Raw genomic sequence first — 134,904 nt, 5'->3', positions numbered from 1 at the left:
GAGTCGGGCAAAACTAGCACACACCCCTAGGTTGGGTTCCCTGATGGCCCATTTTCTATGTCTCATATCCTTTTTAAGATTTACTGCTTCATTTGTGTGGATTGTTATCAAGTAACTTCTTGAGAACAAAGGGAGTATAGGGATACATTTTTTTGCAGAATGGTATAGGAGATCTAATTTCTTCTTACAGATTACGCCATTCAGTTCCCCCACCAAAGCACCTGTATTTGGTGTCGCCAATTTTTGAGTCCTGAGCTGGGCTGGACGACAGCACTGTTTCATATCCATATTTTGCTGAGTCCAGAAGCATTCTTTGCTTTGTACTATACTGCCAAGTATTTATAGCTTCATTGGTTTCTGTTAATATTTTCCTACCTAGGAACTCTGATGGATTGACTTTTTAAAATGAATGTGTGTGTGTATGTGTGTACATAAACATATTCACGCATCCTGTGGTTTTCAAACTCAGGAATTGAATATATTTGAATATATTTTCAATTAAAATATTTGCCATCCTTACTACTAAGTATCTGAAACTCAGAAACTAATTAGATTTGGGTAACTAAATAGCCCCTCGCTGACTGAAGTACTGCCATCTGAACTTAAACAGCTCAAGAGATTTATATGTGTGTTCCTGTATATGTTTTTATGTATTTATATACATAAATATATGTATACTTAAATATATTCATCTTTGATCAAAAATATGCATAAGGATAATTCCATCTAGTACTTGCACTTCCCAGGTAGCACTAGTGGTAACGAACCTGCCTGCCCGTTGGAGGAGACATGAGATGCAGGTTCAATCCCTGGGTTGGGAAGATCCCCTGGAGAGGGGCATGGCAACCCACTGCGGTATTCTTGCCTGGAGAGTCCCATGGGCAGTGGAACCTGACAGGTTATGGTCCATTCGGTTGCAAAGAGTTGGACATGACAGAAGCAACTTATCAGTAGCAGCACTTCTTGATCAAATTATGGGGAAAATATGCCACCAGAGTTTGTGAATTTGAGGTTGGCAAACGTCTTTGCACATATTTTTTGTCTGTCTTAGAGCATCTATGTTAGAATACCTAGCTTCCATTTTGCTTCACATGTATCAAGCAATCCTCATAACTTTGCAGGGTAAGTCCTAGTGTCCCCTTTTTACTGATGGGTGAAATAAGGTACTGAGATGTTAAGCAGTTTACTAATAAAGTAGATGGAATTATATAGTGGACTCCACATTTGAACCAGGTAGCCTAGATGCAGAGTCTGAATTGAACTGTACTGAAATTCAGTGGTACACTGTAAAGAATGAAAGCAATCCTGGGGCAAGGATGATAGAGCCTGGGAGCCTGAACTTGTAGCTTTTGCTGATATCATTAAATAATGTCAGGTCACCAACACCTAGGTTTATCACTGTCTTACCATATTTGCCTCAAATTTTTTATCCCAAAGATAAAAAATTTTATCCCACCCCTGAAACCAAGCAGGACTATGTGGGGCTCCTGGGCATGGAAGCCTTTCCATGTTTCCCATTTCTTGTTTGTACAGTATAGACTTCAGCCTCTGTGACTTCTGAGTTCCAAAGGACAGGTTCAAACAGTTGCTAATCGAGGAATGGAGGAAATGCAGAGACAGGAGGAACAATTAAACAGGAGTGTGCAGGGTCATGATTCTGCCTCAAGGGATACACATGACAGTATCAGCTCTTCCACAGAACTAAAACCCCCAACAAGTGGGAGATGTTTACTACTTTCACATTCTTTATTCCAGAGAAGGTCACAGTTTGAGAACCACAGAAGCTCATCAGAAGACCACCTGAGGCCAGATTAAAGCCATGTAGGCCATAAACGTAACTCTGATCCTCATCAGCAATCATACCCTTGAACCATTGTTATAAAACTCTTCACCAAATTCTCCCTGACTTGGGGCACACAGTTTTGAGGGCATTAGCCCACTGTGTTCCCTTTACCCAGCAAGGCAATAAAGCTCTTTTCTACTTCACCCAAAACCTTGTCTTTGAGATTCAATTTGGCACTGATGCACAGAGGCTGAGTTTCGGCATCACCCCCAGTCCTATTCCTTTTTCTCTCTCCAGAGATAACTTGTATCACTTGCAGTTTTATGGACTTAAGTACTTGTGTATGCATCCATAATCTATGGGTAATGTTATATACTTACAGCCTATCTTTTCCTATTAAAATTGAAACATCAGGATTGGATGTCTTCAAAGTGGCAACAGTATGAGAATAATCAGCTCACTCAATTGAATTAGACACCCTTGGGCATCCCAGATGGTGCTAGTGGTAAAGAACCTACTAATACAGGAAACAAGAGATGAGGATTCAATTCCTGGGTCAGGAAGACCCCCTGGAGGAGGGCATGGCAACCCACTCCAGTATTCTTGCATGGAGAATTCCATGGACAGAAGAGCCTGGGGGCTACAGTTCATAGAGTCACAGAGTCAGACACGACTAAAGTGACTTAGGATGCATGTGCATCCATACATACCCTTAAAGGTAGGTGGTCACCATTAGGAGTTACAATAGGACACCTGGAGGCATTCAATTTTTATCTAAATTTTGGGAAAGAATCTTTATGATGGCAGCAATACAGATAATAAATAGAATGTAAACTTGCCTGACTTTTAAAAAGGATGGCAGAGGAGCTTCCTTGCCTAGGATATGCAGTCACAGTTCCTTCAGGATCATTTTTCAATGTAAAAATTAAATAGGAGCCAACATTAGGAGGACAAAAAGTGAAATTTGTTGAATACTTAATCAGAAGTAGAGCCTGATGCTTGGCATAATGCCTACCTTTTTAAATCACCTTCAAGAAAGCACCTATGTGCTAGATATAAAGCCAGTCTTCTACTGGCCTGGAGCTCAAGTAGTAGGTTAGTGGAAGCCCAGAGTTTTGGTGGTCCCATCACTTCATGGCAAATAGATGGTTCAGAAACAATGGAAAAAGTGTCAGACTTTATTTTCTTGGGCTCCATAATCACTGCAGATGGTGACTTCAGCCATGAAATTAAAAGACGTTTGCTCCTTGGAAGAAAACCTCTGACCAACCTAGACAGCGTATTGAAAAGCAGAGACATTACTTTGCCAACAAAGGTCCATCTAGTCAAAGTTATGGTTTCTCCAGTAGTCGTGTATGGATGTGAGAGTTGGACCATAAAGAAAGCTCAGTGCCAAAGAATCAATGCTTTTGAACTGCGGTGTTGGAGAAGACTCTTGAGAGTCCCTTGGACAGCAAGGAGATCCAACCATTCCATTCTAAAGGAAATCAGTCCTGAATATTCATTGGAAGGACTGATGCTGAAGCTGAAACTCCAGTACTTTGGTCATCTGATGTGAAGAACTGACTGATTTGAAAAGACCCTGATGCTGGGAAAGATTGAAAGCAGGAGGAGAAGAGGGTAACAGAACATGAGATGTTTGGATGGATATGAATTTGAGTAAGCTCCGGGAGTGGAGTTGGTGTTGGACAGGGAAGCCTGGCGTGCTGCAGTATATGGGGTCACAGAGTCAGACATGACTGAGCAACTGAACTGAACTGAACAGTACGCTGTCATATCTGTTTGTACTTAGCACCCTTTCTGTGTTCTTCCCAGTGCCTTAATAAGGAAGCCTGATAACCTGGCCATCTAAATCTACTCTACCCTTCACCCTGCTCAGTACCCAAGAAATTGACTTCTTTGCACTATATTAACCAGAATTTCTTTTCCTTGGTAGAGTGTTGCAAATGGGCGAAGCCATTAGGAGAAGACTGGGTGGGAAGGGAAAGAAGTCAAGGAGTTTATGCTTTTGCCTCTTCTCATGCAGTGATTTGGAAATGGCTGTATTTCTCCACATTACAGCTCCTAATGTAGCCCAGAAGTTGATCTCACAGGTTCAGCAACTGGTTTTCCTTACATTTTCTTATGAGTAGAAACATGGTGCTTTTGCTTAACCCAGGCTGCTTCACCAACTCTTGTAGTGTCCTTTATCCTTTCCTGCACTCTTTGCTCACTCCATTCCCATTTCCTGGTGCAGTCCTGTATAGTATAGTCAGTTGTACCACAAGTAGCTCTAGGAAGCAGAGCCTGAGTGTAGGGGAAATGATGTTTGTGGCAAGAGGTGATTTCACCTTTGTTCACATTGTCCCTAATAGTGTTGCGGGGTGTTGGAGAACAATGGGTTAAGATTGAGTGGCTGTGGCGTCCAGTCCTTGTGGTCATGGTGGGGATTACAGAGGGTTGTGAGAGCTAGTCGATTGGGATTTTTATTTTTTGGCTACGCCACATGGCATGTGAAATATGTGACCAGGGATCAAACCTGTACCCTCTGCAGTGGAAGCACAGAGTCTAAACCACTGGAACGCCAGGGAAGTCCTGGGCTAGTCTTTTTAAATGTCCAGGAGATAGGCACAGGATAAAGGATAAATTGAAAGCAAGTGTGAAACTTCAGAAAACTTAACTGTGGCAGCTTTAGAGGAATGTCTTGTCCTTCGTAGTTGACAGAAGGAATCCTTCCTCTTTGGGGGAAACAGTCTTACTCCCAAGAAGATAAAGCTTTCAGTGACTTCACCTAAGAAAATTCTGTCAGAGGATATCAGGGTCTACACCTGCCATCCACCTTTACACTCTAGAAAATGATAAAATGCCAGCATATCCCAAATGAGTACAAGGTTGAACCCAAGAGAAGGCACCTGTACAACATATTACCACCTTGCATCAGTATGAGTCTGGGAAACAAGTATGGAAGTGGATTCTAAGGAGTCACACCAAAAGTGTGACATAGGATAGGCCAGGATTATTGATACTGGTGTACTCACATGGGAAATGTGATTTAATGTATTGGCTTGGAAACCTGGGAATGATAGCAGTATTGACACAATAGCTGCCTACAGTCAGCTTGGTGGAAATTTCAGTACATTTGGAAGGGTCCAGAGTCTTAGGGAGATGGGAATGTGGGCTTGCTCATTACCAAAAACTTGGTTGCTTAACAAGAAGACAAATGTATTATCTCACACTTCTGGAGGCCAGAAGTCTAAAATCTGGTCTGAGATTAAGGTGTCAGCAGGACTATATTCCCTCCGGAGGCTCTAGGGCTCCAGGGGAGATCAGTTCCTTGCCTCTTAGCTTCTGGGGGCTGCCAACATTGCTCAGCTGGTGTTCACATCACTCAAGTCTTTGTCTTCAAGGACACATTGCCTCTTCTTTAGCGCATGTCAAATCTCCCTCTGCCTGTCTCTTACAAGGATGGTTGTGACTGAATTTGTGGCCCACTCAAATAATCTAGGATTCAAATTTCTTAAACTAAGTCATATTTATGGGGGGGGGGGTGGTTTGCCATATAAATTACATTCACAAGTTCCAAGGATTACAGATTGCTCTCTTTGGGGACAGTTATTCAATCTACTATTATATAGTGAATGGTTTAATTATCATACATCTATACCATGGGATACTAACTCAGCAATAAAAAGAAATGAACTATCGATACCCATTACAATCTGGGTAAATGGCCAGAAAAATTGCACTGAGTGAAAAAAAGTTATGAAAGTATACATAGTGTATATATTTACATATACACACACACATACACACACACACACAAGCTGGAATCAAGATTTCTGGGAGAAATATCAATAACCTCAGATATGCAGATGACACCACCCTTATGGCAGAAAGTGAAGAGGAACTAAAAAGCCTCTTGATGAAAGAGGAGAGTGAAAAAGTTGGCTTAAAGTTCAACATGCAGAAAACGAAGATCATGGCATCTGGTCCCATCACTTCATGGCAAATAGATGGGGAAACAGTGTCAGACTTTATTTTTGGGGGGCTCCAAAATCACTGCAGATGGTGATTGCAGCCATGAAATTAAAAGATGCTTACTCCTTGGAAGGAACATTATGACTAACCTAGATAGCATATTCAAAAGCAGAGACATTACCTTGCCTACAAAGGTCTGTCTAGTCAAGGCTATGGTTTTTCCGGTAGTCGTGTATGGATGTGAAAGTTGGACTGTGAAGAAAGCTGAGCACCAAAGAATTGATGCCTTCGAACTGTGGTGTTGGAGAAGACTCTTGAGAGTCCCTTGGACTGCAAGGAGATCCAACCAGTCCATTCTGAAGGAGATTAGCCCTGGGATTTCTTTGGAAGGACTGATGCTAAAGCTGAAACTCCAGTACTTTGGCCACCTCATGTGAAGAGTTGACACATTGGAAAAGACTGATGCTGGGAGGGATTGAGGTCAGGAGGAGAAGGGGATGACAGAGGATGAGATGGCTGGATGGCATCACCAACTCGATGGACATGAGTCTGAATGAACTCCGGGATTTGGTGATGGACAGGGAGGCCTGGTGTGCTGCAATTCATGGGAACGCAAAGAGTCGGACACAACTGAGTGACTGAACTGAACTGAACTGATATACACATATATATGAAGAATTTATATAACATCCTTTAAATGATGAAATTATAGAAATAGCAGATTAGAGACTACCAGGGTATAAAGAGGTGGTGGGGACAGGAAGGAGGAAAGTATGGCTGCAGTAAGACACAAGGGATCCTTGTTGAGACGTTAATGTTATGTATCTTGATTGTATCAATATCAAAATTCTGATTGTAATATTGTTCTATAGTTTTGCATGCATAGTAAACAGGCTACCTCTAGTATTTTACAGCTATATATGAATTTCCAATTATGTCAAAATAAAGTGCATAACTTAAAAATATCCTACTCAACAACTAAAAAACAACCCAATCAAAAACTGGGAAGAAAACCTAAACAGACATTTCTCCAAAGAAGACATCTAGATGGTCAATAGGCCATAAAAAGATGCTCATTATTAGAGAAATGCAAATCAAAAGTACAATATATCACTTCACACCAGTCGGAATGGCCATCATTAAAAAGTTTACAAATAACAGGAGAAACAAAATGGCAGAGGAGTAGGTGACATGGAGTACATCTCTCCACTGATGCATCAAGAATACACCTTCAGACACAGAAGCTTTTGCAGGACACCAGCTGAGAGCAGGCAGGAATCCTTGACCACTGGAAAGGAATATATATATATAGACCCATGCAAAATTTGGCAGAGCAAATGCAGGAAGAGAAAAGCCAGAGAGTGAGCAGGACTGATGCTACACCTGGTAGGCAGGGGAATGAAACTGCAATTGTTTGGGACAGAGGAGAAGCATTTGAGACTGTTTGAGAGTGCAGCAGTGATCTGCAACAGGCTGAATGGAATGAGAACAATACAAACAATCCTTGCCACATCTGTACATACACTGGACAGGGATGCAACTCCCCTGGAATGTGCGGTGGCTAGGAGCTGAAGCCTAGGAATTGAAGAGCAACCCCAGGACAAAGTCTGCTCTTGATGGTAGGGAGACTGCCCAAGGGGATATTAGCGAGGATATCGCCATGAGAAATGCCTTTGGCAATACTGCTGAGTTACACACAGAGGGTGAGGCCATCACCATCATCTCTCTGCCCACATGCCAGCACCAGCAGCTGGCCAACACAGGAAGACCTCAGACAGGGTGGTCCCCCAACACACCAAGAAATGGAGAAGAAACTAAGCTGAGGGGGAAGAAGGGTTAAGTGCCTGATGAAGGACCCGAGCCAGGGGGGCCACTTAAGTGCCTGACATGCCAAGCAATAGAGAAGGACCACAGCCAGGGGAGTCGTCTAGGTGCCTGAATGCCTCAAGCAACAGAGAAGGACCAGCCAGGGAGGTCCTTTGAATGCCAGCTGTCAGTTCAGTTCAGTCCCTCAGTCGTGTCCTACTCTGTGACCCCATGAACTACAGCACGCCAGGCTTCCCTGTCCATCACCAACTCCCAGAGTCAACCCAAACCCATGTCCATTGAGTTGGTGATGCCATCCAACCATCTCATCCTCTGTGGCCCCCTTCTCCTCCTGTCCTCAATCTTTCCCAGCATCAGGGTCTTTTCCAATGAGTCAGCTCTCCACATTAGGTGGCCAAAGGACTGGAGTTTCAGCTTCAACATCAGTCCTCTCAATGAACACCCAGGACTGATCTCCTTTTAGGATGGACTGGTTGGATCTCCTTGCAATCCAACGGACTCTCAAGAGTCTTCTCCAACACCACAGTTCAAAAACATCAATTCTCCGGTGCTCAGTTTTCTTTATAATCCAACTCTCACATCCATACATGACCACTGGAAAAACCATTCCTTGACTAGATGGACCTTTGTTGACAAAGTAATGTCTCTGCTTTTTAATATGCTGTCTAGGTTGGTCAGAGGTTTTCTCCCAAGAAGCAAGTGTCTTAATTTCATGGCTGCAAGCACCATTTGCAGTGATTTTGGAGCCCAGAAAAATAAAGTCAGCCACTGTTTCCACTGTTTCCCCATCTATTTCCCATGAAGTGATGGGACCAGATGCCATGATCTTTGTTTTCTGAATGTTGACCTTTAAGCCAATTTCACTCTCCTCTTTCATTTTCATCAAGAGGCCCTTTAGTTCTTCTTCACTTTCTGCCATAAGGGTGGTGTCATCTGCATATCTGAGGTTATTGATATTTCTCCCGACAATCTTGATTCCAGTTTGTGCTTCCTCCAACCCAGTGTTTCTCATGATGTACTCTGCATATAAGTTAAATGAGCAAGGTGACAATATATAGCCTTGACGTACTTCTTTTCCTATTAGGAATCAGTCTGTTTTTCCATATCCAGATCTAACTGTTGCTTCCTGACCTGCATACAGGTCTCTCATGAGGCAGGTCAGGTGGTCTGGTATTCCCATCTCTTTCAGAATTTTCCACAATTTATTGTGATCCACACAGTCAAAAGCTTTGTGATAGTCAATAAAGCAGAAATAGATGTTTTTCTGGAACTCTCTTGCTTTTTCAATGATTCAGTGGATGTTGGCAATTTGTTCTCTGGTTCCTCTGCCTTTTCTAAATCCAGCTTGAACATATGGGAGTTCACAGTTCACTTACTGCTGAAGCCTGGCTTGGAGAATTTTAAGTATTATTTCACTAGTGTGTAAGATGAGTGCAATTGTGTGGTAGTTTGAGCATTCTTTGGCATTGCCTTTCTTTGGGATTGGAATGCAAACCGACTTTTCCAGTCCTATGGCCACTGCCGAGTTTTCCAAATTTGCTGGCATACTGAGTGCAGCACTTTCACAGCATCATCTTTCAGGATTTGAAATAGCTCAACTGGAATTCCATCACCTCCATTAGCTTTGTTCGTATTGATGCTTTCTCAGGCCCACTTGACTTCACATTCCAGGATGTCTGACTCTAGGTGAGTGATTGCACTGTTGTGATTATCTGGGTCATGAAGATCTTTTTTGTACAGTTTTCTGTGTATTTTTGCCACCTCTTCTTAATATCTTCTGCTTCTGTTAGGTCCCTACCATTTCTGTCCTTTATTGAGCCCATCTTTGCATGAAATGTTCCCTTGGTATCTCTAATTTTCCTGAAGAGATCTCTGGTCTTCCCACTCTATTATTTTCCTCTATTTCTTCTCATTGATCGCTGAGGAAGGCTTTCTTATCTCTCCTTGCTATTCTTTGGAACTCTGCATTCAAATAGGTATATCTTTCCTTTTCTCCTTTGCTTTTCACTTCTCTTCTTTTCACAGCTGGTTGTAAGGCGTCCTCAGATAGCCATTTTGCTTTTTTGCATTTCTATTTCTTGGGGATGATATTGATCCCTGTCTCCTGTGCAATGTCATGAATCTCTGTCCATAGTTTCTCATGCATTCTGTCAGATCTAGGCCCTTAAATCTGTTTCTCACTTCCACTGTATAGTCATAAGGGATTTGCTTTAGGTCATACCTGAATGGTCTAGTGGTTTTCTCCACTTTCTTCAATTTAAGTCTGAATTTGGCAATAAGGAGTTCATGATCTGAGCCACAGTCAGCTCCCAGTCTTGATTTTGCTGACTGTGTAGAGCTTCTCCATCTTTGGCTGCAAAGAATATAATCAATGTGATTTCGGTGTTGACCATCTGGTGATGTCCATGTGTAGAGTCTTCTCTTGTGTTGATGGAAGAGGGTGTTTGCTATGACCAGTGCTTTCTCTTGGCAGAACTCTGTTAGCCTTTGCCCTGCTTCATTCTGTACTCCAAGGCCAAATTTGCCTGTTACTCCAGGAGTTTCTTGACTTCGTAGTTTTGCATTCAAGTCCCTTATAATGAAAAGGACATCTTTTTTGGGTGTTAGTTCTTGGGTGACGGTCTTGTAGGTCTTCATAGAACTGTTCAACTTCAGCTTCTTCAGTGTTTCTGGTCGGGGCATAGACGAGGATTACCATGATATTGAATGGTTTGCCTTGGAAACCAACAGAGATCATTCTGTCGTTTTTGAGATTGCATCCAAGTACTGCATTTCAGACTCTTTTGTTGACAGTGATGGCTACTCCATTTCTTCTAAGGGATTCCTGCCCACAGTAGTAGATATAATGGTCATATGAGTTAGATTCATTCATTCCAGTACATCTTAGTTCGCTGATTCCTAGAATGTTGATGTCCACTTTTTTTATCTCCTGTTTGACCACTTCCAATTTGCCTTGATTCATGAACCTAACATTCCAGGTTCCTATGAAATATTGCTCTTTACAGCATCGAACCTTGCTTCTATCCCCAGTCCCATCCACAACTGAGTGCTGTTGAAGCATGGTGGCTGCGATGGCTCAGAAGCACAGCTGAGAGGAGCTACCCCACATCCAAGGTCAGGGGGCGGCAGCCAAGAGGATCTACCCTACGTCCAAGGAAAGGAGCAGCAGCTGCACTTTACTGGAGCAGCCGTGAAGAAATACCCCATGTCCAAGGCAAGAGAAACCCAAGTTAAGATGGTAGGCACTGAGAGAAGGCTTCAGAGGGCAGACAGACTGAAAACACAATCATAGACAACTAGCCAATCTGATCACATGGACCACAGCCTTGTCTAACTCAATGGAACTAACCCATGCCGTGTAGGGCCACCCAAGATGGATGGGTCATGGTGGAGAGGTGTGACAGAATGTGGTCCACTGGAGAAGGGAATGGCAAACGACTTTAGTATTCTTGCCTTGAGAACCCCATGAACAGTATGAATAGTATGCCACTTGTCAGAGGCTAGAAAAAGACTCTTAATAGTACCATAGCTGAGGCAGCTGAGGCAGCTGGCATCCAGCACACTTGGTACCGCCAGGGTCCCTGCAATCCAAACAGCTGCACCACCTCCACACCCGGTCCTCACTGGGCAAGTCCTCCAGGGCAGCCTCAGGAGCAAACTCCTGTGGATTATCCACATGCAGAATAGAGATTGAGAGGGTATCAGGCAGGAACCAAAGGGTCTCCAAATGGGGGAAATAGGCAGCAACTGTCAGAGATTTTTTTATCTCTCTCTTAAGTGGCAGGATTTGTTATAGCCAAACACTCCAGGAAACAAACTCACTCAGAAGGACAGTGTGGATACTGGAGTGCAGTTTATTACACAAGCGGGTCCAAGGCAGAGTTTCCTCTTTAGCCAGGGACCCTGACGAACTTCTGTGAACACCTTATATGCATTAAGTGTACTGCTCAAGCCCACATCCCCAAATTCCCTAAGCCTATCCTGGAAAATGTTAAAGGGAGATACAATCAGGTACAGCCATGATTCATAATCAGAAAGGTCAGTTATACATTGTAACCTACACCAATAGGTGCCATAAAGATTACGAAGGTGACTGACTACACAGGGGATTATTACATTCTTTCTGGCGAAGGGAAATCTTGGTGTGGGATCTGGTGTCTATCAGGCTGGGAGGTCTGTTCTGTCATAGGTATGTGATCTCCATGGCCTCCAGGAACATAGTCCAAAGTTCACTGGGAATGTAAGATGGATTTTCCTTCCTTTTCAAGATGGAGTCAACTCAGCCTGTTCCTTTCCTCTAACTACAAGTGTTAGATATTTTCCCCTTCTCTATAGAAACTTAAAAAGAGGTTTCTTTTAAAATTTTGTGTTGCCATGACAACACCCGGTTCCACCTGAACTTAACTTTTCTCAGACCTTAAGCTAATCAATGTATTTTTCTTATAGAAATGTTTGTCTTAAGCTATGTTAATGAACTATGTATTTATCCTAGACTCTGTCTTCAAGTTGGTTCTGCCTAAGACTCACAACCGTAAATATAATATGCCTAGCTGCTGTTAACAGAGAAGGCAATGGCACCCCACTCCAGTACTCTTGCCTGGAAAATCCCATGAATGGAGGGCCTGGTGGGCTGTAGTCAATGGGGTCGCTAAAAGTTGCACACGACTGAGTGACTTCACTTTCACTTCACTTTAAGACTCAGAACCAACTTGACAAACCAGTATATTTTACTCATACAAATGTTCTCTTAAGCTATGTTAATAAGACAGTATTTACTTGGAAACTTGCCTTTCTTCAAGATTCATGTCAATCATTTTATGGCCTGGGACCACTCACCTTGTGCAAATGTTATCTCAGAATGCATATTGTGGGTGAGGGGCCTGGTGCCATTCTCTGAGTTTTGAGACATTTCCTTTCTCCAATTAGCAACATGCGAGTAGCTATATAACATCTAGCTAGCAGGGAAGCACTCTTTCTGCCTGCTTCTGATGTCTATGTCAGAAGCTTTCTCTATCTTTTTTATACTTTATAAAACTTTATTACACAAAAGCTCTGTGCCATCAAGCCTCATCACTAGTCCCGGATAGAATTCTTCTACTCTGGAGGCCAAGAATCCCAGCATCTTTCACAGCTCAGCAACAACCTTTCAAGATAAAAACACAATTGAAATGGAGGGGCAGTGGGGCTAAGGAGGAGGAGCAAATACCTTCCCACCAATAATACAAGCTGCAGATTACATCCACACACTCGACTAGGCAGACTCTCTGTCTTTGGAGCATATGAAAGAACAATGAGAGTTCCCACAAAAGGAAATGCACTAACTCTTTCAACTGTGGACACTGGGGGCAAGAACACCAAACAGTAGGACAAGATTTGAGTCTGAGCTATTCCCACAGTAGGTCCAGAGACCACACCAGTATTGGAGGGAACCCTAAGGAGACACAGATAATCTGTGACAGTGAAGGAAAGGACACTGATAGCTGAGATCTGAGGTAAATATTTATCATTCTTTTATTTTGATTTGTTTTATTATTGGTTCTGGATTCTTTTTCTTTTCCCCCTGTTGCTGTGGTTGTTGATATTATTATTCCTGTTAACTCTACTTAGTCTTTTGAGAACTTCTTTTTAATCACACTTTATATTTCTTTCATATGCTTGTGAGAGAGCTAATTCTTAAGTAAGTTGATAAGGAGTCCCGGGCCCTCAAGGAGAAAGGGGTCCAGGGCTCTCAAGGAGGAGAAAAGGACAAACATTTTTTTCTATGTTACTTTGTCTTAGTTGAATAAGATGTTTATTCTTAAACTCTGAGTTGTTATGACAACAATTTTCAAGACTAACTTTCCTTAAGCTCAGAGCTAATGATTACACAACAAAACAACTCATCTTGCTCAAGGATATGTTTTTCCTTAAGCTCTGTGCTAATGATTTTATAAGAACAATGTATCTTGAGGATATGTTTCTCCGTCTTAACAAGAACCTTCTGACTAATCTTAGATGATCTTGTTATCTTAAGATGTATGTTGTACCAGTGGGTCTGGTAAGACATTTCTATTGCTAGTTCTAATATTGTTAATTTAAAATGTATGTTGTGGGAGTTCAGTTCAATTCAGTACAGTCAATCAGTTGTGTCTGACTCTTGAAACACCATGAACTACACCATGCCAGGTTTCCCTGTCCATCACCAACTCCTGGAGCTTGTTCAAACTCATGTCCATTGAGTCAGTGATGCCATCCAACCATCTCATCCTCTGTCATCCCCTTCTTCTCCTGCCTTCAATCTTTCCCAGCATCAAGGTCTTTTTCAGTGAATCAGTTCTTCACATCAGGTGGCCAAAGTATTGAAGTTTCAGCTTCAGCATCAGTCCTTCCAGTGAATATTCAGGACTGATTTCCTTTAGAATGGACTGGTTGGATCTTCTTGCAGTCCAAGGGACTGTCAAGAGTCTTCTCCAACAACACAGTTCCAAAGCATCAATTATTTGGTACTCAGCTTTCTTTATCATCCAAGTCTCACATCCATACATAACTGCTGGAAAAACCATAGCTTTGACTAGACAGACTTTTGTTGGCAAAGTAATGCCTCTGCTTTTCAATATACTGTCTAGGTTCATCACAGCTTTTCTTCCAAGGAGCAAACGTCTTTTAATTTCATGGCTGCAGTCACCATCTGCAGTGATTTTGGAGTGCAAAAAAATAAAGTCTCTCCCTGTTTCCATTGTTTCCCCATCTATTTTCCATGAAGTGATGGGACCAGATGCCATGATCTTAGTTTTCTGTATGTTGAGTTTTAAGCCAACTTTTTCACTCTCTGCTTTCGCTTTCATCAAGAGGCTCTTTAATTCCTCTTCACTTTCTGCCATAAGGGTGGTATCATCTGTGTACTGACATCATTGCTATTTCTCCTGGAAATCTTGATTCCTGCTTGTACTTCATCCAGCCCGGCATTTCACATGATGTACTTTACATAGAAGTTAAATAAGCAGGGTGACAATATACAGCCTTGACGTACTACTTTCCTGATTTAGAACCAGTCTGTGGTTCCATGCCTCATGTGGGTGTCGTCCCCTGGCCTCCACTGGCCGGTGGCATCCCTGGATGGAGCAATGCCCTCAGTCCCTGAGAGGGGGAAGCTGGGTGCAGCAGGTTGTATGTGTGAGGGCCATGGAGGCCACCAGTATGCAGTGGGAGAGCGTTCTCCCAGGCCGGTTGTGGCTCTGGGTGTAGGCAGAGGTGGGTGTGACCAGTTCTAACTGTTGCTTCTTGACCTCTGTACAGGTTTCTCAGAAGGCAGGTAAGGTGGTCTGGTATTCCCATCTCTTGAAGAATTTTCCACAGTTTGTTATGATCCACATAGTCAAAGGCTTTGGTGTAGTCAATAAAGGAGAAATAGATATTTTTCTGGAACTCTCTAGCTTTTTCTATGATCCAGTAGATGTTGGCAATTTGACCTCTGGTTCCTCCGCCTTTTCTAAATCCAGCTTGAACATCTCGAAGTTCACAGTTCACATACTGTTGAAGCCTGACTTGGAAAATAGTGGGCTTTACTTTTCTAGTTTGTGAGATGAATGCATAGTTTGAACAGTCTTTGGCACTGCCTTTCTTAAGGATTAGAACGAAAACTGACCTTTTCCAGTCCTGTGGCCACTGCTGAGATTTCCAAATTTACTGGCATATTGAGTGAAGCGCTTTCACAGCATCATCTTTTAGGATTTGAAATAGCTCAACTGGAATTTCATCACATCCACTAGCTTTATTCATAGTGATGCTTCCTGAGGCCCACTTGACTTTGCATTCCAGGATGTTTGGCTCTAGGTGAGTGATCACACCATCATGGTTATCTGGGTCATGAAGATCTTTTTTGTACTGTTCTGTGTATTCTTGCCACTTTTTTTTTTTTTTTTTTTTTAACATCCTCTGCTTCTGTTAGGTCCTTTATTGTCAACATCTTTGCATGAAATGTTCCCTTTGTATCTCTAATTTTCCTGAAGAGATCTCTAATCTTTCCCATTCTGTTGTTTTCCTCTATTTCTTTGCATTGATCACTGAGGAAGGCTTTTTTATCTCTCCTTGTTATTCTTTGAAACTCTACATTCAAATGAGTAAATCTTTCCTTTTCTCCTTTGCCTTTCACTTCTCTTCTTTTCTTAGCTGTTTGTAAGGCCTCCTCAGACAGCCATTTTGCCTTTTTGCATTTTTTTTCTTGGGGATGATCTTGATCACTGCCTCCTGTACAATGTCATGAGCCTCCGTCCATAATTCATCAGGCACTCTGTCTGTCAGATCTAATCCCTTGAATCTATTTGTCACTTCCACTGTTGGAGTCGGTATGTTAAAAATATATAAGGCCTTGACCATACTAGCGTGTGGGACACTCTCCATCTGCATTCTGATGTCTGTGTCAGAAGCTTTCTCTGTCCTTTTTCACTGTGATAAAACAGTTTTTTTTGCGTTTTATTACACAAAAGCTCTGAGTGATTAAGCCTGGTGCCCAATCCCAAAACTGAATCTTCTTGTTCAGACATCACAAATCCAACATCATTCACTGTAAGATGTCACTTCTACCTCTACACTGGCCTTTTGTGGTTCTGTGGGTTTTTTTTTTTTTTCAAATTAAAAAAATATACATTTTTTTGGTTTGTTATTTTCATTACTGTTCTTTTCCTGCTGTAGTTATTTCTTAATATATATAAATCTTTTAAATATAATTCTATTTAACTTAGCTTTTCTACTTTTCCTTTCTTTCATTCTCTTTCTTCCTTTTTTCACCATGTTTGTTAGTTTTGTGGGTTTTTTTGTTTTTGTGTTTTTTGCTTTATTCCCCAGTTGGCACTCTGCTTTGGTTTTGTTTTCCAGTTTGTGTTTTAGTTAGTTTTTTTTTTTCCCTCAATATCATTTTTAGTATTCTTTGCTTGCCAGATCACTCTCTTGTACTTTTTCTTTGTACTATTTTGGTTTTGTTTGTGTGTATGTACGTGAGTATATGTGAATTCCATTATTTTTTGTTATTTTTCTGATTTTGTATTTACCATTTGCCTGGGGTTCATCTTTTGTTTCTTGTTGTTGTGTGTTTATTTTAACCCCCTTTAATGACATAACAAATGACTTGTAGAATCACAGTTCCCCAGCCAGAGATCAGCCCTGAGTCTTTGGATTGGGTCCTGGACCCAAGACCCTAGACTGCCAGAGAATTCCTAACCCTAGGGAATATTAATCAGTGAGAACTCCTGTGAAGGCCTCCACAAGTATACAAGACCCAGCATCACCCAACTGCTGGGAGCAGACAGTGTAAGACGCCTCACATAAAAGAGAAGCAAGACAAAAACACAAGCCTAGTCATCAGCCTACAGGGTTCCCACGGATAGCTCAAAACATACTACCTCACACATCCCTGCTTATCAGAGGGGGAAAAAAAAATTCACCTTTTCCTACCAGAACACAGGCACAAATCCCTCCCAATACAAACCCTACACAAACCACTAAACCAACCTAACCCACCAAGGTCAGAAACCAAAATGAAGAAGGAATATGACCCTAAAGCCTAGGAAAAGGAGACCTCAAGAACTGTAAGTTAGAAAAAAAAAAAGAAAGGACAGAAAAATATTATGCAAATTAAGGTACAAATTATAAACTCACAAGGCCAAATAAACAAAGAGGAAATAGGCAAACTACCCAAAAAACAGAGTAATGTTAGAAAAGATGATCCAAAACTTTGAAAATAGAATGGAGAAAATTAAAGAATAAATTAACACATTTAACAAGGACCTAGAAGAAATAAAGAATAAACAAACAGAAATGAATGACACAATTACTGAAACTAAAAATACTTTAGAAGGAATTGATAGAATAACTGAGGCAGATGACGGATTTAGTGAGCTGGAAGATACAATGGTGGAAAGAACTACTGAAGAGCAGAATAAAGGGAAAAAAATGAAAAGAATTGAGGATAGCCTCAGAGACCTGTGAGACAATATTAAATGCACTAACATTCAAATTATAGGGGTACCAGAAGAAGAAGAGAAAAAGAAAAGGTCTGAGAATATTTCTGAAGAGATATAGTCAAAAAATTCTCCAGCATGGGATAGGAAATAGTCAGTCGAGTCCAAGAAGCACAGACAGCCCCATACAGGGCAAACCCAAGAAGAAACATGCTGAGACACATAATAATTAAACTGACAAAGACTAAACACAAAAAAAGAATACTAAAAGCAGCAAGGGAAAAGCAATAAATAACATACTAAGGAAACCCCAAAAGATTAACAGCTAATCTTTCAGCAGAAATTCTTCAGGCCAGAAGGGAATGGCAGGATATATTTAAATTACTGAAAGGGAAAAATCTACAACCAGTATTATTCTACCTGGCAAGGATCTCATTCAAAATTGATAGAGAAATCAAAAGGTATACAGACAAGCAAAAGTTAAGAGAATTTAGTACCACCAAACTCAAAAGTTATGACCAACCTAGATAGCATATTGAAAAGCAGAGACATTATTTTGCCAAAAAAGGTCCATCTAGTCAAGGTTATGGTTTTCCCAGTGGTCATGTATGGATGTGAGAGTTGGACTGTGAAGAAAGCTGAGCGCTGAAGAATTGATGCTTTTGAACTGTGGTGTTGGAGAAGACTCTTGAGAGTCCCTTGGACTGCAAGGAGATCCAACCAGTCCATTCTGAAGGAGATCAGCACTGGGATTTCTTTGGAAGGACTGATGCTAAAGTTGAAACTCCAGTACTTTGGCCACCTCATGCGAAGAGTTGACTCATTGGAAAAGACTCTGATACTGGGAGGAATTGGGGGCAGGAGGAGAAGGGGACGCCAGAGGATGAGATGGCTGGATGGCATCACTGACTCGATGGACATGAGTCTGAGTGAACTCCAGGAGTTGGCGATGGACAGGGAGGCCTGGTGTGCTGCAATTCATGGGGTCGCAAAGAGTCGGACACGACTGAGTGACTGAATTGAACTGAAACTAGCTTTTAAACAAATGTTAAAGTGACTTCTATAGGCAGGAAACACAAGAGAAGAAAAAGACTGACAAAAACCCAAAGCAATTAAGAAAATGCCATGGACTGTGCCCTCACAGGGCACCTGGGAGCCCAAGTGACTTAGACTCTCCTGTGGTATATCAACTGTGAGAGCTCCCCACACACACCAGTAGCATTTGTTTGCAGTGTCCCTCCCTCTCCACAGCACGACTGAGCAAGTGAGCCCAAATAAGTGACCACTTTCACCCCGTCATGTCAAGGTGGAAATCAGACACTGAAGAGAGACTTGCAAGCAGAGGAGGCCAACCTAAGCAAAAAAAGAAAAAGAAGAAGGGGGAATCGCCCCAGAGGTGGCAGGTGCAACAGATTAAAATCCTGCAGTTAAGCTGAGACTGTGCATTTGAGGGGCACCTGTAGACTTTGAGAACAAGTACAAGCCAGAACAATGGACTATCTAACACTGGACTGACTCTACACTAACAAGAGCTCCAGAGACATTCCTAGATATGTTGGAGGAATTTCTGAGTAGGCAACTTGACTGGAAAAGGAAAACAGAGGAATCACATGAACATCCACCTCACTACCATATATATCCCCATGCCTCATTAAAAATTTTTTTTAAATTATTTTTAATTTAAAAAAATGTTATTATTTCTTTAATTTCTTTTTTTATTGTATTTTTTCCTCCATTTCTTCTCCTTTCCTCCCCTTGTCTTTTTCTTTTTTCTTTCAAACTGTTCTAATATGGTTCTTTATTACTCCTTTAACTTTTTTTTATACCCTACTTTTACCTTTCTAAAAAAAAAAAGAAACTTATTTTTTGAGTAAGTTCCATATTTTTAAATTTTTGTACTCTATTTTGTCTTTTTAACATTGTAATTTTGAGAGTATAATTTTTTCTAGGTATTTAATTTTTGTTTTTTGATTTATTGTTATTAACTTTGTATCTTTAAGAGGTTAATTTTTAGTACCCGTTTTTACTTAGGGATTTGACTACTGGCTTGATTGCTGTCTTCATTTTTGACTCTCTCTTCTCTCCTCTTGGTCACCTCTTTCTCCTTCTTCCCTCTTCTATTCTCTATATAACTTTGTGAATCTCTTTGGGTATTCCTGGCTGTGAAGAGTTGTTTCATCATTGACCTAGGGGTTTTACATACTGCGCTGTGTGGATGGAGATGTCTTGATGCTATTGTAAGAGGTTGTGACTAAAACCCAGAGCCAGGGGACTCAACTTCAGAATTTTGGATCATCATAGAGCTCCTGACCACAGGGAACATTAATAGACGACAGCCGACTCAAGTCTCCATACCTACACTGAATCCAAGCTCCACCCAAGAGCCAGCAATTTCCAGCATCTTTGTTGCTGCTGCTAAGTCGCTTGAGTCATGTCCGACTCTGTGCAACCCCATAGACGGCAGCCCACCACGCTCCCCCATCCCTGCGATTCTCTAGGCAAGAATACTGGAGTGGATGGCCATTTCCTTCACTTTGTTAGCAGACCCCAATTTGCAGGTTGACACCCACCATATATCCTGCAGTGTCCCAGAACTGAAAATACACATTTGGAACAAAACTTTCCATGAAAGAAGTGGTGTGAACTGGTTGTTCTCTGTGTGGTGAGTGGCCTTATGAACCTAGGTGTTGTAGGAGATGAGCTCTTAGTATTGAACTCCAAGCACAGTGTCTCCTTAAGAAAACTACCTGCTTGTGCAAAGAATTGACTGTCGTGAAGAGAAAATCAGCACCCAAAGCATCTTCATAGGTGGGTTTGCAAATGAAACATTATAGTTTTCACAGGGTGAGCACACTGTTTTTGTAAGCAGTCCCCATTTGGCAAGTTGACAACCAGCATATTTCTCTACAGTGTCCCAAAAATGAAAATACACACTTGAAACAAACTGAACTTTCTACAAGAAAGTGGTATGACTGGCTTGTTCTCTGTCTGTTGACTGGCATACCCATACAATACATTACGAACATAGGTGTTCTAGGAGCTCAGCACAGTGTTGCCTTCAGAAGTGTCATTTGCTTGTGCCAACAATTAACTGGTGAGGAGAGAACCAGTACCCAAAGTGTTTTTCTAGGTGGGTTTGAGAGTGAAACATTCTAGCTATCAGAGGGTGAGAACACTGTTTTTGTAAGCAGACCAAATCGGCAGGTTCGCACACAGGATATTTCCCTGCAGTGTCTCAGAAATGAAAATATACATTTGAGACAAACTGAACATTTCCATGAAGGAAGTGGTGGGAACTAGTTGTTCTCTGTGTTGAGTGGCATATCCATGCAACGTAATGTGAACCTGGCTGTTCAAGGAGATGAGCTCCTATTATTGAGATCCATGCACAGTGTTTCCTTTAGAAAAGCCACTTGCTTGTGTCAAAAATGGACTGTAATGAAGAGAGAATCAGCACCGAAAATGTTTTCCAGGGTGGGTTTGAGAGTGAAACTTCCTACCATTCAAAGGGGAAAAAACTGTTTTAGCCCTCTGGCCAAAAATAGCCAGTTCAAAACTGCTGCTGCTGCTGCTAAGTCGCTTCAGTCGTGTCCAACTCTGTGCGACCCCAGAGTCGGCAGCCCACCAGGCTCCCCCATCCCTGGGATTCTCCAGGCAAGAACACTGGAGTGGGTTGCCATTTCCTTTTCCAATGCATGAAAGTGAAAAGTGTAAGTGAAGTCTGTTTTCCTAAATGAGTCCTAGATGAATGTGAGAATGAAATATGCTACCTTTAAAGGGTGAGCATACTCTTTTTGCCATAATTCCCCAATTAGCAGGATCACAACCGGCATATTTCCTTGCAGTGTCCAGCCCTGAAACTACACACTTGGGACAAACTGAACCTTTCCATGAAGGACAGAAGCTTAGAACAGAAACTTTCCATGAAGAACAGAAGCTTAGAACAGAAGCTTTCCATGAAGGAAGTGGTGCAAACTGGTTGTTCTCTGTGTGGTTCTGCCATAACCATACAATGCATTTTGAACCTTGGTTTCTCTAGGTCATGAGATAACAGTAAGGAGATCCAAGCACAGTGTTTCTTCAGAAAGTCATGAGCTGCTGCCAAAATTGATGGCAGTGAAGAGAGAATCAGCACCCAAAATGTTTTCCAAACACCCAAAGTGCTTTCCTAGGTAGGTTTGAGAAAGACACATTCTTGCTTTCATAGGATGAGAACAGGGTTTGCTAGCAGACCCCAAATCCCAGGTTCATACATAGCATGTTTCCTTGCAGTGTCTCAGTACTGAAATTACACACTTGAGTCAATAACCTTTTGACACAGCAAGTGTGGTGAACTGTTTGTTGTCTGTTGAGCTGCATAACCATACAAGGCATCATGAGACTCAGTGTTCTAGGAGAGGAGCTCTTAGGAAGGAGATCCAAGCACAGTGATTCTTCAGAAAAGCCACTTGCTGGTGACAAAAATTGACTGTAGTGAAGATAGAATCAGCACCCAAAGTGTTTACCTGTATGGATTGGAGAGTGGAACAGTCTAGCTTTCACAGGGTGAGAGCAGTGTTCTTGCCAGCAGAACTCAGATGGCAGGTTCATACTTCCCTGCAGTGTCCCAACCATGAAAATAAAGACTTGGGACAAAATGGACATTTCCACAAGGAAACAGTTGAACTGACTGTTCTCTGTGTGTGCATGACATAAAAATAAACACATTATAAAAGTTGGTGTTCTATGCAATCCCTATCAAGCTACCAACAGTATTCTTCACAGAGCTAGAACAAATAATTTCACAATTTGTATGGAAATACAAAAAACCACGAATAGCCAAAGCGATCTTGAGAAAGAAGAATGGAACTGGAGGAATCAACCTACCTGACTTCAGGCTCTACTACAAAGCCACAGTTATCAAGACAGTATGGTACTGGCACAAAGACAGAAATATAGATCAATGGAACAAAATAGAAAGCCCAGAGATAAATCCACACACATATGGACACCTTATCTTTGACAAAGGAGGCAAGAATATACAATGGATTAAAGACAATCTCTTTAACAAGTGGTGCTGGGAAATCTGGTCAACCACCTGTAAAAGAATGAAACTAGAACACTTTCTAACACCATACACAAAAATAAACTCAAAATGGATTAAAGATCTAAACGTAAGACCAGAAACTATAAAACTCCTAGAGGAGAACATAGGCAAAACACTCTCTGACATACATCACAGCAGGATCCTCTATGACCCACCTCCCAGAATATTGGAAATAAAAGCAAAAATAAACAAATGGGACCTAATTAACCTTAAAAGCTTCTGCACATCAAAGGAAACTATTAGCAAGGTGAAAAGACAGCCTTCAGAATGGGAGAAAATAATAGCAAATGAAGCAACTGACAAACAACTAATCTCAAAAATATACAAGCAACCCCTACAGCTGAACTCCAGAAAAATAAATGACCCAATCAAAAAATGGGCCACAGAACTAAATAGACATTTCTCCAAAGAAGACATACAGATGGCTAACAAACACATGAAAAGATGCTCAACATCACTCATTATCAGAGAAATGCAAATCAAAACCACTATGAGGTACCATTTCACACCAGTCAGAATGGCTGCGATCCAAAAGTCTACAAATAATAAATGCTGGAGAGGGTGTGGAGAAAAGGGAACCCTCTTACACTGTTGGTGGGAATGCAAACTAGTACAGCCACTATGGAGAACAGTGTGGAGATTCCTTAAAAAACTGGAAACAGAACTGCCTTATGATCCAGCAATCCTACTGCTGGGCATACACACTGAGGAAACCAGCAGGGAAAGAGACACGTGTACCCCAATGTTCATCGCAGCACTGTTTATAATAGCCAGGACATGGAAGCAGCCTAGATGCCCATCAGCAGATGAATGGATAAGAAAGCTGTGATACATATACACAATGGAGTATTACTCAGCCATTAAAAAGAATACATTTGAATCAGTTCTAATGAGGTGGATGAAACTGGAGCCTATTATACAGAGTGAAGTAAGCCAGAAGGAAAAATACCAATACAGAATACTAACGCATATATATGGAATTTAGAAAGATGGTAACAATAACCCGGTGTACGAGACAGCAAAAGAGACACTGATGTATAGAACAGTCTTATGGACTCTGTGGGAGAGGGAGAGGGTGGGAAGATTTGGGAGAATGGCATTGAAACATGTAAAATATCATGTATGAAACGAGTTGCCAGTCCAGGTTCAATGCATGATACTGGATGCTTGGGGCTAGTGCACTGGGACAACCCAGAGGGATGGTACGGGGAGGGAGGAGGGAGGAGGGTTCAGGATGGGGAACACATGTATACCTGTGGCAGATTCATTTTGATATTTGGCAAAACTAATACAATTACATAAAGTTTAAAAATAAAATAAAATTAAAAAAAATAAAATAAAAGGGAAAAGAGAAAAAAAAAAGTTGGTGTTCTATGAGATGAGCTCCTAGGATGGAGATCCAAGCACACTGTGTTCTTTAATAGTGTCACTTCCTTGCACCAATTGACTGTAGTGAAGAGAAAGTCAGCACCCAAGCTGTTTTCCTAGGTGGCTTTGAGAATGAAACATCCTAGCTTTCAAAAGGTGAGAAAAGTGTTTTTGTCCGCTGAATGTAAATGGTCGATTCACAACCAGCATATATCTCTGCTGTGTCTCAGCACTAGAAATGCACAGTTGGGACAAATCAAAACTTTGCATTTAAAAAATTGTGTGGTCTGCCGCCGGCTATCTCTGGAGTATTACTCAGCCATTAAAAAGAATACATTTGAATCAGTTCTAATGAGATGGATAAAACTGGAACCTATTATACAGAGTGAAGTAAGCCAGAAAGAAAAACACCAATACAGTATACTAACACATATATATGGAATTTAGAAAGATGGTAACAATAACCCTGTGTACGAGACAGCAAAAGAGACACTGATGTATAGATCAGTCTTATGGACTCTGTGGGAGAGGGAGAGGGTGGGGAGATTTGGGAGAATAGCACTGAAACATGTATAATATGTATGAAATGAGTCGCCAGTCCAGGTTCGATGCACGATACTGGATGCTTGGGGCTGGTGCACTGGGACGACCCAGAGGGAGGGTAGGGGAGGGAGGAGGGAGGTGGGTTCAGGATGGGGAACGCGGGTATACCTGTGGCGGATTCATTTCGATATTTGGCAAAACTAATACAATATTGTAAAGTTTAAAAATAAAATAAAATTTAAAAAAATTGTGTGAACTGTTCTGTATGTGGAAAGTGGCAAACCCATATGACACACTATGAACCTAGGTGTTGTGTAAGCAGAGCTCTTAGTAAGGTGAGTTAGGCAGATTTTCCTTCAGAAAAGTAACTTGCTTGCGCTAAAAACTGACACTAGTGAAATGAGAATCAAACTGCTTTTGTAAGTGGCTTCAAAGTAAAACATTCTGGGTTTTACAAGGTGAGCACAGGAGTCCACAACTGGCAAGTTCACACCCAGCATATTTCCTTGCAGTGTACCAAAATTGAAAGAACTCACTCTGAATAAACTGAACGTTTCCACGAAGGAAATGGTGTCAACTGGTTGATCTCTGTGTCGTGAGTGGCCTAGCCCTAGAACACATTCTGAACCTATGGGCAGAGCTCCTAGTAAGGAGATCCAAGCACAGTGTTTCTTTAGAAAAGTCTCAAGCTGGTGACAAAAATTGACAATAGTGAAGAGAGAATCAGCATCCAAAGTGTTTTCCCAAACACCCAAATTGTTTTTCCAGGTGGGTTTGAGAATGACACATTCTTACTTTCACAGGATGAGAGCTGAGTTTGTGCTAGCAGACCCCAATTGCCAGATTCACACCTAGCATGTTTCGTTAGAGTGTCTCAACACTGAAAATACACACTTGAGTTAAACAACTTTTTGACAATAGAACTGGAGTGAAGTGGTTTTTCTAAGCATGCTGAGTTGCATAACCAAACAAGGCATTATGAACCGAGGTGTTCTATGAGATGAGTTCCCAGTAAGGTGATCCAAGCATGGTGTTTCTTCAGAATAGTTACTTGATAGTGACAAAAATAGACTGGAGTAATGGGAGAATCAGCACCCAACGTGTTTTCCTCGGTGGTTTCAAGAATGTCAGATTCAAGCTTTCACAGTATTTGAGAAGTGATTTTGATAGCAGACCCCAATTCTTAGGTTCACATTGAGAGTAATCCCCTGCAATATCCCAGAACTGAAAATACACACTTGGGTCAAACCAAAACATTCCATGAAGGAAGTGGTGTGAACTGGTTGTTTTGCTGTGTGTGGAGTGGCATAACCATACAAGGCATTATGAGCCTAGGTGTTCTAGGAGATAAGCTCTTAGGAAGGAGATCCAAGGACAGTGTTTCATTCAGAAAACTCACTTACTTGATCCAAGAACTGACTGTAGTGAACCGAGAATAGGCACCAAAGACTCTTCCCAGCTTGGTTTGAAAGTGAAACATTTTCGCTTTCATGGGTTGAACACACTGTTTTGGTATCTGTCCCCAACTGGCAAGTTCACCCTCAGCACATTTCCTTGCAGGGTCCCAGAATTGAGATTATGCACTTGGAACCAACAGAACCTTTCCATGAAGGAAGTGGTGTGATCTGCTTGTTTTCTGTGTGGTGACTCCCATAACCAAACAATGTATCTTGATCCCAGGTTGTTCTAGGAGATGAGACCCCAGTCAGGATATCCACGCACAGTGTTTCTTCAGAAAAGCCACTACCTGGCAATAAAAAAAATGACTGGAGTGAGGACAGAATCAGCACCCAAAGTGTTTTCCTATTTTCCTAGGTGGGTTTGACAGTGACACACTCTAACTTTCACAGGGTTAGAGCAGTGTTTTTGCCAGCAGAACTCAAATGTCAGGTTCACACCTGTCCTATTTCCCTGCAGTGTCCCAGCCTTGAAAATACACACTTGGGACAAACTGAACCTTTCCATGAAGAAAGTGTGTGAACTGGCTGTTCTCTGTGTGCTGTGTGGCAGAAAAATCAATGAATTATGAATGTTGGTGTTCTATTAGATGAGCACTAAGATGGAGATCCAAGCACATTGTTTCCTTTAGTAGTGTCACTTCCTTGCATTAACTGACTGTAGTGAAGAGAAAGTCAGCACCCAAGGTGTTTTCCTAGCTGGCTTTGAGAGTGAAACATTCTAGCTTTCAAAGGGTGAGAAAAATGTTTTTGCCCACTGAACGTAAACAGCTGATTCACACCCAGCATGTTTCTCTGCTGTTTCCTAGCACTAGAAATGCACAGCTAGGACAAACCAAACCTTTGCATGTAGAATGATGTGTACATTGTTCTCTGGGGGTGAGTGGCAAACCCGTAAGACACAGTGTGAACCTAGGTGTTCTATAAGCAGAACTCTTAGGAAGGAGACTCAGGCACAGGTTTTCCTTCAGAAAAGTAACTTGCTTGCCTTAAAAATGGATGGTAGTGAAGTGAAAATAAGAACCAAAAGTATTTTTTTAGGTGGCTCCAGAGTGAAACATCCTAGGTGAGCAAACTGGCTAGCAGTCCACAACTGGCAAGTTCATACCCAGCATATTACCTGACACTGTACCAGAGTTGGAAGTACTTACTCTGAACTAAAACATTTCCATGAAGGAAGTGGTGTGAACTGGTTGATCTCTTGTTGTGAGTGGCCTACACCTAGAAGGCATTATGAACCTAGGTGTTCTATGGGTAGAGCTCCAGATAAGGAGATCCAAGCACGGTGTTATTTCAGAAAAGTCATAAGTAAGCTACCAACATTGACGGTACCAAAGAGAGAATCAGCACCCAAACTAGTATTTTCCTAGGTGGGTTTGAGAATGACACATTCTTGCTTTCACAGGACGAGAGCAGAGTTTTTGCTAGCAGAGCCCAATTGCCATTTTCACACTCAGTGTATTTCCTTGCAGTGTCTCTGTACTGAAAATACTCACTTGAGTCAAACAACCTCTTGACAATGGAAGTGGAGTGACCTGGTTGCTCTCTGTGGGTTGAGCTGCATAACCATACAAGGAATTATGAACCTAGTCATTCTAGAAGATGAGCTCTTAGGAAGGAGATCCGAGCACCGTGTTTCAGTCAGAAAATTCACTTGCTTGCATCAGGAATTGACAGTAGTGAAGAAAGAATCAGAACCCTAAATGCTTTCCCAGGTGGGTTTGAGAGTGAAACAGTCTAGACTTCACAGGGTGAGAGAAATGCTTTTGTCAGCAGAACTCAAATGGCAGGTTCACACCCATCATACCTCCCTGCTGTGTCCCAGCCCTGAAAATACACACTTAGCACTAACTGAATCTTTCCATAATGGATGTGGTTGAACTGATTTCTGTGTGGTGCGTGATATAAACTTAAACACATTAAGAACATTGGTGTTGTATGATTGAGCTCCTAGTATGGATATCCAAGAACATTGTTTCTTTTAGTAGTGTCATTTCCTTGAACTTATGGACTGTAGCGAAGTCAATTACCCAAGGAAAACAAGCACTCAAGCTGTTTTCCTAGGAGGATTTGAGAGTGAAACACTATGGCTTTCAAAGGGTGAGAAAACAGTTATTGCACACTGATCGTCAATGGCCGAGTCAGACCCCACATGTTCCTCTGCAGTCTTGCAGCACTAGAAATATACATTTGGTACAGACAGGACCTTTGCATTTAGAAAGCCATGTGAAATGTTCTCTATGTAGTGAGTGGCAAACCCATACGACAGAGTAGGAACCCTACGTGTTCTATAAGAAGAGCTGGTAGTAAGGAGAGTCAGGTAGATTTTCCTTTCAAAAAGTTACTAACAATTGACGGTAATGAAATGAGAAGCAAAGTATTTTTGTAAGTTGCTTCATAGCAAAACATTCTAGGATTTACAGGGTAAGCACACTGTTTATGCTTAGGTGTCTACAACTGGCAAGTTCACACTCAGCATATTTCCTTGCAGTGTCCCAAACCTGAAACTACTCACCCGGAACAAAATGAACCTTTCCACGAAGGAAGTGGTGTGAACTGGTTGGTCTCTGTGTCATGAGTGACATAGCCCTAGAATATTCTATAAACCTTGGTGTTCCATGGGAAGAGGTCCTAGTAAGGAGATCCATATAGAATGTTTCTTCAGAAAAGTCAAGAGCTAGCAACAAAAACTGATGGTAGTGAAAGTGTTTATTCAAACCCTGAAAGCTTTTCTCAGGTGGATTTGAGAATGACACATTCTTGCTTTCACAGGATGAGAGCAGTTTTGGCTAGTAGATCCCAAATGTCATGTTCATACCCATCATGTTTCCTTACAGTCTCTCAGCACTGAAAATACACACTTGAGTCAAACAACCTTTCGGTGAGGGAAATGGGGTGAACTCATTGTTCTCTGTGTGTGAAGTTGCGTAACCAAACAAGCCATTATGAACCTAGGTGTTCTATAAGACGAGCTCCTAGTAAGGCGTTTCTTCAGAATAGTCTCTTGATAGTGACAAAAAAATCGACAAGAGTGAAGGGAGAATCAGCACGCAAAGTGTTTTCCTTTGTGTTCCTTTGGGTTTTTAAAATGTTACATTCAAGTTTTCACTGTATTCAAGCAGTTTTTGCTGCTGCTGCTGCTGCTGCTAAGTCGCTTCAGTCGTGTCTGACTCTGTGCGACCCCATAGACGGCAGCCCACTAGGCACCACCGTCCCTGGGATTCTCCAGGCAAGAACACTGGAGTGGGTTGCCATTTCCTTCTCCAATGCAGGAAAGTGAAAAGTGTAAGTGAAATGGCTAAGTCGTGTCTGACTCTTCTTGACCCCATGGACTGCAGCCCACCAGACTCCTCTGTCCATGGGATTTTCCAGGCAAGAGTGCTGGAGTGCTAGCAGACTCCAATTGGTAGGTTCACACCAAGAATAAATCCAAGCAATGTCCCAGCACTGAAAACAGACACTTGGGTCAAACCCAACCATTCCATGAAGGAAGTGGTGTGAACTGGTTCTTCACTGGGTATTTAGTGGCATAACCATACAAGGTGTTCTATAAGCAGAGCTTGTAGTAAGGAGACACAGGCAGTTTTTCCTTCAGCAAGTTAACTTGCTTGCACTAAAAATTGACAGTGGTGAAGTGAAAATCAGCACCCAAAGTGTTTTTATAAGTGGCTTCAGGGTGAAACCTTCTAGGATTTATAGGGTGAACACACTATTTTGCCAGCAGTCCACAACTGGTAAGTACACACCAGGCCTATTTCCTAAAAGTGTCCCAGAGTTGGAAGTACTCACTCTGAACAAACTGAACCTTTCCAAGAGGGAAGTGGTGTGAAGTGGTTGATCTCCGTGTCGTGAGTGGCATATGCCTACAACACATTATGAACCTAGGTGTTCTACATGCAGACCTCCTAGTAAGGAGATCCAAGTACAGTGTTTCTTCAGAAAAGGCATGCATTGGCCAGAAAAGTTGACAGTTGTGAAGAGAGAATCAGCACCCAAAATGTTTTTCTCAAACACCCAAATTGTTTTCCTCAGTGGGTTTGAGAATGACACATCTTGCTTTCACAGGATGAAAGCAGAGTTTTTGCTAGCAAACCCCAATTGCCAGGTTCACATCCAGCATGTTTCCTTGCAGTGGCTCAGCACTGAGAATATACACTTGAGTCAAACAACCTTTTGATATGAAAGTGGGGTGTATTGGCTGATCTCTGTGTGATGAGCTTCTTAACCATACTAGGCATTATGAACCTGGGTCTTCTATGAGAAGACCTCATATTAAAGCAATCCAAGCATGGCATTTCTTCATAGGAGTCACTTGATAGTGACGAAAAACTGACTTGAATGCAGGGAGAATCAGTACCCAAAGTGTTTTCATCAATGGGTTTTGAGAATGCCACACAAACTTTCACAGTATTCGATCAGTGTTTTTGCTAGCAGACCCCATTTGGCAGGTTCACACTGAGAATAAATCCCTGCAATGTCCTATCACAGAAAATATACACTTGGGTCAAACCAAAACTTCCCACAAATGAACTGGTGTGAAATGGTTTTTCACTGGATGTTTAGTGGCATAACCATACAAGGTGTTCTATAAGCAGAGCTTATAGTAAGGAGATGCAGGCAGTTTTTCCTTCACCAAAGTAACTTGCAAGCATTAAAAATTGATGATAGTGAAGTGAAAATCAGCACCCAAAGTGTTTTTGTAAGTGGACTCAGGGTGAAACCTTCTATTATTTATAGGGTGAGCACACTGTTTTGCCAGCAGTCCACTACTGGCAAGTTTATACCCAGCATATTTCCTGAAAGTGTCCCAGAGTTGAAAGGACTCACTTGGAACAAATTGAACATTTCCATGAAGGAAGTGGTATCAACTGATTGTTCTCTGTGCAGTGACAGCCTTAACCATATAATGCACTTTGAATCTAGCTTGTTCTCAGTGATGAGAATTCAATAAGGAGATCCAAGCAGTGTTTCTTCAGAAAAGCAACTTGCAGGTGATAAAAAATTGACTGTAGTGGAGATGAAATCAGCACCCAAAGTGTTTTCCTAGGTGGTTTTGACAAACAGTCCAGCATTCACAGGGTGAGAGCAGTGTTTTGGCTAGCAGAACTCAAATGGCAGATTCACACCCATCATACTGCCCAACAATGTCTCAGCCTTGAAAATACAAACCTCGGACAAACTGAACCTTTCTACGAAAGGAGCAGTTGAACTGATGTTCTGTGTGTCGGGCATGGCAAAAAAATAAATGCATTACGAAGATGAGTTCTATGAGATGAATTCCTACTATGGAGATCAAAGCACATTGTGTCCTTTAGTAGTGTCACCTCCTTACATTAACTGTCTGTAGTGAAGAGAAAGTCAGCACTCAAGCTCCTTCCCCAAGGGGGTTTGAGATTGAAACACTATTAGCTTGCAAAGGGTGAGAAAACGGCGTTTGCCTGCTGAACCTAAATGGCTGAGGCACACCCCACATACTCCTCTGCTGTCTTGCAGCACTAGAAATGAACAGTTAGTACAAACTGAACCTTTGCAATTAGAAAATTATGTGAACTCTTCTCTATGTGGTAAGTGGCCAACTCATACGAGACAGTAGGAGCCTAGGTGTTCAATAAGCAGAGCTGGTAGTAAGGCCAGTCAGGCAAATTTTACTTTAGAAATACTACTTGCTTGCACTAAACATTGATGGTTGTGAACTGAGAATCAAAGTGTTTTTGTAAGAGGCTTCAGAGTGAAACGTTCTTGCATTTACAGGGTGAACACACTGTTTATGCCAGCAGTCCACAAATGGCAGGTTCACAAAACCAGCGTATTTCCTGGCACTGTTCCAAACTTGAATCTACACACTTGGAACACACTGAACCTTTCCACAAAGACAGTGGTGTGCACTGGTTCATCTTTGTGTCATGAGTGGCATAACCCTACAATGTGTTATGAATCTAGGTGTTCTGCGGGTAGAGCTCCTAGTAAGGAGATGAAAACACAGCGCTTCTTCAGAAAAGTCACTGCTAGGTGACCAATATTGATGGTAGTGAGGGATCATCACTACCACCCAAAGTGTATTCTCAAACACCCAAAGTGTTTCCCTAGGTGGGTTTAAGAATGACACATTCTTGCTTTCATAGGATGAGAGCAGACTTCTTGCTAGCAGAGCCCAGTTGCCAGTTTGACACCCAGCATGACGTCTAGTCAAGGCTATGGTTTTTCCTGTGGTCATGTATGGATGTGAGAGTTGGACTGTGAAGAAAGCTGAGTGCCGAAGAATTGATGCTTTTGAACTGTGGTGTTGGAGAAGATTCTTGAGAGTCCCTTGGACTGCAAGGAGATCCGACCAGTCCATTCTAAAGGAGATCAGTCCTGGGTGTTCTTTGGAAGGAATGATGCTAAAACTGAAACTCCAGTACTTTGGCCACCTCATGAAAAGCGTTGACTCATTGGAAAACTCTGATGCTGGGAGGAATTGGGGGCAGGAGGAATTGGGGGCAGGAGGAGAAGGGGACGACAGAGGATGAGATGGCTGGATGGTATCACCGACTCGATGGACGTGAGTTTGACTGAACTCCGGGAGTTGGTGATGGACAGGGAGGCCTGCTGCTGCTGCAATTCATGGGGTTGCAAAGAGTCGGACACGACTGAGCGACTGAACTGAATTGATGTTTCCTTGCAGTGTCTCAGCACTGAAGATATACACTTGAGTCAAACAACCTTGGATGATGGAAGTAGAGTGACCTGGTTGTTCTCTGTGTGTTGAGTTGAAATAATCACACAAGGAATTATGAACCTAGGTGTTCTAGCAGATGGAGCTCTTGGGAAGGAGATCTGAGCACTGTGCTTCAGCCAGAAAATTCACGTGTTGTGTCAGGAGCTGATAGTACTGAAGAGTGTTTCATAGTGGGAATTTTTCAGCACCCAGAATGTTCTCCCAGGTGGGGTTGAGAGTGAAACAGTCTAGCCTGCGAGGCTCCTCTGTCCATGGGATTCTCCAGGCAAGAATAATGGAGTGGGTAGACACTCCCTTCTCCAGGTGATCTTCCCGACCTAGGGAATTAAACCAGGGTCTCCTGCATTGTAGGTAGATGCTTTACCAGCTGAGCTACCACGGAAGCCCTTTCTCCTAAGAATAGTAATTTTTTATATACTCAAACACTACTGTAAACTGACTACATAAAAATAATCTTAAAGAAAATGGAAAAGAAAGAAAACTGAATTTTTGTTATGGTTATTTGATAAACTAACTGGTGATACTGAGATAGTAACACTCATGTGAAAAGCGGTAATGTTTGAACAAACTTTTCTGTAAACAGTTCAAAGAAAATAAACTCAATGTGCACCAAAGGATATCTTCTTTAATCAGCTTTACAAAGATCAAAGGTGGTAGAATCACAAAGACATGCTTGAAACTTATCTCCATCTCTCACTAACTGCATGACAATTTACTGAACCTCCATAAGCCCACTTTCCTGTATATACAATGGCATCCTATCTCTGAGAGTTACTGTGAGGCTCACATGAAGCAATGTATGTGAGTCCTACAGCACAGCCTGCACACAGTTAAAGTCATTATTATCACAGCGACTCAGTGTAGCACGACTGGATATACAGAAACTTTCATAAAGAAGACCATTTGAGGTTATTCTACTTGTGCATTACATTGAAAACGATTAGGTAAGGCTGATAATACACAGAAGAACTGTACAAAAAAGATCTTCACGACCCAGATAATCACGATGGTGTGATCACTCACCTAGAGCCAGACTTCCAGGAATGTGAAGTCAAGTGGGCCTCAGGAAGCATCACTATGAACAAAGCTAGTGGAGGTGATGGAATTCCAGTTGAGCTATTTCAAATCCTGAAAGATGATGCTGTGAAAGTGCTGCACTCAATATGCCAGCAAATTTGGGAAACTCAGCAGTGGCCACAGGACTAGAAAAGGTCAGTTTTCATTCCAATCCCAAAGAAAGGCAATGCCAAAGAATGCTCAAACTACGGCACAATTGCACTCATCTCACACGCTAGTAAAGTCATGCTCAAAATTCTCCAAGCCAGGCTTCAGCAATACGTGAACCATGAACTTCCAGATGTTCCAGCTGGTTTTAGAAAAGGCAGAGGAACCAGAGACCAAATTGCCAACATCTGCTGGATCATTGAAAAAGGAAGAGAGTTCCAGAAAAAACATCTATTTCTGCTTTTTTGACTATGCCAAAGCCTTTGACTGTGTGGATCACAATAAACTGTGGAAAACTCTGAAAGTGATGGGAATACCAGACCACCTGATCTTCCTCTTGAGAAATTTGTATGCAGGTCAGGAAGCAACAGTTAGAACTGGACATGGAACAACAGACTGGTTTCAAATAGGAAAAGGAGTACGTCAAGGCTGTATATTGTCACCCTGCTTATTTAACTTATATGCAGAGTACATCATGAGAAACGCTGGGCTGGAAGAAGCACAAGCTGGAATCAAGATTGCCCGGAGAAATACCAATAACCTCAGATATGCAGATGACACCACGCTTATGGCAGAAAGTGAAGAGGAACTAAAAAGCCTCTTGATGAAAGTGAAAGAGGAGAGTGAAAAAGTTGGCTTAAAAGTCAACATTCAGAAAACGAAGATCGTGGCATCTGGTCCCATCACTTCATGGCAAATAGATGGGGAAACAGTGGAAACAGTGTCAGACTTTATTTTTTGGGGTTCCAAAATCACTGCAGATGGTGACTGCAGCCATGAAATTAAAAGATGCTTACTCCTTGGAAGGAAAGTTATGACCAACCTAGATAGCATATTCAAAAGCAGAGACATTACTTTGCCAACAAAGGTTCGTCTAGTCAAGGCTATGGTTTTTCCTGTGGTCGTGTATGGATGTGAGAGTTGGACTGTGAAGAAAGCTGAGCGCCGAATTGATGCCTTTGAACTGTGGTATTGGAGAAGACTCTTGAGAGTCCCTTGGACTGCAAGGAGATCCAACCAGTCCATTCTGAAGGACATCAGCCCTGGGATTTCTTTGGAAGGACTGATGCTAAAGCTGAAACTCCAGTACTTTGGCCACCTCATGCGAAGAGTTGACTCATTGGAAAAGACTCTGATGCTGGGACGGATTGGGGGCAGCAGGAGAAGGGGATGACAGAGGATGAGATGGCTGGATGGCATCACTGACTCGATGGACGTGAGTCTGAGTGAACTCCGGGAGTTGGCAATGGACAGGGAGGCCTGGCATGCTGCGATTCGTGGGGTCACAAAGAGTCAGACACGACTGAGCGACTGAACTGAACTGAACTGAGAGACACCTGATTTTTTAATAAAGGCAGACTCACATTTTCATTTGGTTTTTATTGCTAAAAATTGCCTTAAGACAGCTGTGTCTGAAAAAGGAATGCCAATGACCACTCGAGTAAGTGCTTATGAACGAACATTTATTCTTCAGTGTTGTTCTCCTAACTTCCAAGCACTGTCTAGCAGAGACAAAATGCTGAACATGTTATAATAGAAAGGGAAACAAGAAAACAAATTAGGTAGTAGTTTGCTTTTAGATTTCATAAGCCATTTCTTTCATTAAACACAGTTTCGGGCCTACAAATTTCTGCTTTTCTGAGATCCACTGGCAGATGGGGCTATGTCATTCAATTCATGGTGAGGACTATTAGATGTTCCTGAGGCTTGATTGAATAATTAAAGTGATAAACCAAATATGAGTGCTTTTATTGCATTTGCTCAGCATTAATAAGACCCATCATGAAAAGGGAAAATGGTATCAATTTAGAACCACTCATTTGGTAAGTACCAGAAAGTTCCACATATGGAATGAGCAGTAAAGTATTCTGAGTTTCAAGGCTCTGGGTCCACAGTGCAAACAGATTTTCTCTTAGAATCTCATTTCCTTCAAGTCCTTATAATTAGCTGTAATTAGCTAGGTAATATGGAGTTGACCTTTAAACACAAGAACTGGGGTGCTGACCCTCTGTATAACTGAAAATTGAATTAGCTGCTGAAATTCTTTGCCTTTTCTTATTCCTTGAAGTTTTTTCTTCTGTTGGAGGCCTTGACATCTGGCAAGGGCCTTTGAAGACAGGAAGGCATTTTGCTTGGATTCTTGAAAGAAACTGTTTGTTGCATATCCTACTAAAGTCATGAGAAAGAACTATAGGAATATCAAGGAAGAACTTTGGGATCTTCAAGGATCCAAATACCTAAAATAGAAAGGGCATTCCTGCTTGAAATGTTTGGGAAAGGAAATACCTTTTCTATATTACATCTCATTTATTCCTCACAAAACTGTAACAAGATAGATACTATCTGCATATTACATGTGAGAAAACAGGTCATTTGCCAAAAGGCAATCATGATTTGGACACAGATTTATCTGGCTCAAAATTTCCTGCTCTTCCTCTTAGCCTTCTGCTTTGCCTCCAGGGAAAGTTTCAGGCATCTTGACCTGTGCTGAACAAAGTAGCCACTAGTCAAATGGGGTCATCTGAATTAAGATGTGCCACAAAATACACTAGAAGCAATGGCAGGTATTTTCTTGGGCAGAGGATGAGATGATTAGATAGCCTCACTGACTCAGTGGACACAAACTTAGGCAAACTCAGGGAGATAGTGGAGGACAGAGGAGCCTGGAATGCTGCAGTCCATGGGGTCACAAAAAGTCAGACATGACTTACTGACTGAGTAAAAACATAAAATACACATTGCATTTTGAAGATGTAATATAAAAAAAGTAAAATATCTCAATAATTTAAAAATATGTGTATCATACTGGAATGAGTGCTTTGGATGTATCAGGTTAGATGATGTAAATTATTAAAATTAATTTCACCCATTTTTTAATGCATCCACTAGAAAAAAAATTATCTATGTGGCTCACATTATGTTTTATGTAGTAGCAATGATTTTAATAATTTCCACTTAGGTTCCCAGACTGAAATTGCAGGATTTCCAAGGGAAACTTTTAGGAATTTAAAATATCAATATGCTACCTACACTCAATCCTTCTTAGTTTACTGTCTTATGAACTTAATAAACATGGATCTTTAATTCCCTCTAGAGAAAGCACTCTGTCTTACACAAGTTGAATGGTCATTCTATGAACTTACAGAAGGACCGGAGCATCCCATGGTAACTAATGAAGTAAGCCATTATCAATGATTTTGTGATCATGTTTGGTACCTCCCTGAGTCAAAGCAGTGCTGTAAATTCCTATGGTAGGGTGAAGATGGCACCTGTTTTTATCAGGAATGGAGAACTGATGCAATTTCATTTTGGTATGGGACATAGGTCTTAGACCAAGTTTTATTTCTCTGACATTTTTTTTTGCCCCCCTCTGGGCCTCTTTTGATCATGATCTTCTAGCATAGTGGTAAATGCAATAATGGATGCCAATGAAGAGAAACAAAAGGATGTTTTCACATCCATAGTATAAAAATGCTAAATCTTTTCACTGTTGTAAGCTATGAGCTAGAACAAATGTTTGGGACCTGGAGAAGCACATTTAAGATTTATAAAAGCAAAGTCAACTAATTTCATTGTGGGTCACTGTCCCTTGAACAATGACAAAGTTCCTCAAGCACATAGTTACAGTTAAGCCTTGTTATGCAAAACAGATTTTATTTTTTAAAAAGTTCTTGAGATAAACTATGTGAGACTAGTGAAAATTTTGTTTGGAAATGATTTAGTCTTCTTCAACTGGTAAACACAGCTAATACAGAGTTGACCCTTAAACACAAGGATTGGGGTACTGACCCTCTGCATAACCAAAAATCGAACTTTCTCATTGGAACTGTATCTGTGGTTCTGCATCTACAGATTTAACCAACTGCATAGGTTGTGTGCACATAGGCATGTGTGCTCAATTGTGCCCAACTCTTTGCCACCCCATGCACTGTAGTCTACCAGGCTCCTCTGTCTGTGGGATTTTCCAGGTAAGAACACTGGAGTGGGTTGGCATTTCCTTCTTCAGCATGGGTTGTGTAGTACTGCTTATGAATGGACCTGCACGATACAAATGTGTATTCAAGGGTCCACTGAGTAGTGAAAAGCATGATTAGAGCACATCTTCTGTGGACTGAGGAGTCAGAAAACACTAAGGAGAGTATCAAATCACTTTGTTGGGACTTCCTGGTGGTCCACTGGTTAAGACTGTGCACTTCCAATGTGAGGGGTGTGGGCTAGATCCCTGATTGGGGAACCAAGGCCCGCAGGCCATGAAGCATGGCCAAAAAGAAAAAAAAAAATCACTTTTGTTATATACCTGAAATACATATTTTATGTCAAGTATACTTCAATTAAAAAAGAAAAAATAATAATAAATAAAATTTAAAAACCACCATGGAAGGTATAAAGGAAGCAAATAATACAAGTTCCACCCTCAGGGATGCAAGGGATTTCTCTAATATGTAGAAATTTGCTCCCTAGGACTGGTTGAGTGATTGAAGACTGAAAAAAAGGGAGAAGTCATATCTCATTTTCTTAGAAATAAAGCAGCTCCTTTGGAGTCATACTCATAGGGAAAGCTTATATATATATATAAAATCATGAATGCAACTCATTTGCAAGTAAGAAAGGAGCCATAGGCTCTGTGACTTTCAGGTAATCAGGTAGCCTTGTTGAGCAGTCTAATGGGGTTCAGTTAAGTTCAGTCGCTCAGTTGTGTCCAACTCTTTGTGACCCCATGAATCGCAGCACGCCAGGCCTCCCTGTCCATCACTAACTCCCAGAGTTCACTCAGACTAACGTCCATCGAGTCAGTGATGCCATCCAGCCATCTCATCCTCTGTCGTCCCCTTCTCCTCCTGCCCCCAATCCCTCCCAGCATCAGAGTCTTTTCCAATGAGTCAACTCTTCGCATGAGGTGGCCAAAGAACTGGAGTTTCAGCTTTAGTATAATTCCTTCCAAAGAAATCCTAGGGCTGATGTCCTTCAGAATGGACTGGTTGGATCTCCTTGCAGTCCAAGGGACTCTCAAGAGTCTTCTCCAACACCACAGTTCAAAAGCATCAATTCTTCGGCGCTCAGCCTTCTTCAAAGTCCAACTCTCACATGCATACATGACCACTGGAAAAACCATAGCCTTGACTAGACGGACCTTTGTTGGCAAAGTAATGTCTCTGCTTTTGAATATGCTATCTAGGTTGGTCATAACTTTCCTTCCAAGGAGTAAGCATCTTTTAATTTCATGGCTACAGTCACCATCTGCAGTGATTTTGGAGCCCCCAAAAATAAAGTCTGACACTGTTTCCACTGTTTCCCCATCTATTTCCCATGAAGTGATGGGAACAGATACCACGATCTTCGTTTTCTGAATGTTGAGTTTTAAGCCAACTTTTTCACTCTCCTCTTTCACTTCATCAAGAGGCTTTTTAGTTCCTCTTCACTTTCTGCCACAAGGGTGGTGTCATCTGCATATCTGAGGTTATTGATATTTCTCCCAGCAATCTTGATTCCAGCTTGTGCTTCTTCCAGCCCAACGTTTCTCATGATGTACTCTGCATATAAGTTAAATAAGCAGGGTGACAATATAAAGCTTTGACGTACTCCTTTTCCTATTTGGAACCAGTCTGTTGTTCCATGTCCAGTTCTAACTGTTGCTTCCTAACCTGCATACAGGTTTCTCAAGAGGCAGGTTAGGTGCTCTGGTATTCCCATCTCTTTCAGAATTTTCCACAGTTTATTGTGATCCAGACAAAGGATTTGGCATAGTCAATAAAGCAGAAATAGATGTTTTTCTTGAACTCTCTTGCTTTTTCCATGATCCAGCGGATGTTGGCAATTTGGTCTCTGGTTCCTCTGCCTTTTCTAAAACCAGCTGGAACATCAGGAAGTTCACAGTTCACATATTGCTGAAGCCTGGCTTGGAGAATTTTGAGCATTACTTTACTAGTGTGTGAGATGAGTGCAATTGTGCGGTAGTTTGAACACTCTTTGGCATTGCCTTTCTTTGGGATTGGAATGAAAACTGACCTTTTCTAGTCCTGTGGCCACTGCTGAGTTTCCCAAATTTGCTGGCATATTGAGTGCAGCACTTTCACAGCATCATCTTTCAGGATTTGAAATAGCTCAACTGGAATTCCATCACCTCCACTAGCTTTGTTTGTAGTGATGCTTTCTAAGGCCCACTTGACTTCACACTCCAGGATGTCTGGCTCTAGGTGAGTGATCACACCATCGTGATTATCTGGGTCGTGAGATCTTTTTTGTACAGTTCTTCTGTGTATTCTTGCCATCTCTTCTTAATATCTTCTGCTTCTGTTAGGTCCATACCATTACTGTCCTTTATCGAGCCCATCTTTGCATGAAATTTTCCCTTGGTATCTCTAATTTTCTTGAAGAGATCTCTAGTCTTTCCCATTCTGTTGTTTTCCTCTATTTTTTTTTTTTTTTGCATTGATTGCTGAAGAAGGCTTTCTTATCTCTTTTTGCTATTCTTTGGAACTCTGCATTCAGATGCTTATATCTTTCCTTTTCTCCTTTGATTTTTGCTTCTTTTCACAGCTATTTGTAAGGCCTCCTCAGACAGCCATTTTACTTTTATGCATTTCTTTTCCATGGGGATGGTCTTGATCCCTCTCTCCTGTAGAATGTCATGAACCTCATTCCATAGTTCATCAGGCACTCTATCCATCAGATCTAGGCCCTTAAATCTATTTCTCACTTCCACTGTATAATCATAATGGATTTGATTTAGGTCATACCTGAATTTTCTAGTGGTTTTCCCTACTTTCTTCAATTTAAGTCTGAATTTGGCAATAAGGAGTTCATGATCTGAGCCACAGTCAGCTCATGGTCTTGTTTTTGCTGACTGTATAGAGCTTCTCCATCTTTGGCTGCAAATATAATCAATCTGATTTTGGTGTTGATCATCTGGTGATGTCCATGTATAGAGTCTTCTCTTGTGTTGTTGGAAGAGGGTGTTTGTTATGACCAGTGCATTTTCTTGGCAAAACTCTATTAGTCTTTGTCCTGCTTCATTCCGTCTAATGGGGGTAGTTGGGGTCTTATTCTACTGTCATTTCTATCAGCTATACCTTGTCATTTGGCATCACTACATTAGGTCAGATTAAACAGAAATAAACCTCTCACTTATCGCCAAAACCCTTATATCAAAGGTATTGATACCCTGAAATAGAGTTATGTCCTAGCCAGAGATCACAAAATAACCAAAGCTCTCCTAAGTGTTAAAATCACTGTCACAATGATTCAGTTCATATGTCATCTTTAAATTTTCTGAGATGATCCAATCTTCTTTTAACCTAAAAACTGCCACACATATTTGATTAAATAACGTTGTTACTTAGTTTAAGGTAATTGGGTCACATGGACTGGGTCAAAAGAGACAAATACTTTGGTGGACATTAAAAAAAATATAACCATAGAGGGAATTCCCTGGTGGTCTAGTGGTTAGGATTCTGAGCTTTCACTGCCAAGGATGCAGGATCAATCCCTGTTTGGGGAACTAAGATCCTGCAAGCCTCGCAGAACAGCCAAAAAGAAAAAAAGAAAATAAAAAACTATATATACATATATATATGTTTATATACACACATACACACATATAACCAAAGAAAAGGCCCATTAGTTCAGCTCCCTTTCCCCAGTGTGTCAGTTCTGGTGCTGAGAAGTTGAGAGATAACTCTTGTTTTAGTCACAGAAGGGTAAAGGAACAGGAAGCTGCTGCTGGAGAGATGGACAGAGTCAAAGCTAAACAAATGTATGCCGGATAGATAAGATACACACAGGTATAAGAATTATTTACGCTTTTTCTTGGTTGTTTAAAACCTTTATTTATTTTTTTTAGAATATTTATACTTACGCTTTTGTTGTTATCTACAACGTGGCTTTTATAAAATGCCTGAGCCACTTTGCAGTTCTTGCCCCAGTATAATCATCTTAGAATTCCTTTTCCCTTGTCACTTTGACTTTGTGTGGCTTCTATAAAATGAGGATCCTGGAAAAGAACCCTTCCTGTGACCCTGGAAGATGAGGTGAGCAGGGCCTGGCTCAGCAGGACCAGACAGGTAAAACTAGCTGGATGGCAAATAGGCTATGATCACCTGGACCAAGGTATAGTTGTGCGCATGTCTTAAGGGTTGTGATGACTCACCAGGAGAATAAGGATTATGTAGGTTGACCAGGGTGGGTGAGGTAGGAGGGTCCACAGGATTGTGTGGATTGTGGAAGGAGAGGCAGTATATAACATTCGTAGATTAAACATCTATGGTTCTATTAATAAAAAACAAAGATCTAGGTTTCTCAATTTTTTTTAAACTTATGAAGATTCAAGTCACTAATATGTTCATTCTTACGGTTTACAGTGAAAGCAAATGGCTATGGTGATGCAGAGAAGACAGCTGAACTGCACCAGTATATTTAAGATTTTTAAATAAAATTCTGAGTTACTTGACCTTATAAAAATACATGTTGATATACTAAATACTCCACAAAGCTCTAGGATGGGGGATATTGTAAATGTAAAAATACATTTCTCTTGGATCAGCACCAAAAATATCATTAGTTTTCTGTACAACCTCTGACAAGTTTTTCAATATAGACAAGTTAAAATGATTTGGTAAAAATCACAAACGTCATGGAAATCATTAAATATAAATCCAAACAACTTTCAAATACATTTTGACATCAAGGTCAGGCAATTCACTTGGAGGGATAGTGTCGTGAGTACCACTGAATTACTGTCCTAAGACTTTTGATGTCAACTTTGTACAATGGGGATATTTCACATCTCACACAAAGCAGGCACTCAGACTTAGAAACTTAAGAAAATTATTAGAACCATTATTAAGACTGAGGTGAACAATTTGTGCAGCCTTCCACAATTTCAAAGAGGTAGTGATAGATACCGGTCCTCCTGGCGATGTCAAATGCTGTTTCCTCCAGGCTGTTCTTCAGACCTGGCTTGATGTAGCGGTTCATCAGGAGGAGCTCTAGGGTGTCTTTGCTGTCTCTGTTCCCAGCAGCAAGGTGTAGGGGGGTCAGGAGGCCTTTCGTTTGGGCGTTGACATCTGCATCATGCTGCAGTAAGAAAGAAGCCACTCTGGCATTATTCCACTTACAGGCACTGTGCAGGGGTGTCCAGCCATCCACGGTCACCGCATGGACATCCGCCCCGTGTGCAATCAGCTCCCGGACCACGTCTAAGTGTCCATTGTAGGCTGCTCGGTGGAGCGGTGTGTACTTGTCTTCATCTTGAGTGTTCACGTGGGTAGCCCTTTCTGAAAGCAGTCTCTGCACTGTGGTCAGCTGAGAATAAAACAGGAGATCTTTCACAAACCCAACATGAAACAAAACAGTAAACAACATGAAACAGTCTAGTGGTGTTAGATTTAATTAAGTTAAATGAAAACTTCCTTGTTAGTAGATGACTGTAAAATAAACTTAAGATTTCTTGTGGGGAGGAGGACAACCGATTTAACAATGAACAAGTCAGTGTTAATTATAAATTCTTTTGGCTTTTTTTTCCCTCATAAACTTAATTTTATGAACGTGATTCTCTGAAAACCAATCCATACGTTTACTCCTAGTCCAATTAAGGCTTACTGCACTAAAGCTACAGTTAGATGAAAAATACAGGCTAGAATCATGTTTGATATGTTATGTTTCATTTGCGAAGAAAACATAATAAGGGGACATTATGTTCTGATCTTTCAGTAGTAGGATTATCACACCAATATGCATGATGTATAAAACTTTTTTTGTGTGTGTGTGTATAAAACTTTAAAACATAAACTTTTATCAGTAGAAAACAATGCTAAAAAGGAAATCTAGAGATTAAGAAGCTCAATTCCTTCTAACTAAAATAACCTCAGACACCTGCTTTCATGAAGTGATTTTTTTTCAGTTTGGTCTGAGGAAAAAGTAAGCTTCAGGGACAGGTCCTCTGGCTTCCAATCTAGTAGTTTTTCGACTAAACTAAGGTTTCTTTTCTAACCATTCTTTTCTTTTTTTTTTTTACCCGATTTTTTTCAGCAGCCCAAAGAAGCAATTTGCTTGGATCTTTTTCCATTTTTTTTTCTTGCAGTTGATACCACTCTTCAGTTTTTTCATCTTGCTCTTCATCGTCATCAGAATTCCCTATCCAGAGACTTTGGGTACCAGTGGGAATAAGGTGTCCATGTGTTTCCAACAGTTCAAGTTGGTTGAAGTGTTCAGAAAAGTCCAAGGAGTTCTCTGGGTCTGGTTTTTCATCATTTACTTTTTCTTTTTCCATTTTTACTACTATTTTAAATATAAATCATTTAAAACACCAGGCTATAAATAATCTCTCCAGAGATGATTATGTCTGCTTTATTTTATTCATCAAGATCTGAAAACACAAACACAAAAATTAGGAACAAACCAGTAATTGAGGCTTTATTAATAGCATAAATAAGTCTTGCAAACATACACAAATATACTCTGTCTAAACTTTTTGGTGTTTATTAATACTCTTTACATTCATCAAATATTGGAGCTGACAGATTTCAGTTATCTTTATTTTTAATGGCCTAATACTCATTTTTTTATTGTTTTCCTCTAAGTCAGTAGTTATGACTCTGACTTATTTTGAATCTACTGGTTTAGATACTATGTTATATTACACTAACAGTTGATTAATGCTTGAAGTTTTTAAATTATAACTAATACAATAAAATGAGAACATTCACCATTTTTGTAAACTAGACACATAGATGCTATAGAAAAGAAGCAAAAATTTGTATTTCCTAAAAACTACTTCCAAGAATCAGAGATTCTTAGAGATGGAATAGTCCCCAGAGAACACATGTCCCAATCTCTCATCAATGCAGGTATCTTTACCATGACATCTATAATAATCATCCTCTTTCTACTTAAACAATTTCTGGCTGAGGAAAATTCATGGCTTTAAAAAGTAGTCCTATTCACTGACAGACAACTATTGTTCTTAGTTGGGTTCTTGTTGTGAAACAGGATTTTGGCTGTCATTCACTCCTTCATTCAACAAAGATGAAAAAAAACCTGGCATGTGCTAGTCTCTTGGTGTTATGTGCTTGTGCTTAGTGGCTCAATCATGCCCAACTCTTTGCGACCCCCTGAACTGTAGCTTTGGAAGGAAAGTTATGACCAACCTAGATAGCATATTAAAGAGCAGAGACACTACTTTGCCAACAAAGGTCCGTCTAGTCAAGGCTATGGTTTTTCCAGTAGTCATGTATGGATGTGAGAGTTGGACTGTGAAGAAAGCTGAGCACCAAAGAATTGATGCTTTTGAACTGTGGTGTTGGAGAAGACTCTTGAGAGTCCCATGGACTGCAAGGAGATCCAACCAATCCATTCTAAAGGAGATCAGTCCTGGGTGTTCTTTGAAAGGAATGATGCTAAAACTGAAACCCCAGTACTTTGGCCACCTCACACAAAGAGTTGACTCATTGGAAAAGACTCTGATGCTGGGAGGGATTGGGGGCAGGAGGAGAAGGGGACGACAGAGGATGAGATGGCTGGATGGCATCACTGACTCGATGGACGTTAGTCTGAGTGAACTCTGGGATTTGGTGATGGACAGGGAGGCCTGGCGTGCTGCAATTCATAGGGTTGCAAAGAGTTGGACACGACTGAGCGACTGAACTGAACTGAACTATAGCCTGGCAGGCTCCTCTGTTTAAGGGATTTCCCAGGCTAGAAATCCCTGGAGTGGGTTGCCATTTTCTTCTCCAGGGGATCTTTCTGATGCAGTGATCAAACCTGCTTCTCTTTTGTCTCCTACATTGGCAGGCAGGTTTTTTTTTTGTTTTTTTTTTTTTTACCACTGCACCACTTCAGAAGCCCGCCAGTCTCTAGGTACTGGGATTCAATAATGAACAAGATCCATGTCTTAACCTCATGAAGTTTATCATCTAGTCAGGAAGACTGGCAAAAACAGCATTAAGTACTATGATAAGACTGTAACCAGATACAATGAATATACAGGAAGACCGTAATTAACCCAGTCTTATGGGATTACTGAGGGCCTCCCTGATAGCTCAGTGGTAAAGAATTTGTCTGCCAACACAGGAGACATAGGTTCAACCTCTGGGTTGGGAAGATGCCCTGGAGAAGAAAATGGCAACACATTCCAGTATTCTTGCCTGGAGCATCCCATGGACAGAGAAGCCTGGTGGGCCACAGTCCATGGGTTTGCAGAGTTGGACACAACTTAGTGACTAAAATACCACCACCAAGGGATTACAGAAGGCTTCCTGAAGGAAATGATATTTATTCTGCTAGGTTGCCATAATAATTTATAAACAATATAAGCTTAAAGAGTTATGCAGGAGGGCAGTCCCAAGATGGAGGAGGAATAGGATAGGAAGAGCACCTTCTCCCCCACAAATTTATCAAAAGATCATTTGAATGCTGAACAACCTCCACAAAACAATTTCTCAATGCTGGCGGAGGACACCAGGCACCCAGAAAGGCAACCCATTCTCTTCAAAAGGAGGTAGGAAAAAATATAAAAGACAAAAAGAGAGACAAAAGAGTTAGGGACGGAGACCCATCCTAGGGAGGGAGTCATGAAGGAGAAGTTTTCAAACACCAGGAAACCCCCCCAACAGCGGGTCTATGGGGAGTTTTAGAATCTCAGAGGGCAAGATAACCAGGAAGAAAAAAAAAAAAAAACCAAAAACCCACAGAATAGGTGCCTAACCACAACTCCCAGCAGAGAAGTAGCCCAGATTCTCGACCGGAGGCTGGAAAGGGAGGCGCGGGCTGCATGCTTAAGGTAAGGACCAGGCCTGAATGCTCTGAGGACAATCTGAGGGAGCTAATGTGAGACAGTAGCCCAAACTGTGGGATAGCCAGAGAGAGAGAGAGAGAAAAAAAAAACACTTTCCTGTGAAATGTTCCAACTTAATGTGCAGCCTGGCCCACTCACAGAGCAAAGGATTGAGTAATCACCAAAGGAGAGCTAGCCAGCTGCATACAGTTCCCTTCCCGCCAGAGGCAGAGAGGCAGGCAGGCAACGGCCAGAGCCAGAAGGCAAGGGGCTGCTCCAATCTCGGCCTCAGAGACCAGCATCCTGCACCGAACTGAGCAGGCCCCCAATTGCTAACCATGTCTCCTGGGATCCTGAATGGTTGACATCTGCCAGGAGGGTCATAGCCTGAGATCAGCTTCCCAGAGGAGACACATGGCACACCCAAGACCAGAGAGGTGATTCAGATGCATGGCCCACTGGGGACAGTGTGCTCGCCAAGCACCTGGTCGCCTGAGCTGCTCAGACCTGGGAAGGGCACAAAACACATGCCCAACAGAGTCTGTGCCCTTGTGGAGTACCCGAGAACCTGAACCCGAGGGGCTTAGACCTGGAAAGTGCATGAAACCCAGGGCCCGCTTTGGACAGTGCCCTGCAGAGCACCCTGCAGCCTGAGCAGTGTAGAACCAGAAAGAACATGCTGTGAGCTTGGGCAAACCCAGTGTGGTCCATACATTGTGAGCACTCCCCACACATGCCAGTGATATTTGTTTGCAGGGTTCCTCCCTCCCCAAAACACAACTGAACAAGTGAGCATAAATAAGTGACCACATTTGCCCCCTTGTGTCAGGGCAGAAATTAAACACTGAAGAGACTTTCAAACAGAGGAAGCCAAAATAAAGAAGAGGGACCCGCTCCGGAAGTGACACATGCAACAGATTAAAACCCTGTAGTTAACACTGACTAAACATTAGATAGCATATTGAAAAGCAGAGACATTACTTTGCTAACAAAGGTCCATCTAGTCAAGGCTATGGTTTTTCCAGTGGTCATGTATGGATGTGAGAGTTGGACTGTGAAGAAAGCTGAGTGCCGAAGAATTGATGCTTTTGAAGTGTGGTGTTGGAGAAGACTCTTGAGAGTCCCTTGGACTGCAAGGAGATCCAAGAAGTCCATTCTAAAGGAGATCAGCCCTGGGTGTTCTTTGGAAGGAACGATGCTAAAGCTGTAACTCCAGTACTCTGGCCACCTCATGCGAAGAGTTGACTCATTGGAAAAGACTCTGATGCTGGGAGGGATTGGGGGCAGGAGGAAAAGGGGATGACAGAGGATGAGATGGTTGGATGGCATCACGGACTCGATGGACGTGAGTTTGAGTGAACTCCGGGAGTTGGTGATGGACAGGGAGGCCTGGTGTGCTGCAATTCATCGGGTCGCAAAGAGTCGGACACGACTGAGCAACTGAACTGAACTGAAGCATTAGAGGGGGCCTATAGACCTTGAGAACAAGTACAAGCTGGAACAAGGAACTATCTGAAACTGAACTCACACCACACTGCCCACAACAGCTCCAGAGAAATTCCTAAATATATTTTATACGATCACTTTTTAATTTTTTTTAAGTTCTTTACTACTTTAATTTTCACTTTTATAACCTACTATTACCTTGCAAAAAAAAGATCCTATTGTAAAAGCAAATTTCATATATATATTTTTTATAATTTTTGTGATTCCTTTTTTTTATTTTTAATATTATATTTTTTAGAGTCTAACCTCTAGTCTATATTTTTAATCTTTGCTTCTTGGTATTTTTTTTTTAATTAATTTTGTACCTTTAAGAATCTAATCTTCAGTATCCATGTTCACTTAGGGTTGTGATTACTGGCTTGAATGCTCTCTCCCGTTTTGACTCCCCCTCTTCTCGTCCTGGTCAGTTCTATCTCCTTCCTCCTTTTCTCTTCTCTTCTCTATGGAACTCCGTAAACTTCTCTGAGTGTTCCAGACTGTGTAGAGCACTTAGGGAATTGATTGCTGGCTAGACTGCTCTCTCCCCTTTTGACTCCCCTCTTCTCCTCCTGGTCACCTCTATCTCCCTCCTCCCTCTTCTCTTCTCTATGTAACTCTGTGTACCTCTCTGGGTGTCCCTTACTGTGGAGAATCTTTTCACCATTAACCTTAATGTTTTATCATCAGTGCTGTATGGATGGAGAAGTCTTGAGGCTACTGTAAGAATAAGACTGAAAGCCAGAGGCAGGAGGCTTAACTCCAAAACACGAGAACATCAGAAAACCTCTGATTCCAGGGACCATTAACAGACAAGAGCTCATCAAAAGCCTCCATACCTACACTGAAACCAAAAACCACCCAAGAGTCAACAAGTTCCAGAGCAAGACATATCATGCTAATTCTCCAGCAACGCAGGAACACAGCCCTGGGCATTAAAAGACAGACCACCCAAAGTCACACCAAACCCACAGACACCCCAAAACTCACTACTGTACATTTCATTGCACTCCAGATAGAAGACATTCAGCTTCACCCACCAGAACAGACATAAGCTCCCCTAACCAGAAAACCTTGACAAGCCACTAGTACAACCCCACCCACAGGGAGCAGGGTCCACAATAAAGAGGACCCACAAACTTCCAGCCTACAGAAGACACTCCAAATACAGCAATCTAAACAAAATGAAAAGGCAGATAAATATTTAGCAGGTAAAGGAACATAATAAGCATCCACTAAACCAAAAAAAAAAAAAAAAGGAGAAGATAGGGAGTCTACCTGAAAAAGAATTCAGAATAATGTTAGTCAAGATGCTCCAAAATCTTGAAAACAAACTTTTGAAACTAAAATAAATAGACTAGAGACCAGGATTGAGAAGATGCAAGAAATGTTTAACAAGGACCTAGAAGAAATAAAGAAGAGTCAATCAATAATGAATAATGCAATAACTGAGACCAAAAGCATTCTGGAGGGAACCAACAGTAGAATAACTGAGGCAGAAGACAGGATAAGTGAGGTGGAAGATAGAATGGTTGAAATAAATGAAGCAGAGAAGAAAACAGAAAACAGAATTAAAGAAATAAGGACAACCTCAGAGGCCTCTGGAACAATGTTAAACACCCCAACATTCGAATCATAGGAATTCCGGAAGAAGACGACAAAAAGAAAGGGCGTGAGACAATACTTGAGGAGGTAACAGTTGAAAAATCCCTAAGATGGGGAAGGAAATATTCACTCAAGTCCAAGAAACCCAGAGAGTTCCAAACAGGATAAACCCAAGGCGAAACACCGCAAGACACATTTAATCAAACTAACAAAGATCAAACACAAAGAACAAATATTAAAAGCAGCAAGGGAAAAGCAACAAATAACACACAATGGGATCCCAATAAAGATAACAGCTGATCTTTCAACAGAAACTCTCCAGGCCAGAAGGGAATGGCAGGACATACTTCAAGTGATGAAAGAGAAAAACCTACAGCCCAGATATCTATACCCAGCAAGGATCTCATTCAAACATGAAGGCGAAATCAAAAGCTTTACAGACAGGCAACAGCTGAGAGAATTCAGCACCACCAAACCTGCTCTTCAATAGATGTAAAGGATCTTCTCTAGACAGGAAACACAGAAAAGGTGTATAAACTCTACCCAAAACAACAAAGTAAATGGCAACAGGATCATACTTATCAATAATTATTTTAAACATAAATGGGTTGAATGCCCCAACCAATAGACGAGGACTGGCTGAATGGATACAAAAATAAGACCCCTATATATGCTGTCTACAAGAGACCCACTTCAAAACAGGGGACACATACAGAATGAAAGTGAGAGGCTGGAAAAAGATATTTCATGCAAATGGAAACCAAAATAAAGCAGGAGCAGCAATCTCATATCAGATGAAACAGTCTTTGAAATAAAAGCCATGAAAAGAGACAAAGAAGGACACTACATAATGATCAAAGGATCAATCCAAGAAGAAGATATAAAAATTATAAATATATAGGCACCAAACATAGGAGAACCTCAATACAAAAGGCAAATGCTAACAGGTATAGAAGGGTAAATTAACAGTAACACAACAATAGTGGAAGGCTTTAATACCCCACTAACACCTATGGATAGATCAACCAAAAGAAAATTAGCAAGGAAACATAAACTTTAAATAATACAATGGAGCAGTTAGCCCCAATTAATATAGGGCATTTCACCCCAAAACAATGAATTTCACCTTTTTCTCAAGTGCATACAGAACATTGTCTGGGATAGATCATATCCTGGGCCATAAATCTAGCCTTAGTAAATTCAAAAAACCTGAAATCATTTCAAGCATCTTTTCTGATCACAATGCGGTAAGATTAGATGTCAACTCCAGGAAAAAAACTATAAAAATACAAACATATGGATGCTAAATAACATGCTGCTGAATAACCAACAAATCATGGAAGAAATGAAAAAGGAAATCAAAATCTTCACAGAAACAAATGAAAATGAAAACATGACAACCCAAAACCTATGGGATTCAGTAAAAGCAGTGTTCATTGGAAGGACTGATGTTGAAGTTGAAACTCCAATCCTTTGGTCACCTGATGCAAAGAGCTGACTCATCTGAAAAGACCCTGACGCTGGGAAAGGTTGAAGGTGAGAGGGGACAGGGACGACAGAGGATGAGATGGTTGGATGGCATCACCGACTCAACGGACATGAGTTTGAGCAAGCTTCCAAAGTTGGGATGGACGGGGAGGCCTGGCATGCTGCAGTCCACGTGGTCACAAAGAGTCAGACATGACTGAGTGACTAAACTGAAATGAACTGAACTGAAAAGCAGTGTAAAGGGGAAGGTTCATAGCACTGAAAACATAGTCAAGAAACAAGAGAAAAGTCAAATAAATAACTTTACACCTAAAGCAACTAGAAAAAGAAGAAATGAAGAACCCCAGGGTTAGTAGAAGGAAAGAAATCACAAAAATTAGGGCAGAAATAAATGAAAAAGAAAAAAAGGAGACTATAACAAAAATCCCACTCTGGTACTCTTGCCTGGAAAATTCCATGGATGGAGGAGCCTGGTAGGCTGCAGTCCATGGGGTTGCTAGGAGTCAGACACAACTGAGCGACTTCACTTTCATGCACTGGAGAAGGAAATGGCAACCCACTCCAGTGTTCTTGCCTAGAGAATCTCAGGGACGGGGAGCCTGGTGGGCTGCCGTCTATAGGGTCGCAGAGTTGGACATGACTGAAGTGACTTAGCAGCAGCAGCATAGCAAAAATCAACAAAACTAAAAGCTGGTTCTTTGAGAAGATAAGTAAAATAGACAAACCATTAGCCAGACTAAGCAAGTAAAAAAGGGAGAAGAATCAAATCAACAAAATTAGAACTGAAAATGGAGAAATCACAACAGACAACACAGATATACAAAGGATCATAAGAGACTACTATCATGGCAACCCACTCCAGTACTCTTGCCTGGAAAATCCCATGGACGGAGAAGCTTGGTAGGCTGCAGTCCATGGGGTCTCAAAGAATCGGACATGACTGAGCGACTTCACTTTCACTTTTCACTTTCATGCATTGGAGAAGGAAATGGCAACCCACTCCAGTGTTCTTGCCTGGAGAATCCTAGGGACGGTGGAGCCTGGTGGGCTGCTGTCTATGGGGTTGCACAGAGTCGGACACGACTGAAGGGACTTAGCAACAGCATCAGTAACTATATGACAATGAATAGGACAACTTGAAAGAAATGGATGAATTTTTAGAAAAGTATTACCTTCCAAAACTGAACCAGAAAGAAATAGAAAATCTTAACAGACCCATCACAAGCACAGAAATGGAAACTATAATAAAAAATCTTCCAAAAAACAAAAGCACAGGTGAATACTACTAAAAATTTAGAGAAAAGCTAACACCTATCCTATTCAAACTCTTCCAGAAAATTGCAGAGGAAGGTAATCTCCCAAACACATTCTATGAGCCCACCATCACCCTAATACCAAAACCAGAAAAAGATGACACAAAAAAAGAAAACTATAGGCCAATATCACTGATAAACATAGATGCAAAAATCCTCAACAAATTTCTAGCAAACAGAATCCAACAACATATTTAAAAGATCATACATCATGACCAAGTGGGCTTTATCCCAGGGATACAAGGATTCTTCAATATTTGCAAATCACTCAATGTGATATACCACATTAACAAATTGAAGGATAAAAATAATATGATTATCTCAATAGATGCAGAGAAAGCCTTTGACAAAATTCAACAACCATTTATGATAAAGACTCTCCAGAAAACAGGCATAGAAGGAACATACCTCAACATAATAAAAGCCATATATGATCAACGCATAGCAAACATTATCCTCAATGGTGAAATATTGAAAGCATTTTCCCTAAAGTCAGGAACCAGATAAGGGTGCCCACTCTCACCACTACTATTCAACATAGTTTTGGAAGTTTTAGCCACAGCAATCAGAGAAAAAAAGAAATAAAAGAATACAGTTTGGAAAAGAAGTAAAACTCTCACTGTTTGCAAATGACATGATCCTCTACATAGAAAACTCTAAGACACCACCAGAAAATTATACTAGAGCTAATCAATGAATATTGTAAAGTTGCAGGATATAAAATTAATACATGAAATCCCTTGAATATACACTAATAATGATAAAATAGAGAAATTAAGGAAACAATTCCATTCACCATTGCAACGAAAAGAATAAAATACACAGGACTATATCTACCTAAAGAAACAAAAGACCTATATATAGAAAACTATAAAACACATGTGAAAGAAATCAAAGAGGACACTAACAGATGGAGAAATATACCATGTTCATGGATCGGAAAAATCAATATACTGAAAATGAGTATACTACCCAAAGCAATCTATAGATTCAATGCAATCCCTATGAAGCTACCAATGGTATTTTTCACAGAGCTAGAACAAATAATATCACAAATTGTATCGAAATACAAAAAACCTCTAATAGCCAAAAGAATCTTGAGAACGAAGGAAGAATAGAACTGGAGGACTCAACCTGCCTGTCTTCAGACTATACTACAAAGCTACAGTCATTAAGACAGTATGGTACTGGCACAAAGACAGAAATATAGATCAATGGAACAAAATGGAAAGCTCAGAGATAAATCCATGCACCTATGGACAGCTTATCTTTGGAAAAGGAGGAAAAAATATTAATGGAGAAAAGACAATCTCTTTAGTGGTGCTGGAAAAACTGGTCAACCACCTGTAAAAGAATGAAACTAGAACACTCTTAACACCATACACAAAAATAAACTCAAAATGGATTAAAGATCTAAATGTAAGGCCAGAAACTATAAAACTCCTAGTGGAAAACATAGGCAAAACACTCTCTAACATAAATAACAGCAAGATTCTCTATGACCCACCTCCCATAAACTTAAAAGCTTTTGAACAGCGAAGGAAACTATAAGCAAAGTGAAAAGACAGGCTTCAGAATGGGAGAAAATAATAGCAAATGAATCAACTGACAAAGAATTAATCTCAAAAATACAGAAACAGCTCATGAAGCTCAATACCAGAAAAATAAATGACCCAATCAAAAACTGGGCCAAAGAACTAAACAGACACTTCTCCAAAGAAGACATACAGGTGGCTAAGAAACACATGAAAAAATGCCCAAAACCATTCATTATCAGAGAAACACAGATCAAAACCACAATGAGGTACCATCTCACCCTGGTCTGAATGGCTGGTATCAAAAAGTCCACAAATAATAAATGCTGGAAAGGGTGTGGAGAAAAGGGAATCCTTTTACACTGCTGGTGGGAATGAAAACTAGTACAGCCACTATGCAGAACAGTGTGGAGATTCCTTCAAAAACAGAAAATAGAATTGCCATACAACCCAGCAATCCCACTGCTGGGCATACATACCGAGGAAACCAGAAGTGAGAGAGACATGTGTATCCTAATGTTCATCGCAGCACTGTTTACAATAGCCAGGTCAGGGAAGCAACCTAGATGTCCATTGGCAGACGAATGGATAAGAAAGTTGTGGCACATATACATAATAGGATATTACTCAGCCATTAAAAAGAATGCATTTGAATCAGTTCTAATGAGGTGGACGAAACTGGAGCCTATTATACAGAGTGAAGTAAGCCAGAAAGAAAAACACCAATACAGTATATTAACACATATATACATCGAATTTAGAAAGATGGTAACAATGACCCCATATGCGAGATAGCAAAAGAGACACAGAGGTAAAGAACAGACTAATGGACTCTGTGGGAGAAGGCGAGGGTGGGATGATTTGAGAGAATAACATTAAAATATGTATATTACCATATGTGAAATAGAAGACCAGTCCAAGTTCGAGGCATGAAACAGGGCACTCAAAGCTGGTGCACTGGGACAACCCAAAGGGATGGGATGGGGAGAGAGGTGGGACGGGGGTTTGGGATTGGGGAACACATGTACACCTGTGGCTGATTCATGTCAATGTATGGCAAAAACTACCACAATATTGTAATTAGCCTCCAATTAAAATGAATTCATTTATTATAAAAAAGTTGTACAGCATATCAAAGTTTAACACCACTTAAAGAAAATGAGTATAATAGATATTTTAAAAATATCTCTCAGCTTCCTAATTATATTTGTTGAAACCTTTTTAGTCATTTAAGACTCTTCCCAGAAGTTGCCTCTCTCTTAAGTCTTTGTTGAGGCTGCATATTAGATCTCTCTCTCTAGTTTCTCCTGTTTCTTGGTGATACATACTGTCTTATCACTAACTTTATTCTTGTTTTAGCCTCTAAAGAGATTGTTAGCTTAATAATAGGGACTATATTTAACTTACATTTATGTCCGACTTAGATACACAGGCATTAAAACATTTGCATAATTAACATGATTAAAGTGCTATCACTTGATTTTGCTTGGAATGGATTCTGAGAAATCTTAGAGTTACTCATACTCCTAAGATACAGACTTCTTTCTACCTAATTTTCACGAGTTTTAATTGAATGCATCAATGCAAATGAATGCATCAATGCAAAGAAATATAGGAAAATAATAGAATGGGAAAGACGAGAGATTTCTTCAAGAAAATTAGAGATACCAAGGGAACATTTCATGCAAGTTTAGTTCAGTCGTTCAGTCATGTCCGACTCTTTGCAACCCCATGAACTGCAGCACGCCAGGCCTCCCTGTCCATCACCAACTCCCGGAGTCCAACCAAATCCATGTCCATCGAGTTGGTGATGCCATCCAGCCATCTCATCCTCTGTTGTCCCCTTCTCCTCCTGCCCTCAATCTTTCTCAGCATCAGGGTCTTTTTAAATGAGTCAGTTCTTCGCATCAGGTGGCCAAAGGACTGGAGTCTCAGTTTCAACATCAGTCCTTCCAATGAACACTCAGGATGGATCTCCTTTAGGATGGACTGGTTGGATCTCCTTGCAGTCCACGGGACTCTCAAGAATCTTGTCCAACACCACAGTTCAAAAGCATCAACTCTTCCATGTTGATCTTTCTTTGTAGTCCAATACATGACCAGTGGAAAAAGATGCAAAGATGGGCTCAGTAAAGGATAGAAATGGTAAGGACCTAACAGAAGCAGAAGATATTAAGAAGAGGTGGCAAGAATACACAGAACTGTACAAAAATGATCTTCACGACCCAGATAATCATGATGGTGTGATCACTCACCTAGAGCCAGACATCCTGGAATGTGAAGTCCAGTGGGCCTTAGAAAGCATCACTATGAACAAAGCTAGTGAAGGTGATGGAATTCTAATTGAGCCATTTCAAATCCTAAAAGATGATGCTGTGAAAGTGCTACACTCAATGTCAGCAAATTTGGAAAACTCAGCAGCGACCACAGGACTGGAAAAGATCAGTTTTCATTGCAATCCCAAAGAAAGGCAATGCCAAAGAATGCTCAAACTACCATTCAATTGCACTCATCTCACAGGCTAGTAAAGTAATGCTCAAAATTCTCCAAGCCAGGCTTCAGCAATATGTGAACCGTGAACTCCCAGATGTTCCAGCTGGTTTTAGAAAAGGCAGAGGAACCAGAGAACAAATTGCCAACATCTGCTGGATCATGGAAAAAAGCAAGAGAGTTCCAGAAAAATATCTATTTCTGCTTTATTGACTATGCCAAAGCCTTTGACTGTGTGGATCACAATAAACTGTGGAAAATTCTGAAAGAGATGGGAATACCAGACCACCTGATCTGCCTCTTGAGAAACCTGTATGCAGGTTCAGGAAGCAAGTTAGAACTGGACATGGAACAACAGACTGGTTCCAAATAGGAAAAGGAGTACGTCAAGGCTGTATATTGTCACCCTGCTTATTTAACTTATATGCAGAGTACATCCTGAGAAACACTGGGCTGGATGAAGCACAAGCTGGGATCAAGATTGCCGGGAGAAATATGAATAACCTCAAGATATGCAGATGACACCGCCCTTATGGCAGAAAGTGAAGAACTAAAGAGCCTCTTGATGAATGTGAAAGAGGAGACTGAAGAAGCTTGCTTTAAGCTCAACATTTAGAAAACTAAGATCATGGCATCTGGTCCCATCACTTCATGGGAAATAGATAGGGAAACAGTGGAAACCGTGGCTGACTTTATTTTGGGGGGCTCCAAAATCATTGCAGATGGTGATTGCAGCCATGAAATTAAAAGACGCTTACTCCTTGGGAGAAAAGCTATGACCAATCTAGATAGCATATTAAGAAGCAGAGACATTACTTTGCCAATAAAGATCCGTCTGGTCAAGGTTATGGTTTTTCCAGTGGTCATGTACAGATGTGAGAGTTGGACTATAAGGAATGCTGAGCACAGAAGCATTGATGCTTTTGAACTGTGGTGTTGGACAAGACTCTTGAGAGTCCCTTGGATTGCAAGGAGATCCAACCAGTCCATCCTAAAGGAGATCAGTCCTGGATGTTCATTGGAAGGACTGATATTGAAGCTGAAACTCCAATCCTTTGGCCACCTGATGCGAAGAGCTGACTCATTGGAAAAGACCCTGATGCTAAGAAAGATGGAGGGTGGCAGGAGACGGGGACGACAGAGGATGAGATGGTTAGATGGCATCACTGACTCAATGGACATGAGTTTTGGTAAACTCCGGGAGTTGGTGATGGACAGGGAGGCCTGGCATGCTGCGGTTCATGGGGTTGCAAAGAGATGGACACGACTGAGCAACTGAACTGAACAGAACTGAGTGCATCACTATATTTTAATACTACTGCTAAGAGCATTAAAGTCAAGTTTAAATCTATCACTCATGACCAATACCTTCTCTGGACCTGTTACTTTGTAGCACAATGCAGTGTTTGCTGCTGAGTCATGGCCAACTCTTTGTGACCCCATTGACTGTAGCCCACAAGACACCTCTGTCCGTGGAATTCTCCAGGCAAGAACACTGGAATGGGTTGCCTTTCCCTTCTCCTGGGGATCTTTCCCATGCGAGGATAGTACCTGGGTCTCCTGCATGGCTGGCAGATTCTTTACCATGAGTCAAGAAGGAAGACCCTATGCACAAAAAAGGACTGCACTAAAGAATTTTCAAAGATAGTTCAGTTTTTCAGATCAATCAGGAGACCCTATCAGAAAGGTTTTTATATTCTAATATTTTCACTTTTTTCTCAAGCTATTCTCTGAAGCTTACAATGCAATATACATCTATTCATTAAACAATAAATACCAGTAAATAATGTAAAGTTCACATATTAATTACAGCATCCATAGTAACATTATTGGGGCATCCCCTGGTGGCTCAGCAGTAAAGAATCCATCTGAAATGCAGGAGACTCAGGAGAGGTGGGCTCGATCCCTGGGTCAGATCTCCTGGAGGAGGGCATGGCAAATCCACTCCAGTATTCTTGCCTAAAGAATATCATAGATTGAGGAGCTTGGCAAGCCATAGTCACAAGAGTCGAACAGGACTTAAGCTAGAGTGTAAGTACAGCACAGCAACATTATAGCACAGATCTTGTGCCCCTCCTCTCCTTTTTATAAAAACTCTTTTAAAATTTTGAATTTACTGTTCCAGGTAAAATAAATTACATACAAAAATTTCTTAATTTAATTTAAAAAGTCAAACTCTGGTGCATCTCCCTGATTCAAGATTTAAACAGTCGATCAAGATTTCTACTTGATGATATTGCAACAGGAGGAACTAGGTTATGTTTTTTAAAGATCACATTCCACAAAGTATGTCAACTCTTACTAAACAGCTCAGTGACAGGTGGAGCGATAAGCCCCATTAGACAGGCGAAGGCGCTCAAATTTATAAAGATTAAAACAACTTTCAATGGAACTAAAGGCCCAGATTTTCTAATTCAAAAGTTTCACATTATTATTATTTTTTTAATGCATTGTCAGCACAAAGCAATACAGATGTGCTGAACCTGGGGTCCACGGAGACAATAAGGAGACGCAGGGAAAGGCTTGTAAACTAGAAGTCGAATGTTCACTCTGAGGAGGGCAGTGAGAGAAGGCCACCAGCCGCGACCCCGGCACTGGCCGGTCACTTCACAGGCCCCGGAGGCGCGTCTGCGGCCTTCCAAACCGCTAAGCCCGAAGAAACTGCTCCAGCCCTACCGAAGACCAAACTTCGCGGCCGGGTTTGCAGAGCTCACCAGGGGTCCACAGGGGCCCGCCCCTTTCGGTTCACGCGCTCAAAGGTGGCGCCAAGCGAGCAGGAAGTGTGACCCCAGACGAGAAAGAACTACCCACCTCATAGTCGGAAAAGCGCCGCCAGGAACCTCGCTTCCGGGTTCCATCTCGGCTACTCAGGATTGGCTCCTGTACGAGGGCGGGGCCTCGCTGCAACTTTTATTGCGACCTCGCGGCACTCGACAGCCAATGAGAAGAGTTGATGCGCTTGCGTCATCAATGAGGTATCGCGAGAGAAGGAGAAGCTGTTACTCTCCCGCCTAATTCGGGTTTACCAACAAGCTGGCTCTGAGACGCCATCCCCGGCGGTGCTGTTGCTTTTTGTGTCGTGATTGTCCCTCCTTCTTCCCGGGTAAAAGCCAGCCTCGGGTCCTCAGGGTGGGGCTGTGGAGAGTCCAGGTGTGGGGTAATTTGCGAGTTGCTTCCTCTGTCTGTGGCGTCGCGGGCGGAAGCCCAGAGAGTACTGACTTTGTGCGAAGAATGGGCCGAGTAGGCTAGGGAGGAGCTTGGAGGTTCCGCGAGTTTTGTGGTGCGGGCGCGCTGAGGTTTGGGATCCTCACCGAACCGGCGATTTGGGCGTGGGAGGGGTCGTTCCACGGTGGCAGACTCTCCTCCTCGAAAGTGAAAGTAAAGTCGCTCTGTAGTGTCCGACTCTTTGCGACCCTGTGGACTGTAGCCTACTAGGCTCCTCCGGCTGCTGCTGCTAAGTCGTTTCAGTCGTGTCCGACTGCGTGCGACCCCATAGACAGCAGCCCACCAGGCTCCCCCGTCCCTGGGATTCTCCAGGCAAGAACACTGGAGTGGGTTGCCATTTCCTTCTCCCAGGCTCCTCCGGGTATTTTCCTTCAACGACGTATTTTTGTTATTCAAACGTGGACCTCATGTCCTTTCAAAACAAGCCCGTGTCTTTAAAATAATTCTGTGTTTAAGCAGGAAATACAGGATCTCCTTAGGCTCCAGAGTAGCCCTTGCATGCAACTTTAACATTTCTGTTCAGAGTTATTCGTGTGCTAAACCGGAAGTATTGTGTGACTCTTTTGCCCATTCATTTAACAAATATTAGCTTCCCACAGGGCACGCAAAAGGAGCTAGGGGAGTTTAATTATAGTGGTAAAACTGGAGTGGCACTGGAGACACGTTATTTTTTTTGTTAACATTAAAAATAAAAATATAGTAGGTGCTTAAGTGAAAATGAGACTCTTTCAGAATTGCCAGTCTGCATTTAAAAAATATGTTTTAAATAAAATTTTGTTTTAGAATTTATAATCGAGTGAGTTTTCTGACCTATTTTGAGCACCGGACCCAAGGGTACTTGGAGAAGGAACTGGTCTCGGAGGAGGTGGACTGACCATAGAAATGAGTCCTGCGGATGCCCTGTAAGCACCTTTCTTCCGAAATATTTATTGGTTTGCGTTTCTACCAAATAGCCTGTCGACTATGTTCACCATAAAAGAAAACTTATTTAGTAAATAAAGAGCTTGCATGAACACAAGTGTTAGTCGTCAAAAAAAGTATTTGGAATGGTTAACAATTCATACTGTATGTTTATTAATTAAAGATAATATGCAGCAGTAGATTGGGGTTTTGCAGTAGATTGGCATATTGCTGTATAAATTTATGTTCTTAGGTTTTTGTCTTAAACTTGAAGCTATAAATATTCTTGAACTAAGTCTTACTAGCTAATGCAAGTCTTTTAGAGCACATTTTTAGAGGGATAAATTGCCCTGGTACTGAATAAATTGCAAATGAATCTGACTAAAATGAAAATAAATAAAAGAACTAGGAAAAGTAATGTGGGAAAAGCTTTTAACTTGGAGTCTTTCATCCTGGTTTTAATTTCTTGATTAGTATTGTTTGACCCTGAGCAAGTTAGCAAGCCTTTAAACTTCACCTCAATTTCTTCATTTGTATCAAGTTAAAATGATAAATTTTCGTATTTAAATGAAAAAACTCAAGTGAAAATACTTTAGAAATTGCTGTGGAAGTCTGGATAGTAATGTGATTTGAAAGTATTCTGACTAAATCTGTATGTATATAGCAGTCAGAACTGCGTATCATTTTCTGGAAATTTCTCTTGTGTATAAAGATTTGAATTTTAGAGATAAATAAAAGTTTGTTTTTAAGTTCGTATGTTTTAGTGAAAACAGCCTGAATTTTAATCCTGGCTTTTAGTACCATTTCTACCATTCTGTTTCATGATTCAGAAACAATAATACCTAACCTCTTTACATGTGAGAGTTGAGATGAGATCAGAGATACCAAATTATTTTAAAGACAGTTAAAAAGTCACATTAAGTTTAAGAGAATGTTAATAATTATCATATTGCTGCTTCACATGAAAGTATTGAATCTTTGGAGTACTACCAAATTTAAATGGCATTGTAAACTTGGCCAGATTTGTTAATGGGAAGCTAACTTTGTATGGAGAGTAGTCAAGCAGGGACCTGGATGTAAGTTACTAGCTTATTAGAATAGAAGTCTACTTATAAAATAAGAGGAGTGCTTTTTAAATTAACTAGTTAATTCTGATTTTCCTGGAAAAGTGCAAAGTAGATAAATAGCAAGTTTAGATACTGGGATCAAATTCTGTTAGATTTTTGCTGTGGAACAGAGTAGGAAAATAAACTTTCAAATCCAGGTTACATATGAGTGTATAAAACTGCTTGTAACACGGTTATATATTTTTGAAGCAGTTACAGAGCCTTTTAAAAAGTGTGTATATATTCTACATTGTATTAGTGGTAGGAAGATTGTGATGTTAATAAATTAAATGCTTCAAATTTTCAGATCTTGTTTAGAGCTGGAAAAATAATTTTATTTCATAATTGCTATTTTATAGATTTAATTTAGATTTTTTTTTTAGATTTTAGGTTAGATGTTCAGTTTGCTTGAACATTCTTTCAATGAATTATATTGAAGTGTTTCTTCTTTTTAAATACAGCGATGATGAAAACACATTTAAAATCTTGGTTGCAACGGATATTCATCTGGGATTTATGGAAAAAGATGCTGTGAGAGGAAATGATACATTTGTAACACTTGATGAAATTTTAAGACTTGCCCAGGAAAATGATGTGAGTTTGGTTTGCATTTTTGCAGTTTCTACCAAGTTCCTATACTTACTGTTTTTCCTTTTAGAGTTTTGTTTCATATATTCTTGTGCTCAGAGTGCCTGCTTAAATATAAGTATGCTAAAAGTCCAAATCAGATTTTGTGTGCCTTATTCTCTGAATTCAAGTAGGAGTGACTTTCGTAAATAGTCTGTAAAAATTTATGACAATTGATGAAGTGATTACTAAGTGCAGCATGTTTCTTTTTGAACTGTAAAGATGACTGTTATAGTTTCTGCTTTCAAAGAACATACAACAGGCAAATCAGTATGTGAGATATGATAAATGTCTAAAATGCTCAGATGCAAGGTCATGTGTGATAAGAGCCATAAGAAAATTATAAACAGCATTTCCTGAGAGATTAGAGGTAGAAGAGATCACATTTAGAATAGGACAGTAAGATGAGATAAATTAAGCGGCATTTAACTTGGGCTTGGAAGGGATGTAGCAGCTGTGTTGGCTCACTGGTGGGTCTTGTTTGGGAAAGAGGGCTGAAAAACTAGAAATGTGGTTTGAGCTTCAGTGAGAGCTTCAAATGCCAGATTGAAGACTTTGTACCCAACTAATAGAAAGTCTTCTGACAAGAGTCTAGCATGAAGTCAAGGTAAGTTTGAGGCTTTTTTAAAATCGTAGCCTTCAATGGAAAAAAGGAAGTGAATACAAGAACTATTACAAAAATAGGGTTTGTATACTTTGATTAGGAGATGCGGATGAGGGAGAAGGGATGACAGTATCTCTGAAGTGTGTTAAGTTTGGGTGAATGGTGGTACCCGTAATAGAAGTAGGTTTTAAATAAGGAAGATTTCTTTCTTATTTTCACACTTCCTTATTACATACTTCATTATGTGGGAAGGTGATGAATTTTGATTTAGGCCATTAGCCTCCTATTGGAGGTTCCAATAGGATATTCAAGGAAACCTTCCGGCAGACAGATAAAATGTCTATCTAGAGCCCAGAAGACAACTGGGGAATAAACATAAATTCGGGTGACTTGCAAACTGTTATCTTCAACTTTGACTTTTCCTTAGAGTTCTGTTCAGTTTTTCTGCAAGTCCTTTAGTTCATATTTCTAAATATTTATGAGTGGAACCTCCCCACTATTTTCTGCCTTTGTGTCTATAAGCTTAATTCAAAACTTTTATCTTATTTTGCTGAACTACAATAGCTCCCCTTAGTTTTTTTTTTTCTTTTCTTTTTTACAGCGTAGCAGACAGAGTGAACTTATAAAATCATAACTCAGATCATGGCACTCTGCTGCTTCAAAATCTAAGTGGCCTTCCATTAAATCTAGAGTAAAAATTAAACTACAGAGTTCAGTATGATCTGACCCTACTAGAAGACTTCATCTCCTTTGACTCTGGGTGCTTGGCTTGTGCTCCATCTACACTGGAGTGTGTGTTCTACTCTGGGACCTCTGTGTGTCTAGTTCTCTTCCCGCTCCGAGCATCTTGATTTTGTCAGGGTTTACCTCTCAGTTCAAGTTTTATCTTTTTGGAGAAGTCTTCCCTGATAACTCCAAACAGTCTTATCACAGTACTCATTTATTTTTTTATAGCACCATCTGAAATAATTTGTTGGATTATCTACTTGTGTATTTTCTTCTCCTCTGGAAGATAAATTAGATGAAAATGAAGATTCTTTTCTGTTTGCTCATGTGTATCTTAGTACCGCGAAAGGATCTGCCAAGCGGGAGGCACTCTCATAAATGTGTTCATGAATGAGGGAATGTCTAGTATCGTCTCCTTTTACCCTGAAGGGAGAGAAATTAACAGTCAAAGGAGGTTTGTTTCCTGCTAGAGAATCCTGTGTCTTTTTCTATGCTTAGGTGCTGAAGAACTATGTCTTTCCCTGAGCGCAAGCTTTTTTTTTTTCCTTTGCTGTGTCATTTCCTTTCCTTCTGCTTCCTCTCCCTGTACTCTTTAATACTAACTGTCCTCTTCAGCCCACAGCCCCAAGCTGGTACCTCCAAATGCATGTTATATTTACTTTCCCCCATCTTTTGTGTCTATTTCTTCTTACTGAAGTCTAAATTCTTCCTGATTTTTAAGTCCTTTATATTGTGGGCAGTGGTACCCCCCTCCATACCCTTGCCTGGAAAATCCCATGGATGGAGGAGCCTGGTGGGCTGCAGTCCATGGGGTCACTAAGAGTTGGACACAACTGAGCGACTTCACTTTCACTTTTCACTTTCATGCATTGGAGAAGGAAGTGGGAACCCACTCCAGTGTTCTTGCCTGGAGAATTCCAGGGATGGGGAGCCTGGTGGGCTGCCGTCCATGGGGTCGCACAGAGTCGGACACCACTGAAGCGACGTAGCAGCAGCCTTCTAACCAGCCTTATCTCTACTCTTTAGTTCTGTCAGGCTAATCTGTACTCTCTAGTTCTTCAGAGTCTTTTTTTTTTACTTTTAATTTTGGAACAATATCAGTCTTACAGAAACATTGTAAGAATAGTACAAATAATTTCTTACCCTTCACTGAGATTTTCCTACACTGTGTGTGTGTGTGTGTGTGTGTGTGTGTGTGTGAGAATTTGTATCTGTGTCTTAATCGCTCAGTTGGATCCAACTATTTTGACCCTATGGACTGTAGTCCCAGGCTCCTCTGTCCATGGGATTCTCCAGCCAAGAAAACTGGAGTGGGCTGCCATTCCCTTCTCCAGGGCATCTTCCTGACCAAGGATCAAACCAGGGTCTCCTGCATTGCAGGAAGAATCTGTATTATATGAGCCACCAGGGATGCCCTTCCTACACTTTTACATTTAATTTATCCTCTCTCTCTCCATACATACACACACAGACAGACACACTTTTTCTGAACCACTTGAGAGTAAACTGCATGTGTAATCAGAGTGCACTTGTCAGAACCAGGGAAACTGATGTTTCTCCAGTACTATCAAGTAATTCTAAGATGCTGCCAGTTTTCCCCACAACAAATGTCGTAGTAGTTTGGGGGCAGGTCAGTGCTGTTAGATCCCAACCCAGGATTACATTTTACATTTAGTTGTCATGTCTGTTTAGTCTCTTATAATCTGGGACATTTCCTCAGTCTGCCTTGTCTTTAATGACTCTGGCTTTTTTTTTTTTAAACAAAGTTGTGATAGTTTCAGGTGAATAGTGAAGGGACTCAATGGATATACATGTATTCACTCTGCCCCAGAGTCCTCTGGTGGCTTAGATGGTAAAGAATTTGCCTGCAATGTAGGAGACCTGGGTTCTATCCCTGAGTCAGAAAGATCCCCTGGAGAAGGAAATGGCAACCCACTCCAATATTCTTGCCTGAGAAATCCCAGAGGAGCCTGGCAGGCTGCAGTCCATGGGGTCACAAAGAGTTGGACACTGAGCACGCACACACACTCACCAGACTCCCCTCCTGTCTAGGCTGCCATATAACTTTGAGCAGAGTTCCCTATTCTATGTGGTAGGTCCTTGTTGGTTATCCATTTTAAATATAACAGTGTGTCCATGCCATCCCAAACTCTCTAACTATCCTTTCCCCTCTATCCTTAACCCCTGGCAACCATAAGTTTGTTCTCTCAGCATGACCTTGACATTTTTGAAGAGTCACAGGTAATTATTTTTGTAGAATATTCCTCGATTGGATGTGTCTGACATTTCCTCATGAGTAGATTCATGTAGGGCTGGAATACCTCAGAAGCAAGTTGTGTTCTCAGTGATCACTAGAGTCACAAACCAGTTTTTAAAGATATTAAAATTTTTTTTTTTGCTCTTGATAATATAAAACATACCACCCTAACCATGTTTAAGGATTCAGTTGAGTAGTATTAAGCCCATTGGTATGTTTGAGTAACCAACCTCCAAAACTCTTTTAAACAACTCTTTCCCTTCCCCTCCCTTATAAAAATGTTTACTTAAGTTGTGTTTTCTATGGCTTTGATTGTGATCATTTTTTTCCTTTGCTCAAATCATGTTTAGTTTTGAAGACCTAGTTTAAATTTTAATTGCAGTCTCTCTGACTAGTGTAGGGGCCAGAAATCTTTTCCTTCTTCCCTTCTAGGTTCTCTGACTGGTCTGATAATTAAGTTGACATAAGACAGAAAAGGGCTTCCCAGGTGGCACTAGTGATAAAGAACTCACCTGCCAATGCAGGAGACATGAGATGTGGGAAGCTCCCCTGGAGAAGGGCACAGCAACCCATTCCAGTGTTCTTCCCAGGAGAATCCCATGGACAGAGGAGCCTGGTGGGCTATAATCCATAGGATAGCAAAGAGTCGAACAAGACTGAAGCAATTTAGCATGCACGCAAGACAGATTAATGGACTAAAATATCGCTTATGTGCACTGTTGTTGTTTAGTCACTCAGGTCATGTCCAATTCTTTGTGACCCCACAGACTATATCCCGTCAGGCTCATCTGTCCATGGTATTTCCCATGCAGGAGCCCCACAAAAATATGAGACTCCCAGCAGTGAGGTAATGGAGGCTTATCTGCCATCCTGATCTAAGGAGAAGGGGAAGGGAGTCTGGGGCTTTAAAGAGGAGAAAGACAGTGCATAGGAAGATGGGAAGAGCAGATGTTTGTTAAACAAGTGTATGCTGTGCCATGCCCTGTGATGAGTCTTTCTGATACCAGAAATTATCTCTGGTAATAGCTCTTCTGGTATATATCCCCTGTCTAAATTCAGAGTCTGATTTATGTTTAGATGCATAGCAGTTTTTCTCTCCCACTGGATTTTGAATAGAATAGGGGTCATATTTTATTCATCATACTCAGTATGATGTATGGTACATTGTATTCAGTGAGGGCAGGGACATGATCTGTTTTGTAGATTGCTATTTCCTGAGCTTTTACTGCCTATAGGAAGTCTAAATAATTGTTGAATGAATCTAGTGAATAATTTGGATTGAATCAGCTCTTCCTTGCATGTTGTCGTTTAGTTATTAAGTTGTCTCTGACTCTTTGTGACCCCATAGACTGTAGCGCGCCAGGCTCCTCTGTCCATGGGATTTCCCAGGCAAGAATACTGGAGTGGGTTGCCAGTTCCTTCTCCAGCAGATCTTCCTGACCCAGGTATCAAAGCTGGGTCTCCTGCTTGGCAGACAGATTCTTTACCACTGAACCATTCCTTCAATAGGTTTTATTAAAGTGCAAAGTTTATGTTTGATTTGGATAACTTTAAAAAAAGAAATCACTTCTGGTAGCATGAGTTAGAGACTTGGTATAGTAATTTAAAGATGGCTTTTTGAAGGTGGCCTGGGAACCTAAGTGGGAATCAGATTAGTAACCAGATTGGAAGGGCCTTTAAATGAACAAAATATGAAACTTTAAATCTCCACACATAGTGGTATCTTCTATAAAATTTTTTTCTCTCTTTGGTCTATAGTTTTAAAAATTTTACCTATAAAACACACTAATTTTCACACTATTTTCTTTTGATTAGGTGGATTTTATTTTGTTAGGTGGTGATCTTTTTCATGAAAATAAACCCTCAAGAAAAACATTACATACCTGCCTCGAGTTATTAAGAAAATATTGTATGGGGGATCGTCCTGTACAGTTTGAAATTCTCAGCGACCAGTCAGTTAACTTTGGTTTTAGTAAGTAAGTATATTTAAATGCTTAAATGAATGTTTCCTTGTGTGTATGATATATAACATTTCCTATGTAAGATGCGTGAACACATAAACAATTAGTCATCTTCTCTTCATTATAAGCTATTTCCTTGGCAGTTGTAGTTCTTTAAATTTTCTGTACATTATTGTAGTAATTTGTATTTCCCTAATTAATAGATTGAGTAACTTCTTAGATTTTTATTGTACTTTTGGAATCTCTGTTCATATCCTTTGTCTATTAAAAAATTTGGATTTTTTTTTTTTTTTTGCTTTTCATGTTGAATTTGCAGGAGCTATTTATATATTCTAGATATCAAGCCTTTGTTACGCATATATATTTTTTTCCCATCAGTGGATTGTCTTTGGACTGTTCACAGGACCTTTTGTTGACAGAAATACTTAATTTTGATGTTCATAGTCAAATATGTAACAAGTCTGAGCGACTTCACTTTCACTTTTCACTTTCATGCATTGGAGAAGGAAATGGCAACCCACTCCAGTATTCTTGCCTGGAGAATCCTAAGGATGGCGGAGCCTGGTGGGCTGCTGTCTATTTGGTCACACAGAGTCGGACATGACTGAAGCGACACAGCAGCAGAATTGGATTTTGAAAGATTCTTACAATTTTTAACGTATGTCCTTGTTTTAAACATTCTAATCACTTGTAAAGAGATTGTCTTTTCTACATTGTATATTCTTGTCTCCTTTGTCAAAGATAAGGTGTCCATAGGTGTGTGGATTTATCTCTGGGCTTTCTATTTTGTTCCAGTGATCTATATTTCTGTCTTTGTGCCAGTACCATACTGTCTTGATGACTGCAGCTTTGTAGTAGAGCCTGAAGTCAGGCAGGTTGATTCCTCCAGTTCCATTCTTCTTTCTCAAGATTGCTTTGGCTATTTGAGGTTTTTTTGTATTTCCGTACAAATTATGAAATTATTTGTTCTAGTTCTGTGAAAAATACCATTGGTATCTTGATAGGGATTGCACTGAATCTATAGAGTGCTTTGGATAGTATACTCATTTTCACTATATTGATTCTTGCAATCCATGAACATGGTATATTTTTCCATCTATTTGTGTCCTCTTTGATTTCTTTCATCCCACTCCAGTACTCTTACCTGAGAAATCCCATGACAAAGAAGCCTGGTGGGCTACATTACATGAGGTTGCAAGAGAGTTGGACATGACTTATCAGCTAAACAACAGTAGCAAATGTTTTCAAACCTTCTTTCCTGTTCTCTTTCTGAAAATTATATCTTACCCACTTTTTAATATCCCCTATAACTTTATTTCTTTGTACTACATTTTGGATAATTTTCTGTTCCAGTTTACTAGTTCATGTAGAAAAATAGAACAACAAAAAAAATAGGGAAACTCTGAAAAAGAGGACTACTAAGTAGTGTTTAGCTCAGTTCAATCCCTATCAAAATTCCAATGGTAGCTTTCATGGAAATAGAACAAACAACAGGTACAGGAAAAGGTGCTCAGCATCACTAATCATAGGGGAAAAGCGTATGAAAACCACAATGAGATATCACCTCACACTTGTTAGGATGTCTGTCATCAAAAAGACAAGGGAGAACAAGTATTGGGGAGAATGTGGAGAGAAGAAAACCCTTGCGCACTATTTGGAATGTCAGTTTGTGCAGCCCATGGAAAACACTGGCGGTTCCCCCTCAAAGACGGAACCACCGTGTGATCCAGTAGTTCTCCCTCTGGGTATATATCCAGAAGGAATGAAAACGGTATCTTAAAGAGATAGTCTACACTCCCACGTTCACTGCAGCATTATTCACAGTAGCCAAGATAAGGCAGTGGTGGCAACAGTGTACATGTCCATCAGTGAAAGAATGGATAAACATGTAATATATATGTGTGTGTGTATATGTAATACATACATGTTCTCAACTGTGAGAAGAGACATCCTTTCATCTGAGACAACATGCGTGGACCTTGAAGGCTTTATGCTAAGTAAACTAAGTCAGACAAAGAGACAAATAATGTGTAATATCACTTACGCAGTATAGGGAATCTGAACTCATGGAGACTGGAATGGTGGTTACCAGGGCCGGGTGTTCGGGGGAAAGTGGAGATGCTGGTCAAAAAGTATAATTTTGATTAAAAAATGATTACATTCCTAGGATCTAATGTACAGCATAGTATGAGTTAGTAAAGTTTCTAAGACAGTAGATCTTAAACGTTCTCACTAGAAAAAGGAGATGGTAACTGTGTGACATGCTGGCAGCTGTTGAAGGGAGTGTGTGTTAAGCTTACAGTGGTAGGTAAGTTACAGTGGTTATCATTTTGCAGTATATGAATATATCAAACCAACATATTTGTATACCTTAAAGTAACACAATGTTGCATGTCAGTTATATCACAGTATAGCTGGAAAAAAGTATATTATAATGCTGCTGCTACTGCTCAGTCACTTCAGTCGTGTCCAACTCTGTGTGACCCCATAGATGGCAGCCCACCAGGCTCCCCTGTCCCTGGGATTCTCCAGGCAAGAACACTGGAGTGGAATGCCATTTCCTTCTCCAATGCATGAAAGTGAAAAGTGAGAGTGAAGTTGCTCAGTCATGTCCAAGCTTCAGCGACCCCATGGACTGCAGCCTTCCAGGCTCCTCTGTCCAAGGGATTTTCCAGGCAAGAGTACTGGAGTGGGGTGCCATTGCCTTCTCTACAATAATAAAAAATGTGGTATAACTCATGAATTGATAGGCAGATAATTGAAAGTATAGAAGTTCCAGAAATAGCCTCAGTAAATGTGGGAATTTAGTATTTGATAAAGGTGGTATCACATATCTCCAGGAAAATATAGCTTATTCAATAAAAGAACTAGAGGAAACTGTTAAGCATTTTAAAAAACCTGGATGTGCAAAGACTTTTCTAAGTATTGCACAAATCCAGAATCCATAAAAGATTGATGTTTTTGTCTTTGTAAATTTCTGCATGGCAAGAGCTGCCCATGGAAGTTGGAAGTCCAGGTTCAACCAGGAAGAACATTTTTAATTCAAGGCAAATTAATGTCTAATTTTCCCAATAGATAAATAATTTTTTCAAGTTAGTTAAAAGAAATTCATGAGTTAATAAAAAAAAGTTAGGTAAAGAATATGGACATCATTCACTGAAAAGGAAATAAAGTGACATTTAAACATACTAAAAGAATATGAAAGATATGAGATGAAGTATACTGAGATATTTTTCTCCTATAGGATTTATATACATCAGTAATTCTCAGTCCTGGGTGTGTATTATCTTTACCTCAGAATCTTAAAAAGTACTGATGCCCAGTCTCTAGCTCAGTTAATCTCCCTGATTGTGTCTCAGACATTGGCGGATCTTCAGATCCCTAGAGAACTTTGCTGTGCAGCTAGGATTTAGAACTACTGGCATAAGATTGAAGAAGTTTGATCATATACTGTACTAGTGGAGTAAGGGGAAATGGTCTCATGCTGTGCCATTGTATTATATGTAAGTTAAACCACCTCAATGGGGGGAAGTTGGCAGTAATCAAATTTACAAATGTAGGTGTGCTTTTTGACCTGACAGTGTCCTCCTAGATAATTTCCTCACAAGGGCATCTTTGTACAGGATTACTCACTGTAACCATTTGTGAAACAAAAGACTGGAAATGGCCTAAATGTCCATTCGTAGGTATCTACTTAAACACATTGTAATAATCCATACAGTGTCTGGCTAAAAAAAGCCACAAGGAAGCTCTTTATATACTGATATGAAATGATTTACAAAGTATGCTAAGTGATAAAGGCAGGGTCCAAAGGTCTGTATTGTGCTGCCATTTGTGGAAGAAGGAAGATGTATTTATTTGCTTTACAGGTATAAGATATTTTTTCACAGATAAAGTAGAAATTACTAGTGTCATTTCCTCTGAGAAGAGGAGCTTGGTGACTAGGGACAGTAGTGTGAAAATTTGTCATACAAGTAGTGAGTGATAGAGCTGGAATTTTTAATCAAGGTCTTGTATTCCAGAGTAGGTGTATTTTTCCCCTCCCGCTTCTACAATACAAATACAGACCTTACACAGAGACTTTCAAAATTTTGAAAGCCTATTAGCTTACTATTCAGATAATCAAATCGTTCATACAATTCACAAGCATCATATACTGTAAGGTTTTCAAGTGCAGTACTTTGTGATCTTTTCAAACTTGAATTATTGCCTATGATTGAATTTTTTTTTAAAACTCCAAAGTCATCTGCCGAGTTAGATCATCCAATTTGCCTGTAACAGTATTAAGTTTTTGGAGGAGGAGAATGGAGGAAAGAGCTTTTGTCTCTTACAGAAACTTTTTCTTTCTTTTTTAAGGTTTCCATGGGTGAACTACCAAGATGGCAATCTCAACATTTCAATTCCGGTGTTTAGTATTCATGGCAATCATGATGATCCCACAGGGGTAATTATTGTGTTCTTAAAGTTTGTTGAAATTTTAGAAATTTTCTGTTTAATTTGTCTATGGGAAGCATTCTTCCACTTCTTCCCAGCAACTTTTAGTCAGATTGACTCAGAGATTCAAATTGACTCTTTATCATTCATATAGGCTTTTATACTGCTTTTTAGATACTTTAAAAAATCTGAGATAATAATTGATGTATGAGATATGTTTTTATTTCTTGAGTGCCAAAGTTAGCAATAAATAACCAGTAGAAGAAATAACATTTAGGAATAAATAAATGTTGGGAATAACCTAACATTTGTATAATGCTTTACAGATTACCTGGTGCTTTTATCTCAAAAATCTCACTGTAGGAAATAATTGTTTCATGAACAGTTTTAAATCTAAATTAGATCATCTTATTTTGTTTGATAAGGAAGTACAGACCATCTTCAGCTTGTGATGGTTCGACCTAAGATTTTTAAACTTTACAATGGTGTGAAACTGACATGCGTTCAGTTGAACCTGAATTATGAGTTTTGATCTATTTTTGGGCTAATGATTTGTGGGAAGATACTCTCTTGTGATGCTGAGTAAAGACAGCAAGGCCCAGCTCCCAATCAGCCACCCCAGCCCAAGGGTAAACAGTTGCCACACTTAAAACCATTCTGTATGGGTATGTACCATACAGTCATTCTGTTCTTCATGTACAGTAGATTGATTATACAAGATACTCAGTACTTTATTGTAAAATATTTATACTTTTTCCCAACTGTAGGCTCATGTAAGTGTTCTGAGCATGTTCAAAGTAGGCTAGGTTAAGCTATGATTTTCAGTAGATGAGGTACTTTAACTGCATTTTTGACTTACAGTATTTTCAATTTACTATGGATTTATTGGTACCTAAATCCACTGTAAATTGAGGAAGATTTCAAATAATAGGGATCCTAAAGTAATCTAAAAATATCATTTTATTTTTTCTGGTCATTAATGTATTATAAATCACTATTTAGCTAGTCTTTTTTTTCCTCACCTCTTGAGAGGTCTGCTTAATATGACAAATAACTGATTCCATAGCTGGTTTTATTTTTCAGTGAACAAGACATGATAAATTTTGATGAAACATTAACTTTGTATTTAACATGTATTAACATGTGATTCTACTCACAGTGATAGAGAAAAGGATAGCATATACTTTACTATTGTAATCTTGTTTTGACAAGGCACTATCTTCGTGTAGGTTTTTATAACTGCTATACAGAATATACTTTTAATAAGTAATAACATATGCAGATTATTAGTTTTTAGATATACATTAATATTCTTTGAAAATATTTTGCATAGGCAGATGCACTCTGTGCCCTGGATATTTTAAGTTGTGCTGGATTTGTCAATCACTTTGGACGTTCAATGTCTGTGGAGAAGATAGACATTAGTCCAGTTTTGCTTCAGAAAGGAAGCACAAAAATTGCTCTATATGGCTTAGGTAAGATGGGTTTATATTACTATTTATGTTGATAAATGTTTACTTGTTTAAGCAACTAGGAAATCAAATTCTGGAGTTCACTTTGTTGCTGTTTGGAAGGAATTGAGGCAAATCTAATTATTCCTTATGGGTGACTTTAAAAAATATTACAACGTTTTGGTGGACATTTTTCATTATTTTATAAGCATCAGTATGGTAAAGAATGTGCCTGCAGTGCAGGAGACCCAGGTTCGATCCCTGAGTCAGGAAGATCCCCTGGAAAAGGGAATGGCTACCCACTCCAGTATTCTTGCCTGGAGAATTCCACGGACAGAGGAGCCAGGCAGGCTATGGTCCATCAGATTTTAAAGAGTCAGACATGAAGGACCGACTGACATTTCATTTCATTTCATTTCAATAGTTCTTGAGATTTGTTTTTAATAGCAGTTTCGATGAAAAAATATTTTCCCCTTAGTATCTATTGTTTGTTATTTCTTTCTTTTTTTTCTTTTAGGCTCAGACAAGAATCCTGAACATAGAACTGTAGAGTAATTTAGAACAACTGCATTTTGATATTTTGGAAGTCTTTGAAAGGTTTAAAGTTTCACTGTCCAATACAGTAATCATGTGGATATCAGGCACTAGAAAAGTGGCTAATCTAAATTGAGTCATGCTATAAGTATAAAATACATATTAGATTTCAAAGACTTAGAAAAAAATGTAAAATATCTTACTCAGATATTGGGTTAAATGAAATATATTAAAATTAATTTTACCAATTTCTTTTACTTATTTTAATGTGGCTACTAGAAAATTAGAATTTACATATTTGGCCCGTTTTGGTGGCTCACATGATATTTTTATTAGTGCTAGTTTAGAACTGTCATCTACAATGCTCAGAAAATTTGCTTTATCAACTTCTGTAATTTATTTAGTTTCCAGTAGATAAAAGCTTGTTTGCTAGGCTTTATTACATGTGAATGGAAGACTGTTTTTGTTTGTTGCTCTTCAGTGGCTAAGTCGTGTCTGACTCTTGAGACCCCATTGAGTTTGTCCTTCACTGTCTCCTGGAGTTTGCTCAGATTCACGTCCATTGAGTAGGTGATGTTATCTAGCCATCTCATCCTCTGCTGCTCCTTTCTTTTGCTTTCAGTGTTTCCCAGCATCAGGGTCTTTTCCAATGAGTTGGCCCTTTGATTCAGTTGGCCAAAGTATTGGAGTTTCAGCTTCAGCATCAGTCCTTCCAGTTGATATTCAGGGTTGATTTCCTTTAGAATGTACTGGTTAGATCTCCTTGCAGTCCAAAGGACTTTTTAAGAGTCTTATCCAGGACCACAGTTTGAAAGCATCAATTCTTTTACGCTCAGCCTTCTTCATGGTCCAGCTGTTACATCCATACATGACTACTGGTAAAACCATTTTCAGCATGCATTCAGTTAATTTTTTGTGTCTTCATTTGGTTAAGTTCAGTTTGATATTTGTTATATGAATACAATAGTTTTGTTGTTTTTGATGTATATCATTTAGTCGCTAAATTGTGCCCAACTCTTTGCCACTCCGTGAACTATAGCCCACCAGGCTCTTGCATCCGTGGAATTCTCCAGGCAAGAACACTGGAGTGGGTTGCCATTTCCTAAGTATTATAAAAATTATACTTCATGTTAAACCAGTTTTAAAGTACCCCAAGGGAAATTAAGAAAAAATTCATGCTGTAACTAACCTCAACATAGTTTTCATTATTTTTTGAGTGATTTTAGTATAATAGAAGCCTTAGTACTCATTTCTCTTTGTATATGTTTTTAAAGAATAATTAAGATGGATGTTTTATTTAAATAGTTTCTGTAGGAAGTGTAGAGTCTTTGCCCAAGTTACATAATTTTGCCAACAAATAGAAAAGCATCATGGCAATCTCTATTTTAGAGATACAGAAGATGAGACCAAAATATTATGTCTGATTTTTGCAAGTGATAGAGCAAGAAGTAAAATACATTAAAAAAAAAAAAAAACTACCAATATTTTAATCACTGTAATGTTGGGGATCATATCTGAAGAAAATGATTGATCCTCACACTTTCAAACCAAGGACAAACCCCATTATGCCTTAGTCACTACCAGAGGCAAACTGCTTCCATCATCCCTTTTATCCCCAGTCTCTCATCTCATCCTGTTCTATTTTCCTTAACTGGACTCAGTCTCTACCCTCCAGCATCTACTCTCACCCCAGCTCGGTATATGCTGCTGTAGCTAAGTCACTTTAGTCATGTCTGACTCTGTGTGACCCCATAGACAGCAGCGCACCAGGCTCCTCTGTCCACAGGACCCTCCAGGTAAGAATACTGGAGTGGGGTGCCATATGCTAGAGCCCTTTTTAGTTAGACTCATATCATCAGTCCCTGAATGCTCCCTGTGCTGTGCCACTCTCAGTGACAGTGGCCCACGAGGCTCCTGTGTCTTGTGCAGTTTTCTCCTGGCCTCTCACAGGCTCTAGGGCGGAAGGGCTGGAGGCCAAGTCCCTGCTCTCCTTGCTTTCCACTGCCACCACCTGTCCTTCCTTTTCAGGTACCCTTGAAGCTTAACTGCCAACCAGTAAACTGCCCTTTCCATTACCTCAGTTTTTTTACCTGCTTGCCTTCCAATTTTGTCAGTGTTCTTAGTGTGTCTGCAGTTAAGTAGATCAACCTTCTAATGCCCTGGATTTTCATGTCTTGCCTTTTTTATCCCAGTCATACATTCCACCATCATTTCATTGGCAGCACTAGGAGTTCTCTCTAGAAGCTAGACCTCTTCTAGCTCTTATACTTCTGCAGCATTGGGTTTTCTTCCTTAATCACTCCATGAAGTAGTAACCTTGTCCTCCCACTGATAATTGCCTTCTTAGCATCCTGACTTTTTTTCCTTTTATAGTATTTAAAATTACAATTTGCATGTTTATTTTCATTGACCTATACTATCCTTTGGGGAATTAGGAAGAGTTATTGAAAAGTCATTAAATTATTTAAAAGCACACTGTTTTTATTTAAAAGCATAATATACATAAAACTATTATTTTTAAGTACATTTTAAAATCTCACCCCTTCTACTGTCATTTCCTGTGTATTTTACAATGTATATGTTAGATCAAGAGTACACATAGAAAAAATAGAGTAGAAAACAATATTATTAAAAATTTTAATAAGACTATGAGCATAGAAAACAGATTTTTATTCTATATTTTCTAGATTTTGAAGGTATGTATGCTTGACGTCAGAGAAAGCAATGGCACCCCACTCCAGTACTCTTGCCTGGAAAATCCCATGGACGGAGGAGCCTGGTGGGCTGCAGTCCGTGGGGTCGCTAAGAGTCAGACATGACTGAGCGACTTCACTTTCACTTTTCACTTTCATGCATTGGAGGAGGGAATGGCAACCCACTCCAGGGTTCTTGCCTGGAGAATCCCAAGGATGGTGGAGCCTGATGGGCTGCCGTCTGTGGGGTCACACAGAGTCAGACACGACTGAAGCGACTTAGTAGTAGTAGTAGTAGTAGTAGTAGTAGTAGTAGTATGCTTGACATGAAAAACATTCTTTGAATGCAACTGCTCAGCAGGTTTCCCCGGTGGCTCAGCAGTGAAGATTCCCCCTGCCAATCCTGGACACTTGTAGGAGACTCAGGTTCAATCCCTGGGTCGGGAAGACCCCCTGGAGAAGGAAATGGCAACCCACTCCAGTACTTGCCTGGGAAATCTCACAAATAGATGGAGCCTGACGGGCTATAGTCCATGGGGTCACGAAGAGTCCAACACAACTGAGCAACTAAACAACAACTGCTCAGCAGCTGTCAGGCATGAACTTGGAACGTTTTCATTTGTGAATAATGATATCAGATTTCAAATATCTCTGATAGGAAAACGAGATACTCAGAGAAGCACATAATTTAGAAGCAAAACTTTTAAAATAATGTAATGTCTATTTCAGGATCTATTCCAGATGAAAGGCTCTATCGAATGTTTGTCAACAAAAAAGTAACAATGTTGAGACCCAAAGAAGATGAGAACTCTTGGTTTAACTTATTTGTGATTCATCAGAACAGGTAAAAGTTTTGTCTCTGAAAATTCTTGAGTCAAATGTTGAGGTTCCCCAAATCTCTGTTTCTAAGCTTACCTATATTTTAGTAAAGTGAAGTATGAAGTGAAGTCGCTCAGTCGTGTCTGACTCTTTGTGACCCCATGGACTGTAGCCTACCAGGCTCCTCAGTCCATGGGATTTTCCAGGCAAGAGTACTGCAGCGGGTTGCCATTTTCTTCTCCAGGGGATCTTCCCGACCCAGGGATCGAACCTGGGTCTCTCGCATTGTAGGCAGACGCTTTACCGTCTGAAATATGGGAAGCCCATATTTTAGTAAAGGGCTCCTTATTCTTTGAAAGCTGTCAATGCAGGATCAGGCAAACTTAGATAGGCTTTGTGTGACTGCATCTTGAAATCATTTTCAATATGTATTCATACTTATTAATACAAATGAGTATTTCTAGCATATGGATAAGGTATACCAAAAACCGTAAAATGAATGCTCCTAAATTCAGAAGGAAGTAGAACATGAGCAGTACATTACCTCATGCCTTTTTCTGACCCTGTCTTTTCCCACATACTTTATAGGGGAAGCACTATCTTCACTTTTTATTTAATCTGTCCATAGCTTTCTTTATTGTTCAATTACACACTTATTCATGAGTCATCTTTATTTGGTTTTGGTATAACTGGAACCATGCTTTATTTGCAGTTGGCTTATTTTTGTTCAACAGTGTGTTACTTCAAAGTGAAAGTGTCAGTCATTAGTCGTGTCTGACTCTTGCAACCACATGGACTGTAGCCTGCCAGGCTCCTCTGTCCATGGGATTCTCCAGGCAAGAATACTGGAACGGGTAGCCATTCCTTTCACCAGGGAATCTTCCCAACCCAGGGATCAAACCCAGATCTCCTGCATTGCAGGTGGATTCTTTACCACTGAGCCACCAAGGAAGCCCTATGTTACTATAATTCATTTTGCTGCTTAACAGCATAACTCATTTTCACTGATGTATATACATTTCAACTTTTTCGCCTGTTGATGAGTGTTTTGTTATTTCCAGATTTTTTTTTTTAAATCTTTTTGTTAGGAACATTCATTTTTTTTTTTTTTAAGTATATGTGGTGCTGAAGTGAGCGCAGGAATATTCTTATACATTACTCCTGGTACATATATACAGGTGTTTTTCCAGAATATCAAATATAGGTAGATAAGCTTCTTTTTGTTGGTAGTTTTAAGAAATTTAATCTAGTGGCAGGGTGTAAGGTTGATTGAAAGGAAATAGAGATTTGAAGAAACACGATTTATTATGTGATAATTATAGTAAAAAAATGTGAGATGGTAACAGTGGTGGCAGTGAAATGATATATAAGGAACAAAGTTGAAAAGTTATTGAAAAAGAATCTGAAGGGATATGGGGCCTGATTATATAATTTCTTCTTCTTATTATTAAATATTATTATTTATTGAAGAGATGCTTATTGACTGTAGAATACTCTGGTACTTGTCCATCACCACAACTCAGTGAAAGAAAGGTTTTAGGCTGCAGTGTTATTTTGCCTTATGTATATTCTTGAATAAACATGGTAAGTTTCAAAGGAGGAACAGGACAGGGTTTTGATATGTTGGTTTCCATGTAACAGACAGGGAGTTTGTTCCTTCTTTTGCTGAGGGCTTCCCAGTTCTGCTATACTTTCTGCTTTCCCCAAGTAGGAATAAGTCAGAAGGAATGGTCATAAGCCATTCCATACCAGAATGAGAGGTGGAGTGGCAGCATTGGTAAGGGGAATGGGTAATATAATGTTGGTATGGCTGGTTGCTATTAAAGGTGATGTTAATAATCTTGATCATTTGATTAAGGTGGTGTAGAGCAGGTTTCTCCACTGGAAAGGTCACATCTTCTACTTTATAATAATAAATATTTTGGGAAAAATACATTGAGACTATGTGAATATCCTGTTTCTCCTTAGAATTTGGCCCACAGGCTTTAGCATCCACTGGGGCATCTTGATGGGGAAACAGTGGCTGACTTTATTTTTCTGGGCTCCAAAATCACTGCAGATGGTGATTGCAGCCATGAAATTAAAAGACACTCCTTGGAAGGAAAGTTATGACCAACCTAGATAGCATATTCAAAAGCAGAGACATTACTTTGCCAACCAAGGTCTGTCTAGTCAAGGCTATGGTTTTTCCAGTGGTCATGTATGATGTGAGAGTTCGACTGTGAAGAAAGCTGAGTGCCAAAGAATTGATGCTTTTGAACTGTGGTGTTGGAGAAGACTCTTGAGAGTCCCTTGGACTGCAAGGAGATCCAAACAGTCCATCCTAAAGGAGATCAGTCCTGGGTGTTCATTGGAAGGACTGATGTGGAAGCTGAAACTCCAGTACTTTGGCTACCTGATGTGAAGAGCTGACTCATTGGAAAAGACCCTGACGCTGGGAAAGATTGAGGGCAGGAGGAGAAGGGGACGACAGAGGATGAGATGGCTGGATGGCATCACCGACTCAATGGACATGGATTTAGGTGGACTCCAGGAGTTGGTGATGGACAGGGAGGCCTGGTGTGCTGTGGTTCATGGCGTTGCAAAGAGTCGGACACAACTGAGTGACTGAACTGAACTGAAGGTGCAACTTGTTTCCAGTAATTAATGCTGTGGTGTCGTTTGTAACTTTTTAAATTTCCCTCATTCTTTCTATAGTTATTGACTGAAAGTCTTCTGTTAGGAAAATTTGTCATTCTCATTTATTTACTTATTCATTCCATTCATTTATTTATCTTATTATAGACTCAAGATATTTATTCTTTGAGGTACAATCCAGTATTATCAGTTTTTGTTGTTGCTTACTTTGTTTCAACTCTGACCGTTGAGAGCTTTTTTACATCGGCTTCTGTGCTCTTTCAGCAAGCCCTCTTACTTTTTGTTTTTTGAGCTATGTCATTAACCTTCCAGTCCTACAAGATGCTCCAGGCTTCTCTTGTATTTTTCTCTCAAGCCCAGGAATCAACTACTTCGCCAAGGAGCCCTAATTGCTTTTATCAGAGAGTGGTATTTAGAAACCCAGATATGGCCACTAAGTGTGCTTAGTGCTACTGCAGGTCTCCATAGCCCTCATGACTAGAGTTAAAGGAATATATGTATATTTACTAATTCATGCATACATGTCTGTATGTATATATGTGTTTGAGCAAGCTCCTGGATATGGTGAAGGACAGGGAAGCCTAGCGTGCTGCAGTCCATGGGGTCGCAAAGAGTCAGACACGACTGAGCGACTGAACAACAAATATATGTGTTTAAAAAAAAAACAAACCCTAGCGCAAGTTCATACTGATTCGAATCCATCCCTACAGGGTTCATTTTTGTCTTCTCCCTTATTTGAGACTTCTTTCTGTAATAGAAACCTGGATTGTATCATCTTTATGTTTACTTATTTTTTAATCTTAATTCACATATAATTTTAAAATTGAGAAAATTTACCAGCCAGGATTCAGTGTTTATATATTATTTTAGTCCATAGCCTTACTATATCTAGTAAAAAACACCACTTTCTAAAGTTCCTTAGGTCAATTCCTTTTCTCCTACCCTTCATTGTGGTTATAATAGGTTTTTATTATAATGCTGTTAGGATCATTTTTCACCTTCAGCATTGTTACATACTTATTGTTTTCAGGGTAAGTATGTTTTCAGGGCCTTGTAAAAGAAAAACTGATTTTCTCATGTTGAGCAAGAATTTTTGAGCCTTTTATATTTTACTTTATTTCCTATTTGTTTCTATATGTTGATCAGTTTTCTTTTTCTTGCAGCAAAAGAAGGTAAACCCTAAACAGATTTTGTCATGCAAAATATTTCCACAAGGATGTTCTAATCAGCTTCTATGTCATAAGTCAGAATCAACCCACCAGCGTAATTCTCCCTTTTCCAGTGCTCCAGGAAGGCACACATACCTCATGTTTATTTGAGTTATTCTGCTCTCTTCAGTCACTGTGATAGCATTATACATTTTTTACATAAAAGTTTGTTTTTACATAAACATTCCTAGATACATGAGCTTCTTTCACTTCCTGCTCTTCCGTGCATCGTTCTGTTCAGCTACACTGGTCCCCTTGCTGCTCTTGAACTCACTGGACACATTCCCATGTCAGCGCCTTTGCCATCAGTTTCCTCCCTCTGCCTAGGTCTCGGGCATTCCTGGTCCCTCATCTTAATGCTCTGCTACTTGTCTCCTGTTAGAGAGGCCTTTCTGGACCACCCTGTGCATAGTAGCCTCCCTTTTACATGTAACTTTCCCCTTTATTTTTTCTTTATTTTTCTATAGCACCTATCACTATCTGACAAAACTTTATATAAAAAACAAAGATTTATATATGTATATGTGTGTGTGTATGCATATGCATGAGCATGTTGTGTTATTGCTAGTTCCCCATTTGAGCAAGGACTTTGTTCATATCTGTCTTCAGGATCTAGAAGAGACCTGGGAAACCTGACACATAGACACTCAGTAAATGTTTGTTGAGTGAATGAATGTCGGCTTGCCTCAAGTGAATGCTGGTTGAAGTAGTTGAACACTTGTACTTAAATTCTCAGTGATATAAATCAGTATTGTAGAAAATTTTTTTCTTATCTTCCTCTCTTTGTGTTTTCAAATATCTTTTAATAATAGCAGCTAATCTAGGTTTAAAATAAGGGTTTGGAAATCACATTCATACAATATTTAATATTGAAAACTCTCCTCTCTTATATAAAACTGACATTCTCATTATTTTAATCAGTAAAAGAAACATGTTAAAAGTGATGGGACATATTCAGAGATTTGACTTTATTTTTTAAAGCTTAGGTTAAATTCACTGTCATCTTCTGTTTTCTGTTTGGTATACACTCAGACCAGTTTATAGGTTTTTTACTCTTTCTGGAGCTCATGCTTTTCTGGCTTTCCCACAGGGAGAGTTATTCCTCTCTACCTTTTGTGACCTGCCTTTGTGTAGAATTGACTGCTTTCTCTTTTGAGGCTTTTACTTGTCTGTGTCCTGCAAGCTTGTAAACCCTTTAAGATTAAGAATTAGATACTATCTTTGTATCCCCAACCCCTTGAATACTTTCTGGCTTACAGAAGGGATAATAAATCTTTAGTGACTGGAGAAAGACTTATTATGAAGTTTTTTTTATATCTATGGACATTTATAATACTTGTTTTTAAAAATCTTGGCATAGGAGTAAACACGGAAGTACCAACTTCATTCCAGAGCAGTTTTTGGATGACTTCATCGATCTTGTTATCTGGGGCCATGAACATGAGTGTAAAATAGCTCCAACCAAAAATGAACAACAGCTCTTCTACGTGTCACAGCCTGGAAGTTCAGTGGTCACTTCTCTTTCCCCAGGAGAAGCTGTAAAGAAGTGAGTAATGATTATATTTTCCAAATCAGTTCTTAAAAATATTTGCTATAATAATCTGGTCATCTCATAGGCCAAAAGTACTGATGGTGCTGTTACTTATATGATAAATTTATTTATAAAGACTGATCATTCCATATACTGTTACTATTTTCCCAGATTTTAAGCTGTTTTCAGCAGGAGAAGACCCCAGTGGTATTAATGATTTTGCTGTTCATTAGGCCAATTCAAGGCTAACATTTTTTATTAATTAAATTTTAAGTAGAATGCTATAGGAAAGTTGATGGATGAGTAGATTTTATTCTGGGAAAGAAGAATGTTTACATTTTTTCCTGTGATATAACATTAAGATCAAATTACTAAAAGTCTTGGTGGTCCAGTGGTTAAAAATCTGCCTTGTAATGTGCAAGACACAGGTTCGATCCGTGATCAGGGAACTAAGATCCCACATGCCACAAAGCAACTAAGCCCAGGCACCACAACTACTAAGCGTTGTATGCCACAACTAGAAAGTCCACAGCCAAATAAATAAATATAAAAAAAAAAAAAAACCAGATCAAATTACTAAACATTTTTTAAGGAGGGGAGGTTGTAAGGATTTTGTAGACATTAACAAATATGATCGTTTTGATGTGCACATCTTCCTGAGGAAATTTACAATGTGACTAGGCTTTCATTTCCCTCCTCATTTCAGACACATTGGTTTGCTGCGTATTAAAGGAAGGAAGATGAATATGCAGAAAATTCCTCTCCGCACAGTGAGGCAGTTTTTCATGGAAGATGTTGTTCTGGCTGATCATCCAGACATTTTTAACCCAGATAATCCTAAAGTAACACAAGTCATACAGAACTTCTGCTTGGAGAAGGTAATTCTTCTAGATAAAGGTCAATGAAATCTATTTTAGTTGAGAGGTTATTTACATTGAATTAAGTACTTCAGTAGACTAGAGGGAAGACATTACATTTGCTATATTCTCATGAAACCTTTAAGGAACCACTGTTCAGTAAATGAGTTTAGGCGTAAGGTTTTTTTTTTAAGTCTTTGAGATGGAAGAATGTTACATATAGAGGAAACTTTAAGCCCCCCTCCCAGATCCTTTCCTCCTTCTCAGAGACGTATGTATAATCACTTTTCTCTTTTTATCCTGATTTGATAATTTGTTCATTTTATTAATGAAAGCAGTAACTTTGGGGAATCACAGGATACTATGGTAGATGAGGAGAACCTTAGCCTAGTAATCTCCCTCACACATCCTTTCACCCTGAAATCTGCCTCCAGATAAAATCTTGAAATATGTCTGCTAGGGCTTCCCTGGTTGCTCAGCTGGTAAAGAATCCTCCTGCAATGCAGGAGATCCTCGTTCAATCCTGGGTCGGGAAGATCCCCTGGAGAAGGGATAGGTTACCCACTCCAGTATTGTTGGGTTTCCCTGGTGGCTTAGATGGTAAATAGTCTGCTTACAATGCAGCAGACCTCGGTTCAATCCCTGGGTTGGGAAAATCCCCTGGGGGAGGGCATGGCAACCCACTCCAGTATTCTTGCCTGGAGAATGCCATGGACTGAGGCGTCTGGTGGGCTACAGTCCCTGGGGTCGCAGTGAGTCAAACATGATTGAGCAATTAAGCACAGCACAGGGACCATGTCACTTCAGTGTAAGTCCCATACCTCCTCCCATACAGATCACCATCCCTAAACCTCTGTAGAATTTCTTGAGCCACTTTGAAATTGGATGAATGCATTTGATAATATGGAACTTGACATCTTAATACAGTAAGTCTCCTACACGTGAACCTTTAAGTTGCAAACTTTGAAAGATGCGGACATGCGTTTGCATGTCCCATCACTTAAATTAGTTCACATGTCTGGTGTACATTGTCACATGCATGCATCCTCTGCAAATGGCTGTACTCTGGTGTACTGTACTGCACTGCACTGTACAGAGGGCTTCCCTGATGGCTCAGCAATAAAGTGTCTGCCTGCAGTGCAGGAGACATGGGTTTGATCACTGGGTTGGGAAGGTCCCCTGGAGAAGGAAATGGCAAGCCACTCCAGTATTCTTGCCTGGAGACTCCCAGGCAAGAGGAGCATGGTGGGCTATGGTCCATGGGGTCGTAAGAGTCCAACATGACTTAGTGACTAAACCACCACAACCACTGTATAGAGTATAGTAAAATACAGTATCTTTATTTCAAGCTGAAGAATGTCTGGAAGGAAGCGTAAAAGCAGCAGTGATGTAGCTGGTACTGTTGTACTTTTCAAAGTACTACATTTAAGATTAAAAATATTTTCTTTATTTTTTGTGTTTGTTTTTATGTATTATTTGTATGAAAAGTATTATAAACCTATTTGTGCATGTGTGCCAAATTGCTTCAGTTGTGTCTGACTCTTTGCAACCCTTTGGACTGTAACCCACCAGGCTCCTCTGTCCATGGGATTCTCCAGGCAAGATTACTGGAGTGGGTTGCCATGCCCTCCTCCAGGGAATCTTCCTGACCCAAGGATCAAACTTGCATCTCTGTGTCTCCTGCATTGGCAGATGTGATCTTTACCACTAGCACCCCCTGGGAAACCTATTACAGAATAGGATTATGTAGCCGATTGTGTTAGTTGAGTACCTAGGATAACTGTTAGACTTACAAACAAATTAGACTTACAGATTTGCTGTTGGAACAGAAGTCATTCATATGTAACATTAATTGCTAACACTTACTCAGTTCTTAACTCTGTGTATGCTCTTCTGCTTTGCATTTTATTCTCACAAAAAGCATGATGATAATGCTTTCATTGCTTGTATATTCCTGACACTGTTGACAGCATTTTGCATTTAATCCACTTAACAATGCTATAGAACAGTAGAGTCTACCATCCACATTTTATAGAAGGAGGAGCTGAACCTTAAAGTGAGACAAACATGATAACCAGTAAACTGTGGAAACACCCACTGGAGCTGAACCTTAAAGTAACTCACCCAATGTGTCAACTTTACTAGCAGCATGTAACTCAAATAACTGAAAGGTTTAGGTTTGCTGGTTTCAAGATGACCAGATTCAGAAACTTAGATTAAGATAGCAGGTCCTTCTGTCTCTGTTTCCATGTTTAGTCCTGTGCCACCCAGTCCTGTGGTTTTTATCTCAAGCTTCACTGTATGTAAGGAAGTCTGTCATGCAGTGGCCCACAGACTTACATTGCCTTTACAGCTAAAAGAATCATTTTTTTCCCAGTGGTTCCAGATAAACCCCTTAAACATTGAGTTTCCCTGGACTGAGGTCATGTACTCGTCCCTGATCCCGATCTCTCAGGTGAGGGAGATGGAGCATGAGTGAGTGGATTGTCCCAGCCTACTCAGGGAGCTCAGGGTCTCTCAGCCTTGGCACAGCTGACAGTTTAGACTGGGAAATGCTTTGTTGTGGGAGCTTGTTCTGTGCACAGTGGGATTTTTACAAGTCCTCTCTGACCTCTACCACTAGATGCCAGCCAGAAATACCTCTTCCCCCTAGTCATGACAATATCTTTATTTTGAGGTTGAAGAAATGCTTGAAAATGCAGAACGGGAACGTCTGGGAAATTCTCAACAGCCAGAGAAGCCTCTTATACGACTGCGAGTAAGTCCTGTTTAGATGAATTCAGCTTTATTGATTTTCAAAGGAGAATTTTGTACAGTTTACATGAATTTTTTTTTTTTTTTTTTTTGGTAAAATAGCAAAGAGAGTACGTATAGTAAAAAGAGCTATCATCATTGGTGAAGAAAATAATAAAGCAGCCAGTATTTGATTTAATCATAGTTTCATTCCTTTCTATAAACTTTTTATTTTATATTGGGTTATGCTGCTGCTAAGTCGCTTCAGTCGTGTCAGACTCTGTGCGACCCCATAGACGGCAGCCCACCAGGCTCCTCTGTCCCTGGGATTCTCTAGGCAAGAATACTGGAGTGGGTTGCCATTTTCTTCTCCAATGCATGAAAGTGAAAAGTGAAAGTGAAGTCGCTCAGTCGTGTCCGACTCTTAGCGACCCCAAGGACTGCGGCCTATCAGGCTCCTCCGTCCATGGGATTTTCCAGGCAAGGGTACTGGAGTGGGTTGCCGTTGCCTTCTATATTGGGGTATAGCTGATTAAAAATGTTGTGACACTTTCAAGTGAACGGTGAAAGGACTCAGCCATACATATATATGTTCTCCCCCAAATCCCCCTCCCATCCAGGCTGCCACATAACACTGGTAAAGTTCCATGTGCTATATATATAGCAGGTCCTTGTTGGCTATCCATTTTAGTTTATTCTGATAGGTTTGATGTTTTTGTTTTCTTGCTTCCCTCATTTCTAAATAGTGTTGTGTTGACTAGGTTGGCCGAGCTCTCGGACTTCATCGCTTGCGGCTCCCCGCTCTCCCCTCCTTCCAGGCACTCGGACTTCTTGCAGTGCCTCGGACATATCAGACCCGCTCACTTCCTCCAGGTCTGCTCACGTCACCCAAGTAGTCACCTCAGTGGACCCCAGCCTGATTAAGACTGTAACCCCCAGGTCCTCTCTCCAGCACTACTGATTTCACTTACCCTTCTCTGTGTCTTCTTTTTTTCCCCACAACACATCCACCTGAACTACAACATCCAATTTATTTGTTTATTTATTTTGGTTATTATTTGTCCTCAGCTACCAAACTATCTGCTCTACGGAAGCATGGAACTTGGTGAATCTTGTTAACTAATGTAGCCAAAGATCCCAGAACAGTCCCTGGCAATTGCAAGTGCTTGATAAATACGTGGCAAGAACTGACATTTCAGAGTTAGAAAACTCTAAGAGATTGAAGTGTTTCCTGTGCCTCTAAACCTGCTTATCTTTTGCATCATGATATTCACAAATAACAAGACTTCTTTTTTTTTGCCACCCCTGTGCCTTTCTCTTCTAGCTCCTACCTTTTCTGATTTTCTTCCCCCCAAAATAATACATTGTCTTTATTGCTCATATAACAGTCTCTTCCTCAGTCCACTATAATCAAGGCTGTGACACCACCATCTCAGGTGAAAAATGGAACCTTCAACTGTCAAATCCAGTAGATTTTTTTCATCTTAGTGAGTCACTCTTCGGCATTCTCTTCTACAAGTTTTCTTTGTACCTTCCTATATTTTAGTTAGTCCTGTGTCCAGTCTAGGCATATGATCACCTATAGAATGATGGCTCCCAAATTTTGACCTACCCCTGAGACATCCTTGTTGGAATCCAAGAGTCCTTCTAAAGCCTTGTGCCCAAGGGATATGGCCCTCAAACTGCAGCAGCACTGGCATCACCTGGGAAAATCTTAAAAATCCAGAATCTCAGGCTCCATATTAAACCCACTGAATTGCATTTTAACAGGATCCCCCCAAAATTTATATGCACATGAAAATTTGAGAAGCCCTGGGCCATACAGGATGAAGGTAAAGAAGACAGTCTAGAGTCAGACTGTCTGGTTTGATTCCAGCTCTATCACTAGCTATGTGACCTTGTCCCTGGGTATGTGCTTTCTAGATCTGAGTGAATTCTCTCCATCTCATTGTCATTGCTGTAGCTGAGCCCGGATGCTCTCTTAGCAGTCTCTTCCTTTGTGTCCTCAATCTCCTCTGTACATACTTCTTACAGCACTGTTCAGGTTCTGCTTGCAGCTGCTTCTTTACATGGTTTGTCTTCCTAGCCAGCTTCTTAGTTTCTTTCCAACCAGGATGCTGTTTTATTTATGTTATATCTGGCCCTTGGCAGAGTACTTAGACATTGTGGACACTTCAGTAAAGTTTGCTTAGTGAATAATTTTGTAACATTTAGAAGCAGAAAATTACAAATAAAACTAGACTGGAGTTCAGTTGTTAAAAATGTGTTTTGGGGAGACCCCCTAGCTTGAGCATTTGGCATTTTCTGGTTTAGAACGTGGCAGCTGTAGAGATGGTTTGTCTGGGTAATAGAAACTTAGCTGCTTTAAGAGAACCACACAGATCTCTTTATCAGGGCAGAAGCACCATGTTTCTCATCTATGTCTGCCTGATACTGTTAAAACTAATCAGACTTAAATTGGAAATAGGCGTTCCTTTTCCCAAACACATTACTAATTCATTAATGATAAAAAGAAGAAATATCTTCCTGTAGGTAGTATTCCAAAATATTGGCTAGATGACCCTCATTGATTCACTAATTCAATGAACAGATGTTTACTGAGTTGTTGAGTGCCTTCTTTTCTGCATGTGAGAGTGTGGGGTGGGCAGTGAAGATAAAATAGACAAGGCTTACAGGAGGTGGAGGTGTGAGAAGAGATAAAATAAACAAATAGCAAATATGTGAACAGAATCTTAGCTAGTGCTAAGTGTGACAGAGAGTGTAAGTGGGGTAGAGGTTAGGTGTAGTCTGGAGAGGCTGGTGATGTGGTACAAAGCTTGTTCCCAGAGCATCCTTTGAGAACAGCTGGTTTAGGAAAATGATTATATCTGTTTTTCTTTGTAAGGGGCTTGGTGCCATAAGAGATGTCTTTAGAAAAAGCCTGCCTTGAGAATCATTGTTAGTTCTAAATAGAAATCGTGAGCCCTCTTGTACCTGCAGTTTCGTATCTGCAGATACGGAGGGCTGATTGAACTGTGCCACTTTATACAAGGGACTTCAGCATCTGCAGACTTTGGTGTTCCCAGCCAGGGGTCCTGGAATCAATCCCCCTGAAATACCAAGAGATGACTGTCACGTGTTTTGAAGGTGATCATTTCTCAAAGCTCACAGACTTGCTTCTTTTCCTCCATGAATTTTCCCAGTGTTTATTATTGTCTGATGTGAAAGCTTATCCTTACGTGATAAACCAATTAATAAATACACCTAGTGCCAGCCAGCATTCTATTTGGATATCTGTTTTAAAAGTTTAAGAAAACTTGTTTAGAAATATCACATCCTTTTCAGATGATATTCCTGGTTCCTAGAGTGTTTTTACCATGGGGAGATACAGTGATTCTGACATTGTGGGAATTCTTGCTGTACCTTGATTCCATCAAACAATGTTTTGCAGAAGCATAAACCTTTGAAGCTTTATTTTTTCATAGAATAAATTGTGTAACATCATCATGATCTTTAAAATGAATTGTAGAATATTAACATACAGTACTAACTTAAAAGTCTTACCCATAAATACTGAAATTGTTGCTCTGTTGTTTGCTAGCCTTTGTAACTTGTTCTGTATTTCCAGGTGGACTATAGTGGAGGCTTTGAACCATTCAGTGTTCTTCGCTTTAGCCAGAAATTTGTGGATCGGGTAGCTAATCCAAAAGATGTTATCCACTTTTTCAGGCACAGAGAACAAAAGGAAAACACGGGTAAGCTGGTTATCTGTTTTTTTAAAGATATTTTTAGCACCTTTCTTTTTAAGGTATTTTTTTGGCTATGCAAGGTCTTTGTTTCTTTGCAGTTTTTCCTCTAGTTTTGGCAAGCGGGGACAACTCTGTAGTTGGGGTATGGGAACTTCTCATTGCTGTGCCTTCTCTGTTGTGGAGCTCGGGGCCCTAGGGCACTTGCATTTCAGTAGTTTTGGCAAGTGGGCTCAGTAGTTGCAGTTCCTGGGCTCTAGAACACAGGCTCAATAGTTGTGGTGCACAAACTTAGTTACTCTAAGGCATGTGGGATCTTCGCGGATGAGAGATCAAACCCATGTCTTCTGCATTGGCAGGCAGATTCTTTACCACTGAGCCACCTGTGGTAAATTTGATCCCAGGTTCAGGAAGATTCCCTGGAGAAGGAAATGGTAACCCACTACAGTATTCTTGCCTGGAAAATCCCATGGACAGAGGAGCCTGGCAGAGGAGTCAGTGGACTCACAAAGAGTCAGACACGACTTAGTGACTAAACACTCACGCATGCAGGCAAAAATTAGATAGCAATCGCTTATAAACCTGCGGGTATCAGTGAAGAAATGATAGCTTTCATAGTTTTTTTTTTAAACATGCTGCTGATTAACAACACATACTTTATAGATTTAGTGTTTACTTATCTATTATTACTATATATTCTTAATGTTTAGAGAATATACTCTTAAATTTTACAGCTAAATATTTCAACTTCACGGCATATATGATTTAAGATTCCGGACTTAAGAGATGTCCCAGAATATTAAAAAGATATATACTTAAGGGCTAATTAAGTTTTGTGAAAACTAATTGCCTTTATTTTAGCATTTATCAAAAACAGGTAACCTGACTGAAATAGTGCTTCTTCATAAGAAATATTGACCTTTTTTAAATACAATGGCTCTTCTCCTTAGAACTATTGAGTCAGAATTAATATGTCCCTTGTTTACATATATACCACATTGGTTTTTATTAACCCTGATTTAATGAGCTTCTATTTTCATAGTTAAATTGTGATCAAAATAGTGTGTACTGTTAATTCAGCCTGAAATAGTCATTTGGATATTTAAATGGAGCTCATAGAATACTGTTTTAGGGGAAAACAATCCATATCAGAGAAAGGTTTTTATGCTATTAATTTTACCTAGTTATTGATGATGATTTACTTTAATCACTCATCCTTATCAATTCCTTGGAGTTTTATTGGTATAGCATTTGTGAGAATATGGAGTTTAGAACTGGTTCCTTATTTTATTTGTTTCATCCATAGTCAGCCTTGTTCTGATGATCTCTTTTTTGCTTAAACATTAATTGCTTAATGGAAACAATGACCCTTTCATGTATCATTTTGAAAGCCTGAAATTGTTTATTGTTTTGGCCAGCTCTGCTACTTCAACCACTTGTGTGAAATCATGCAAATCGCTTAATCTCTCTGATCTTTAGTTTTCTTGTCATCAAAATTAGGATAATAACTGTACCTGCCTCAGAGTACTGTTGTGAGGATTAGAAGATATAATGTATGTAAATGGTCTTAACATAGTGTCTGGCGTAGTGAAATGTAGTAATCATATTTATGAAATAATATTAATTCTCCCTGGAGAAGGCGATGGCACCTCACTCCAGTACTCTTGCCTGGAAAATCCCATGGACGGAGGAGCCTGGTAGGCTGCAGTGCATGGGGTCGCACTTTCACTTTTCACTTTCATGCATTGGAGAAGGAAATGGCAACCCACTCCAGTGTTCTTGCCTAGAGAATCCCAGGGATGGGCAAGCCTGGTGGGCTGCCGTCTATGGGGTCGCACAGAGTCGGACACGACTGAAGCGACTTAGCAGCAGCAGCATTAATTCTCCCATCTTGAAATTCAAAAAGGATTTCTATTTACTTGTCCTCACTGCTTTGCAAGAGGCATGCTGAACTTTGTGCCTCTTTATCCTGTAAGCCATGGCATAAGCTTTTCCCTCTGCCTAAGATATTTTGTCTTTCTCTTTTTTTGCTTAGTGAATCTTACTCATTCTGCAAGTCTTGAGTCAAATGATAGTAGTGTTTGCTATCTGCACATTATTTTGAGTCTTCTTGGGGAAGAAATAGTTCATTTCTTCTTGGTGTGTCATATTTTTATTCTCAGCTCTGTTGTAGCACTTACCACCTTTTTTTGTAATCATTAGCTATTATGGGCTGTCTCCTATCATTTTATTATTGTATTTTCCACACCATGTTGCACACCTGCTGGACAGTTAATATTCATTTTCCCTGACAAAAGTTATGAACAGAGCATATTACCAGACATTATGCTTTTTGACTTCTTACCCAGTACTCTTTTTATTCTGTACCTACTTTTTTTTGAGACAACCATCCTGCGTAAGAATGCAGTAAATCTGCTTTACTACACACGCTTCCTATTTGTCTCTCAGAATATTAAACATATATGTACTATGGGCTCAGATTTAATTAATAATTTTTGCTGTTTCATCAAGGATATTCTTTAGTGAAACTGGCTGTTTGCTTTGTCTTGTTTTGAACTGTGAATACAAGGTGATGACTATTAGTAGAGCTCAGAACCACTGCCTTCACTCATCCCAAGGCACTGGCAGTTTTACCCAGTGCTGCTTTTGTATCATCAGTGTAAGTGGCAATACCGTGGAAAAGGTTAATAATGTCTTAGTATTACTATTGAGCCCCCTGAAGCAGTATGGGGAACTCCCAGAGATCTGTGGACCACCCTTGAAGATGGAGCCAAGAGACATGTCACTTGGAGATCAGGAAAAGAAGTAGAGACTTGGGGGGAAAGACTCTTGAAACTAGCAAAAATGCCATATTTTTGTCTCAAAATTTATTACGTTGAGCAAGCTGACAGTTGATAAAGTTTGGGCATACCTCCTCTACTGACAGGAATGTGCAATGAATTTGGGTACTTTAATATTAAGGTGTCTGTGTGCGGTTAGTCGTGTCTATGGACTGTAGTCCGCCACAGATTACAGTCTGTCCGTGGGATTTTCCAGGCAAAAATAGGGAGTGGGTTGCCATTTCCTTCTCCAGGGGATCTTCCTGACCCAGAGATTGGACCAACGTCTCCTGCAGTGGCAGGTGGATTCCTTACCACTGAGCCACCAGGAAGGCCCCAACATTGAAATAGAAACTGTTATTTTTTCTCTTCATGGATGTCTTTTTTCTAGGAGAAGAGATCAACTTTGGCAAGTTCATCTCAAAACCCTCAGAAGGAACAACACTAAGGGTTGAAGACCTTGTAAAACAGTATTTTCAAACTGCGGAGAAGGTAATTTCTTAATTACAGTTCTCCATTTGAATTAGTGGTGATCTTATAATAACAGATTTCAATTTAGGATATGTATAATTGACAATTTAAACAAAATGAATCCTCAGAATGTTTTCATGAAGTAAGTAGGGTGATAATCAGTTACACTCATTTATAGTTATTATATATCAAGAAAAATAACTGCTTAATTAATGTTAGTTATTAACACCACAATTATTGTGTATTATTGTTGTTATCCTTTCTTTTTACCTCTGCTACATAAGTTTGAATCTGGGATTTAATTTTCTTGCATCAGGATGTAATTTCAGAATTGCTTTATTGTATAGCCACAGGATGGTGATGCTACTCTTATCATCATGAGTATATGCCATTTTGAGATCCTCTGGTTATGTTATCTTCCTGTTGCTGCCGAAATAAATTTAGTGGTTTAAAACAATGTAAACCTAGTGGTTTAGAACAATGCAAATTTATTATTTTAACAATCTTTTAGGTCAGAAATTCACTCTTCTCCCTGGACTAAAATTGAGGTATTAGCAGGGCTGTGTTCCCTTTTAGAAGCTGTAGAGTAGAATTCATTTTCTCAACTTCTCCAGCTTCTGGCTGTTCCTACCTTACTTGGCTCAAGGCCCCTTCTTCCATCTTCAAAACAAGCAACATTGTATCTGCCTTGCTGTCTTTCCCCAGATACATCTCTCTGACTCCCTTCTGTGCCTCACTTCTGCTATGAAGGATGCTTGTTATTATACTGAGCCCACCCAGATAGTCCCTGCTCATCTCCATTTTGTATCCAGCTGATTGCTGCTAAGTTGCTTCAGTTGTGTCCGACTTGTGTCCGACTCTGCGACCCCATAGATGGCAGCCCACTAGGCTCCCCCGTCCCTGGGATTCTCCAGGCAAGAACACTGGAGTGGGTTGCCATTTCCTTCTCCAATGCATGAGAGTGAAAAGTGAAAGTGAAGTTGCTCAGTCGTGTCCAACTCTTCACGACCCCATGGACTGCAGCCTACCAGGCTCCTCCGTCCATGGGATTTTCCAGGCAAGAGTACTGGAGTGGGGTGCCATCGTCTTCTCCGATCCAGCTGATTAGCAATCTTAATTCCAGTTGTAACCTTAATTCTCCTTTGCCATGTAACATATTCATGGGTCACAGAGGTTAGGATGTGGACATCTTTAAGGGGGCCACTATTCTGCCCTGGAGAGGGAAATGGCAGCCCTCGCCAGTATTCTTTCCTGGGAAATCCCATGGACAGGGGAGTCTGATGGGCTACAGTCCATGGGGTCACAAAGAGTCAGACACAACTGAATGACTAAACAGCAAACAATTCTGCCTTCCACGCTGGTCAACCTAATCTGATCATCAGCTCCCATTTCTGCACTCTGTGTCCCAGACACTCAGGCCTCTCTGTTTTCATAGGTCCTGGACTCTACTCCTGTTTCTTTACACTTTGCTGTTGTTGGCCTGTAATATTTCTAGGCTTAATTACTGTCCTTTGTTTTCTTTTGCTTTGCTTCATTTTTCCTCCAGTAACTAGATAACTTTTTTGTCTTTTTCCTTGATTCTGTAATTTTCCTTACTTGTATAGAATTGTTTTGTAGGGAAAATACTGTTTTCTGCATCAGAAAATACTGTTTTCTGTCTCTTACAGAACGTACAGCTCTCACTTCTAACAGAAAGGGGAATGGGTGAAGCAGTACAAGAATTTGTGGACAAGGAAGAAAAAGATGCCATAGAGGAATTAGTGAAATATCAGTTGGAAAAAACACAGCGATTTCTTAAAGAACGTCATATTGATGCCCTAGAAGATAAAATTGATGAAGAGGTGAATAATTTGGGGTGAAAAATCTATTTAGATAGTCTCTCCTTAAGAGTAGCTCTGCATTCCTTTCTGGTAAATCACTACTTCTCTGATTTGTTCAGTTTCCTCATCTTTAAAATTGAGATCACAAAATGAGGATTAAATTATAAAATGTCTAATAAGTGTCTAGAATATGGTCTCAAAAATGATTGATACCTAGTGAATGTTAAGTGCTTTAAAATGAACCTCATAGGGTGAAAATGTCTACTTCAATTTTTTTAGTAAGTTTTGATTAAGATTTTGAATTTCACTTAGAAAATGCAGTTCCTGTAAGCATAAAAGCAGAGTAAAAACTCTTTAGATTTGACTACATAAAATTTTTGAATGTTTGCATGTCAGATTGTCAAAAAAACACATGGTACTGACATGGAAAACATACTTGTATGTGGGCAGAATAAGAGGTTAATATTCTTAATATAATGTTAAAGGGCTCTTATGAATCTTAAGATTACTAAACATTTCAATAAAATAATGAACAGAGGACCTGAATAGGTGGTTCACAAAAGAAATACAAATGGCTAATAAGCATATGAAAATGGTATTTAACCTATGATAATCAAAGAAACTCAAATTAATTTTTTATTTGTCAAAGTAGCAATGATTTGTTACAGATATTTAGTACCCTGCTGGTAGAGTATTGAGTTTGAACAGCTGCACTATAAAGCATTTTGGCAGTGTATGTCAAGAGGCTTAAGATTTTCCCTTTAATTCAGCCCTAGGAAATTTTCTTAAGACAATAATGAGATAGAGATTTGAATGGGATGTAATTTATCTCAGTGTTACCTGTAGGGGAGATGTCAGAAATGTTTTGGTAAAATGTTGGCACATAGATACTATAGAATACTATGTGTTTGTGCTAAGTTACTTCAGTCGTGTCCGACTCTTTGCAACCCTGTGGACTAGGACCCTCCAGGCTCCTCTGTCCATGGGATTCTCCAGGCAAGAATACTGGAGTGGGTTACCGTGCCCACTTGCAGGGGATCTTCCCTATCCAGGAATTGAGCCCATGTCTCTTGAGTCTCCTGCATTGGCAGGTGGGTTCTTTACCATTGGTGCCACCTGGGAAGCCCATAGAATACTATGCAGCTATTAAAAATTATATTTTAAGAACATGGAAAAGTATTTTCAGTGTTAAGTGGGAAAAGAATTCCAAAGAAGTAAAACTATACACGTGATCACAATTATTTGTATTTTCTATGTGAGTATGTCTGTGTGTGTATGCGAAAAAGTGGAAGAAAATATTCCAGATGTTATCAGTGGTTATTTCAGGTAGTAGGATTATAAGGGATCATTTCCTGTGTTTTCCAAATTCCCTCTAGGCAGAAGAACAAAGTATTATTTTTAAAACTCATTCCACTTGACTTTTATTTTTGTGCTTTTAATTATTTAACATAATTCTTTTAAAGCCTAATGATGTCAGCTAGTATACAACCAGTAATATTAAATGCCAGGTACTTTTACAGGGAAGGCAGATAATTTACACTTTAAAACCCCTTACTCTGTGATTCTGGATGTGTTAGGTTCATAAATTTTTAGCATGGGTAGATTTCTCAGTTAAGTGTCATAAATATAATATGACCATCCCCCGCTAAATGTAAAATGCAAAACTACAAAACTCCCAGGAGATAACGTAGGAGAACCTAGATGACCTTGTGTATGGTAATGACTTAGATTCAGCAACAAAACCATGATTTATTAAAGAAGTAATTGATAATCTAGACTGCATTAAAATTTAAAACTTTTCTTTTACAAAAGACTAAAAAAATGAGAAGACAAGCCACAGACTGGGAGAAAATAGTTGCAAAAGAAACATCTGATGAGGGATTATTATCTAAAATATGAAAAAATTTCTTAAAAGTCAACAATAAGAAAATTTTTAAAATCCAATTAAAAAATGGACCAGGGACCTTAACAGAACAAGATAGACTATTGCCAAGTGAGCATATGAAAAGATGCTGCACATCTCATGTCATTAGGGAAACGAGGCTACTACACACTTATCGGAATGGCCAAACTCTTGAACACCAGCAGCACCAAATGCTGGTGAGGATGTAGTGCAATAGGAACTCTTATATTGCTAGTGGGAATGCAGAATGATACAGTCACTTTGGAAGACAGTCGGGCAGTTTCTTAGAAAAGTAAACACACTCTTCCCATGCTCTTCAGCAGTCATACTCCTTGGTATTTACCCAACAGAGGTGAAAACTTAAGTCCAAACAAAACCCTGCATATGGTATTTATAGCAGTTTTATTCAGAACTGCCAAAATTTGGAAGCAACCAAAATGTACTTCAGTAGGGAAATGAATAAGTGAACTGTGAAACTATCTAGATAAGGAAATGTTATTCTGTACTAAAATGAAATGACCTATCAAGCATTTAAAAGACATGGAGAAACCTTAAATGCATATTACCAAGTGAATGAAGCCAATCTGAAAAAGTAACTTGATGTACTGCACATGATTCCTTACTGTGTAACATTCTGGAAAAGGTAAAACTATGGACTTGGTAAAAAGATGTGGTTGTGGGGGTGGGGTGAAAGGATGAATAGATAGATTCACAGAGGTTTTTTAGAACAGAGAAACCACACTGTATCAAACTAAAGTGGTGGATTATACATGTATACATTATACATTTGTCCAGCCTCATAGAATGCACAGCACCAAGAGTGAGCATTGGCAAGTGAGCATATGTGACCTTTAAGGTAAATTCTGGTAAATTTAAGGTACAAGTGGTAAATACCAATTGGTATTTACCAACTTTAAGGTAAATTTACCCTAAAGTGAACTTTAAGGTAAATTCTGGAGTTTGGGTGATACAGAGTATGGAGTGTGGAGTGTCAGCTGAACAGTTTTGGTGGGGGATGTTGATATTAATAGGGGAGGCTGTGCATATGTGGGACAGGGTATATGGGAAATCTAGGTAACTTCATTCTAATTTTGTTGTGAACCCAAGCTACTCTAAAAAAAATAAATAAAATAAGCTCCCCTCCTCATACTCTACCCTCCAGAAGGACCATCTACACCTGGAGTGACATCATGACTTTTGATAGAGAGAGAGAGAGAGAGAGAAAGAGAGAGAATATGTGTGTGTGTGTGTGTGTGTGTGTGTGTGTGTGTAGCATGGGGGCTAAGCGTATGTACTGAAGACTGGACGACCTTACTTGCTGTGGAACTGTCAGTGGGCTGTTTTAATATCTCTGCTTCATCTATGAAATAGGGATAATAGAACTACCATCAAAACTGTGAGGATTAAAAGAACACATGTAAGTCCTAGGTACACTGGCACATAATGCCTGCTCTGTATTTTTTCCCTGATTCTCATTTCTCGTCTGTGAATGACCCAGTGTTTTTGGTATATCATATGCTACCTGGAGTACTATTACATGCTATGCTATCTTTTAAAAAACAATGATTTTTCCTATATTTCCCCCCTTTTACTGAATCATAACATACATGCTGCTATTTCTTTTAACAAAACTCTGGAGCTTAGATCTTATTTCCTTTTAGCTCTTTCTCTGCTTCTTTGTTCATTTTTCACAGCAGAATTTTTTTCTATATTTGCTGCTCGGAATCTTTGCCTTCATTTTTCTCTTAAACCTGTTCCTTCTGGGGTATTGACCCCATATTTCTAGTGAATTTACTCTGGTCAAAGTACCAGTGAACTCCGGTGCTAAATTCACTGTCCATTCTCCATCTTAAATCTCACTTGACCACTTCTTAAATTCTTTTTTTCCATTGGCTTTTAGGGCTCCACACTCTTCTGGTTGTCTTCCCACCTCATTATCTGTGCCTCTCAGTCTCTATTGATTCCTCTTACCTCTCTAACCCTCTTACGTTGGAGTCTCCAGAACTCAGTCCTTTGACCCCTTCTTTATCTACACATTCCTTTTGTATTCTCATCCAACTTCCTGGCTTTAAATAGCAACATCAGTTTGATGATGACTTTTCAAAAGTCTAGCTCAGAACTCTTCTGTCAGCTCAAGTCTTCTGTAGCCAAGAGCCTGCTGGATGTTTCCACTCAGGTGTTCAGGAGACCTCCTCAGCTTCCAGCATTCCTCATCTGAGCCACTAATCCTTAGCCCCTAGTGGAAGCACCATTCTTTAATTTGCTCAGGCGATCAACCTTGAAATCATCCTTGATTCCTCTTTTCCTGTCACCTGTATCCTGCCTGGAAATCCTTTAACTCTACCTTCAGAATCTGTACAGATGTGACTGTTTCTCACCACCTCCATCACTATCAGTGGTCTAAGGCATGGCTGTTTCTCACCTTAGTTACTCCTGTTGCCTCCAAACTGGTCTCGCTGTTCTGCCTGTGTTTCTTGTCCTCCACCCTCTTTTCTGTCCTCAGTTCCACTGTTGGTGGTCCTAAAGTAATTCAGATGAAGTCACTCCTGCCAGAGAAGAAAAAGCCCTTACAGTTGTTCCCAAGGCCTTACTGGATCTGGTTTTTGTAACTTCTTCAGCCACTTGTCTGCTCAAGCCCAGCATCACCCTTGCTGTTTTAAACATATAGTGTTTCTGCCCCGGTGCCTTTGCATGTATTCTTTCTTTTGATTGGAATGATTTCCCCCAGGTACTTGTGAAGTGCATTCCCTACCTTTTAAAATCCTTGCCACTTTATCACTTTATTACCTTCTCAGTCAGGTCTCCTGTAGCCTCTCCTTGGCACTCTCTCTCCCTCTTCCTGCATTATTTCTCTGGGAGCATGTAACACCTTTTGCAAAAATTTCACAGGTTCACGTACTTGAAAGGACTCTGAAGACTCCACTGAGCATACTCCAGGTTTTTACTTAAAGGCAGCTGGTATAGAGTATAGGCAGGCATTAGAGATCTGGGAAATGCCAGGCACCCACTCCTCCTCTCCTTGTATGCACATTGCAAACCCAGGACTGGACACATAGCAAGATATGTGCAGAAGTTGACAGGGTTTTTTTTTTTTTTTAATGCCACTCTAGTCACATAAGCCATGCTAACTGCTCATCCAGGTAGGAAACCATAGTAAATTGGCGCTGGGAATGCCAGAGGCTCCTCAGAGGTAAGTAAGAACAGTTTTCCCAGTCTAGCTGATCCCAACTAGACTTGATCCCATACACCTTCTAAAATACAATATAGCTTATTTGTTTCTGATTTTCAAACACAGACAACATGCACACGGTGATTATAAGCTCCTTAAGGGCAGACTTTCTGACTCTTGTTGATTGTTGTATTCTCCACCCCTACAGTAGTACCTGGTACTTAGTGGCTTGGCTCAGTAAATATGTGCTGAGTAAATTATTAAATAAATGGAGCGTATCTCCAGCAACATAACTAAATTGTAAGAGCTTTGTGAGCAGCAACTGGTAACAAAGGAAGCTCTGTATCCGTGGCACCAGGACCAGGGTTTGCAATCATTAAACTTTCAGTGGTTGACTGTTAACAAAACGGATCTTCAAGGGCCCACCCATTTGGGACACTATTTTAGAGGAGCCTAAGGATAATTTGTGTAGTGTAATAACTCAAACCTGTTTTCGAGAGGTTTTTGTTCTTAGCTATTTTATTGAAGTATAACACCCATAGGACATTGCAGGTTCTTCCTCTGTAGTCTGACTGGCTGTTTGGCAGCAGGTAATATAATTTTGCTTATGGCCAATTTTTCTTAGAGTACATTTCTGAATTTTTAATGTAAGTCACTGGAGGAGGCAATGGCAGCCTACTCCAGTACTCTTGCCTGGAAAATCCCATGGACAGAGGAGCCTTGTAGGCTGCAGCCCATGGGGTCTCTAGGAGTCGGACACGACTGAGCGACTTCACTTTGATGTATTGGAGAAGGAAATGGCAACCCACTCCAGTGTTCTTGCCTGGAGAATCCCAGGGATGGGGGAGCCTGGTGGACTGCCATCTATAGGGTCACACACAGTCGGATACAACTGAAGCAACTTAGCAGCAGCACTGGGAAAATACGACTTCTTTAATCTTTTGTGAAACAAAACTATACTTGAATTTCCAAGTTTTATGTTGAAATGAAAAGCGTCTGTTAAGCAGTTTTGTATTTACATAACAGACGTGTTTGTAACATATTTATGAATTTTTCTGTTACAATCCAGGTACGTCGTTTCAGAGAAAGCAGACAAAAGAATACGAATGAAGAAGATGATGAAGTTCGAGAGGTAATTTTCCTGTTAATTCCTTTGCATATTTGTCAGCTTGTTAAATCAGAATAACTAGTAGGTTTACTTAGTCTACAGGATCTTGGTTTGGTGGGTGGGACTGAGCAGGGGTTGGCTGATGACAGCTGCCTTTGACTTATTCCAGTTCAACCTATGAATATTGTGGTTGCTGATATTCTCTTTTTAACCTTCTGCTATTGTTTAAAACTTAACTAATTGTTGATACGTGTATGGAGTGGGAGGGCAGGGGGCAGGAATAATAGTTTGAAGACTTGTTATTAGTCAAAATAATTCCCAACTGCTATTAGAACATCTTATCAATATAAGATAAAACCTTACCCCACTGAGCTGATATTGTTTGCAGCAAAAAAAGAAGAGATTTAGTGTTTTGGTTAGCAGTGTCATTAAACGTAAATGCACAGTGTCCACTGGTCTTTCTAAACTGTTGAAATTTTCTTGATTGCCCTCATCACTGTCTTTTCCATCTCTTTTTAGATTAGGAATTTGGGGTTAGCAACTCTTAACTTAAACTTTGGGCCTCTGTCTGGTACTTGGTGAATTCATGATTGAAATTCAAATTGAACTATATTTTCCTATTTTCTAATTGCTGTAAGTGTTGGATGATTGCTGTCTAGTACTTAAAAATTATTTTATCAATTATTTATTTTGGACTTCTGATTGCTTTCCTTCAGCATTTTCTATAGTATCTGTTATGGGTAGCCGTTGTGTTTTTTATTAGGGATATAAACATGAAAAAGATGGTTTGGTTCCCCCAGAGAGTCTCAGTTTAGTACGTGAGACAGAGATATGCAGAAAGAAAAATTTAAACTATATGACCAGAAGTTTCATCCTCACTGAATTCATACAACTGTCCCATTAGTCCATTTTTGTTGCCTAAATATTTCAGAACTGTAGCTGACAGGTGTACTCTTGGCTGGAGAATCCCAGGGACAGGGGAGCCAGGTAGGCTGCCGTCTGTGGGGTCATACGGAGTCGGACACAACTGAAGCGACTTAGCAGCAGCAGCAGCTGACAGGTGGTGAACTGGAAAGAGCTGGAACTGCTCACAAGGACCACAGCCTTTTCTAACTCAAAGAAACTATGAGCCACTCTATGTAGGGCCACTCAAAATAGATGGGTTATGGTGGAGAGTTCTGACAAAACATGGTCTACTGGAGAAAGGCATGGCAAACCACTTCAGCATTCTTGCCTTGAGAATCCCGTGAAAAGTATGAAAGGCACAAAGATCTGACACTAAAAGATGTACTCCCCAGGTCCATAGGTGCCCAATATGTTATTGGAAAAGGGTGGAGAAGTAACTCCAAAAAGAATGAAGAGATGGAGCCAAAGCAAAAACAACACCCAGTTGTGGATGTGACTGGTGATTGAAGTAAAGTCTGATGCTGTAAAGAAGAATATTGCATGGGAACCTGGAATGTTAGGTCCATGAATCAAGGTAAACTAGAAGTGGTCAAACGAGATGGCAAGAATGAACATCAACATTTTAGGAATCAGTGCACTAAAATGGACTGGAATGGGTGAATTTAATTCAGGTGATCATTATATCTACTACTGTGAGCAAGAATCTCTTAGAAGAAATGGAGTATCCCTCATAGTCCATAAAAGTCTGAAATGCAGTACTTGGGTGCAATGTCAAAAATGACAGAATGATATCTGTTCGTTTCCAAGCCAAGCCATTAAAGAACACAGTAATTCAGGTCTATGCTCTGATCAGTAATGCTGAAGAAGCTGAATTTGACTGGTCCTATGAAAACATACAAGACCTTCTATATCTAACACCCCAAAAAGATGTCCTTTTCATTTTAAGGGACTGGAATGCAAAAGTAGGAAGTCAGGAGATACCTGGAGAAACAGGCAAGTTTAGCCTTGGAGTACAGAATGAAGCAGGTCAAAGGCTAACAGAGTTTGGCCATGAGAACGCACTTGTCATAGCACTTCCAACAACATAGGAGATGACTCTACACGTGGACATCACCAGATGGTCAATACTGAAATCAGATTGATTATATTCTTTGCAGCCAAAGATGGAGAAGCTCTATACAGTCAGCAAAAACAAGACCAGGATCTGATTGTGGCTCAGATCCTGAACTCCTTATTGCCAAATTCAGACTTAAATTGAAGAAAGTAGGGAAAAACCACTAGACCATTAAGGTATGACCTAAATTAAATCCCTTAGGAATATACAGTGGAAGTGACAAAGATTCAAGGGATTAGATCTGATAGACAGAGTGCCTGAAGAACTATGGATGGTTTGTGACATTGTACAGGAGGCAGTGATCAAGACCATCCCCAAGAAAAATGCAGAAAGGCAAAATGGGTGTCTGAGGAGGCCTTACAAATAGCTGAGAAAAGAAGAGAAGCCAAAAGCCAAGGAGAAAAGGAAAGATATACCCATATGAATGCAGAGTTCCAAAGAATAGCAAGGAGAGATGAGGAAGCCTTCCTCAGTGATCACTGTAAAGAAATAGAGGAAAACAATAGAATGGGAGACTAGAGATCGCTTCAGGAAAATAGAGATACCAAGGGAACATTTTGTGCAAAGATGGGCACAATTAAGGACAGAAATGGTATGGATCTAACAGAAGCAGAAGATATTAAGAAGAGGTGGCAAGAATACACAGAAGCACTGTATAAAAAATATCTTCATGACCGAGACAACCATGATGGTGTGATCACTCACCAAGAGCCATACATCCTGGAATATGAAGTCAAATGGGCCTTAGGAAGCATCACTATGAACACAGCTAGTGGAGGTGATGGAATTCCAGCTGAGCTAATTTAAATCCTAAAAGTTGATGCTGTGAAAGTGCTGCACTCAATATGCCAGCAAATTTGGACAACTCAGCAGTGGCCATAGGACTGGAAAAGGTCAGTTTTCATTCCAATCCCAGAGAAAGGAAATGCCAAAGAATGTTATAACTACTGCACAATTGCACTCACCTGACATATTTCAAAGTAGTGCTCAAAATTCTCCAAGCCGGACTTCAACAGTATGTGAACTGTGAACTTAGAAATGTTCAAATTGCATTTAGAAAAGGCAGAGGGACCAAAGATCAAATTGCCAACATCTGTTGGATCATCAAAAAAGCAAGAGAGTTCCAGAAAAACATCTACTTTTGCTTTATTGATGATATCAAAGCCTTTGACTGTGTGGATCACAACAAACTGTGGAAAATTCTTAAAGAGATGGGAATACCAGACCACCTTACCTGCCTTCTGAGAAATCTGTAGGCAGGTCAAGGAGCAACAGTTAGAACTGGACATGAAACAACAGATTGGTTCCAAATCGGGAAAGGAGTACATCAAGGCTGTATATTGTCACTCTGCTTATTTAACTTATATGCAGAGTACATCATGAGAAATGCTGGACTGGATGAAACACAAGCTGGAATCAAGATTGCCAGGAGAAATATCACTAACCTCAGATATGCAGATGATACCACCCTTATGGCAGAAAGCGAAGAAGAACTAAAGAGCCTTCTGATGAAAGTGAAAGAGGAGAGTAAAAAAGTTGGCCTAAAACTCAACGTCCAGAAAACTAAGATCATGGCATCCGGTTCCATCACTTCATGGCAAATAGTTGGAGAAACAATGGAAACAGTGACAGACTATTTTTTGAGGCTCCAAAATCACTGCAGATGGTGTTTGCAACCATGAAATTAAAAGATGCTTGCTCCTTGGAAGAAAAGCTATGACCAACCTAGACAGCATATTAAAAAGCAGACATTACTTTGCCAACAAAGATCTGTCTCGTCAAAGCTATGGTTTTTCCAGTAGTCATGTATGGACGTGAGAGTTGGACTATAAAGAAAACTGAGCACCGAAAAATTGATGCTTTTGAACTGTGGTGTTAGAGAGTCTCTTGAGAGAGAGTCCCTTGGACTGCAAGAAGATTCAACCAGTCTATCCAAAGGAAATCAGTCCTGAATATTGATTGGAAGGACTGATGCTGAAGGTGAAACTCCAGTATTTGGCCACCTGATGTGAAGAACTGATTCATTTGAAAAGACCTTGATGCTGGGAAAAATTGAAGGCTGGAGGAGAAGGGGACTACAGAGAATGAGATGGTTGGATGGCATCACTGACTCAGTGGACATGAGTTTGAGTAAACTCTGGGAGTTGGTAATGGACAGTAAAGTCTGGTGTGCTGTAATCCATGGGGTCACAAAGAGTTGGACACCACTGAGTGACACCAAACTGAACTGAACTGATACTATTTAGAACTTGACTAATATAGTTCGAGGCTTTCCCAAGGTGTAATTCACAGCTTTGTAGAATTATTTAGCTCAGAACATGAATCCCAGTATCATACTTAAGTTACTTAAACAGACAAACAAAAGCATTAGTTTTTCCTTTAGAGATAAAAAACATGCTTTAATGTCTTGTTCACATAGAAAAACTCTCAAGTATTTTCTTTAACTGTAGGTTCCTATTTAAATAAAAAGCCAAATATCAGTAGTAAATATTTTAGGCTTTGCTGGCCATCTGTGGTATATGTCACTTTTTTTTTAACAGCCCTTTAAAAATGTAGAAACTGTTCTTAGTCTGATCCAAAGTTCATAGTTGGACTGGCCTCTGATTTCTTTCTTATGTTCTATCTGAATTTGATTCAGGGTCAGTATCTTTTTTTAAGCTGTAATACCAAGTGCTATTAATGGAGTGAAGAGGCAGCCAGTAGGATGAGAGAAAATATTTGCAAATCATATATCTGATAAAGGATTAATAACCAGAATATATAAAGGGCTCTAAAATTCAACGAAACAACCCATTTTAAAAATGGACAGAGGGCTTGCCTAGATATTTCTTTAAAGAAGAGATACAGTTAACCACTAAGCACAGAAAAGATTCTCAATATCATGAAATACTAGGGAATTCTGATCAAAACCATTAGATACACTTTGTATTCCTTTGAATGGCTGTTCTCCAAGAAATTAGAAGGTAACAAATAATGGCAAGAAAATGGAGAAATGGCAGCCCTTGTGCTTTGCTGCTGCTGCTAAGTCGCTTCAGTCGTGTCTGACTTTGTGCGACCCCATAGATGGCAGCCCACCAGGCTCCCCCGTCCCTGGGATTCTCCAGGCAAGAACACTGGAGTGGGTTGCTGTTTCCTTCTCCAATGCATGAAAGTGAAAAGTAAAAGAAGTCGCTCAGTTGTGTCTGATTCTTAGCAACCCCATGGACTGCGGCCTACCATGGTGGCTCCTCCGTCCATGGAATTTTCCAAGCAAGAGTACTGGAGTGGATTGCCAGTGCATTGCTAGTGGGAAGATAAAAGCTACTGTCGAAAACAGTATGATGATTCCTCAGAAGGTTAAACATGGAATTGCTATATGATCTTTACAAATCTAAGTGGTGAAAAATCATTTCTTAGTGTTGTTTTTAATTCATACTTTTTTTATTACTAGTAAGTCTGAACAGTTTTTATAAGTTACATTATATGAAACACTTTGTCATGTTCTTTACATAGAGTATTATTTTTTTTGCCTAGGTCATTGGCCTTTCTCTAATTGATTTATAAGAGCACTCAGGTGGAAGTGTGTGCACACTCATACTGAGTGTTTGGGTAGCAGAGTTAGGGGTTTTTGTCATGTAAAAGAGGTCTCCTTTTGTTCCTGAAGGTTTTTTGTTTGTTTAAATCTGGAATAGGTAATGAATCAAAAGCTTTTTTGGCATCTGTGAAGATAACGCCTGTGGGGTTCTTCCTCCTGTTTTCTGTTAATATGGTGAATTATATTATTTTCTGTTCTATTATTGACACATCCTTAGTATCACTTTATGAACCCCCTGGTAATGGGTGTACTGGTCTTTCAGTGTGCCCTGGATTCCTTTTGTTTGCTTTGATATTCATGAGTAAAATACTGTAATTTTTCTTCTGTGCATGCAGTCCTTTGTCAGTTTTCGGTACTATGTTATGCTGGCTTTATAAAAAGAAGTTTGCAGCTTTCTTTCTTAATGCTATCGAAATAGCCATGGAATCATCTATTCTTTGAAGATTTGGTAGAATTTACTTGTGAAACTCTCTGGTTGTGGTCATTTTCTGGAGTGTAGATCTTTTAATAATTTTCTCAAAATGTTGTTTGTTAATTAGTCTGTTGAGACTTTCTTGGTTTAGTTGAGGTCATTTATTTTCCAAGTTACTTAGAATTGAACAGAGTGCTTTGTCATAATTCTTTCAATTTTCCTTAGATCTTTTTTCTCCCTCCATTCTCATTTCTTTGCTTTAATTTAACAATTCATTTTAAAATACTTTCATCTGTTCTGATATTCATTATTTTTATTATAATTTTCTAGATATTCTGTACTTTTTGTTTTATTTTGCAATTTGAAGTCAGGGTATTTTTCATTTTTAATATTATTGCACTGTGATGAGAAAGTATGCTATTCTTTTTTGCTATTTAGAATTGATCTTTTTCTTAGCATCCCATTATATATCAGTTAAACCATTTCATGGGGTCTTGAAAAGAAGTATATTATTTATTTTCAGAGTACAGAGTTCAACATGTATCAATTACATCTACCTTAGTATGTAATTTACAGTGCTTCCCTGGTGGCTCAGGCAGTAAAGCGTCTGTCTACAATGTGGGAGACCTGGGTTCGATCCCTGGGTCGGGAAGATCCCCTGGAGAAGGAAATGGCAATCCACTCCAGTACTATTGCCTGGAAAATCCCATGGACGGAGGAGCCTGGTAGGCTACAGTCCATGGGGTCGCAAAGAGTCGGACACGACTGAGCACACTTTGACTTAGTGTGTAATTTAGGTCTTTAGTACATTTTTTAATGTACTGTTATTTATGGTAGTTGTATTCTATAAAGTCACTACAAACACTGAGTGAGTATTTAACTTACTGCTTCAAGAAGAAATACAATAGGCTCTTGCCAGCCACTGGTTACAAAATCTTTGCTAACTGATTAATGCAGTACCTTTTCTGTGTGTGTTTTTGTTTGAGGACACCTTATTCAGTATATGTCATTGATTCATTAACATTGATCTTGTGGCCAATAGCCCTATAACTCATGTCTGAATGACGCTTATCTGACAAATGTATTTCCTCCACAAGGCACGTCTTAGCTTCCTGCACTTAGGAACAGTAAACAACACTTTAGCAGTACACCAGGGGCCATTTTAAAAGTAAAATCACCATCCAAAAGCACAGAATTGTGAACAACATGGCACTACAAGTATTCTGAAAAGGACACTCATTTACAAATACGAGAGCTGAAACCAGAAGGCTGAGTGTCACATTGTTTGACATCATCTGGGAATGTGTGTGTCAGGCAATTAAAAATTTTCACTGCATATGCCCATAAATGACCACAAAAACATCAGGAGTATTGTTTTGGGGTTACAAAAACATTTTGGCAAGTAGGTGAATTTGCATATATGGGATGTGAAAATTATGAGGATTGGCCATACTTTATCTGGGACAAGAAAGATTAATTGAAATCTTTACAGTTTTTTTATATTTTTTGTTGTATTCCCTGAAGTTTTTTCTTTTTGAGTTGTAATGCCATGTTGAACGCTTGTAGTGAGTTAGCTGTTCCACTCCAACAGATGCCTCATCGTGAAGCTTGGTTCCCTCCCACCACCACTTCCCTCCTGCTTCTGCCCTGCCTGCTTTGTTCTCATCTCCTTAGTTAGCCCTGTCTGTCCATAGTTCATGGATCACAGAGAGCTTGGAAACACTCTAGCTGCCTGTTCTTAGACCAAGAACTTGTCATTCTAAGCAAGAGAGACTGTTGTCATGGTCTTTTGGGAGGGATAGATCAATTTTGGAGCTCTCTACACTGTCTGAAACTCTTCAGCATTCTTCCTTAGCCAAGCCAGTTATTCATTCTCCTACCCATTAACTCTTTCTCCTAGGCTTTGTGTTTTGTGGGTAGAGCATTTTTCTAATTTCATTGAAAACATTAAAAAACATTTTTGTTCTTCTTGTTACATTTTGATAGATTTAAAGGAAGAGATCAGAGCATTGCTCTTTTTGTTTTTAATCAGGAAATCTATTATCACTTCAGAGTTATTCAGGATATTTCGTTAAGTGTCAAACTGGTCTTCTTTAGACAGTTTATTTATTAAATTAAAATCTTGATCCTAAGGTTTTAATCCTTTTCCAGGCTTTCACTTGTTTTGTTCTACTTAACTCTTTTTATATATATTTGTAAGAAATTATTGCTTATGTTTTTCTGATTATAAAAGTCATATTTTAGAAAATGTACATTGTAGCAAATTTGTAATATTCAATAATAATGAAGAAAAGAAAAGCACCCTAAAATGTCATCACTCAGAGATAGAAGCTATTTTTCGTGAGGTTTTTTCCTTGTTATTTATCAATAGCGCATTGTATAGAGAAGTTCAAATGATGACAGTCTCTTACAAATTGTGGTGTTGAATTAGGCATGCGTGCATGTGTACTAAGTCAGTTCCATCATGTCCAACTCTTTGCAACTCTATGGACTGTAACCCACCAGGTGCCTCTGTCCATGGGATTTTCTCCTCTTGTTTTCCTGACAAGAGAGGTTGTCAGGCCCTCCTCCAGGGGATCGTCCCAACCCAGGGATAGAACTCGTCTCTTATGTCTCCTGCATTGGCAGGCAGGTTCTTTACCACTGGCACCACTTGCAAAGCCTGTTGAATTAGGGTTGATTGCTAACTCCTGCCAGAATTGCCATTCCTCCCAGTTCTGAAACTTCTGATTTTGTGAAATTTTATTCTCCTTAGTATACCTTTCAAAAGGTCTCCTTTTATAGGTAGTATTGCAAATCGGTCTGGCAAATCACAGGCACTGAATTTGATTGCTGGTGGAGAAGGCTTCTCTTGTATTGCATTTTTTAGTGTGACTATGAGGAGAAGGGGGCGGCAGAGGATGAGATGGTTGGATGGCATCACTGATTCAGTCAACCTGAGTTTGAGTGAACTCCGGGAGATAGTGAAGGACAGGGAAGCCTGGCATGTTGCATCCCATGGGATTGTAGAGTTGGACACAACTGAGCAACTGAACAACAACAATAACAGCATAATTAGTGAAAAATAATAGTTTAGACAGTTTGTCAATATGAGAAGTTCACCAGAGTGACCAGATTAATGAGTTGGGAGGATGCTGCATTGTCCACTAACGTGCTTTCCTCTTATCATCCCTGTCAGGCCATGAGTAGGGCCAGAGCCCTCAGATCTCAGTCAGAGGACGCCGCTTCCGCCTTGACTGCTGAAGACCTTATGAGCATAGATTTGGCAGAACAGATGGCTGATGACTCTGATGATAGCATCAAAGCAGCAGCCAACAAAGGAAGAGGCCGAGGAAGAGGCCAAAGAGGAGGAAGAGGGCAGAATTCAATGTCAAGAAGGGGGTCACAGAGAGGAAGAGGTTAGCCCCAAGTACTGTCTTCCCTACACATTCACACTTGGCAGTTGTGCAGGAAATTCAGAATTGTATCCCCATTGGCAGAATTGAGTTACACAGTCCTTCAAAAATTTATCTTTATAATGTGCTGAGATAGGCTTTAATGTAGTTCTGACATATACATTTCACTTAAATATTGAATAGCCACATGCACATACAGTTTTTAATATATATTTTTTTACATAATAAAAGAGTTTAATACCTACTCTCCTATTTTTTAAAAGAATTTCATTGTGTTTGGGGATTTTCCTAAAGATCCCGTGGTTAGGACTTGAACTTTCACTGCTAAGGGTGTGGGTTCAGTCCTTAGTCAGGGAATTAAGATCCCTCTAGTCTCACTGCACAGCCAAAAAAAAAAAGTTTCAGTTTTTCTTATACATTTGATATATTTAATTGATACATTTACTCTCACATATACAAAGTAATAGTGAATGAAACACTTAAGGAAAATGATTAACTAAGGCCCACTGACAGTAAGAATAAAACTCCAGATCATAAAAATTATTTTTGTTAGTGTCATAAGATACAAATGCCCACATTATCATGAAATGGCTTTATAAAATTTGTTTACAAAGAAAAACTGCCCTCAAACAATTTGATTTATTAATGTTAGTTAAGATTAATTACCATCATTGTGTTTAATGTGACACTGTTGTCATTGAATAGTCCAAATAATAAAAGCTTTCACCCAGTGACTTCCTAATGAAGTATAAAAATCCCTAGGAATATTTAAAAATTATTTTTATTAAATATTTATCTATAGGAATTTTAAACTGGTTAAAATGGGGACTAATTTATTTAAAAATCTCCAAGGAGAAAAGTCTCCATATTCTATTGATGATTATTTTATTATCCTTGCATTTATAAATATTTTCCTTAAATTTTAAATGGAGCAATATGAACCAGATGTGGCCTAAGTATAGTCTTTGAAAATTGACTGATCAGACTCTAGATGTTTCTTCTTATATATATATATTTGGCATTTTACACATAAACTGTTTTGAGATAAGTTTTTTAAGATTTCATTTTGATTTTATTTTTTTTAAGAAAACTTTAGCTACTGATGGACTGTATATTAACTGCTCAATATTCTAACAGCAGGCACTAGTCTGGAGATTTCTACTCAAGGCAGAGGTTCAAAGGCCACTACATCAACGTCTAGAAATATGTCTATTATAGATGGTGAGTATAGACTGCAAGTGATCATCTTTCAGTTATTTATAAATTCCAATGCAAAAAGACCCAGGAAACCCCATGAATAAGTCTTACTGGTTTGTGTTGTCATCACTGGGGAGTCAAAAGAGTTATTGGAATCACAGGATAAATTATATTAATTTAAAAGACCTTTGCCATTCAGGGGGGCTATTGAAGAAGGTGAGCTCTAAAATGTATTTTTTATAATATCTGATATTAGATCTGATGATTTCCCTTTAATAGAGGGATCACTGAGACATAGAAAAGGCAGTTGGTCAGTGTATCAACAGTGATTAAGAGACAAGGAACTGCTTCTTAACATACTGTTAACTTGCTTTTCTAATGCTGCTTTTGTCCATCTCTACTGTTAATATAGTCATGTGAGCTGCATTCAAGGGAAATTACAGACAGAATTCTATGCATTGATTTTGTATATGTGTTGTGTCTGAAAGCTAGCCTCAAACTAAGGGAACCTATTTTTTTATAAACTATTTAGATAATTATTATAGAAATTTAATAAACTATTTTTAATATTATAGTTTATGAGATCAGCAGAAATTATAAGTCAGATTTGTGAAAATATATGTTAAAATAGGTGATTTTTTTTCTCCTTTGAATTGAGAGTATATCCATATGTATTGTATTTATATTATCTTATTAGAGATTAATTTTTGACAGATTAAAGAGTTGGATTAAATCTTACAAGATGAAATTTGTAAAGGGTAAATACATGCTGTATATATGTCTAAGAGGATGGCTGCACAGAGAGAGTTCTGAGAAGTATGTGATATTAGCAGGAAACCAAGTAAGAAAGACTTAGGTCACTAAGGTTGTACAAAGGTTGATCTAACTGTCTCAATCTGATGGTGCCTGAAAGGCTGTTGCTGAGCCATAAGGGACACCAGGATTCTTGCTCTTTGGAGGAGAGGAATTCAATCTGGGGCCAGTGACGAGGCTCAATCACTCAGAGATTTTGTGTGATAAAGTTTTATTAAAGTATAAAAGAGATAGAGAAGGCTTATGGACATAGACATCAGAAGTGGAAGGAAAGAGTGCCTCCCTGCTAGCTTTTAGCTGGATGTTATATAGCTACTAGCAGGCTGCTAATTGGAGAAAGGAATTATCTCAAAACTCAGAGACCAGCACCAGGCCCCTCATCCACAACATGCATTTTGACATAACATTGGCACAAGGTGAGTCATCCTGGGCCATAAAGCCATTGACATGAATCTTGAAGAAAGGCAGGTTTCCAAGCAAATATATAGTTTCATTAACATAGATTAGGAGAACAATTGTATGAGTAAAACATACTGGTTCCTTGAGCCCTTATCAGTTCTGAGTCTCTTAAGGGAACTGACTTGAAGAAAGACATAGTTCATTAACATAGCTTAAGAAAAGCATTTCCGTAAGAAAAACACATTGGTTAGCTCAAGGTTTGAGAAAAGTTAAGTTCAGGTGGAACCAGGTGTCATCATGGCAACATAGAATTTTAAAAGAAACCTTTTAATTTTGTATAGAGAAGGCAAAAAGTCTGATACTTGTAGTTTGTTTCCTCCTGCCGCTTAAGAGAGATAAAATCGTCTGACACTTGCAGCCTGTTTCCTCCGTTTGGAGACCCCTAGCCTTCCTGCCTGTTACCCTCTCAGTGCCTAAAGCAGTATTTATAGAAGTAGTGCTTCTCTACAGCAAGGACGTTCTCTCTCTGTGCTGATTGGATGTATCATGTCAAGAATACTGTGCTCATCTTTGGAACCATATTTCAAGAAGGATATCAGCTTTATATGATCATTCAGAAGAGAAACCATATAATATAAAAAAATCTCTTAGAAGGAACTTAGGATAGCTAACCTGGGAAAAATTGAAATCTTTACATTAACAAAGTTCAATCATGTCAAAGATCGAATAGATATGATTTGCACAGTCCTAAAGACAGTGGTTTTAAATCTGTTTTAAGTTATAAATTCTGCAAGCTACATATCCTGTCTTTAAATAAGTACTTATGCAATTATATTCAATTTCAAAGGGTTCAGGGATCCCCTAGAAGCCCATCCATGGGCTCTAGGTTAAGAACTGCTCCCCAGTGAGGACAGATGGGAAAAGCTAATCACACACAGATTTAAGTTTATTATATGATAAAAGAGACCTGGAAGACTTAAGAACAATTTCACGTACTCCCTCTTTTATAGACGAGGGAATTGAGCTAAATATTTTGCCATAGGTTGATAAAACCACTGATAGTACTAATTTATGAGACAATTGCTAATTGTCTGCAACTATAACTACTAATATTTATGAGACAATTACTGGATGCCTGTCAACAGCTCAATGGAAAGTGAAAGTGTTAGTCGCTCAGTCATGTCTGACTCTTTGCTACCCCATGGCCTGTAGCTCACCAGATTCTTCTGTCCATGGGATTTCCCAGGCAAGAATACTGGAGTGGGTAGCCATTTCTCCAGGGGATCTTCCAGACCTAGTGATCAAACTTGGGTCTCCTGCTTTGCAGGCAGACTCTTTAGCATCTGCTCAGTAGGGTCAGTACTTACATTTTCTCTGTTTTACAGAAAAGAGAACCAAGGCTTTGAAAAGATAGGCAGTTTATCTAAGGTCTCACAGCTGGTAAATTCTGAAGCTTGAATTGATCCCCCACATTCTCTGGCCTTCAGGACAAGTAGTTAAGCACTATACTAGTTTCCAGAGTGAGATAAAATTAGAGATTGAGCTAATTGGTTGATTGAGCTAATTGGTTCTCAGTAGTCTTTGCATTATACAGAAGAGCCTGTCAATCAGCCCAAACATGGAGTAAGCCACCTCAGAAGGAAATGACCTGTGACTCCATCAGAGGAAGTTTTTCAGTATTTTTTGGATGACAGATGCCTTTGGAGAACAGATAAAGACATCAGATCTATTAAATGATTCTCAGAGAATCTTCTTATCAGAAGTTCTGCTGCTATGTTTTTATTCAAGAATTATTCAATATTTGCATAGAGCCAACTGAAATCCATTTGACTTCATAAGTATGTTGTCTCTGTTGCCATTTAGAAAATGGCATCTAGAAGGATACTGAGACATTCTTAACAGGTCTAAAATAAAAGCAGAGAAGGGGAAAGGAAGTGAAAAAAAAAGCACTGTAAAGAATCTGGGCTGAGTTCAACATATGAAAAGTTCTGTGACTTTAGATGAGTCACTCACTCTCCTAGTCTGTTCACGTGTAAATTGGGACTAATCTTGCCAAATTCGATTATTCTGAAGATTAAAAGCAAAAAACCTGGGAATTAACTGGTGGTCCACTGATTAGGACTCTCCTGAGGGCCCAGGTTCAATCCATGGTTGGGGAAGTAAGATCCTGCAAGCCAGATGATAGGGTGCCCCCCCACCCCCCAAAGGCTGGCACATAGTAGGCTTTTGTGAAATGTTAATGTTAAAAAAGAGATAGAGCTATTATTGGAAAAAAAGAGGGAGTTAGGAAAGGAACAAGAATAAAATATGAACACGTTGTTCAGCCACTACAATTTGGTTAATGTGCAACACAGAGGCATGGACATTGTAAATTACCTGCCTTTACCTGAGCCCAAACTGAGTTTTTTCATCATGGCTTTGTTCAGTTTTTTGTTTGTTTGCTTGTTTTTTTTTAATTAATTTTTTACTTTTGGCTGCACTGGGGCTTCATTGCCATGCACTGGCTTTTTCAGTTGCAGTGAGCAGACTTCTTGAGGTGGCTTGTCTTGTTGCAGAGCACAGGCTCTAGGGCCTGTAGGCTCAGTAGTTGTGGTGCATGGGTTTAGTTGCTCCATGGCATGTGGGATCTTACCGGACCAGGGATGAAACCTGCATCCCCTGCATTGGCAGGCGGATTCTTAACTACTGTACCATCAGAAAAGTCCAGGCTTTATTGTTTTATGTGAAGCTTTCCCTAACACCATGGGACAGAATTAATCACTCAAACTGAGTCTTCAAGTTTCCACTGTTCTTGTTAAGAAATCAGCTGTTAGTTTAGCTTGTTGCTTTTTTTTTTTTTTAAGTAGTCCATTTTTTCTCCGTCTAGCTGTCTTTGGTGTTCCCCACTTTCACTATGATGAATCTAGATTTCAATTCTTTTTTTGTCCTGCTTAGAACTTATTCAGCTTCATGAAACTGTGAATTGGTGTGTTTTATCACTTCTAGTAATCCTTTGTTGTTATCCCTTCAGATACTACCTCTATTCTGTTCTTATTCTTCTAAGATTTCAATTAAATAAATATAACCTGTTCACTCTGTCCTCCTACTGGGGAGTAGTACTAACTTCCCAGAGTAATTAAAAGTGTTAAGTGAACTATGCATATCCATTATTGAGCATAGCACTTGATAAGAATCCAATCAGTGATTGCTGTTGTTATTAATAGTATTAGTGGCAGTGTTTACAATAAACTTATGAAAATGGATTGTCCATAAATTAGTCTAAATTTGTCTTTTATACAGTTGATTTGGCTCAGTGGTTTTACATTTAACTGGTTACATCCAACATTGGGCCTTTTTTTGAAAAATAAAACTGACTTTTTAATACAGTCTGTGACAGAATAACCATGGAGTACTAGCTATAGTTGCTGTAACTTTGGGACAAAAGCAGCTTTAAAACTATAGCTTCTGTGTTTGTATTCTAAATGGAGGAATGAAGAGATAAATAAAGGTTCAATTCTATTATAACAAACTACATGGAGTGTAGAGGTTTGTTACTGCGTTGGAGTTTTATTGGGAAATGTATTATTAGATACTACATTTATAGCCAGCAGCAACATTTTTCCATAGAAGTTTGTCTGCAAAGGATAGTGACTAAATAAAAGAGCCTCTGTCTTTGCATTTAATTTACCATGGCTACCATTGGTGCTACTCCGTCTACAATGATGATAGTAGTAGTCTCTGTTACTAGCAACATCATTTGAATACCTACTCCTATAGTCACTTGCCAAAACAATTTACATTAACTACTTCTTTCTATCCTTTCAACAGTTTTCAGCATGAAGTATTATTAATCTGTTTTATAGGTGGGGAAACTGAGATTTGAAGAAGCCAAGGAACTTGGTCACAGTCACCCAGCTAGAGAGTCCACATAGGTCTAACTCTTAAAACCAGAGCTTTTAGCCTCCAGTACAGTATGCATTGCCTTCCTAATAGAACCCAGTGCTTAATTTTCTGATAATGTTAATTTATCACACAAACATTTATTGGGGATAGAAAGAAAGGAAGGCTCTTGTTTCTTCTTCAAGGAGCTGAGAGTTTGAGGAGTCCATTAGTGAATAATAATTGAGCAGAAATATTTTTTTGGAAGAGTCACAGTCACTGGCTCTTTCATTCAGTTGCCCTGTCCAGCCTTTGAGTAGAGTAGGATGTGAAGCCAGTAATAGAGTAGGTGGGTAAGAACTCTGCTTCTGTCTTTCCTCTCCCCTCTTAGCTAGACATGCCAAGATTGGGGGTGGAAAAAGGGAGTAAATGGTATCTTAGGTCTAAGGTGGGAAGATTCCTGAGTTTTCTTACTAGGAGAATTTTGGACTTTGTGGGGTTGGTTGAGCATTTGACTTCTTTAAATCCTCTGTCTTTTTATCTCCTCTTGCCCTGTTGTTTGGCTTTGGGGTTATCTTGGGGGAGACCTTTTTTTTTATGTTAGGAAACTGGTAAGGCTTAGGAGAAACTTAAACCTCTGAAGGGCTGTTTACATTTTATTCTGGGTTTTTAATATTCTGCTCTTAATTCCAGTGTGTGTGGGGTTGGGGGGTGGTTCCCCATACCACCATGCAGTTCTTAGACACCTGCTGGGTGTCCTACAAGTCAACTCAGTTCTGACACTGACTACCCAGAGACAGCATCAGATTCCACAGGGGAGAGACCCAGCTCCACAAGACCGCCTGCTTCTCTTCAGATGCCAGTCACATGCTGGAATATGGTTATTCCCATACTTCTGACCACTTGGCCATAAATCAGAGGTTCCCATGACTCCTTCCTTGATTCAATTTACTTGCTAGAGTGACTCACAGAACACAGGAAACTAGTTTACTTACTGGATTACTGGCTTATTACCAAAGATATTAAAGATATGAATCAATAGCCAGTTGAAGAGATACTTAGGGCAAGAGCCAGAACAAAGGAGCTTCTGTCTGTATCAAGTTTGGGGTCTAGGCATGGTGGCATGTGGAAATATCCTGATTCATTCCCTGGAAGCTCTCTGAACCCTCTCCTTTTGGGTTTTTATCTAGGCCCCATTACATAGGCATGATTGATGAGATTATTGGCTGTTGGTGATTGATTCAGCCTCCAGCTTCTCTACCCTCCCCAGAAATCAGGTTGGGGACTGAAAGTTCCAACCTTCTCTTCCTAGTTGGTTCCCTGGTACCCAGCCTCCCTCAGTTGTGGTCCCAAAGTTGCCTTGTTAACATAGTAAAAAGCACCTTGATGGCTCTCATCATTTCAGGAAATCAGCATTTTAGGGGCTCCCTGGGCTTCTTGGTTGCTCAGATAGTAAAGAATCCACCTGCAATGCAGGAGACCTGGGTTCGATTCCTGGGTTGGGAAAATCCCCTGGAGAAGGGAATGGCAACCCACTCCAGTATTCTTGCCTGGAGAATTCCATGGACAGAGGAACCTGGCAGGCTACAGTCCATGAGGTTGCAAAGAGTCAGACACAACTGAGTGACTAACACTGGCTAGGGGCTCTCTGCCAGAAATGTGGATGAAGACCAAATTATGTTTCTTACTGTAAAATCATAATATCATAGTCTTGGGAAGAATAAACTTCATGATTCTAACCAGGTTTACAAAGGTGAAAATGTAAGGATTTCTAGGAAAGTTATTGTGAAACAACGGAGTTTTTCTAGAATTCCCTCTGGACAATTACTTAGATACTGAATATTTTTAACATAGTAGAGGAGAGTAAGGAAGCTCTTACTGGAACAAGTGGCTCCTAACACAGTAGAGCCACGAGGAAAGAGCTTGCCAACTATAAGAGAAGACCTGAGGAGGTTACTTTCACTTATTTGGAATTCAGTCTATTTGGTGATCAGATTTTATCCATGTATTTTGCTGTAAAATACTTTTTACTATAGATGTCTTTATGAACACTGCTTATTACTTTATTTGAGTAAATCAGAAAAATCATTTGAGACTGACAATTACACATATAATTCCATCTCCCTTCAGATTTTAAGAAATGTAAGTGGTTTTATAATTAGTCATCATGAGCTTTTACAGATAAAACTTAGAAAATAATCAGCTAAAGAAGCATGCAGATTTTTCTAAACTATTTTAAGAAAAACATAATGGATGTATCATCTTTTTCATTGTAGCCTTTAAATCTACAAGACAGCAGCCCTCCCGAAATGTTGCTACTAAAAATTATACCGAGGTAAGGAACAAAAGTTTTATAATTGTGGGCTACTTTATATTTTGTACATTATGATTGTCAATTCTTTGCTTTACAGAGTAAATAAAAGAAAAAAATGTAAAATGTTAAAACTGTTGAGAACTTTACTGATTATAAAGGCTGAGGGCTTCTAGGAGTTTTTATTTTGTTTTCTCTCTTAAAAAAAAAAAAAGAGTGAATCACCTTAATTTACATCCATAGATATGTGTCCCCAGTAATAGTTTTAAGAATAATAATGTTGAACCAGAAGGGTCCGTGCGTGGAAAACTGTTACAGAAGATGGGCATTCAGTGCACAGAGTGGTCTTGTTTCTTGTTGGTGTCCTTTTGTTACTTACATACTCTGGCTGTGTCTTAATGGCTGAAACTAGACTCAAGACAGATTACAAGGTCTGAGTTTATGGACCTCTGTGTGACTCTAGATTTAACATGAAACTTCTGCTGTTCCTTTGGATTCCAAGGAGAGTCCAAAATTGGCTTGAGTCTCCTCTTCCCTTGTTTTCAAAACCCATGTGTCTCACTTTTCAAGCATCATTCCTGGCTTCTGCCTCTGAGTGGCTGTGGGTCCGCCCCCCCCACCCCCCACCCCCCACCCCGAGATACAATAATCAAAAATGCCTCCAGACATGCCAGATGTTTCTGCAATGGGAGTAGGGGTTAAAAATCACACCTATCTGAGAATCACTGCTCTGTATCATACCACCCTAGCAATGTTAAATTCATCCCTTCCTGGTCTCTGCGAGCTTGTGATGTGGCTGACCTCCTCTTCCAGAAAGCTTCTCTGTCCTGCTCCTACTATTGCTCTTTTATCTCTCTTAATTTCATCTTTTTTTTTTTTTTTCCACCTCTTCTGGTCCTTTTATCCTGACCTCCATTTCATTATTCCGTCAGCTGTTGCCCTCTATTGCTTCATATATGAAAACAAACAGAACTTTCATCATGTCCACAAGCAAGCTTCCCTTCTAGATTTTTCTTTTATAATGTAAGAATATGAGTTCAAAAAGAGTTAAGTCATGGCAAACTAACTTTTGGAAGAATATGAGTTCAAAAAGAGTTAAGTCATGGCAAACTAACTTTTTCTTTCATTTTTTTAATTGGGGATACATAGTGGAGAAGGCAATGGCACCCCACTCCAGTACTGTCGCCTGAAAAATCCCATGGACGGAGGAGCCTGGTAGGCTGCAGTCCAATGGCGTAGCTAGGAGTCAGACACGACTGAGTGACTTCACTTGCACTTTTCACTTTCATGCATTGGAGAAGGAAATGGCAACCCACTCCAGTATTCTTGCCTGGAGAATCCTAGGGACGGGAGCCTGGTGGGCTGCCGTCTATGGGGTCGCACAGAGTCGGACACGACTGAAGCAACTTAGCAGCAGCAGCAGCAGTGGTGGTTTAGAGGAATGCTGAAGGTGTTAGATTACTTCAAGGTACATAAGACAATCTAATGACAGTTTCATGGACAAAAATATTGTCTGGATTCATAGCTGATTAGACAGCTTCATTTAATGGTTTTTGACTAATAGTTCAATGTTAACCTGTTGAGGGAGTGGATCTCAAGTGCTGTTTTTTTCACTGTTTTGTCTTTGACTTTATCAGTTAGATGAAGACACAGCAAATGTGTGTATTAAGTGTCAAGATAACAGAAATATAGAATAGGTGGTATTTTGGATTATATAATCAAGAATCATAAATATCTTTAGTGAGGCTTAAAGGCAACAAGTGGTATTTAACAGGGATAAATGTAACAGAAAAACAGATATTCAGTACTTCGAAGCCACACAGTCTTATATACCTCATTTTTAATTAGAGATGAAACAACGACGGTCTTTCATTTCAAACCCAAGAGAATCAATCACAGGGCACTATCTGCATGTGACCCTATGTGAGTCATTCACCAGTCTAGGTACATGTTCCTGTACGTACCCAGGCTGCCATGGTACAGGGTGCTGTTAACATGGTTTCTGCCTCCTTCTTTGTAAATTTTTATAAAAAATGTATTCTTAGACTCTTTAATGCATTTTTATTCAAATTTTCCATCCCCACAAGGACTATTTGCTGTTTCTCCCTCTTAGGTGATTGAGGTGGATGAGTCAGATACCGAAGAAGACGTTTTTCTGACTACTTTCAAAACTGATCAAAGGTAGGTGTAGTCACTTCCTACAAGAAGAAACATCTGAAAAAATTAAAAATTATCCAGAATTCTCCTTATACATTTTTCTAAGTCATGGAAATCTAACAGATTCATTTTCAACTAGTCATGTATTTGTTGTTGCTGTTTAGTCACTAAGTCATGTCTGACTCTTTGTAACCCCATGGACTAAGCTCTGTCCATGGAACTCTCCAGACAAGAATACTGGAGTGGGGTTGCCATGCCCTCCTCCAGGGGATCTTCCCGACCCAGGGATCAAACCATCATCTCCTGCATTGCAGGCAGATTCTTCACCACTGAGCCACCTGGGAAGCAGTCATGTATATACAGAAGTGAAAAATAGACCAGGGGCTAGTTCATAGAGTCAGTGCATCATTATTACAAGTATTTTCAGTGACAGTTTGAATAACTTGTCATTCATTTCCTTTTGCCTTTATTAACCAGTGATATTCTTGTTAGAGTACTGTGTTCTCTTCAATTAACAGAAAATAGCTTTGTATTTTGTTTATATTCAGTTTCAGCTTTTAGCACTTCCTGTATGTCAGGCACCATTCTAAGCCTTTGCATATGAATTAGATTGTTTGCTGCTTACAGTCACTCCAGGAGGTAAATGTATTTATAACTCTGTTTTCCTCCCTTTTGTCTTTGAAGAAAGTGAAGCCTGGTAGTTTAAATAACTTACCTGAGGTCACCAGCCAGTCACGGACCAGGCATTCTGCTCCAGGACTCACCTCTGCCATTGCTTCTTTTATTTAATTTTATTGAAGTATTAGTTGATTTATAGAGTTGTGTTATTTTCTGCTGTACAGCAGAGTAGTTATACATATATATACATTCTTTTCACATTCTTTCCCATTATGGTTTATCCCAGGATATTGAATATTGTTGCCTGTGCTATACAGTAAGACCATGTTGTTTGTCCATTCTATATATAATAGTTTGCATCTGTTAATTCCAGATTCCCAGTCTATCTCATTTGCACCCTTCTCCCCCTTGACTAGCACAAGTCTGTTCTCTGTGTCTGTAACTCTATTTTTATTTTGTAAATAAGTTCATTTGTGTTGTATTTTAAATTCCACATATAAGTGATATCATATGGTATTTGTCTTCCTCATTCAGACTTACTTTGCTTGTTATGATAATCTCTAGGTTCATCCTCTGCTATTGCTTCTTAACATAATAGATTAAACTCTCAGACCTCTATGCATGAATAAGAGTCATTTAAATGACAAGAGACGATTTAGAAACTAACATTTTGGCAAGAAATCTGAAATCAGCCTTGGCAGATTTGTGTTCCTAATGACAGCAACTGGGTAACACGATTTAGGTTGTTTGGTGGAAATTATTTAGTAATAACATGGTTGGTATATTTATTTTAGTCATAATTGGAAACATTAAGCTCTACTACTTACTGAGTATGGGCCTTGTACAAGTTTCTTCCGTGCCTCAGTGTCCTCATTTGTAGAATGAAGACAAGAATATTCATCTCCAAGGGTTATTATGAGGCTTAGAAGTAAGTTAATGTTAGTGAAGTGCTAAGTACAGCACTGATAGCTTATGGTGAACGGCGCCGGATTTGTGGTCTCCAAAGGAGAAGATTTAACTCTGGGACCAAAGACACAGTCTCAGTCACTCAGAGCTTTGTGTAGCAGAGATTTTATTAAAGTGAAAGTGATAGAAAAGTGTTCTGGCAAAAGGCACAGGAAGGGGGTAGAAAAGTATCTGCCTCGCTGGTTTAAGCAGAGCATTAAATATATTTAAGCATTAAATATATTTATATAAAAGCATTATATACTTTTCAACTGGCTGTTGAGAATAGATAAAAAGAATGCGTCAAAGCTGTGAAAGTTTTGTCAGACCTCTTTTCCCACAGCATACATCTTGAGCTTAAAAAATACATGTCCTTGAGCAAGAGATAGGGCTTACAAGGCCTATGTGGCTAAGGCAAAAGAATGTGAAAAAGAAAGAATGTTCACCTCCTTAAAGGGGCCTTGGACTCCCTATCAACCTGCCTAAGTTAACTCTCTCAGTACTTGGCACAAAGTAACACCTCTATAAAGAGGAACAGGCTAGGGAAATCGAATGGGAATAATAGGAAGAATGGTAGGCAGTGAAAGCACTAATATTCTGGTGGTTAACTTGAAAAAGGAAAGAACTTTCAGCTGTAAAACTCCCTTCTGCTGGATAGGCAATGGTGGTCCACCCACTTTTCTTTGGAAAAATTGCAGCAAACTCTACCTTGTTGTGGGCTTCCATGGTGGTTCAGACAGTAAAGAATCTGCCTGCAGTGTGGGGGACCTGGGTTCGAATCCTATGTCTGGAAGATCACTTGGAGAAGGAAATGGGAACCCACTCCAGTATTCTTGCCCAGAGAAGTCCATGGACAAAGGAGCTTGGCAGGCTACAGTCCATGGGGTCGCAAAGAATTGGACACAACTGAGTGACTAACTCTACCTTGTTGTACTGGGAATAAGAGGACCCTTCCAGATTTGATAGAGCTGGTGGTACCCACCCTCATCTTAAAGCCACAAGCAAGAGAAGACCCGGTCCCATCAGGCCAGGGGGAAGAGGAGAGATGGAAGGGATCCTGTTAAACCTCGCAGTGAGGGGAACTGACATTTCGGGGGCACCTTTTATGTGCCAAGGCCAATTTAACATGTTATCTTATGCTTGTGACAGTGCTACAACTGACATAATTGGGCGAACATCTCTAGACAGGAATTCTGACCTGTGGCTCCAAATTATATCTGTACAAAAATGAAGAAGACTTAGAGCTCCTGCACACAATTTAATACACCCTCTCTGCCTTAAAGCTCATCAAATTAAACCTTTTTTTTTTTTTGGTCATTAAGGACAAAAGCCATTTATTTATTTGGCCTAGCAGTCAAAGCAATATAGCCAATCTTTGCTTCCAGCACTGATTTATAAGGATAGAGGACCTCTTATAGACTGGATCTGTCAGTGTGTGGGGTCCTCTGGTATAGAATTAGGGGCCCCTGCTGTGATCACATGAGTCAGCGTCTGGTGTAGATGTCTGGGCACTATTGGTTATTTGTCTGGGGAGACAGCAGCAGGCAGAGTCAGGTCTCAGTGCGTGCTTCTTTCTTAACTTTCCACTTTCCCCAGGCCCCGTATCCACAATGCCTTGCCTGCCGTGGTGGGCTTCGGCTTTATGCTCTTGATGCTCTGTCTTCCTGTCACAGATGGAAACCAGTCAATGACCAGTTCCAGCTTAGGTCAAATACAGAGAGGTAGGAGAGTCCCAGTTGGATCGCTTGATAAGTTCCTTGATCTGCTGTCTCTGAAGCTGTGTTGCTCTTCGAGTTTGCTCGTCATATCCTCCTTTACCTTTGTGCCTGAGAACCTGTGGGTTTTTCTGTTTCCCTCTGACATAAGACCTCTTGTTTCAAACAGTTTGTCCAGACAAGACCTTCAGTTCTTTTGCTGTAATAACATTCCAAAGCGTGGTAATAAATCGTTGGCTAGGAATTCACAAACGCTGCTTTCATTTGTGACAGGAGCCAGCCACCTTTTTCTTAAAGGGTTAGGTAGTAAATATTTTAGGCTTTGTGGGCCAGGAGACAATATTGGGGATATTATGTAGGTACTTAATGATTTAAATGTACCCATTTCAAAAGGTGAAGACCATTCTTAGCTCACATCTGTGGGCAACAGGTAGGCTGGATTTGGCTTGCTAACCAAGATTGCTGGCCCCTGTTCTAAGATAACTTAAAATTTTTGTTAGTAAAAAGACAGGAATATGAATTCCATTACTACAAGTTAAGCTTCATAAAAGCAGATTCCTGATTAACTTGGTTACCGATATTTGCCAGGGCCTATCATTTAGTACTTGGCAAGGATCAAGTACTAAATAAATATTTGCTATTCAATTTGGACAGAACATGAATAATATTAACTAAGGCAACCCTAGAAAGCAGTGAGGCTTTTCCAAGATCCTTTTATCCTTTTATGGAAACATAGCTGATAGTTGAATTAAAATATTTCAATGTTGCCATAATTTTGAGGAGTAGAGGACAGTAGTAGATATGTGTTAATATATGCTAAGAACTATGATAATACAAGCAAACATCTGTGAAATGCTTCATACATGTCAGGCACTGATCGAAGTGTTTAGGTATATTAACACATTTAATCTTTTTAAAGTGGCTATTGATTTTCATTTTTGAAATTATTTTTTATTGGAGTATAATTACAGTGCTGTGCTAGGTTCTGCTGCTAAGTCACTTCAGTCGTGTCCGACTCTGTGTGACCTCATAGACGGCAGCCCACTAGGCTCCCCCGTCCCTGGGATTCTCCATGCAAGAACACTGGAGTGGGTTGCCATTTCCTTTTCCAATGCATGAAAGTGAAAGTGAAGTCGCTCAGTCGTGTCCGACTCTTAGTGACCCCATGGACTGCGGCCTACCAGACTCCTCCATCCATGGGAGTTTCCAGGCAAGAGTACTGGAGTGGGGTGCCATCGCCTTCTCCGGTGCTAGGTTCTACTGTAGAGCAAAATGAATCAGCCATACATATACATACATATATTCCCTCACTTTGGGATTTTCTTCCCATTCAGGTCACTGCAGTGCAGTAAGTAGAGTTCCCTGTGCTACATAGTATGTTCTCATTAGTTATCTATTTTACAGAGAGTGTCAATAGTATATGGGCTTCCCTGGTGGCTCAATGGGAAAGAGTCCACCTGCCAATGGAGGAGACGCAGGTTTGATCTCTGGGTTGGGAAGATCCCCTGTAGAAGGAAATGGCAACCCACTCCAGTATTCTTGCCTGGAAAATCCCATGGACAGAGGAGCCTGGCAGGCTTCATTCCATAGGGTCACAAAGAGTCAAACACAACTTGGTGACTAACCAGCAACAACAACATAAAGAGTACATACACGTAAATGCAATCTCTCAGTTCCTCCCACTCCTCCCCTTCCCCCCTTGGTGTTTGTATGTTTGTTCTGTGCATCAGTCTCCATTCCTGGTTTGCAAATAGGTTCATCTCTCCCATTTTTCTAGATTCCACATGTGTGCATTAATGCAAGATAATTGTTTTTCTCTCTCTGACTTAATTCATCCTGTATGACAGTTCTCTAGGTCCATCCACATCTCTACAAATGACCCAGTTTCATTCCTTTTTATGGCTAACACATTTAATCTCTTAAAAAAGTATTATTATCCTCGTTTCATGTCTGAGGAGATTGTGGCACAGAGGCTGAGTACCTTGCTGGAAGCCATGTAACTCAGAAGGGGCAGAACTGGAATTCACACCTTGACCTCAGAGTGCTTTTCCTCACACATCTCTGAGCTTTTACTGCCTCTAATGCAGCTCGAAGAGAATGTACTAGCTGTTTTTATTTATGGCTGCTACTAAAATGAAAAATTTGGCAAGAAAGGCTCCCGTGATGAATTTTTGGTTCATCTTCTCTGTTTTTCTCCTATTTTGCCTCAGAGGCTCGAGCACTTCATCATCAAGCAAACCCATGTCCCAGAGCCAGATCACCAAAGGAGTCGACTTTGAATCAGATGAGGTAATAATGAAGTACTAAGTTAAATCTTAAATAATTTAAGTGTTTATAAAATCTGAATAGGAACTGCTAAGCTAGTTGCTAAAAATTATTTCTGAATATAGTTTCATTGATCACCTTCCTTGGAACCATAGTTACTGTGGAATCGATGAGTGGCCTCTGTTGAGTGCCTGTCAGTGGAAATGTCTCAGATGTGAAAGGCCTGAAATTAACGTCTAATATTCACTCAGCTCTTATTTAACCTGCCCAGTTAACAGTAGGATCAGAATAGTTTTTTTAAGCTTTTGTTGTTTATGTTTGGAGAAATAGCGGTGATAATATCATAGAAGTTACTTTTTAATAGAATGTTTATGAAATCCTCATTATATGCTCTACACATTTCCTATATAAGGATGCATGGTGGTAATTTTCAACTGTGGTAGAAACATGAACATAAAACTTAAATTTCAACCAGTTTTAAGTGTACAATTATCAATAGTTCACTAGTGTTAAGTGTGTTCACATTGTTGTGCAACAGCCTCCAGAACCTGTGCATCTTCCAGAACCAAAAATCTATACCCATTGAACCACATCTTTCCATTTCCCCTCTCCTCAGCCCCTAGAAACCACTCTAGTGTCCTTATGATTTTGACTGCTCTGATACTTCAGATCAGTGGGATTATATAGAATTCGTCTTTTTCCGCCTGGCTTATTTCACTGAGCACAGTGTTCTCCAGGGTTATCCCCATTGTAGCATGTGAATCACACCTACGATTTTGAGCTTCACCTGCTGCTGTCATGTTCCCTGTGTCTCAGATGTGATTTTGAAACAGCTCGAAGAAAGACTCCCTAGAACTCGGGCTACAGAGAAAAATGGCAACATGAACTCATACAGTCTGTCTATTAAATACTAACATGTTGCCTCCAGGAGAGAAGTGAGCAATTGTTGATGCATTTGTTAATTCCAGAGCATCTAGATATACATATGGTTATATGTTACTTAAAAAATTTGTATACTTCAAGTTAACTGCAAAGGAGAACTATTTGCAAATTCTCTACTATACCTTAGTTTGGATTTAACTCTCATTTATAAATCAGTTCTGCCTTTTATGGTAGCAGAAAATGAATCAATAAGTGAGAGCGAATTTGTATTTCTCAAGACATCCGTATATCACTAGAGATGGCTAACTTGGTGAACATTTGAATGTGTTAACATCGCCAACAGAGCCTAACACCAAATAGTTATTCCTTTTTAGTAATTTCTTAAAAGAAACATAAACCAAAACTTTACAGTTTTGCTTTCTCTTTTGAATATTTAGTTATAAAATATATAATCATTGATTTATGTTATCTGCATTAGATCATGTGTTTGGGGCTTATTTTAGGTTTGTTACTTTTCATTCTCTCTAAATTCTTAGCAAACATCTGATATTCTTGCCTATTTATACTGTACATGTAATAAACAACCCAGGAACACAGGAACTCATTGAAACTGAAATAGCCCGTCTACTTCTTTTTCTAAAAAAATATTTGAAAGATTGCTTTGCTAGATTGTTTCTTGCATCATTCTGAGAGTATTGGATCTATTTCTGGCATTATATGGGTAGTGGGAATAAAAATTGCAGTTATTTCTAAACTGGATCATGTGGCTTCATTAATTTTTTGGCTTTCAGTTTCTGGAACGTGATATATACCAGTTATAAACTGTAAATTGAAAAAAAAAAACCTGTTTAAAAACCTAATAGAAATAACTTGAATAGTATTTATTTTTTGGCTTTCCCATACCTTATTTGCTTTTTGTAGGATGAATAACTGAGAGACATATATTGACATATATTATGGGTGTATATATACACACTCATATAGAGCAGGATAAATTTTTATTTTTAATGCTTGCTAAAAATTCAGTTGAGCTTATTTATTTTAACAGTGAAATGGCTACTAAGGAGGGGAGAAAGAGAAAAAAAAACTGACAATTTATATTTATGAAGGAAATAGAAACACGAAAGCATACCCGATGTGAAAAGAGAAGATGGCTCTTACTGGCATTGTTTGCCCGTAAGCACTTCTGTTTTATCTCAGTGAAGCATGAAACAGTCACTAATTTTACATTTGGATGTCGTTTTAGGACGATGACGATCCTTTTATGAACCTTAGTTGTTTAAGAAGAAACAGAAGATAATATATTTAATGGCAGTTTGAAGTTTTTAAGATTCGGGAAAAATTGAAACATTGCAGACTAAGAGTTTACCAGTTGAAGATTTTTTGAGTATTGCAGTTAACTGAAGAATTTGAATCATTCTTGCTTACACAGAGATGGAGAAACTAATGTATAAAAATTTATGTTTTTTAGTATCATTTCCTGACCATGACTCCACTGTCTGAGAAAATTCCCAGTTCAAGGACACATAGAGTAGCCTTGGTTCTCCTTATTTTTCAATCTGGTGTTAATGTTACCTGTATTATAAATGCTCTATAAAACTTAGAAGGTTATATGACATACAATAGTTTTATTTATACTGAGTGAGAGCTTTGTGTAAATATCATTCTTGAATAAGGACTAAAATAAATCTACCATTGTACATTTCTGCTTTATAATCAAACACTGTGTCAGTATTTTAAGGTGATGACATTTAGCCAGAGTTGAGGAAAAGAGCTTTACCCCTTTTTTTATAATTTTAGTAATTTCTAGACATCCTGGATTTCCTGCATGTAAAACAGTTTATATGAACAGTGCCTAAGCTCACTGTTTGTTACTCAATATGTGTTCTTTTTCAATATATGTTCTTTTTCTAATGCTTGTGAAGGTATCAGCCAGAGACTTTGAATGATTACATATATCCTGTACTTTGAACAACTCGATAAAAGTTGGTATCAAACAATAAAGTCTGTCATAATTATCATTTCTTATTCCAGTTGTAGCAAAGATTCTAAAAGATTGTGCTTCCATTGACTGGTAGTAATTTCCTGCATTATTTTCCATTATTAAAGTTTCTGTCTCTTCCTTATCTATTTCTAAGAGGAAAGGGTTAAAATAGTTTAACCATATTTTCTTAGAAATATTAAATCTTTTTTTTTTTTTAGATAGACTGGCCAATTGAGCCTTATGGTTATATTAGATTAACAATGAAGTATCACTTCTATGGAATATCAGTGCCAAGATTCCTCACTATTTTATCTTGACATTGAGCATGGGCAATTCCAAAATCTTAGAGAAGCAGCTTCTGTTACTTTTTCTTACTTGTAAATAAGAAAGGAGAAAATGGCTCTTACTACTTCTTAGGACCAAAGAATTTGACCTCTTCAGATTTAAGTTCAGTAATCCCATTTTCCTTTTTAAGACTGTTAAAAGACCCCGTTGGAGTGTTGTTTTCATCTTACAATGCAGCTGTTTATTCAAACTCCTAAAGGAAGTTACAGATCTTGGTGGTGCAACAGCCTGACATTTCTTCATAGGTAGAAACAAACACTAGATGGAGCAATAGCCCTGATCTTTGGTATATTCAAACCTAGAATGTATCAAACTCCAAAAGACAACATTAGCTTAGTGGCTGGCCTTTATATCATAGCCCTTTGCAAGGACCCAAGTCAAGAATTGCAATGTAGCCCTGGTTTCTTTAAAAATATTTTCTGTACTTCATTGGAGTATAGGATTATTTTAGTAGGTAGCACCAAAGCCTCAGTAGAAGGCCTTGTCCTGTGAAATACTCTCCAGCACATCTACTCCCATCTTTAATATTCCCAGTATTTGAATGAAGCAAAGATGAGATGCTTACCACGGTGGGATGGAAGCTGGTTTGGGAGACAGTCTCTAGGAAGACTCAGCCAATGACTCTTCTCACCTGCCAATCAGATGTGTTCAGGTGAGAGTCATAGTAAGGGACATGGTCACTAATGCAACCTGACAGGTTCCTGAGAAAAAGAGTAAGGACTTCCTCTCTGCAAACTGCTCTATGGTATGAAAGAGGTACTAAATGGGATGCATTTAGCTCCTGTGAAAAGTAACTCAGGCAGGGAGAGAAGGTGAATTCTCCCCAGCTAATGCAGGTCATTTTGTGAATAGCATGTCACTTCCTGTATATTGGTTGGCCCAAAAGTGTTGGGGTTTTCCATGAAATGTTACAAAAAACCCAAATGAACTTTGGGGCCAACCCTGTAGTAAGTATGGAGAAGGAAATGGCACCCCACTCCAGTATTCTTGCCTGGAGAATCCTGTGGATAGAGGAGCCTGGTGGGCTGCTGTCCATGGGGTCACACAGAGTCAGACACGACTGAAGCGACTTAGCTGCAGCAGCAGCAGCTACAGTAAGTAAAGTAGGAAAGAAAGACATTTTTGATGAATTTTGCTCCATAGTTAAGTATGCCACATATCCTTTTTATTGTATATTGATGCAGTAAAATCTAGGGCTTTTTGGATGATTTTTCGAGTTGGGATAGATGTGTGGAGGTGATAACTGCAGAACCCCTGCAGTTTCCTCAGAGGCTGAGAGAAAGCATCAGTGAAAACATTCTGAGGGGAAAACTTCTTTCATCATTTACCAAAGAATATCTTTTTTCTGGCGTTTTATATCAAAAATATAATAGTACATTTATAATTCTAGGAAATAAAAGTGGTACTTAGGAAATTCAGGCATTCAGACTTCCAATTTGGGTACATATTGGATATGGTTTTCATAAATGTTTAAAATTATGAAATACAGTAACAGAAAAGTCATGTAGTTAAACAAATAATGATAAAGTGAGCCTCATGGCATTCTGTACAGGTCAGAAAATAGAATTTCACCAGTGTGCCTCAGGAGCACTGGTGTCCTCTCTAGGAAACCCCATCTTGACCCCTGCCATTGAGAAGTTCGTTCTTTCGCTACAAGGTGGTGCTTCCAAATTTAAAATTTACTCAGTGTAGTTTTGCAGTAAATTTGGAACCTATGCAATAATACTGAACCTATGCAGTTAAAACCAAAATTAGCTTTCTAATTTTATATGTAAATTGCTTGGCATATTTCACCTGGCTCAGCCTGTGTTACTAAGGAAATTGTCAGTTCAATAAATTTTACATATAAAGGTTCAAGAAGAAAATGTTTTATGTTTTAATAAAGAGAAAAGTCTTTATTAGAAAAATGGAATTAAAAAGTTTCCCATTGTAAAATTTTTCTGTTGAAGTGTACTGTATTTAAAAATAACTTTCCCCCAGTGTAATCTGTTGTCCTTTTTTGTATTCCTTATACATTTGTCACACTGTTTTATGGCTTTTTAAAGCTAATTATTATTTTTTTTTAAGCTCATTTGTTATAGAATAAAGATTTGGTTTTTTTGAGTCAAAAGAGCTTCCATATTTTTGAATGAAAAATGTCTACATTTCATCATTTGCTTATCTTATTCCCTTTTAATATTTCTGAACTTAATGTTTAATAACTAGGTCTCAAAATACTAGCAGTTTAGATAGGTCTCTATGAAGTCAGTTCATATAGCTTTCTCTTGCCAAGCACATTTGTATATCTGTTCTGTGACTGATAGCTAAATCTGATTTTAGCTATTTAAATCATACAGGCAATGCATATTCTTCAAAATTCAGACATTGAAATCTTTATCAAAACATGTATTTCCCCATAATCTTCTCCCCAAACAACCTTTCAACAGTTTAGGTACATATTTCTCTAATTGCTTTTGACATGACTACTAACAAAAATGGTTGAACAGTCTCTGTGTCAAGGTATATGTTCACCTTAGTATTTACTTTGATATCCTGAGTTTTATGTATCTTGTTTCTCAAGCTCTTTTAATTTAAGCCACCATTGTCTGATTTTTTTGAGAGATAATTGCAGTGCTTTCCAATGTGTAATTTAAGTGTTATCACTAATAATTTGGGTCAAATAAAAGAATATTTAATCTGTGTGCTTTGATGTCATAAGTGGTAAAGCAGGATTCAAAGGGCTCTTGACCAGTGATTGCACATAATAGTTGATTAGCCAAAAGAAGCACGATGGATATTAGGCTGTTTGGCCCAGGCTGCTTTGTTCTGCCTGTTAGAGCTACAGCAGTGCTTATGAATCATGTACAGCCACCCAACACTAGCACTTGAGTGCCCTTGATCACAGTACCTCATTTCAAGTGTTTCGTTTTTGTTATGTTTAAAAATCAGTATTTTCTCATCTGTAAGCTTATAAAACTAACTTCGGTCTACCTATAATTGCATTTGAACTGATTATGGGATGTATCTGGACTTTGAGCAAGTGTTGCTAGAGGTGAAAAGGCATTGCCTAGTAGAATGAGAGGCACAATTGCGTATTTGATGGTCTTTTGTTTTGTTTTGCCTGTAGGTCTTGATAGTCTAGAAATAGGACTTGTGAAATGACATCTAACCATCTGCCATAGACATACCTGAAAGTACCCAGCAGCTCATCATTCTAGTCTTGATTTCTGAGCTTTTCAGTAGTGCTTTGAAACCAGGTTACATTTTTTAAACTTTTAATTTTGAAATAATATCAAATTTATGGAAAATGTGCAGGGATAATAGAGAACTTTTTACCTTTTACTCAGATTCACCAATTTTTAACTTCATCATTAAAAAAAGTATTCTCTATGTGTGTATGTTCCATGCCATTTCCTTCTCCAGAGGATCTTCCTGACCCAGGGATTGAACCCAGGTCTCCTGCATTGCAGGCAGAGGTTTTAACCTCTGAGCCACCGGGGATCCGTACATATATTCATATACAAACATGAACATATACACTTATGTGTAATTTTTTTTGCAGTCTTTGGAGAGTAGATTGCAAGGGGAAATGCTTCTTTGCCCCTTAATACTTCAGTGTATTTTAGTGTGCCCTCAAATGTTGTTCTCTTCCCTCCCACATCCCTTTCTCTGCTCTATTGTAAGTAAACAATTTCATTGTTTATCTTTTCTGTATTTATTTTAGCTAAAAATGAATTTGTGTATTTTAATTTCTCCATTTTTCTTATGCAAAAAGTTGTATGCTATATATTCTCTCCCTGCCCCCCACCAAACAATATATCCTGAAAATTACACCAAACAATTTATATAGATTTTTCTGTTTTTCATAGCTGCATAGTACTCCCTTGAGTTTAAATACAGTGGTTTATTCTATCATTTTCCTGTATTTGGGTATTTAAGTAGCTCCAGTATTTGCAATTATATAAACATTTCTGCAATGTTAACATTGTTAGTATTTTCTTATTTATGGATGTGTATCTTCAGAGTAAATTCCTGGAAGGTGGAATTGCTGGGTAAAACAGTAAATGTTTGTGTAGTTTTGCTAAATACCACCAAATTCCCTCCATAGAGGTTACTCTGTTTTGTATTTCTGCCAAA

At 39.6% G+C, this 134,904-nt stretch overlaps 2 protein-coding genes across 6 annotated transcripts; one reads left to right on the top strand and one right to left on the bottom strand.

Moving 5' to 3' along the window:
- Positions 1–33,281: 33,281 nt before the first annotated feature.
- On the bottom strand, positions 33,282–59,490 carry ANKRD49 (ankyrin repeat domain 49). Of its 2 annotated transcripts, none has more exons than XM_061440051.1 (3): positions 59,392–59,490; positions 43,911–44,261; positions 33,282–43,198 (listed from the first exon to the last, which is right to left on the bottom strand). In XM_061440051.1, exons 2-3 carry the CDS (start codon positions 44,163–44,165, stop codon positions 42,737–42,739), a joined length of 717 nt encoding a protein of 238 aa, XP_061296035.1. In that variant the 5' UTR covers positions 44,166–44,261; positions 59,392–59,490; the 3' UTR covers positions 33,282–42,736. The 2 variants fall into 2 exon arrangements, with proteins under 2 accessions (XP_061296035.1, XP_061296036.1); XM_061440052.1 differs by lacking the exon at positions 59,392–59,490 and adding an exon at positions 59,295–59,366.
- A 72-nt stretch (positions 59,491–59,562) lies between these two features.
- Positions 59,563–133,469, top strand: MRE11 (MRE11 homolog, double strand break repair nuclease). 4 transcript variants are annotated; one of them, XM_061440047.1, is made up of 20 exons: positions 59,563–59,683; positions 60,589–60,707; positions 62,273–62,405; positions 67,841–68,001; positions 72,343–72,430; positions 73,754–73,895; positions 77,828–77,942; positions 83,123–83,308; positions 84,000–84,171; positions 86,828–86,908; positions 90,491–90,617; positions 93,819–93,919; positions 95,566–95,739; positions 101,860–101,922; positions 111,083–111,302; positions 112,437–112,520; positions 119,843–119,901; positions 121,991–122,058; positions 127,523–127,601; positions 129,706–133,469. In XM_061440047.1, exons 2-20 carry the CDS (start codon positions 60,688–60,690, stop codon positions 129,757–129,759), a joined length of 2,127 nt encoding a protein of 708 aa, XP_061296031.1. In that variant the 5' UTR covers positions 59,563–59,683; positions 60,589–60,687; the 3' UTR covers positions 129,760–133,469. The 4 variants fall into 4 exon arrangements, with proteins under 4 accessions (XP_061296031.1, XP_061296033.1, XP_061296029.1 ...); XM_061440045.1 differs by having other exon boundaries at positions 59,578–59,683; positions 73,754–73,904; XM_061440046.1 differs by having other exon boundaries at positions 59,587–59,730; positions 73,754–73,904.
- The last annotated feature ends 1,435 nt before the right edge of the window (positions 133,470–134,904 follow it).

This window comes from Bos javanicus, chromosome 15, assembly GCF_032452875.1.
Source record: "Bos javanicus breed banteng chromosome 15, ARS-OSU_banteng_1.0, whole genome shotgun sequence".
Taxonomy (NCBI): Eukaryota; Metazoa; Chordata; class Mammalia; order Artiodactyla; family Bovidae; genus Bos; species Bos javanicus.
This window is presented reverse-complemented; position numbering and strand designations above follow the sequence as displayed.

Excerpts from the sequence above, each read along its gene's own strand:
- ANKRD49 (XM_061440051.1), bottom strand. The coding sequence starts at position 44,165 with ATGGAAAAAGAAAAAGTAAATGATGAAAAACCAGACCCAGAGAACTCC. Across the intron at positions 43,199-43,910 it reads GGGCTGCTGAAAAAAATCGG|CTGACCACAGTGCAGAGACT; the intron begins GTAAAAAAAAAA and ends TTTTATTCTCAG.
- MRE11 (XM_061440045.1), top strand. The coding sequence starts at position 60,688 with ATGAGTCCTGCGGATGCCCT. Across the intron at positions 62,406-67,840 it reads GACTTGCCCAGGAAAATGAT|GTGGATTTTATTTTGTTAGG; the intron begins GTGAGTTTGGTT and ends TCTTTTGATTAG. Across the intron at positions 127,602-129,705 it reads TCGACTTTGAATCAGATGAG|GACGATGACGATCCTTTTAT; the intron begins GTAATAATGAAG and ends ATGTCGTTTTAG.